This window comes from Cryptomeria japonica, chromosome 1 (genome assembly GCF_030272615.1).
Source record: "Cryptomeria japonica chromosome 1, Sugi_1.0, whole genome shotgun sequence".
Taxonomy (NCBI): domain Eukaryota; kingdom Viridiplantae; phylum Streptophyta; class Pinopsida; order Cupressales; family Cupressaceae; genus Cryptomeria; species Cryptomeria japonica.
This window is the reverse complement of record NC_081405.1, coordinates 545155875-545300053: the sequence shown is the minus strand read 5'-3', so window position 1 is coordinate 545300053 and position 144179 is coordinate 545155875. Positions and strand designations below refer to the sequence as shown.

The 144179-nt window shown below is 34.9% G+C and overlaps 1 protein-coding gene across 1 annotated transcript; it reads left to right on the top strand.

The window, feature by feature from the left end:
* Positions 1 to 32090: 32090 nt before the first annotated feature.
* Positions 32091 to 89999, top strand: LOC131044882 (protein DETOXIFICATION 27). The gene is made up of 8 exons (XM_057978353.2): positions 32091 to 32536; positions 86549 to 87090; positions 87225 to 87311; positions 88741 to 88797; positions 88877 to 89115; positions 89439 to 89557; positions 89650 to 89736; positions 89879 to 89999. Exons 1-8 carry the CDS (start codon positions 32276 to 32278, stop codon positions 89948 to 89950), a joined length of 1464 nt encoding a protein of 487 aa, XP_057834336.2. The 5' UTR covers positions 32091 to 32275; the 3' UTR covers positions 89951 to 89999.
* The last annotated feature ends 54180 nt before the right edge of the window (positions 90000 to 144179 follow it).

The window sequence follows — 144179 nt, the reverse complement described above, 5'->3', positions numbered from 1 at the left end:
GTTTTAAGCCCCAAAATAAAATGTATCCCTAACTTGCAATGAAAATAAATTTGTATTTGTTGAGTTTTAGAGCACCAAATGAAAATTGGAATGCTAACTTGCAAGTAATGAAATTTGTTTGTAAGTTTTAGAGCACCAATCAATCAAGTGTTTTGATTTTTAAGCCAAAAAAAAAGAGTTTAAAACCTTCACATGAAGCAAACAATTAGTAAAATGCGGTCATATGGTGGGCTTCTACAAGCCTAAGAAAATTTATTTTGTCGGTTACATGGCCTTTTTTACAATGTTCTGTTACAATAGCGCTACTCTGTGTGAAAACAAAGGCGCTACTTAACACAAACGTGCTACAATATAGACAAAAGCACTAAAAGAAAAGATTTTTACAATAATACAAAAGCACTTAATACAGAAAAAAAAAAAAGCACTAGTTAAGACTCAAAAGCGCTAATATACTAGCAATAGTGCTAAATTTGAGACAATAGCGCTATTGTAAAGACAATAGCACTAAAATACCAAATTACAATAGCGCTAAAGCGTGACCTGTGTCAAGCAAAATAGTCAAAAGTTAGTTTTGAAAACAAAAAAATGTTATTGGGTGTTGGATTCACATCAGGTTCACCAAATGATGCTCTGCGAAATGGACAATTGTTAGATTAAAGCCTGTGGTGGAATAACACACAAAAACACAAGAAACTGTTAGTGTTAATCAACCAAAAACTATTCTAAGCAGGCATATCAAAAGAGACACTAAAAATATGATAAAGGATTTAAATATGGAAGTAAATACCACAAGACATCTCCAAATTCCTTTTATCATGCTCTTATCTCCTTCTCCTTTATTCCTCTCCTCTCCAAGTTCCAAATTAGTGTAACTCTCAGCAGCTTTTTGCACTATGGATGCTTATGGAGGTTCAAGATTGAAATGTTTTAACTATGTTATGCAAGTGTAAAACAAACTAATTAGACATATTATGAAATGAACTAAGATTTATTTTAGTCCAAAATGACAATATATGTGATTTTATACTAAATGCTCTCTCTAAAATTCACTATAGATTAAATGCATACAAGTTTTCAGGATTATGACTATGAATGCTAAATGCTTGAGGATTTGAAAATGAGGAATGAGAGCTCTATTTATAGTGAAAACAGGGCAATGGATAGTTGAGATTGAGTAATCTCAACAAAGGTCAGGATTGAATGGTATTAAATCCATATGAATGCTTTCAACCCAATCCTAGGATGACAAATGTCAACATGAGATAGGTTGAGAGGAGGGGGAATAAGCATTAAATGCTTGACATGCCCTGAAGGTTAACTTGGGAGTAAAGGTCAAGATTGGGTTGAGTGAATAAATTCTTTATTCAAAGAATAAAGCTTTTATCCAATGGATAAACTCTTGTACAAAGGTAAAAGGGATAACCATGGTCAAAGCAATAAATGCTTGAGGAGACACATGGGTCACATGAGGGTTGAGTTAGGGGTTAACCATAAATGGTCATGTAAGAGCCATAAATGGTTAGAAGACTTTGGAGGTTTATTTGTTGAACACACAAAGCATTTAATGCTTTTCAAAGAATTTTTAAGTCTTTGAGAAGTGACTCCAAGTTGCTTAGGAATGTGACAATAACTAGGGGATGGATTAGGTTAATTAGGAAGGGTTTAGAAGAATCTAGAAGGGGGCTTAGGAGTGCAAGTGGATTTGGTGGGTGAGAGAAAATATGATTTTATTAAAATAAAATTTATTTATTTCAACTTGTGGTTGCAACTTGCATTTGTAGGAAAATGCAAGTGGGGGGGATTTAATGATTTAAATAAATGTTTTTTTTTAAATTTATTTAAAAGAGGAAAGAGGATAGAATTTATTCAATTTAATTCATTGGGAATTTTGGTTTAATGAATTAATTAAAATAAATTGAATAATTTATTTAATTAATAGGAGAATGATTTGAAGATGAATTAATTAAATGTTAATTTAATTAACTGATGGCTAGTGGATTTTTAATCAAATAAATATAAAATATTCATTTAATTAAAATGGACAGATTTATGTGACTACACAACCTAAAACCTAGTCGTTGGATTTGGAATGCTTAATTTTCATCACTGAGCATTTACAAACATAGCAGGCAAAATAGAGTTCCTTCCTTTTCATATGCAATATTAATTATCTTGTCCGCAATGACCCTTTTTCGTTCATATCCTTGGACAGATTACGCATGCATCCAAATTACACATTAAAGAAATTCCCTCAAAATAGATAAAGAAATAAATCCAACCTCCTTGTAGCATACAAATAGGCGAAGTCGAGGTATGTGTGGCGATTTCACCTTCATGTGAAGGCACTAATCATAGACACCTAGCCGATTAGATGTTTCCAGATCATCAAAATTATTCCTACAAGCAAAAAACAAAGAAAAGTATTATGCCCCCAATCCTTGCTCTTCTTAGTCAAGATAGACTTCCTTGAGTTACTCAGAGGGAATAATAATCAAAAACCAATGTAAAAGACAACACACAAAGAAAATTTTAATCATATCTCAAACTGTTTAGTGATTGTTTTTTAGTAATCCTGTTTTGCATGTTTAGTCAGTGATAAAACTCTTTAGTAATTTAGAGGCAGGTGAGTGACTCGGATTGGATGAATTGGTAATACATACATAAAGATGACTTGGTTGATACTTCTTAAGACACGTAAATTGATCAGTTGATTACCCTAAGACTAGGATATTGGTCAGTTTCAAGCCATGAAGGTTCCAAAAGAACCAGATGTCACAAAAGTGACTAAAAGATATGTGCAAGCGAAAGCAAAGATGCAGTAAAGAGGGAATGAATAGGAAATGCCAAATTTGCATTGATAGATGGAGAACTTGAGTACAAGAGGTGCATGTTTACCAGGTTTTCACCTACTTGGAAAACATTCTCTTTTTTTTTTAGGATATTTTATGATTTTTATGATTTTTTTCAGGACATTTTAGCTGTACAATTTGGTAGAGTAGAGAATCTTAAGTAAAGAATTTTTTCAAGTGGATGGTATTGATCAATTCACGAAGTTGTTCTCCTTCCGATGTTGAGAGTTGATAAGCACCAGAGTCAAAGGCTATAGTAATGATATAGGAACCCAACCAGCTGGGTTCAAACTTCCCTTTGTTGTCTCAAAATTGTTGATTTTTAGGATTTTCTCTCATTACAAGGTCACCAACCTAAAATTCTCTTTGTCTAACTTTCTTGTTATATCCTCTAGATATTCTCTTTTGGTAGGCTCTTAGATGATCAAATGTCACTTGTCGACGTTCATCTAGCAACTCGAGTTCTTGCAATCTAGATATTCTATAGTCTTCATCAGTAACAAGACCTTGTAAAGAAACTCTCAAAGACGATATTTCCACCTCAATAGGAAAGAATTCTTCGGACCCATACACCAAACAAAAAGGTGTAGCCCCAGTAGGTGTTTTGACAATTGTTCTATAAGCCCATAGTGCAGGATTGAGCTGCAGAAGACAATCCTTTCTAGATTTGTTTATTGTTCTATGTAAGATAGTGAGAATATTTTTGTTAGATGCTTCAGCTTGTCCATTACCTTGAGGGTAGTATATGGATGACCAGTGCTATTTTATTTTGAATTTTTCATAAATCTCATTTAGATCTTTGTTTTTGAACTGCCCTCCATTGTTAGTCACAATTGAAGAAGGTATCCCATATCGACAGATGATATAGTTAAGGATGAACAAAGATACTTGTTTACCAGTTGCTTTGATTAGCGGAACCACTTCTACCCACTTAGTGAAGTAATTAGTGGTAGTTATGATAAACTTGTGTATGATGCAAGATAGATTTGACCAATGAGATCAAACACCCATTGCTGAAACAACCAATGCGTGATGAAGGATATTAGATCCCTTGCTGGAGCATGTACGAGATTTTCATGTGGTTGACACTTCTCAGAAGTTTTAGCAAATTTTATAGCATCTTTTTCCATATCTGGCCAGTAGTAGCTAGCCCTTAGCAGTTTTTGAGCTAAAGTTAGACCGTTTGAATGAGACCCACAAATACCTTCATGTACTTCAGATAATGCATGTTGAGACTCTTCAATTTCTAGATACCTAAGAAAAGTACAATCCAAACCTCACCTATACAAATCATTAGCGATGATGACATACCGTGAAGCATTTTGAATAAGGTTTCTTTTCTCATTACTGGGTAAGATTGTCAGGAATAATTTGGTCATGCAAGTAAGAGTAAATATGGGTGTAGCCGGATGAGTCATGTCCAATAATAGAGCAAACCATCTGTCACTCAAGGGAATCATAAGCAGGATAATGCAACTCTTCCACTAGGAATTCATAGCAGAATTCAAATTCTTGTAGTTGTGGTATAGATGTCAAGGTAGCCATAGCATATGTTGCTCTGTTTGATGATCTAGGAATCTACTGAAATGATACAAAGGTAAAGTATTTCTTGAGGTCATCAACCATTCTTTTATAAGGCATCAGTTTCTCATCCCGAGTCTGATATATATGATTGATTTGATTGAAAATCAGCTGAGAGTCTCCATATATGTGTAACTCAACAACCTTCCATTCAATAGCTAGCTTGATCCCATTTACCAAAGCTTCATATTCTGCAATATTGTTCATGAAAGGAAAGAGAAACTTGTAAGCTTTTGGGATTGAATATCTTTGAGGAGTGATAAAAAGTATTCCAACACCAGAACCATGTTGAGTGAAAGACACATCATAGAACATTTTCCAGGATCGCTGAGTAAGGTGCATGATGGATTCATCTGGAAATTCTATGTGCAAAGGTTGATTGTCTTCGCGCGGAGCATCAACAAGTTGATCTGCAATAACCTGTCCTTTGATGGTTTTGCATTCTATGTATTCAATATCAAATTTTGTAAGAATCATGACCCATTTAGCCAATTTCCCTGTAAGTGTTGTTTTGTTGAGAAGATACTTGAGCGGATCAATCTTAGCCACGAGCTTGATAGAATGTGCTAGCATGTAGTGTCTTAATTTCTGTGATGCAAATACTAATGCCAAACAAGCTTTTTCTATGATGGTATAGTTCATCTCACGGGACACTAAGTTACTGCTGATATAGTATATAGCTCTTTCCTTGTTATTCTCATCTTGTTGTGTCGGAAGTACCCCCAGTGATGTATCAGTAGTTGATATGTAGATAATCAATGGTTTTCCTTGAATTGGTGGCATTAGTATAGGTGGATTAAAAAGATATTCCTTGATTTTATTTAGATGATGTTCACAATCTTTATCCCAGTTGTATGTAACTCTTTCGCAATGCATTTGTGAATGGTTGAACCTTATCTGCTAGCTGAGAAATACAATGTCTTATTGATTGGAGCCGCCTTGTAAACTTCTCATTTGACTGACATTCTTTGGAGGTGGCATTTCCATGATAGCCTTGACTTTTTCTAGATCCACTTCAATTCCTTTTGTTGAAACAATATATCGTGGGAGTTTACCAGATGTGACCCCAAATGCACATTTCTTGCGATTCAATCCGAGTTTGAATTTTTCCATTCTGTCTAATATTGGACCTAGTTCTGATAGATGTGTTGTTATTTTCATAGATTTTACTAGAGCATCATCAACATAGTCTTCCATATTTTTGTGCATCATGTCATGGAAAATTGTTGTTGCAGCCCTTTGATAAGTAGTGACTGCATTCTTTAAACCGAAGGGCATTACATTCTAGCAGAAGGTTCCCCATGCGTAGGTGAATGTTACTTTCTCTTGATCCTTAGGTGCAATTTTGATCTGATTGTATCCAGAAAAATAATCCATCAAAGATTACATTTTATAGCCAACAGTCATATCCACAATCATGTCTATATTGGGTAGTGGAAAGTCATCCTTTGGACAAGCTTTGTTTAAATCTCTAAAATTTATGCAAACACGTATTGATTTCTCATGTTTGAAAATATGTATAGTATTAGATATCCATTCGGCATAATCAATGGCTCTGATGAATCAAACTTTTTGTAGTTTTTCTAGCTCAGCCTTAACAAGTAATGCAACATGAGGATGCATTTTTTTAAGTTTTTGTTTAACAGGTTTAACTCTGGTAGTGATAGAGAGATGATGCGTTATTACATCAGGATCCAAACCCGATATATACACATATGTCCATGCAAAGTTGATCTTCTTTTCTATGAAGAAATCTATATATTCTTTTAGTTCTTCCACTGATAAGGATTGAGATACATGTATTGTGTGTTGAGCTACTTTTGTTCCAATGTTTACTGGCTGTGTAGGTTCAATTAGCACTGATGATCTCTCTTGAAAGTGGCTAGGCAAAATGTCAAGTATCTCACCTTTAGGCACCTCAGAGAGGTTTTCACCGTTAGGTACATCCTTTATTTTTACTATTTTTTATTCTGATACTGCCACTATATGGTTTTCGCCATCAGAACTCTTATTTTTATTTTTTTGAGTTTTGCGACTAAGATACTTGACATTTGTTGATGTCATGTTCTCACTTTGTTCACTGGTAGAAGAGTCCATTGGTTTAACTGCATTAAGATAGCAAGCTAATGTATAGTCATTGGCAAAGGTAGGTATCTTCAAAGGTTGATCTTGAAGAGTACAATCAATTAGCTCAGAATGTACTAGTGATAAAGAGTTAACAGGTTCAAGGGAGTTCACGGTATTGTCATCACAACCTCAGACCGACAAGTTGAGTTCTAGAAGACTACCTTGTGTAAGTGTCTCGAGACCAGGAGGATTTACAACACTATTATCAAAGTGCACGTTAATATTTAGGGGACCTAACCCAACAGACCTACCACTAGCACCGTCCTCTATTCAGATTGGACTACATATCGTGGTGTGATAGTAACAGGGTCAACAAACAAAATCTCGACATTCATGAAAGAGTAGTCATAGTTTGATGTCGAATAGATATTGTCATAAATAGAGCTTATGTCAGAGTGATCAGAGTCATAAGATGAAGTTTCTAACTCTTCTTAAAGTGATTTAGTGAAAGTGTGTATAGTATCGATATCTACATCTTTGATGCTGCAATTTCTTTCGTGATTTGGTTCAATGATCACTTGTATTTGACATACCTATTGACATAACCTTCATGACTCTGTTAGTCTTTGTCGTCTTTTCCATTCAGCTTCCTTTGGACTAATGACTGATCCTGCTTCTATAGCCTCCAATTCTTCATTTGTAGTGCCATACCTGATTTGCCTTATCTCATTAGAGGGAGATATGGTAGGTGAAGAATTTTTTTGTGCTCTTTCTTCTTTCAGCAGTTGTTCATAATTTTCTTGTCTTTTTATCCTGATTTCCTCTATTTCTTTTTGTAGCTTCAAGCATATTATCTCTTGTGCTTCATTTATGATATCAATAGTTTCTTTAGTAGATGCATTTGATAGAGGTTCTGGACCCCATTCATACTCATTCGAGTTAGTTTTTGGGTCATCTACTTGCATTCTCCTTGTGTATGTGACCAGAATATTGAGTGGTGCAAACAATTCTTGAATTCTTTCTACTTCTCTCTCATATCTTCTGGGACTTCTACTCCTTGTAGTGTGACTATTGATACAATTGGCACTTGATTACCAACTGTTTCTTCTCTCTTGATTTCCAATTCTTCTTGTTGTTTTTCATACTCTTCTTGAGTTTGTTGAGTGTTTACTTCATGTGATGTTGAAGGTAGCATCTTTTTCCTCCACTTAGACTAATGATGAGAAGTAGGTTTCTGATTTGACGACCCCTCTAAATGGTATCCAAGTCCAGCTTTATCATTTGCAGACTTATTTTGTAACTGAATAGGTTCAACAAAACCTTCTTGACACTTGCCTAAAGGACTGGTACTTGAATATCCCATGTGTTGAATCATTTTATATCCTAGACCATATTGTTTAGGGGAAATATCACAGTGTTGTGATTCTTTGTTTTCACTATCTTCTTTGAAAAGCCATTTAAGAACATCCTCTTCTATTTCATGTGCAAGAGAAGTTGAGGACTGTACAAAAATACCATCATAAATGACATTTGGAGTTGAAGTTTGTGGCTTCATAGCCTTTGATGGTTTTCCAAACTGTCTTGGCAATGGAGGGAGAGACATTAGCAAAAGCACGAGTTCTATTTTATATCCATCAATGCCAGTACCTATGATTTTCAATTTCTTTTCTAAGTCTTTCATCAAAGTTTTTGAACTTTCATCTGTAGATGCTTGTCTGTTATGAGGAACAAAAGTATCAGTACACTGCTTCAATGTATTATAGGTATAGCTTGTATCAACAAGAATGTTGACTTCAACTCTGTTATAAGTAAATTTCAAGCATTGATGATATGTAGATAGTACAACAATTTTGCCAACATCGATGAGGACTTGAATCTCGTGTTTGAGTTTCATACAATTTTTTGTTGTATGACCCTTGTTCCGATGCTATTCACAAAATTTGTTTTCTCTCCACCATTTGGGTTTAATTTCTGGATCATATGTCTTAGAGTTATTAGGCAATGCGATCATATCATTCGCCAATAGAGTCTTAAGGGATGATTCATATGATTCTTCCAAAGGAGTGAAATCACGTTTCAGCTTTGGAAGCCAAGGCTTCTCTTTAAACCACTCTTTTGGTTTCTTCGGGGGGTTTTGAGCTGCAGTTTCAACTACTTTGAGGGCTTGTGTGTCACTAGCTAGATTAAATATTGTGGGTTTTGGTTTAACATTGTCTACCACTCCATTATTAACAACACTTTTTTGTTATATTTTTCGTATTTCTAGTATTTGTTCTTTTCTTTCGAACCTGAGCTTTGTTGTGTTTCTTTCCAAAGTGACATGTCTCCTTTCTTTATAAGCACATCTTCCATTCTGAGAGCACTATCTACCATTTTATTGAGAGAAGGGTATAATTGCATTTGTATGTTGTATTTCAATCCAGGGATTAGGTTATTGACAAAAATGCCCATATTCTCAAAATCTGGAATAGGTCGTGAATATCTAGAGAACATCTTTCTCCAACATTGAAGAAAAGTGAGAAAAGGTTCTCCTGTGTTTTGTTTGGTATTGCAAAGCTCAATCATAGTGAGTGGATAGAAAATGTTATAGGAGTATTGTTGGAGAAACAATTCGATTAATTCCTCAAAAGTTTTAATTCCTATAGGTAGGCTTGAAAACCATTCCATAGCTTGTCCTCCTAAACTCCTGGGGAAAATGTGCATGCGATATGTTTGTTCATGCATGAAATCCATACATAAAGCACAAAATTCTCTGACATGGTCTTGAGGATCTGGATTTTTGTCATATTTGTCAAACTTAGGAATCTCTACTCTTGAAGGAAATGGAGGCATCTAAAGGATTTTGTGAAATGGGAACAGATAGATCGTGTCTAAGGAATATTGTTTTGATGATTTATCCTTGTTTTTCATTTATGTGATTTCAGTCTGTAATGCTTGTAATTGTTTGTTTACCTATGCTAAGGGTGTCTCTTCCTCTTTAGTCATAAGGGTTTCAACGTTATAATCAGTAGGAAGTTTAGCGCCTTGTTTTGCTAATTCTAAAAAATAGTCTTCTTTTCTCTAGCCATGATAATTTTCATCATTTTTTGGAAATCTTTATCCTTTTGACAGCTATTTATGATAGCTTATGTAGGTTCTGAGGCTTCAGATTTGCTAGATGAGGAATCACTGTCATTAGCATGGATATTGAGATTGTCATAAGTATCGTGTTTAGCAGCTTGTCTTTCTTGTCTTTCTCCAAACATGATGGGAAATAAGGGTTGATCAAAAACTGGTATACATGATGATGAAGGTTTATTAGTGACAGGGTCCTCTATGAAAAATGGATTATTCTGATATGAAAAGGATGGTCATTTACCTTTGTCATCTTTCTTATGAGAACTTCTGGTTTGAATAGGCATTTATGACTGATGTGACCTAGAGCTAGATGTGATGTAGAAGTCAAGATCAAATTGAAACTAGTTGTTCATTTGACATAGTGATTGAGAAAAGTGACTAAGAATCTGTCTAATTTTAGGAATGATCTATCTTGTATAAGACATAATCTAAGTAACTTAGTTTGATTTAGCTTGATAGGTAGTTGATTGAACTAGCTAAAAGATGATTGACAAAATCATACAGCGCAATGATAGGGGTACTATCGAAATTGTTTATGCTTAGAATTATGATGAAGAAATTTATGTTCGTTTTAGACTGATTGGGCGAGTAGAAAGCTTCTAAAAAAGTGTGCGGACATACAAGTTTCTGAAAAAGTGTGTAGGCAGACAAGTTTTTGGACTGACAAAATCAGGAATTCGTACACAGAGTTTTCAGACCCAGACGATAATTTAGCAGATCCCAGACGACATAGACAGTTTTTCGTATGAGTTGCTCCCTAAATTTATATGATAGTTTAATGACCTCCACATGAAAATATATTGAGGATGATAGTTATTCGTACGACAGTATGATAATGTCTAGACGACAATTCTGCAAACTCGTACGATAGTTTAATAAGATCCAAATGACAAACTAATAGAACCAATGAAGACTCGTGCAACAATTTTGAGAGGACCAGACGATAATTTAGCAAACTCGTACGACAGAGGACTGGACAAAGATGAGATTCTAACAGAAAGAGTTTTGATGACTGACAAAGACCAGTTTTTAGACACGGACGTAGTTTTGATCATTGATTTTTTTATATTGTTGATTTGTTTTCTCCAGTTTCAGTATTTCAGTTTCAGTTTCAGGGATGAAAACATAGTAAACACACAAGATGTATAATGACTTTCAAGCACAACACGTTAACCCTACATAAGTTGGCTTAGAGAGGAAAACATTTGCTTGTAGACTTAGGTACACACCCAACAGCTAATCAGAATACGATCGCTGAGTCTCACGCAATGGATTATCAACATCGTATTAGCCGACTCCAAATGCTAATGGGGGCACGATATGGCAAGTGTCTTGGGAGAGTTACTATCTCTCTTGCACAAAGATTATCCCCCTTTCGGAGGTGAATCGGGTAGCCTTTATCTTATAGTTCTTAGTCAGGAATTTCGCTCCAAATTACCCCTTGAAGTCACGCAAGCATGATTGAGGCCTATAGCCCGACAAAGTACCAAAACAAGTTGTAGCCACATAAATGTGATTGAGACTGCGAGACCCTACAAAATGTTTGATATGGGAAATCTCAAAGAGAAAACTCAGATAATCCCATCCTCTGAGACTTTAATCACCAAAGACCTATTTATTATAGTGAGTTAAAATGCTCAGGTCCAGCTGTACTCACTTGGGTCATTTGTCACAGGATGATTACTTTTTCCCACTGTGGCAGGCCACTAAAAGATACACAAATCTCAAATTTAGAAAAAAGCCTCAAAGGTCTAGATTTCTGATTGTTTGTGCAGACAAGAGCATACTCTCCTACCTCTTAGATTTTTCTAAAAAACATAAAAGATAGATTTTGTTCATTAACCAGATAGCAATTTAAGTGCCTAAAAATGAATTTAAAGAATACACTATGTTTGGTCGATTCTTTTTAGGCAACTTGCAAAACCAATGCATAAGTAGTCATTTTTCTTTTGATTCTTTGATAGGCGTAATTTTTATTTGACAAGTGTTCTGCAAAAAAACTAGTTAGGTTGTGAAAATCTTAGGCAGACATAACACAAACCAGGGTTAGTGTTAACGTCAGTAAAATCCAAATTTAATTCATGAAAAACCCTAAAAGTGTACTATTTTTGAAACAAGAAAACATAAATTCGTACAACAATAAATACCTTCCCGAACGAGTATTCCCACAGACCTAGATGACAGAACACAAAATCAAATATCCAGAGAAGAAACTTGTACGAGTATTCGCACTGAATCAGACGATACAAAACAAAAATCGACAGAACTCGTACGATGAAGGATAAATACTTGTACGACCTTTCACAAAGGATGCACGGACGAGACCTAGAAAATAAAAAAAATGATTTTGAGGCCGAAGGATTAAATTTTGAGCCCTGCGGTGGATGCCAAAAATGTGTGTGAAAAGTGAAATAAGTATCTACAAGTTGTAAGACACAACACTTCAATTAAGTCATTGCGTACATGGTTAGACAGATATAATCATGAATATAAAAACTATAATAAATTGACCTATTGCCTTCTAAAAGATGCAAGTATAGACTTTCTCTCAGATTTATCTAAGCAATACCAGTGACTAGACTACACCAAGATGAAAGATTTAATCCATATGAGCACAAAAATAAGCTAGATGGATGAATATTATACTAGATGGATGCAAGATTAAGCTAGATGGATGCAAGATTAAGATAAATGAATGAATATTAAGCTAAATAAATTCAGGCAATAATAATTAAATTAAATATGCAAAGAGCTAAACTAAGATGCAATAATATCAAAGCACAATATTTTCAATGACTCCAGAGAAAAAACTGCATAATAACAATAAATCTCCAAGGTGTTTTGAATGAGAGACGAAAGCTAAATTTATAGAGACTCAAAAGAGAGACCAACGGTTAAGATTGATTAGCAATGAGCGGTTGAGATTCCTCAAGAAAAAACACAATTTAGGATAATTGAAATAATTGAGAGATCAGATTAAGTTAACCTTGAGATAAACTCCAATTATAGCTTGATTTGAAATGCATTTAGATTATAAGTTCGAGTTTGCATTGGAGATAAAATTTAGTTGATTCCATCCACTTGAAATAAAAATAGGCGTTTCCATGCATTTTTCTTTAATTTGCTCAAGATTTTTATTTAGAAAAAGTCTTTTCAATGCAACTGAACTTCTTTTCTCAAAAGCTTTGAGTTTTAATTTAGAAAATGAATAATTCAATTTAATTGCTTTTCTGATTTCAAGTTATCTCAATTTAGAAAAAGAAATATCTTAAGTTTGATTTCTTCTCTCAATTTAATTCTTTTATTTTTAATTTAACTCTTTTTTTTGCAGATTAATTCCTCTTTTTGTGATTAAACTCTTTTTGTAAATTAATTCCTTTTTTATGATTATTAAACGACAAATTTATTAATTAATTAAATATGCTAGGATATTTAATTAAATAAATAGGATAATTGATCAGAATGATTTACTTGGAATGATTTAATTAATTAAATAAATATTTAATTAATATTGAGTGATTAACTTGCCATGTAGCATCAATGATTGATGAATTAATTAATTAGGTGCTCAAGGTTGATTTAATTGCCTTTGGTTAGGACCTTGGCGATGTTGTTGAGATTAGGGGCCCATGGTTTAGGTGACCATTTTTAGGGTATTATAGGTTGCAATGAAATGGTCCCATGAAAGTTGGACATTTGATAAGGGTAATGTTGTCTCCTAGAAGTTTGAGATCTTGTTTCAACCATTGTACTATATGCCATTTTTTTCGATTTTTGAAGTTTATGGATAAAATGCAATGCAACGAAGGGATCGAAATGCAACCCCTTTTTTTTTTTTTGACAAATTGGATTAAGAAAAGACAAGATGAAACCCTAAAGAATGACAATGCAACCTATGGACTTGGACTAGGTAACACCTTAATTTTGAAGATAATGCAAAATGGAGATAATGATTTGACCCTATACTTTATCAGGACGAAGACTATGCAATGACTAAAACTAGGATTATGACGATTGTGCAAGGACTTATGCAAAGAATATAACGACTATGCAAGGACTTATGCAAGGATTATGACAACTATACAAGGACTATATGCAAAGATTATGATGATTGTATGAGGATTATATGCAAAGATTATTATGACTATGCAAGGACTTATGTGAGGATTATGATGACTATGCAAAGATTAGGACGACTATGCAAGGAGTTATGTGAATATTATGATGGATATGTAAGGACTATACATAAAGATTACGAGGACGCTAATAGGATACAAATGAAGACTTTATAAGGACTATGTAAGATGAAGACTATGCAAGGACTTGTGTAAAGATTACGATGACGTATGTGGGAATCTATGAGGACGCAGATGAAGACTATGCAAGGACTTATGCAAAGTAAAGATGTAAATGAGGACTATAATGAGCATGATAATGAGGACTATGCAAGGACTTATGCAAAGTAAGGACATACGTGGGGACTATAATGAGGACGATAATGAGGATTATGCAAGGACTTATAGAAAGTAAGTATGTAAATGGGGACTATAATGAGGACTATGCAAGGACTTATGCAAAGTAAGGATGTAAATGGGGACTATAATGAGGACTATGCAAGGACTTATGCATAGTATTGATGTAGATGGGGACAATAATGAGGAGTATGCAAGGACTTATGCAAAGCCTAAAGACGTAAATGAGGACTATGCAAAGGCTGCCTATGGTCACAAGTATGTAAAATTTTTGAGTTTATAGGACCATCTGATGTTTCAAGGTAAACTTTTTTTTCCAGTAATTCTGTTTGTAGGAAAAGTTTGTTGTTTTCCAGATCTGAAAACAGTTGTTTGAAGACAAGTATAGCTGACTGAACTGTATTCTGACAAACTATGAGAATTCAAAGATATGCAAGGTAGGGCTTGAAATAGCCAAAATACTAACTCAATCATGGTTTGGAACAACAATACATATAAAAGTACATAAGACAATCTTAGGCTGGAAAGTGGACACCATTTAATGAGGCCCCCACAATAAAATACCAAAATAAGATGAACAGATAGAAAGTCTGGCAGCACTGGCTCCCCTCCACGACACACACTTCTCGGGCATGCCAGTCTCTCTTACCCTGAAGATCTGAAGATTTTATCACCGAGGGATTTATGTTTCATAATGCAAGGTACATGAGGGGTATCTATGGGGTACGATCCGTACTCCTAGAATCAATGAATGAAGGATTTGGGCTACTAAGTTGGTTTTTATTGTAAATTTCGAGGGGTCTCAATCCAACGACGGATTCTCAGAGAAAGTCAAACTTTAGTTGAACTTATCGGTGCAAGGAAGGTCCCCACATACGTCGACTTCACTCAACACTCTAGCCGCCTGACCAGTATATTCATATAGCAACTCGAAAAACCCACTCGAGAGTATGGTGGGAGAGATGATATCCCTAACACATCCCAATTCGAAGTACCTCTTTGGGGTGATGAAATCCCCAGTCAAAGATACCCCTCACTACTAAAATAAAAAATTGGGTGTTGTTATCACCTTCTCCCTTTCTCCCAAGACCCTGAAGGAAAGTGGAAAGGTATTTGATGCAATAGTAGGTCCACCCCAAACACGATAAAAAGTTCTTTCCCTTTAAAAAAATGAAGTGTGAGTTATTCTATTGAAAATCCCAATTCACATTCTTTTTCAAACCCAAACTTAGGTGTGAGATACGCATGTGCATGTCAATTTTAGAACACCAAACTAAAGTGTGAAAGCATGCATGTCAATTTTAACCTGGTTTATGTTAAGCCCAAAACTGAAATGTGATAACATGCATGTCCATTTTAACTAGGTTTATTTTAAGCTCCATTTTGAAGTGTGAAAGCATGTATGTCCATTTTAACCAGATTTATTTTAAGCACCAAATTGAAATGTGAAAGTATGCATGTCCATGGTTTCTAAAAATATTTAGTAATGATCCGGCCTTCTCTGTGATTTCGCCACAAGCTGCAAATAGAGAATTAGTAACCCAAGAAAACACACAAAAAATAGAAAACCAAACTCCCTATTAAACAAATGCGTCATTATACCTGTGAGAATGTGTGATCCAGTGTAGGTGATTGCGTGATGATAGTAAGGTGATTGTGTAATTTTGACAGAGATAATGCATGAAACTGACAGAGCGAATGCGTAAAAATGATAGGGAAAATGAATGACAGATAAATAGACAATTAATGAACCCTATCAAAAGCATAAACTTTGCCAGAAATCTGCAAAACTAAAAACTATGAATGCGTAATGATATGTGGATGAATGCGTAAAGATGTGTAAGTGAATGCATAATGATGTCTAGGTGAATGCGTAATGATGTGTGGGTGAATGCATAACACTTAGCACGATTACGTAACAGATAATGAAAAATCCACAAAAACTCAAAGTCAAACCATAAACTAAAAACTATGAATGCATATTGGTGTCTCCACGAATGCATAAATTTGTCTATGCGATTGCGTGATTCTGTATGCGTGATGTTGAGATCTGCCTTTGAAATCCATACAAAACTTGCAAGAAATCTAAAAATCCATACGATCTGCAAAAATCACACATAAAACACAAAGGGTTCATTACCTGTTGCTTCACGTCGGGTTCACCAAAATGTCGTATGTAAAATTCATCATTAAATTCAATTAGAAATAAAGGGAAATCACGAATCCCTATCTAATCAAATAATTCTAAAACAAACTCAATGAAATGATGCAAACAAGCAATAGGAATGTAAAATAAATCAATTAATTCTCCTTATTCCATAACTACATGTAGCTTCCATTGTTCTTCTCTTCTTTGTGGTATGATGGCTCTCAGATATCGTGCTGGCAACCTGCAATTGACAAAAAGATTCGAAGTTCGTGGTTTTTGAAAATGGAGATTGAATGCTCAATTTATAGATTATTGGGTGAAAATTGAATGAGAGGTGGAACAGGTTGCATTGTAAGATGATGGAGTTGTATGTGGAGGGAGCTGTGCTCGAGCTAGGGTTATCGAAGCCCTAGCTCATGAGTGGCGTCTACATGCTGGTACGATGGTAGGAGGGAGGTGCTTGCGAGTGGTGTTGCGGGAGGGGTTGGTTACGGGGTTGCGGGTGGTGAAGGAGGTGTGGTGGCTGCGGGTGGTGGGTGGTGTTGCGGGAGGTAGGGGCTTGGGGTTCCTACGGATTCACAGTCTACTTGCGGGGAAGGGCGGTGGGGTTTCAATCTGCCCTGTGGTGGAGCTTGGAAGGGGAGGTGTGTATTTTCTTGTTGGGGGGTGTGGAATCCTTGCTCATTTCCTTTGGGGGTGTGGGCTTTTTGCATGGTACTATGTCTAGTACTGGTGGAGAGGCCTCGAAGGCGTCTCTTGGTATGGATTTCTAGGTTGCGGTGGGTTTGAAATCTCCATCCCAAAATGTCAAGACCTTTCATAATAACCTTTTTGCCTCAGCTTTGGGGGCTGGTAGTGCTGGTGGCTCTCAGATCTCGAAGATTAATGGCTGCTGGAGAGATGCAGTGAGAGACCAAGGTTGATTATTCCTCCGGAGATGATAGTGGAAGATGTTGAATACTTTTCAAAACACTCATTATACTGCAAGTTTTTGGGGATGAGGGTTTCTCTGTAGGTTTTGGAGAATTGCGCTCAGAAGACTTGGGCACTAGAAGGGGAAATGGAGATTATGTTGCTGGCAAGCAACTACTTCATGGTTACTTTCAACTGCATGGAGGATCGTAATAAGGTTTTTGAAGGAGGGTCGTATTTTTACAACCAAGTGGGGTTGTTCATCAAACCTTGGCATGTGGGGTCTAACCCTTCGGAGGAACTCCCAAATAGGGTTCCAGTGTGGGTTCGTTTACCGTGTTTTCTGGTGGAATGTTGGGAGGATGTGCTATAGATGCTCATTTCAGTGCTTGGGAGGCCAGTTGGAGCCTCAATGCAAACCTTGGGGAGGAAGGTAATGACTTTCGCCCATATTTGTGTTGAAATTGATCTTAGCAAGCCCTTGCCAGATGCTATAGATATGTGTGTGGGTTCGTATTCTTGGGTTCAGCAGCTGGATTATGAGACTTTACCATTTCAGTGTCGTCTGTGTCATGAGTATGGTCATTTGTAGTGCAAGTGTCCTAGATATAAACCGGTGGTGCGCCAACCTCAACAACTGATCTGTAACATAGATGGGGTTGACAAAGGAAAAGCTGCCATGACTATGGAAGTTGTGGGTGCTGACGGTTTTGTCCCAGTTAAGACAAAGAACAAGAATCGGGGACAAAAGAGGCCCCTACAGGAGAGACAAGAGGAGGACACCTTTAACAGATTTGAAGCTTTGGACAACCTTACCCAACAGAAGGTGAACCCAAGGATAATTCCTTTGGATCAGGGTGCGTCAGGGTTGGTCAATGATAGTGTGAATTGGGACTCTACCTAGGCTTTGCAAATTGTTGGGAGTCAGCAAATGGAGATGGATCTGCCAGTAGTGGCTTAGTTGGGGCTCATTTCTAGTGTTATAGTAGAGTTGGCTGGGGGGGTGGTTCTCATGCAGCTAAAAAATTCGAATCTGTCAGGGCTGAAAGTAACAAGATCGCCTTACACTTGGGTCTTGATCAGAAGGACATTAGAGAAAGGATCAACGAAGAAGATTTCAAAGGCTGGCAGAAAGAAGGATTTGGATAAGATCAAATTGATGGGGGAAAATTTGGTTGAGTCAGGGTCAGTAAAGACTCTAGATTCTCATTTTTTCAATCCCCCGAAATGATTGTGCTATCATGAAATGTGAGGGGCTTGAACAGTGGCCCTAGACAAAAAGTTGTTCGGGAGTTGATTAGGAGTCATTCTCCTGATATCCTTTTCTTGCAGGAGACAAAAATTTATGTGGAAAGTATGATGGATTTGGTGCCAAAGCTATGGGGGAGAAGTCAGTGTCAGTGTATTGGGGCAGTTGGCTCCTCGGGAGGGGTGGCCTGTCTTTGGAACCCTTTAAGGATTCACCCTGTCTGGTGGGCTGCCTCTAGATCTTCATTATCTGGGGTTGTCTCTAGTCTTGAGACTGGGGAATATATCTTGATTACTAACATCTATGCCCCCACTGATCTTTAGGGTAAGCAGAACTTATGGTCTCATATTTCTTGTATGCGAAGGTTGGTCCCTTTTCATCCTTGGATTACAACAGGCGATTTCAATGCCATCCTTGAGTTGAGTGAGAAGAAGGGGGTTGTTATGCGATTGGAACTATCTTCTCTCCCTTTTCAGGATAGTATATCATCATTGCATCTTGTTGACATTAAGCTTGGTAATGGTTTGTTCACTTGGAACAATAGGAGGGTGGGGGAGTATTGGATTGCGGAGAGGCTGGATCGATTTCTAGTTTCTAGTTTTTGGGTTGGTGGGGGGTGGTCCACATGTTCTGAGATTCTTGACTAGAGAGGGTCAGACCACTGGCCCATCAAGTTAGTTTCTTCTTCAGCTCGGGTCGCTCGTTCTCCTTCATTCGAATTCCAACTTATGTGGCTTCGGGATCCTGCTTTGTAGACTCATGTTGCAGAGTGGTGGAGGAAAGGGAGGCCAATCTTTGGCACTACTATGTACACTTTTTCCAAGTAGCTGCAATTTGTTAAGTTTCAGCTTAAGCAGTGAAACCGTTAGGGTTTCGGGAATATTTTTCATGCTAAGAAAGTTGCTCTAATAGTGTTGAATGGCATCACCAATGAAATCAGAGAGCATGGTTTGTCTGAAGCCTTGCTTAGGGAGGAAGCCAGGGCTGTCAAGGCTTTACAGGAATGGGAGCTTAGGGAAGAAATATACTGGAAACAGAGAGCTCGTATTGATTGGCTTCAGGCAGGGGATAAGAAAACTGCTTTCTTCTTCAACTCAATGAATGAAATAAGACATGGAAATTCCATTCCTGTTCTAGTCAATAATAGAGGTGTGCACTTGTTATCCTTGCAGGAGATCTCTAGGGAGTCTTTACAGTATTTCTGATCCCTCTTCAGTGAGGATTCTTAGGGGGAATCGGCGGAGGAGAATCAAGTTCTCTCTTGCATTCCTTCTCTAGTTACTAGGGAGATGAATGAGCAGCTTATAGGTCCTATTTTGCTGAAAGAACTCGAGAGGATTGTTTTTCACATGAGGAAGGGAAAAGCTCCTCGAACGGATGGGTTCTTGGTTGAATTCTTTCAATATTTCCGGGATATTATCAAGCTGGACTTATTGGAAGTAGTCCAAGAGTCCCAGAGGAATAAGCAGATGCTTCAAGCTTTTAATGTGACTTTCATTGCTCTAATCCCGAAGTGTGATGGGGCTGACCGCTTAGGTCAGTTCCGCCCTATCTCTCTCTGCAATGTGATTTATAAGATCATCTCTAAGCTGATAGCGGATAGGTTGAAGAAGTGTCTAGGAGATGTTATCTCTGAGGAGCAGAGCGGGTTTGTGGAAGGGTGCCAAATCTTGGATGGTGTAGTCATTGCTATGGAGACCATTCATTCTATGGCAACCTCCAAGGAAAAATCTATGTTTATTAAGCTGGATATGGCTAAGGTTCATGATAGAGTTCGTTGATCCTTCTTCCAGAAGATCCTCAGGGCTTTTGGCTTTGTTGATGATTGGATCCAATGGGTTATGAGTTGTGTTACGTCTACCTTGTTCTTTGTGCTAATCAATGGAGATCATATTGAGTTGTTTGGTGCCTCTAGGGGTCTTCGCCAGGGGGATCCCCTTTCCCCTTACTTATTCATTCTTCTGGTTGAGGGTCTGGGGAGGTTGATTAAGCATAATGTGGGTCTGGGTATTATTCAGGGTTGGAGTCGGGGTAATGACTTGTAGCCACAGTCTCATTTGCAGTTTGTTGATGACACGACCTTGATGGGACTTGCTCGGATAAGAGAAGCCACTAATCTGCGTAAAGTTTTGGATGTTTATCTTGCGGCCTCGGGTCACTTGATCAATAAGGATAAATCTTCTATCCTCTTCTTCAACACCCCTGGAACTATTCAAAGGAGGATTGCTCTTATCTTGAGATTCCAAGTTGGCTCTCTACCCTCGACTTATTTGGGTATTGCTATTTCTCCTGGTAACCCTTCTAAGGATTCATGGCAGGGTATCTTGGATAAATTTCGCAGGAAGGTTGAATACTGGACACACAGATGGTTATCCTTTGTTGGGAGGGTTCAGCTGATCCAGTTGGTGGTTTAAGCTCTTCCGATTTATCGATGTATGCTACAAGTGGCTCCTAAGTGGTTCTTGAAGGGATTGGACTCTCTAGCAAGGCAATTCTTATGGGTAGGCAATCTATCCTCATCCAAATGGAGTCTTGTCAATTGGGACTTGGTGTGTAGCCCCAAGCAGTCGGGTGGGCTTGGTTTAAGGCAGTCTATTTTATTTGGGGAGGCTTTGACGGCTAAATTGTATTGGAGATGGTGTGTTGAGAAGGATCGAGGCTGGGATAGGATTTTGACCTACAAATATATGCAGAGGATCCTGATGGAGGAAATTCCAAGATACCCACTTGAGGGAAAAGGCTCAACGATTTGGTATACTCTCAAAAAGGGGGCTTCTCTTATTAAGGAAAGACTCTTTTGGATATGTAGGAGGGGGGAAGAGGTCCTTTTTTGGAACGACTCTTGGGATGGATACCCCCCATCCTTGATCAGCTTCCTACCCTTGGGAATGTTTGCCAGAGGTTTTTGGAGGCGGGGTGGTCAAGGGTGAGTTACTTCAAGGCTATTTACAGGTGTGGGCGGCTAGAGTTGGAGCGGTGGAAGGCTCCTAATGAGTGGCTAGTTGTTGGGATGGATGGAGAGTGTGCTGAGTAGCATGACATTCTGGTGAGTAGACATTGTAGTTCCCTCAAGGGTAGGGATGAACTTGCTTGGTTTCTGAATCCTAAGGGCGTCTTTACTGTGGCTAGTGGATACTAGGAACTGTTGAACCGAAGACTAGAGGGAAGAGAGGTGCACTAATGGAAACATGTGTGGAATAATTTTTCTTGGCCGAAGTGTAACTGCTTCGCTTGGACTTTGGCTTTGAATAGATGCCTAACTTGGGACAATATTCACAAGCGAGGATTCTTGGGGTCTTCCATTTGTGCTTTGTGTGGTAATGGGGAGCAAGATTCCTCACATCTATTCTTTAGATGCCACTTCTTGTTGCTTATTTGACATTACTGGTGGGGAGTGTGGAAGCATCCTTGTGTTCACGCGGATTCTCTGGTGGAGTTTTGGAGCAGTTTGGGAAGACCTCCTATCTTGTCCTCCTTTCTCCAAACTATCTAGTATATTGGGCCCATTTTAATACTGTGGCAGATCTGGCTTGAGAGGAACAAGAGGATCTTTCATGAGGTCAGACTGTTAATTCAGCAAGTGTGGAATAGAATCATTGTTATGATTCAGGAGAGGGTGGAAGCTAAATATCAGGTGAATTTTCCTCTGGATAGAGATGAGGCAGATATTGTGAGTAGGTTGGGTTTGCAGGAGTTGTCTCCCGCCTCAGCTTGTGTCAAAAGAGGTAGACGTGCTAAGAAGAAGGCTCAAAGGGTGGGAAGGTGGAGGCCCCCTCAAGATGAGTTTATCAAGATTAACACTGATGGCTCCTCTAGGGGTAACCCAGGCCCTACTGAGGTTGGTGGTGTTGGTAGGAATCACATCGGGGAGGTGGTTTTCTTCTTTTCAGTGCATAAAGGGCGGTAGTCTAATAATTTTATGGAGGGACTTGGAATTCTCTATGCCTTGGGGCGTGCTTGGGAGTTGGGATGAAGGAAGGTTATCTGCGAATCAGATTCATAAATTATTGTTAGCTTGTTGACAGAGCAGAAGGTGAGTGGGATTTATTGGCAGCTGGCAGGGATTGTTCATCAGATTCTTCAAATTAGTTCTTTGATGGAGCAAGTGTCTTTCATCCACATTCCTCATGAATGGAATAGAGCAACTGATTGTTTGGCTAAGTGGGCCTCGAAACATGGTAGTGATTGGAAAGTTGAAGGTTGGGAGCTTATCTCCTTGGACTATTGTCAGGATTTGCAGAAGATTTTTGCTGAGGATATGGATAGTCATGAAGCTAGTTGATCTATCGTTGGGTTTGTGGTTCATTTCTGGGGCCTTGGGTCTTTGGTTCTCTTTGTAATTTTTATGTCTGATTTTCAATAAAGTTTTTACTCCTTTATTAAAAAAAAATGAGAGGTGGAACAAATTGATCAAGAGGTGGAACTCAAGTGAGCTCACATGTTGATTGGTAGTTGAACTGTTGATTTGAAGGTGGAACTCAATAGATTGAATAGATTAATGACTTAACTGATTGAGAAAAAAGTTGACTAAAAGATGAAAAAGGGTGATTGGAGGATAATTGATTGATGACAAAGAAAACTTTATTTAAAAAAAAAGATAACTAGAATATAGAAAAATAATGATTGGAGAAAATTAAAAAAATGATGCAATTAATCAATTCAAATAGATGGAATAGTTAACCGATTGAAATCTTTTTGAAAAAAAACAAAGTGGAAGATATAAATAAGAACCGAAAAGATAATGATTTAATTAATTAATTGAATTAATTAATTTAACATGTGCTTGCATTTTGACTTTGATTTTCAATTTAATCTTTGCATGAGATTTAATTCAAATATTGAATTTATTTTAAATTCAGTTTGATATTTGAATATATTTAGAACTTGACTTTGATTTTCAATTTGATTTTTGAAATCATGCACATGTATTTGAAATTAGAAGAATTAGAAGAATTAAAATTTGAATGAAATTAGAAGAATTAATGAAATTAAAAGAAATAATTAGTTAATTAAATAATTTAAAGAAACTATTTAATTATTTATAAATTTAATTTTATTAAATAATAAAAATTATTTAAATTAAAGGATTAAAATCACAATTAATTAAATAATAAATATTTAATTAATACTTAGAAAAAGGTTAAATGACTAATTAAATAGAGATAGAAATTAAAAATGAATTGGTTTAAATAATAAAGATTATTTAAATTAAAACATTAATAATTATAATTAATTAAATAATAAATATTTAATTAACATTAGAAAATGGTTTAAATGATTAAATGAAGATAGAATTGAAATAGAATAATTAATAAGATGACGAGGAAATATGAATTTAGAATAATAAGATTAATTAAGTTAATTAAAGAATTAAAGAATTATTTAACTAATTAGAGAAATCAATGATATTAGTACATGATCAATGAGACATTTTTAGGTGTCTATAGGGATATTTTTGAATCAGGTTTTCTTGAGCCAACAAAATATCAGTGAGTTCCTTCTCTTTCCTCCTACCATCCTTGACAAACTTATTTCCAATAATTTGGTATAGTACTTTCCAACTATTGACATTTTTTATTCCATTTATTGATAGCAGATGGGGTGTGACAATCCCACTTATTGATCTCTCTGATCATAAACATCACATCTTTGATATCCCGATTCAAAAGAAATTTGGTTTTAAGCATGAAGTTAATTGCTTTCATACATTAGGGGATTGAGGCCCGAAGGCTAACAGTGATATGGGCAAGAATTGGGTGGTAGTCCGATAATGTATAGGGGAGCACCTTAATTGAGGATCCTTTAGTGTCCTGAATGAATGAGCAAGAGCTTTTGTGTGCGTAGAATCAATCCAACCTAGAGTATATCCTTTTCCTACCTTGTTGGGAATTACACCAAGTATACCATATGACATTGTGCTTTTTTTTAAGCCTAATAGGGGGTCAAAGAGCTGCAACTTAGCCTTTGTCCTCTCCCCAAAAAAATAATTCCTAACTTTTTCAATCTATATTGAGTCCTCTGACTTTATCTTCAGGATTCTCAATCATATTAAAAACACCACCTATGATCCAAGGGATATCTGGAATATTAGTCAACCACTTCCATAACTCGATCCTACCTCTGTGACCATTAGGAGCATATAGAGAAAAAAACACTAACTGTTATGTTCTCAATTCTTAGGGTGATCCAAGCAACTCGATTACACAGAGAGGAGCCGCTATCAACAATCTTAGATGCCCACTTTCTATCAACAAGGACAATTGCACCTCCTCTTCCCTTGTCATGGTTGATAGAGAACTGGAGGGCATCCTTCCAGATGAAGTTGAGATTAACTTCAAGCATAAATTTGGAGGCCTTCACTTCTTGTAACAGAAGAATGTCAATATTCCTATGCAGATTGAGGAATCTTATAACAATATGCTTTCTATCAGGGGGTTCTAATCCCCTAATATTTCAAGAGATGAGCTTCAAATCCATAGATCAAATTAATTGGGGGTTTTTGTAGTAGCATTGAAGTCGTCGAAGCACTTAGGGAAATCCTTTTTAGTGTCCTTCTTCTTGGGGAGGGGAGAAATTTTCCCTTTGGGTCTTCCCCTCTTTCTTTTAACTTTGGTAAAGATTCCATTCCCATCCAAGGTAGATTCCATTCCATTAACAAGATTATCCCCCTTGATGATATAATCACTGAATAAGGATTCATCATTCATATTAGATTCTTCAAACAAAGGGTTGGATGGAGGGAGATCATATGGGAAAATGTATTGGCTTCCAGGGGATCAATAGGCCCTGAGTTGCTAATAATGGGGGAGGCTCTAATAACCTCAATACTAGAAACATCAAGTTCACAGATAATAGGGTGGGCATCAAGCACCATAGCCTCACTATCCTTGGGGTCGTTGAGGGTGACCTCCTAACTGATTCCATAAGGGGATAACTGTAAAGAGAAACTAGAGTTAATAAGCTTCCCCAATTAGCTTGGAGGAAGAATTGTCAATTCTATTAAGGATCTCGACAGATTCTACCCTTTTATCAGAGTCATCCGAGAAATCATCCTCAACCATCCTATTGATAGGGAGACATTTTTCTCAATAATTTGCATAAAAGATTTAACCATAGAATTCTTCTTGTTGGGGACAATGGACAGAGTTGAATTAATCATATTTAAGTCAACATTATGATCAAAGGAGTCATGATTGATCCTCATTCTCGGGCACTGAGAATTTCTCAATTTTTCTATGGCAAGTTGTTACACATTTTTCTTCTTACTCTTTTGATTCTTTTGGAGAAGAGAAGAATCCATATGATTGTCCTTATCCTCCCTAATCTGGGAGAGTGACACAGATATAGTTGAGTGTGGAGGAGGGTCCACATTGAAATCTCCAAATTTGGTAGATGCCTCAAATATTGGAGGATTATCTGACGGTTTTTTAATAGCCTCTGTAATCGCATCTTTCAAAGCATTAAGTTTGGAAACGAGGAGTTATTAATCTTCGTGTTGTTGGATATACCATGGGAGATATCCAATGGAATATTGCCAGAAGGGCTGGAAGTTTGCTTCCGTTTAGCAAGGATAAGGCAATTTCTCTAGATGTGCCCTTCATGCCTACATAAGAAACATGTGTTAATTCCACCTGAAGCTTCAATCATACAGAGAACAAGAACATTGTCTAGATTAATTTCAACAAAATTAGGGAGCTCCTTACCAGGGTTGAGCGAGATAAGAACCCTAGCATCAAGATGGGGAACCAAGGAATGGGTGTTGTCCACTCTCAAGACATGACCGACAAAAGTAAGCATTTGCAAAATAAACCTCCAAAGAAGGGGTGGAAGGTTTTTGAGAACTATCCATCTAGGGAATGCCAAGGCAAGGACCTCATCACAAACACCATTGGGAGACCATCTCAGGGCTCTAAATGTGCATTTGCTGATAGACAAAAATTATTTATCCACAACCACTAACTGTAATTTTGCATCATTGAAAAAATAAGAAATAATCATTTTTGAATCATTTGACAAAACGAAAAAATGCAAACCTAGTTTCTTAATCCAAATATTTTTAAGCCATTCATCCGTATAATTACGAGCCAGATTAGTAGAAACATATGTGGCTGTTAAAAAAATTGCTACATCTTTAAGCCTATATCTCTCACTGTTAATTGCTTTGCACATATCAGAATCAGGAGAGAGGAAGAGAGTATTCAAAACAGGGCCAAAGCGCTTACCATTTCCTCCCTCGACTCCGTCATTACTTGATGAAGAATTCGAAACCTTAACCTCAAAGGAAGACAACTCAGCGATTGAAAATGCCAAAGAATCGGTAAGGGCTTCCTTAAAAGATTTAGGTTTCTCCACAATGACAGCGGGAGAAACCTCCATCGAATCGTTCGACTTTAGTGTTCCAGCGTTCGGAATGTCGTCCGTAATAACACATGCAAAAAAAATAACGAGGCAGCAAGAACAAAAAGCAAGGGAAATATTTATGCAGATTACTCCAAAGCAACCACATAAAGCTTACTTGTGTGGAGGATGTCGTACGCGCTCCTCCACGGACCGAGAGCCACGACCCCTGGACACGGGGTTGAAACCCTAGATACACCTAAAGTTGCAGAGCGATTTTCTTTGTTTTCATCATCCTTAAATTTATTTTTTTTACTATTTTATATACATATAAAATAGTAAAATATAATTATTAATACCATTTTATTGAAATGAGAGTTATTAATATTACATAAATATAATTAACTTGCCACTTGTTAACTCTATATTTTTATAAAGATTAATAAATCTACATATAATATATTTCAAGTAAATAACATTTTCCTAAACTAGGTATGAATAAAAGTTGTAAAAATAAAGACATGGATAGATTTTTTGAGATATAATGGCATGTCGCTTTATTTAATGAATTGCTTTTGGCTTTGTGTGATGAAAGAACATTCCCTTTTTGCACAATGGAAGAAGCATTATTCTACTTAATACATGATAAAATACACAAGGGGGTCATTGAGTGTCAAATGCATGATGTGAATATTATATGCAAATTGCACTGTTGTGAATGCAAAAAAGTAAAGATTTTTTTTGACACAAAACCACGATAATGTGAATTGTTGACCTTGGATGTTAGCCAATGTGTTTCATATAAGAAATGCCTTTGACATAATTAATAAAAACAAAAAATATAAATAAAGGTTTTCATCCCAATCATTTAACTATGTGAATATTTTATTACTTTGCCATTTGATAATTAAATTTATACCTCTTTTGATGTCATTTAACAATTTTTTAAAATATTTTATGATTTAACTGTAAATATTCTAGAAATTAATTTTCTATCCATAAACTCAAAAGATGAGATTTTATATCCACACACTTTTAAAAATATGTATAATATTATTTTTCTATAAACGGTAATGTAGACACTTAGCCATTAGAAAATATACTAAACTTGAATTATGCAGGCCATGAATGAATATCACACACCTACACCAAAACTTTAAACAATTCCTAAACTGCTCTTTAGATCTCCTTTCAACAATGAATTTTCCTGAAACAAATTGATTTTATATCCATAAACTCAAAATATGAGATTTACATCCACACTTTTAAAAATATGTATAATATTATTTTTCTATAAATGGTATTGTAGACACTTAGCCATAAGACAATATACTAAACTTGAACTATGTAGGCCATGAATGAATAGCACACACCTACACCAAAACTTTACAAGATTGCAAAACTACTCTTTAGATTTGTCTTTTAACAATGAATTTTGATCAGTAGATTTGTTGTGTTGTCCAACTTTGATTCCTGAAACACATTGATTTTATATCCATAAACTCAATAGATGAGATTTATATCCACACACTTTTTAAAATATGTAGAATATTATTTTTCTATAAATGGTAATGTAGACACTTACCCATAAGAGAATATACTAAACTTGAACTAGGTAGGCCATGAATGAATAACACACACCTACACCAAAACTTTACAGGATTGCAAAACTACTTTGCAGATTTGCCTTTCAACAATGAATTTTGATAAGTAGATTTGTTGTTTTGTCCAACTTTGATTCCATAAACAAATTGATTTTATATCCATAAACTCAAAAGATGAGATTTATATCCACACACTTTTTAAAATATGAATAATTTATTATTTTTCTATAAATGGTAATGTAGACACTTACCCATAAGAAAATATACTAAACTTGAACTATGTAGGTCATGAATGAATAGCACACACCCACACCAAAACTTTATAGGATTCCTAAACTACTCTTTAGATCTGCCTTTCAACAATGAATTTTGATCAGTAGATTTGCTGTTTTGTCCAACTTTGATTCCATAAACAAACTGATTTTATATCTATAAACTCAAAAGATGAGATTTATATCCACACACTTTTTATAATATGTATAATATTATTTTTTGATATAAATGGTAATGTAGACACTTACCCATAAGAAAATATACTAAACTTGAGCTATGAAGGTCATGAATGAATAGCACACACCTACACCAAAACTTTAGATGATTTCTAAACTACTTTTTTAGATCTGCCTTTCAATGCAAAATATGAGATTTATATCTACACACTTTTTAAAATATGTATAATATTATTTTTCTATAAATGGTAATGTAGACACTTACCCATAAGAAAATATACTAAACTTGAACTATGTAGGTCATGAATGAATAGTATACACCTACACCAAAATTTTAGAGGATTTCTAAACTACTTTTTAGATTTTCCTTTCAATGCAAAAGATGAGATTTATATCCACACACTTTTTATAATATGTATATTATTGTTTTTTTAATATAAATGGTAATGTAGACACTTACCCATAAGAAAATATACTAAACTTGAACTATGTAGGTCATGAATGAATAGTACACACCTACACCAAAACTTTAGAGGATTTCTAAACTACTTTTTAGATCTGCCTTTCAACACAAAAGATGAGATTTATATCCACACACTTTTTAAAATATGAATAATATTATTTTTCTATAAATGGTAATGTAGACACTTACCCATAAGAAAATATACTAAACTTGAACTATGTAGGTCATGAATGAATAGCACACACCCACACCAAAACTTTATAGGATTCCTAAACTACTCTTTAGATCTGCCTTTCAACAATGAATTTTGATCAGTAGATTTGCTATTTTGTCCAACTTTGATTCCATAAACAAATTGATTTTATATTTATAAACTCAAAAGATGAGATTTATATCCACACACTTTTTATAATATGTATAATATTGTTTTTTTATATAAATGGTAATGTCGACACTTACCCATAAGAAAATATACTAAACTTGAACTATGTAGGTCATGAATGAATAGTACACACCTACACCAAAACTTTAGATGATTTCTAAACTACTTTTTAGATCTGCCTTTCAACGCAAAAGATGAGATTTATATCCACACATTTTTTATAATATGTATAATATTGTTTTTTTATATAAATGGTAATGTAGACACTTACTCATAAGAAAATATACTAAACTTGAACTATGTAGGTCATGAATGAATAGTACACACCTACACCAAAACTTTAGAAGATTTCTAAACTACTTTTTAGATCTGCCTTTCAACGCAAAAGATGAGATTTATATCCACACACTTTTAAAAATATGTATAATATCATTTTTCTATAATGATAATGTAGACACTTACCCATAAGAAAATATACTAAACTTGAACTATGTAGGTCATGAATGAATAGTATACACCTACACCAAAACTTTAGAGGATTTCTAAACTACTTTTTAGATCTGCCGTTCAATGCAAAAGATGAGATTAATATCCACACACTTTTTATAATATGTATAATATTGTTTTTTTAATATAAATGGTAAAGTAGACACTTACCCATAAGAAAATATACTAAACTTGAACTATGTAGGTCATGAATGAATAGTACACACCTACACCAAAACTTTAGAGGATTTCTAAACTACTTTTTAGATTTGCCTTTCAACACAAAAGATGAGATTTATATCCACACACTTTTTAAAATATGAATAATATTATTTTTCTATAAATGGTAATGTAGACACTTACCCATAAGAAAATATACTAAACTTGAACTATGTAGGTCATGAATGAATAGCACACACCCACACCAAAACTTTATAGGATTCCTAAACTACTCTTTAGATCTGCCTTTCAACAATGAATTTTGATCAGTAGATTTGCTATTTTGTCCAACTTTGATTCCATAAACAAATTGATTTTATATTTATAAACTCAAAAGATGAGATTTATATCCACACATTTTTTATAATATGTATAATATTGTTTTTTTATATAAATGGTAATGTCGACACTTACCCATAAGAAAATATACTAAACTTGAACTATGTAGGTCATGAATGAATAGTACACACCTACACCAAAACTTTAGATGATTTCTAAACTACTTTTTAGATCTGCCTTTCAACGCAAAAGATGAGATTTATATCCACACATTTTTTATAATATGTATAATATTGTTTTTTTATATAAATGGTAATGTAGACACTTACTCATAAGAAAATATACTAAACTTGAACTATGTAGGTCATGAATGAATAGTACACACCTACACCAAAACTTTAGAAGATTTCTAAACTACTTTTTAGATCTGCCTTTCAACGCAAAAGATGAGATTTATATCCACACACTTTTAAAAATATGTATAATATCATTTTTCTATAATGATAATGTAGACACTTACCCATAAGAAAATATACTAAACTTGAACTATGTAGGTCATGAATGAATAGTATACACCTACACCAAAACTTTAGAGGATTTCTAAACTACTTTTTAGATCTGCCGTTCAACGCAAAAGATGAGATTAATATCCACACACTTTTTATAATATGTATAATATTGTTTTTTTAATATAAATGGTAAAGTAGACACTTACCCATAAGAAAATATACTAAACTTGAACTATGTAGGTCATGAATGAATAGTACACACCTACACCAAAACTTTAGAGGATTTCTAAACTACTTTTTAGATCTGCCTTTCAACACAAAAGATGAGATTTATATCCACACACTTTTTAAAATATTTATAATATTGTTTTTTTTTATATAAATGGTAATGTAGACACTTATCCATAAGAAAATATACTAAACATGAACTATGTAGGCCATGAATGAATAGTACACACTTATACCAAAATTTTACAGAATTTCTAAACTACTTTTTAGATTTGCCTTTCAACAATGAATTTTGTTCAATAGATTTGTTTTCTCCAAATTTGATTCCTCAAATAAATTGTTCAAATTATCTTTTTTTTTTTATATTCACTATCGTGGAATCTGGAGGTGTCCTTGCCGAAGCAAGACTAATCCCCTAGTGTGTACAACCCACTCACAAGGTAGCAACACACACAGAGTTAACACAGCCGGGGACTCGAACTCAAGACCATGGGGAGCATACCCACGCCTTAAGTTGCGATCCACGACCGGGTGAGCTAGGGCCGAAGCCCTAAATTATGTTTTTAAAAATGTTTTCATATTAATTACCGATGTTTTTAAAATGTTTCCATATTAATTACGGATGTCACTGATTACTTCATAGAAACAACATACAGATCATTATGCTGTTCAATTCTAGACTACCTGATCTAATAAACATCATTAAAAAATTTCATTCATTGATTACATCAAGGACACTTAACTTTCAAAGAGACAGAAACAGCACTGATATTTATTACCTCTATACTCAGCTTCCCGTCAACTCTCTCTAGAGTACACAGGCGATCTAATTTGCACCACAAAAATGCATAGAATAGGAGATACGAAGAAAACCATAATATTAAATGCTCTGCTAGCTTCCACTTGAACCCACGAAAAACAATATGGAAGAAGAAGGGTCGATTAGCAGAGCTCTCATGGATGGAGAGGAAACAGAGCAAATTGCAAGCTCGGATTTTTTCACAAGATTTTGTATTGAATCAAAGTCTCTATGGAAAATTGCAGGCGCTGGAATCTGCAGTCGGCTCGCAACGTTGGGTTTCCCTGTGATTACACAAGCATTTGTAGGACATATTGGCGATTTTGAGTTGGCTGCCTTTTCCATTGTCATCACCGTCGTTGTGGGTTTCACTTCAGGCCTTCTGGTAAGTCGTTATATCTCACCCATCTGGATTTTCTTCAGTTTTGAAAGTGTTTTATGGAGTGTGATCGAAATGATGTTGAAAAATGCTACACAATCGAATAACTTTATTGATTTGTTCACTTATAATCGGTTATTTATTAGTTATTAGAAGATTCAATGTTTATCTAGATACAGTTAAAAAGAGGTTCAAAAATCATGTGGCAGAAATTTAAAAGTTCAGAAGATTAATTTTTAGTAAAATACCTTATGTGGAGTCGTATAGAAATAGTTGGAAGATTTTGATTATTAAATTAAGAGTGAGTTAAAGGCATGCTGATTTTATTTTGGTATTGAACAATGATATACAATGCATAAATGCAATCCACAAGAGGGACTACATGAGTAATATTTCTATAGCAGAACAATAAACAACAGAAACCAGCCTCGAGGTGGCATAAAATCAAACAAGTAACGGAAAGCCACAAGATATATTTATTAATTAATATGATGGAACGAATGTCTTATGAACTCAGAAATGAATGCAGAAATTTCAGCGGATCAATATTATCATGCTGCTAAGTAGCTATGTCTTTTATCGACAAATTTTTTTTATCATGCTGTTAAGTGGTTTGGTAAATCAGATGGCGTTCCGCCAGCCTTAGAATTGAAATTTTAACCCATCAGAATGATAAGACGCAAGAGTGCCAAACAATTATCAGATAGTTTTAACATATTTTAGAGAACCCAGTTTGTAGTTACAATCTAAATGGCTTAAAACATCTACTCCGTTAGCAATGGGTGATCTGTAGAGATATCAGGTGATGTGCTCATCATCAAGCCATTTATGCCAACAGAATGATAAGAGACAAGAGGGCCAATCAGATAGTTTTACTTTTAACATATTTTAGAGAACCCAGTTCATAGTTACAATAGAAATGGCTGAAAACATCTACCCTGTTAGGAATGGGTGATCTGTAGAGAGGTCAGGTGATGTACTCATAATCAAGCCATTTATGTCAGCACCCTCTGTGAAAAATATGCCTACAGCTATTCAACTGACGAATCTCCTCATCTTTGTTGAGTTCATGCAAACAAATGGAACAGATGGTGCATGTAGTGCCTTCTCTGTCAAAGCATTCAACATTTGAACTTAAACAGTACACACTAAGCTTTGACTTGTTCAAATGATTTATTGAAATTACACCAACGTCTCAGAAGGCATGGTCATACTTTCAGAGCAGTTCACCACTGCCATGATATTTGTTCCACTCATTTGAGTTTATAATTGAATCAAGCAGGCCCATTGCATCTTCCTCTTACCCATATGATTGGATTTATAGATTACCTTCTGGAGTAATCTTCATCTTCTTCTGGAGTAAAATTCCCTCTCTTGAGATCTGAGTGCAAATAATTAATCTACCTCAGCCTACAGCTCTTCCTACTTCCCCTCAGCACTGTTCAGTTATATTAACTAATCAAACTGTAGCAGCACTCAGCTTCCAATGGATCGCTTGAGTACTGTCAGCTACATCTAGAGGCCCCGGCTAAATTGTTGTTTAAGAGAATGCACGAGACATCATCTACTAAAGAGATAGAAATACTTCATCATGCAGCTTGTTAGAACGGTAATCTTAAGATATTCCTTCAAATCTCAAATACCCATTACCCATTAATATTTTTTTTTGGATCTACAGTTTTGTTCGCATCCTCCTAGACATTTATGTAGTTTAATTTTAAGATAACCTTAGAATTAAAGACATAGTTTCCAATCTATTGTATATATATAAAGAGTTTTGGGAAAAAAATGTGTGAGCTTTTTTAAAGATATTTTATGATTTAATCAAAGATAATTCCCTTTTCTGATTATGAATCAGAAAATGTGATCTGAAACAACATTGACATTTAAGAAAACTCACACAGTTTTGTAAAATTTCTTTATGTACAACCTTAAGAAACTAATTTAGTGTTGTTTGAAACAACGATTTAGGTGAATCTCAGCTCTAAGGTCGAGCTTTATTAGATCATTATATTAAAACTAACATTCTACCTATATGGATACAAGGCTTTGCCTTCAATCCAGTTTATGAATGCTAGAACTGTACTTTTTCAAAGAATTGGGTATTACCTGTAGCTTTGGCAAGGAAATTCCAATGGCCTTCGCCATGTAGGGTTATGTAGCTAACGAGCTGGATATCTACATCTATCATCCATGTACATTTTCTTATCTCCTCTTCCTGTTCATACACAGCAGATCCCTTCTAAATTTCTGACAGATTATGGACAGGGCCCTTCTAGATTTCTGAAATCTTGGGAGATAGCACCTTCAAGCTAAAAACCTTGACCGGTGAGGATGTTCCCTTGCCCATCAAAGTCCTGTTCTTAAGCATTATTTTCAAGCCTAGAGGTCTAGGTGGATTTCCTTGTAAATAGTTGTCTTGCCTTGTAAATATATTGTGTACATTTCCTTGCATTGTTTGCTTCAATTTTCTTTCTATGTGTATTGGAGATCTTCATTTTCCTAAAAGTTTGAATATGGCAAATTACAACTCTCTGAAAGCAATAAGATTTCAGAAAATTCTGAAAACAAGAAGTAATTTCTGTATAGGCTTGTTTTTCTTTCTGAGTATGGTATGTTTATTATGCCCCATGAAAGTATATCTAAAAAGGAATGTCATGAAATATTTCAAATAACCATGCATATTAGCACATCTTAAAATGTTTTCTTAATTTGATGGGAATAGAAGATGTTTGTATTAAGTGAAAAATATGAAGGTGTGTTCTTGCTACCACTATAATTCCCAACTTAATATGTGGGATTAATTGCTTACATGTTGAAATAATAAAGCATCGAAAAGAATATCAAGCAGAAAAGAAAAAATATTAAAAATTAAAAGAAAATCAAGTCATTAGGCCATTCAAATTTCTATATCAGAACTATAAATGCTTGGTTGATAGTGGAACTATGTATGAAGGAATTATAGAGATAACCTTGTTAGAGTTATGGACGTTTGACTGACAATGAAGCAATATCGTTAAATATTTCAAGGAACCATACACATTGGCACATCTTAAAAGGTTTTTTGAATTTGTATGAAATTGTGTACGTTGACAAAAAAACTTTGATTGGAGTCTATGGTTTAATATTCTGTTATATGTAGTAAACTTTGGTGTGATGCAATAAAAAGAAAGAACTTATATATGCAATAAGTATAAACCAATTTACAATAAATTACATTCATACATATATATACATCCATAACATCATATATTAATACACTTTGATGTCTTCAATATTTCTTATAATTTATTCATCATATTTCATCTATATACACATATATCACATATTTATTTCACACTTCATTATTCTCACATATATTTAATTCATATTATTTCATATATGTTTCCACTCTATACCACACACTTATCTCCCACTTTTCCCTCTTTATATAGCCTCTTTATGCCTTTTCATAATGCCTTTCCATCACATCTTTTCATAATAAATCTTAATTATCTTATTCCACGAATTTTCTTTTTATTCTATAGTATTTTATACCTTTATAGACTATTTAAGCATATTAGATGTGTTTTAAGGCAATTTAAGTGGCATGTAATGGATAAATGGATCTAAAAATGACCCAAATGACAAATGTGGTGTCTCACAACCCTATATCTTGCCAACATTTTTCTGGGGCCTAATTATCTTATCCTCAAAACGGCTTAGTAAAGTCACTTGTATCCTTTATGATTACCTTTCTTTCTATGGTTGTTCCTCAATATCAACCCTCTTTGTTTTTTGTGATACATTTCCCTTGTAGTCTTTGCCCTTATTCTTTACTTCTTTTTAGCAGCACCCCCTTTAGCGCACTTAGCAGCAGCACCCACCTTGGTGTGTTCTATATCTACTAAAATAAGTTGACATTTTTTAATCTGAAAGTAAGATTTTTTTTTTGATCAGTAAAGGCAGGGCCAAATTTATATTAATTATGCAAAAATACAGTGCTGACATGGCTAATAGATAATTAACAAAATTCTTGCTGAAAGCATTTGTATGCCTTCTGAGAAATCAAGAAGGAGAGCAACCAGACAAGCAGACTGTAATGCCCCGCCAGGAAACCCCGAAGGGATTAAGCTATAACTCAAGAATAGAGTGCAATAATTTTTTTTTTTTTAAAATTGATTACTGTGTAAAACACAGTCTAAAAAAAAACCAGTCTCCCAGAGACTCAAAGAATTATTTTTTTAAAACCAAAACCCCATTTGTTTTTTTTGTTTTTTTTTTAAAACACACAGCTTCATATAAACTTAAAATGAGAATTTTCCTAGCAAGAATAAAGTTTCAAATCCCCAAACAATTTGAAGAATATCAAACCATAAATAATTTCTTCAACAAAAACCCATACTTGGGCAAAATGGGGCATTTAAACTCAATAACTCAAGGCATTTAAACTCAATAACTCAACCATTCTTTCCAACAACATCTAATTTCTAAAATAGAATTTGAATTTGAGAACACCCAATGGAGATTTAAACAAGAGTTCCTCATGAACAACCATTTCCAATTGATATCCAATATTTGGTTTTGAAAAAGCAAGAACAATACAACCAAAAATCAAAGAGATGGATCTGAATCCTACCTTATCTCGCATTCCTGGCAAGATCTGCTGAAGAGCCCCAATCTGCAGCTCAAGGAATCCTTCCCCATCCAAAACCCCCAAATTACATCCAAAAATATTTTTCCAACAAACATTTTTTTTCAAAAGAAATTCCATCCTCCATATTTTCCAAAAGTCTAGGTTATATGGGAGAGGTTGACCAAAAAATTTAATTTAAAATAATTCCTCAAAAATCATTATTTTCCAACTATATAGATAAATTAAATTGCTTTTCAATTTAAAATTGATTTTTTTCAAATAACTGAATTTGAACCTTTCTATTACCAAAATGCCAAGAAGATAAAATTAATTCTATTTCAATTAAATTTAAATCTTTCTTTTCATAGGCATAAACATAATACATTTAATATTAAAATTAACCATCTAATTGAACTTGCTCCCAATTTAAAATCGAGCAATTCAAATTAACGACAATCGCATAAAGAAACCATGTTTAATCTAGTCCATTAATCTTAATGCACAAACACATATTTAATCAAATTAAATACTAGGGACTAAATTACTCAATTTAACTATACACACCAAGCACGCAAACCAAGAAGGTCAACCAAACAGACGACTCGCAAACCCAAACAAAAAGAGAATACCGACGATGACTGGCAATGCTTACTTGAGCACGACTATGGTCAACTAGAGTCTTACGACCACCTAATCTAGCTCTAAGGATTAAAGAGGTACACTCAAACCTGCAAATCTAGGTGAAGACGAACCTCGCACTCATGCGACGTTGTACTTGAAATCTCCTACAACCAAGAGTCATACATGCATACATATATAAACTTAACGAAAGCGTTAGCTCGGTATTAATACCATGAAATAGGAACACTAAGCAACTTGCATACAACTAGTGTGAAAGCCACATTAACAGATATGCACTAAATCAACACATCTGACTATAATCATTATATTATGATAAACTAACCAAGATTAAACCGAGATTAGAAATTGATTAGGGCAGGGGTACTACATAGACCATACTAAACATATAGTGTCCTTCCGAACCTAACATATAAAGTCTTAAGATTTTTAAAAAACTATAGAGTCTGAGTGGCAGATTCTTTACTGCCAAATTAACAGAAATTATACTTGTTAAAGCCAAAATTGCTCGTTCGAGAATCTAAAACAGATAAAAAACTTTATACAAAACTCAATAAGGAACCTAGCTCGTAGTTTCATTGGTGGCTTTAGATTGAGGAGTCACATTCCTCGCTCTCCCACGGCCTCTGCTCGGAGGGCGGCCCTTGCCACGGCCACGTCTAAATTTGCAACGAACCTTGCTAGCTTCGCCCTTGCATGCCTGCTCTGCCTGAGGATTCTCGTCTTCTGCTTTCATAGGCAGAATGCCATTGAGTCTAGCAAAATGAATTAGGTCATCCTCTCTGCCCTGGTCTTCTGAATTTTTCCCCAAAAACCACCATTTAAGATAACCAAGGCCTACTCCGGCAAACACCCTGTGTCTATCCAGATCCTTTCCTTTCAAATCCAGCAAAAATGAATAGTAGTTGATTAGCTCACCATGAGCATTAAATAAGATTTTGTCGCCTGGCCGAGGAGCCTCAGAATCATGGATAGCCTTGTTTAGGATTTCTTGAAGCTCTTGGGTAACCTCTTCTGGGAATAGCTTCTTCGTGAGGCTCCAAATTGCTTGCTTTGCAAGTTTTAAATCCAGCAATGAAGCGACAAACTTGGAGGAAATGCTAGTGTTGTCCTGTGGATACTTGTCTCTGTTTAGATGCCCACTACCCAAAATCATCTTGACTGCCAATATAACAGGGAATTCCGAGTAGAGGAGGAGGTGCTTTAGTCTCAGGTCCGTTATCTTTCTGAAGGAGACTTGGCGCGTTGAGGCCGAGAGGGAGATTAGAGTATCTGCACCAAAACAAGAGGTGGGCCTAGGATAGACGCTCATTATGAACCCAAAAGGAGGCTCTGTCGACATGATTGGAAAATGCAGGCTAACAAACAAGAAAGGAAATGAAACAGAGCTCTGAGATTAACTGGCAAGAGATTGATAACGACTTGCAGAAGGCAATACAGAGAAATAGACAGGCACACTCTTTTACGCCAAATAATGAGGGGCAAAATTGCATTTAATTCGCCAGCTAAGGTGGCAAAGGATGTTAGTCCTCGACATGCCAAATCTGTCGTTCGGGCCATGCGAACCTTAATTGGATTTGACAACTTGCCAGCTAGGTCTCGTAAAGTGGTTTAGGGAAGGCTTAGCTCAAATCTGCGATTTGGATGATGTCACTAAATCTAGGCCCACTCTTCCCAAAATAGTTAAGTTTGAATTCAAAATTGGAGGTAGTCGTTTCACTTGACCGCCGAAGATAAAATTTAATGTTTGCCCTGCTAATGAAAGCATTTTAACTAGCTTTCGCGGTTCCTTGAGAATGTCTCTTGCGTTTGAACTTGGTATCCGTTAGGGCCTTTACCTATCAAGTGATATGATTTGCTGGGCCAATAGGCAGATTTCCCTGATCCCACCTGTAGATGTAGGTTCCTTGGGTAGCAATTTTCGAAAGGGCATCTGCCTCTGAGTTTGCTTCTCTATAGATGTGCTTTGCTTCATAGTGTTCAATTCTAGCCAGGCTTGCTCTTACATTGTCTAAGATTCCCTACAATCTCCAATTTGGAGTTTTTTCATCTTGATTGCATTTATTGCTATCTCTGAATCGCCCTCCACTAAAATGGTTTTTAAACCATGCTTTATGCAATCTATCAATCCAAATTGCAATTCTTTGAATTCTGCTATATTATTTGTGTCCGGAGGAATCGTCTTTGCCATTTTCCCTAGAATTGATCCTGTGTGATCTCTGGTTGCTAGCATTCTGGCCCATGTGATGTTGGGATTCTTTATGAACTTCCATACTAGTTTGGCCCCTAAAGCTTTGTTTTGCAGTTTAAGATCCTTAATGCCTAAACCCCCTAGGATCTTAGGCTTGATTATTTTTTCCTATGCAATTAGGGCAATTTTATGTTTTTCCTCAGTATTTTGCCAAAAAAAATTTCTCATGTTCTTAATTAAAAAGGCATTGGCACTTGTTGAGAGGGATAGGATGGATAATAGATAAATGGGTAGATTCAAGACCACTGCTTGAATCATCACAAGTCTACCCGCCCAAGACAACCATTTTCCTTTCCAAGAATTTGAGCTCTGTTCCACTTTTAGCTTAAGAGGATCCCAAGATTTAGTATTCCTCACGCCTTGATCAATTGGGATGCCCAAATGGATACAAGGGAGAGAGCCTTCATTGCAATCCAGAATTCTAAGTATTTTAGACTGCAAGAGTTTAGAGGTAAAGAAGAAATAGACCTTCAACTTATCCTTGTTTCTTATTTGGCCTGAAGCTCTCCCGAGGTTTCTAATATCTATTTTAGGTGGGTTGCTTCTTTGATTTTGCTGCCCCCAAAAGGATATTATCATTTGCAAACTGCTGGTGTGTGACTGCAAAGTTTCTAGTTACTTTGATTCCCTCTAAAAAATTGTTCAGATGGCTTCTTTTAATTGTCCTTCCCAATACCTCCCCCATTATTATATAGAGAAAAGGAGAGATAGGATCTCCTTGTCTGATTCCCCTTGAAGAGGAGAAAAAACCTTCTGGTTTCCCATTTACCAGGATTGAAAATTTCGGAGTGAAAATGCATTCAAATACCCAGTCAATCCAATGTTTTGCGAAGCCAAAAGCTTGCATAACCTTGCAAAGGAAGCGCCAATCTACACTATCATAAGCTTTTGATATATCTACTTTAATAATCATACCTGGTCTTTTTGTGCTTTGAAGAGTGTGGATTGCTTCTTGCGCTATTATTGCCCCATCAAGAATTGAGTAGCCTGATACAAACCCTGTTTGTTCTTCTGATATAATAGATTCCATGAGGGGCTTCATTCTATTCATCATGACTTTTGAAAGGATTTTGTAAACTGTATTGCATAGAGAAATGGGTCTGAAATCTCCCAGATTTAATGCATTCTCCTTCTTTGGGATGAGGGCAATAAATGTGTTGTTTACTTCCTTTAGAATTCTTCCTGATCTTCTTGAGCATTCCAGAGCTTCCGCAAGATCCTGACCTAAGATATGCCAACACTTCTTAAAGAAATCTGTAGGAAAACCATCCGGGCTAGGAGCTTTACCCGAGGGAAGTTGATTAAGGGCTTGAAATACTTCGTCCAGCTTTATTCTCTCATTAAGATTTTGATTCTGCTCATCTGTGATAATCTTGGGGATCACTTCCAACATCTTTTTTTGCTCCGACAATTGGGATCCATCTAGGTTATTTAAAAGATTAAAGAAGAAGGTGGTAATTTCCTTCTTAATCTCATCAGGGTCCTCTGTGATTTGGTTATCCTTAGACTCCAGTTTTGATATCCAATTCTTACCCCTTCTAATCTTTGTTACATTGTGAAAAAACTTGGTATTTTTGTCTCCCATTCTAAGCCAATTCTCTCTAGATTTTTGTTTCCAGAAGATTTCTTCTTTAGATAAAATATCCTCATATTCCAAGAGAAGCATCTTTTCTTGATGGAAGGAATCCTGGTCCATTCCCTCCAGGATGATCTTATCATTTAGTGTTGCCATTCTTTCTTCTATCAATCTTTTTGTTGAGAAGATATTTTTAAAGTGCTGCGAGTTCCATCGAAGCAGTTTCTGCTTTACAATTTTCAGCTTAGCAGTAAAGCAAAAGAGTTTTGAGCCTTCAAACGATGCTTCCTTCCACCAGTTTTCTATCAAAGTGAGAAAGTTTGGATCCTTCATCCACATGTTCTCAAACCTGAATGGGGCTTTGTAGCTTTCCTTATTGCCAAGCAAAGAAAGCAAAATGGGATAATGATCTGATCCTGGGCAAGGGATAACAGAATAGGAGGGAGAGAATGGAAAGAGCCTCAGATCTCCTTGCCAAAAGCATCTATCTATTTTTTCCGCCATGTTGTTAAATCCTTTCCTTCTATTTGTCCAAGTGAACAAATCACCTGAGTCTATTTCCAATAGACCATTCCTATCAATACAGTCATTGAAGTCCTGCTGAGATCCACCTAAGCAGATTAATCCTCCCCTTTTGTCAGAAGCTCTTCTAATAGCATTGAAGTCTCCTCCTATAAAAAGTTGTTCCTTAGTTAATGAAGACAAGACTTCATCTAAGGAAGACCATAAGAGTCATTTTTTGAGAGGAGAAACTGGACCATAAGTGTTTATAACAAAGAAGGTTGTATTAGACTGAAGATGGGAAACTTTAGCCAGGATCCAATTTCTATTTGAAGCAATACCATCAACTTTAACTTGGGAAGGCTTCCAAATTATCATTAAGCCTCCTGAAGCCCCTTTTGAATCCATTGTCACTTGTGAAGATGTATGGAATAGGGAGCTAATTCCACTTCCAAATCTGAAAGTAAGATTAGAAATTGCAATATTGCAATTTTCGACACTAATATATTTCAGTTGTATCAGAGCCACGTTCTTGCCAACCTATGGTTTGGTGATGTGAATCCATAAATATAAGAAGATATGGATCTGATGACATTATTTATGCTATTCCAAGCCAAATTGCTAGAAAGACGGACTCAAAATCCCTAAGGGAAGAATGTCGATCAGAAAAACTTGCTAAAGAAGTGGCTATATGTCATGCCAAATATATGAACTTTAGACCAGCCATACGTCAAGATCTATTCTTTGCTGACTATTTTGAGGTTAAAATGTATGAACCAAGGAGAAGAAGATTCGGAAAAAAACCATGAAAGGAAAGTTTCAAATTGGAACGATGGGATCAGAAATGGTATACATTTGAAGCCGTCAAAAACTTTGAAGAGTATTTAGGTCTGTCTAATCAAATTAGGTCCGTATTTCTGATTATTTGAGATATTTGGATTGGATAAATCCAAGGGGAAGAGAAATTTACGGTAGCATATGACGATTAAGAAAAGAAGAGGAATATTCAACAACAACGAGGGTGGAACCTTAGCTGTTGAGGAGTATAGAGGATCATGAAGAGGCCAGGAAAGAAGTGGTGAAAGTAGAATAGAAAGAAAGATCAGAGTTTGAATATGACAAGCCAGAGGATTCCTCAATGACAAAGGATAATAATGTCCATGAAACATCAGCCCAAATTCCAGGTATGGATAGAGTTGCATCATGATTGGTCTATTCTATACAATGAAAAATATTAGTTGTGATGTTGTGATGATTGCTTTATTTGAGATTGAGGGCCATATAGAAGAGCTACAGGTTTATCTATAAAGTCCCATGATTATGCACTACATGGAGGTGGTCCACAAAACATTTACATTCCCTTGTTCTAGGGTTGATAAGTACTGTGATGGAGTGTGGAAGAGAGATGTTTATCTCAAATTAGTGCAATTGAATGGTGGAGCAGTTGCTCTAAAGTTATTATTGGACCCTGAGATTCAATTTGGGTATGCAAGTATGGATTGCTTGAGGACAAGCAATCTTGGGACAAGAGGATTGTGATGTCCCCATTTTCTGGTTGGGTTGGCCAGCCCCCAAAATCAAATAATTAATATATAAAATTTTAATAAATGAAATTATTAAATATTTTAAAATAAAGTTCTAGGCTGACTTTTCCAGCTTGTGGCGGTTATCATTTTATAAACATTATTAATATTTTTTTATCTTGGAGCCTGATTTGTTGGTGATTTGTTTAGGTCATATTTTTAATCTTGGCCGACTAAAAGAGAAATCTATATATATTCAGGTGGCGGATGTGAAGAGATCACCAAAGTCTTATTTTGTTAAAGGCATTAAAGGAATGTTGCTATTGTTGGGGCAGAAATCTTAGTAACTGGTATTGGAGGGACGAAAACCCCTACCTATTCGCTTTCCCAGTTTGTTTGCTTTGAGCGTTGCATCTTTAATCGCATCCACTAGTCTGAGCAAGTCCATAAGGATCACATTCTCACTCAAATATATGTGCGATTCCTAACAAAGTGATCTGGACTCCAAGTCTAAACAAGAAGGCAATCATTGCTAGAGAGGAACATCAAAGGGAAGTAACAATATAAAGATTGAAGGGCAAAGATAACTAGTGCAACTCTTGCCAGGGCGAGTATCATAGCGCATCAAGATCTCAAACATGTAATGCTTGCTCCTTGTAATGCAAGCCTGTAATCAACAATTTGTCCAATATCTATCTAGGGTACTGTTGTGACCATTTCGCACATCGCCCCATTAAAATGGGGACCCCCTCTTTTCGCTTCGTTTTTGGCTTTCTCTCTGCTTGTTCTTCTCTTTGTTTTTAGGGTTTTGAGTAATTGAGTTGTCTGCCTGGGCTAGGGCTAAACCTTAGGGGTTCTTTTGGATGTCATTCAGGCTGAGTCCAGTCAAATTTTGGAGAATTGTTAAGTGTCCTCCCGAAGAATTGAGATGATTGAAATAAGGTAAGTCTTTCAGGAGAGCCAAATAGGTCTCAGGTTAGGTCTAATAAGGGTTTTTAGGGTAAAATCCAATTTTGACTAAGTGTTAGCATTTTGAAAGAGAAATTGTGTGTTCTTGCCTGGGTAGGTTTTGATCACTTTTTTGAAGTAAGATGATGCCTGAAACAGAGAAATCGCTCCTGACCCTCAGAGAGGGCCCAGGGCGAATTTTATCCTGAGTGCAATTTCTTGTTTTTGATGGACTTGCTAACTGGTTCCCGACCTTGAAAATGACCTGGCTTTGCCTTGTGAAGCAGTTTGAGACTTAAATTTGAAGCAGTTTGGCCAAAAAGGGTAAAATTGCTCCTGACCCTTGTTGAGGGTCCAGGGCGAAAATATTGTTTAAGTCATATTTGTCACTGACTTTTCTAATTTGTTTTGTGCAGGGTCTCCCAGAAGGATGATTGAACATCACTAAAGGCGATTGAAGTTTCGAAGACAGGAAAAGTGATGATTTTTGGCCTAAGAAGGAAAAATCGCTCTTGACCCTTGCTGAGGGTCCAGGGCGAGATTTTGATTTCCTTCATTTTGAAATGGAAAGAGACCAAGTTTTGATCATGAATGGAAAATAAATGCCTTTCTCCATCCGCCTGAAGAAGTTTTGACTTGAAATGATGAAGGACCTTGTTGAAAACAGGAAAACCGCTCCTGACCCTTAGAGAGGGCCCAGAGCGAAAAATCTTATAAAGGTCATTTTTAGCCTTATTTGATCGATTTGAGATGTCAAAGGCATGGGGGTGGATGAAGTGAGCATGATAAAGTGTCCCGACTTGATTGAATATGATGAATTGAAGGAGTTTTGCCCAGGAAAGGTAAAATCGCTCCTCACCCTCACAGAGGGTCCAGAGCGATTTTCTTTTTGTGCACATTTTTTGACCTTTCTTGGACATAAATTTATATTCATAGCGTGAAGCAAGATGAAATCTTCTTTAGCAAAGAAATTTCGAGATGAAAAGTGAAGCATTTTGGTCCAGGTAGCAAAAATCGCTCCTGACCCTCAGAGAGGGTCCAGAGCGAGATTTTCAAAAGTGCACTATTCTTGCAAGATCAAGGTGATTTTTTGATTGGAAGGGATGAAGGAAAACATGTTCTACCCATTGAATATAATTTGGATGATCAAAAAAAGAGGAAATCAACCCAAAATCAAAAATCGCTCTTGACCCTCAGAGAGGGCCCACAACAATTTTTCAGGATTCTCTCTTTTGTTTGAGGAATTGAGACAAAATTTTGTGTGGATGGGAAGAAAATGTAATGTCTTGTGCCTTAGAGGCAATTTGGAATCCAAAAGATGAAGGAATATGCCTAGAATGAAAAAGTCACTCCTGACCCTTGCTGAGGGCCCAGGGCGAAAAACACAAAAAATGCATATTTTCTTCAAAATGGTGCTAAGGCAAGGTTAGGATAAGGCGAAGAGACCTCCAAAAGCATGATGAATAATGTTTTGCCTTTGAAACTTGATGATTTTAGTCACAAAATAAAAAATCGCTCTTGACCCTTGCTGAGGGTCCAGGGCAAAAAACCTCAAAATCCCACCTTTTCTCCAAAATTTGATAAAGCTAAGTTTGCAAGTCAGTGAGAAGGCCTAGTTGAAATGTCTTGAAGAGGTTTTTAACGTTGAAAAATGCTAATTTTAAGCAAAAATGGAAAAATTGCTCCTGACCCTTGCTGAGGGTCTAGGGCGAGATTGCCTTTAAGGACATTTTTTCCTCCAAAATTGTTGATGAATTAACTCTACAGAGCAAGGAAATGGATTTTGGGAGTGACATTGAAGGGTCAACAATCAAGTTGAGGTGGTTTTTAGCTAGAAAATGAAAAATCGCTTCTGACCCTTATTGAGGGTCTAGAGTGAAATTTACACTTCCACCTATTTTTCCTCACGTAAGATGTCAAATTTGGAGTGCAATACATTAACTAGATATCAATTTACCCTCCAGGAGATTTTCAAGTCAAGATGCGAAGTATTCAAGGCTAAAATTAAAAAATCGCTCCTGACCCTCAGAGAGGGTCCAGGGCGAAATCATCATGGAGTTTAATCAAGCCTTGTTTTAAAAATTAATATTCCCCAAATTGCACTTGATTGCCAACATTGCTAATTTTGAGGCATTTGGAAAATTAAAGTTAAATTAGCATTAAATTAAAGGCATTTTGGCATTTAATAAATTGATTTTAAGCCTTAGAAAATCGAACTTCTATTTTGGAGGCATTTAAAATTAATTTTTATTAAATTAAAATTAAAAATAAAGCGCTCAAGGCACTATTTTGCGTTCATTTTGCCAAGTCGGCCCCCTTTTTGGAATTTTATTTATCTTTTACCTCCTTTTATTAGCCAAGTCGGCCTTGGAGAGAAGAGGGTGAGCGCCCTATATAATAGAAGGGCATTGTTTCAAGTTCAAATCATTCAATCATTTCCTTAAGTGCGAAATTGGAGAGCTGCGAAATCTGGTTTGCTTGGAGCGAATATCTTTCAAGTGTTGAAGACAAGAAGGAGGTGAAGTTTTATCTTTTCAAAAGATAGAAGAGGCGCAATTCATTCAAGAGAGGGCTTTGATCTACACTTTGCCTAGCGAAATTCATCTATTTTTACATCATTTCTTGGAGTTTAATACTCAAGAGGAGGTATGGAAAAATCACCTTAACACCCTTGTTGAAGATTTGATTTTTGAACATTTGTTTTGGAAAAACCTAAATATTGCATGGTTAATTAGGAAATGATAACTCAAGACTTATCATGAAGTTTCCTAATTAGAAAATCTTAAGTCTAGATTTCTACACTTCAAGATATATTACTAATTGTGAAATGTTGTGTAGGTGTCAAGATGGTGACTCCAAAGGCAGGAGCATCCACTAGTCATCTGACTCTCATCAAGGAAGATCAGAAGAATGACGAATTGAAGACCAGGATTGTGTCCAAATGGAGCAATATTAGAGATACCAACTTGGGAAACTTCAGTGTGAAGAAGTTTCGAGAGGTCCCCTACATTGGCAAGCCATCACCTGTTGCGAAGAGGATAATTGAAAGTGGCATCATCAAGGCGGCAGGTTTCCCTCCAGCAGTCCAGTGTCATGAACTAATGATCGAGTGTGCCCGCCATTATGACTCACAATCAAGATCGGTCATATCCAAGGAGGGGAACACCTTAGCTTATCTTTCAGAGGAGGCTATAAGTGAGGCTCTCCATCTTCCAGAGCATAAAGATATGATTTACAAAAGTTTGGAGGGAGCCAAGTCGATGTATGAAGATGATCCTGACACCTGTTTGAACCTCATCAACAAGAATTGGTTGCTCAAAAGTCGTCCTCGCTTGAACAAGATTCCCAACGCACCACATAGGATCGACTTCCAGGAGGAGTACAGAGATTTGATAACATTGCTCAACTGAGTTATAGGGGCTCCTCAGGCCTTCTACTTCGAAAAGTGGATGTTCTTCTTCATTCAAGTGATAGTCCAAGGAAAAGGAACGCTTCATTGGGCTAGAATTATTAGCAATAGCCTGGACATGCAGTTGAGAAGACTAAGGCCTACCAAATCATTCCATATGGGCTCATATGTCATATATGCCTTGATCAGGAGTTTCGAGTATGCAGGGCTACCTCACAAAGGAGTGATTGGAAGAGGACCTAGAGAAGTGAGAGTTTGTGACTCTTATGTTCATCTGCATCATCCGTCTAGAAGTGACTACAAGTTAGTCAATGATACTTTCACGATGAACATCACTAGGATTTTGCAAGGCAGGATTCACAATCGACTATCTCAAGATGCACAAGAGCTTGTAAAGAGCTATGGTGCATGGTTCATCCAGTTTCAAAAGTTTACATACATCAGAGTTCATGGGTGTCCTTCACCTCTCTACATGTTGCCGAGATATCCGACAGACAGAATAGTGTTACTTGAGGTAACCAGACAGTTGGCAGCTTGTGCAAAAGTATCTAGACACAAGCATGGAAATGGAGTTCCCATACCTATCATATTGGGGAATTTAGTTGAGGTATGTCCTAATACTCAAGCTTCGGAGGATGCAGAGAAGGAATTAGCCTTGTATTCATTTACCTTCTTTGCCCTGCGGGAGAATTTTGATCCTTATGGTTATATGGAGGAGACAGTTGCTAGGAAGTACGAACATGAGTTTCAGGTGGAAGACTTTTGGATGAATCTCTCAAGTGATTTAGAAGTTAAAAGGAAGATGCATTCCAGATTGCCTTTAGATTTCATCAGAAAATGCAAGGTTTACAGAGTAGTTGATCAGGGCCAGGACAATGGCAGATACCTCCAGTCATCCTATGACAAAGAAGATAAGAGAGTGAAGATAGATTGGAACGAGCTTGAGATTTTGGACTTGAGAGCTTTGATGGCTCCAGTTTTATCATGTACTCGCAGATGGGTGGACATACAACATCAGAAGTTGAGAGAGCAGAACATACCAATGACTTTTACTTTGTAGGAAAGACCAGAGGAAGGAGGAGCAAGCGTAAGTGAGGACACTTCTCATCCTAGAGGTGCAAAGAGGAAAGAAAGACCTGAGAAAAGAGAATCTTCCAAGAAGAAGCAGGAGGCCAATCGAGATCGCCCATCAGGCACATCTTCTCGACATGGAAAGAAGGCAAGTCAAGCTGAAGGTCAAGAGAAGATGGTACCTGAAGTTGATGAATCTGTGGAATCCATGGTGCAAAATGATAGGTCAGACAATGGATAGACACTTCAGCATTCATCAAGTCAATCTCCCCGAACTAATGAACTACAGGAAGATCAGGGAAATGATGATGAAGTGACATCTCCTCTCCGAGAAGATGAACCACTGCCCCAGGAAATACAAGTTAGAGAAACAAGATCTGCCATCCCGGATTGGTTGAAAGAGAGACTGACAAGGGTGATTGTGATTGAAGAAGAGGAGAATGTAATTGATTTAGAGAGCCTTATAGGAAATTCTCAAGAGGTGACAGAAAAGAAGAAGGCCACCAAGATGTCCAAGGTGATAAGAGATGAAGCAGGATCAAGGAAATTGCAAATAGCTACACCAGTAGTGGACAAGTATGAAGGTGAAATTCTTGTAGATGAGTATGACATAGAAACATTTGAGCTTGGTACACTCACTACTGAACAGGCAATGGATGAGGCAACCGATTCATTTGAGGCACTTAAGGACAAACTTAAGGAAGAAGTGGAAAAGAATAAGAAGCTTGAGAGAGAGGTTGGTGCTTGGAGAGGCTACTTTAGTCATCTCAATCAGCCCTTGAAACGTCAGGATCCAACAGTATCTCCTGTGCAAGCACTTCCTCTTGAATCAGTTGGCAAAGCAGAAAGGGTCAAAAGCTTGGTTCAGCTTATGAGTTCTTGGATTGATAAATCCCACACGGTAGCCGTTGAATTTGCAACAAGGATGATGAAGACAATTCATCGAGCTATCCAGGTCCTTGAGATTATCCATAATCTATTGATAACTGTAGCCGCTTTTGCTCATACTAGAGATGTTATTATTCCTGTCCTGCAAGTAATAAGGCAAACACCAAGACGGATCCTGGCACAAGAAAAGATAATGGATGGAGGAACTCATAACCTACTATAGTGGTCAGATCTGCTCCAAATGAAAGAGGTCCTTTTTGAAGACATCAGCACCAAATGCAGTCAAGTTGAAAGTGTCATCCATCCAATTCAGGATAAAGTGTTTGAAGTGTTGTGTACCATCCTTCATCGACGAACCGAGATTGAGACAGATGTGGACATCCAAGAGTTGGAGGATAGAATCAAAGTCATCTTTTGCAAAGAGGAAAATGTCATCACAGATGAGCAGCGAGACCTGATGTTCACTACCATGCTCCTGATTGAGAAGATCAAAGAACTCAAACCTGGATGGGAAACAGCTCTTCTCACTACTTTCGATTAGGTCATTCACTTGGAGGAACGAATGAAGAATCTTCTCGAGATTCCTATTGCTGAGATCGAAGGAATTGTGTCCAGATTCGTTGGATATGCTAAGAAAGAGCATAGGAAAGGGAACAAGGTTCTAGAAGAAAGGTTGTTATAGGATGATGTGGCATCTTAATTATCATTGGTCTATGTTTCCTCGACTTTTGTGCCAATTAAATATTTGGCTATGCATTTAATAATGTTTATCTAAAAGGGGAACTTTTTGTAATAAACCCTAATTAGGGTTTAGGTGTCGAAATCTTAGCCATTGATCTTCTTTCGATCTGGGCCGTTCATTGTAATTGAGGATGCTATATATACCCTCACTCATTTTCATTTTGGTATTAGATGAGATCAAATTAGAAATTAGAGATTAGAAGAGCTTAGAGAGAAAGTTATTGTGTAGCAAGATTGAGTAGTGAAGAAAGAATTTTGAACAATTGTTGTCTATTTGGCTTTGAGATCAATAAAATATTGAAGTTATGGTGTTTTATTGCAATAATTGTGGCTATCTTCATGGTTGTTTATCTTCTTGAATCATTCTCAGTCGAAGTAGTATTTAAGTTTGAAGGACTAAGTGTTGTGCTTGATTTTTGGTGAGATTCATATCCATACCACTAGCTTCTTACTGATTGTAAGAACGCCTTGTGTGGTCAACTGGAGAATTTGAGATTGCTTGAACATTCAATCATTATTGAAATATTGATATGTATCTTCATGATAGTATCCATAATCCTTGATGATTTGAAAACCACTAATCACCTTAGAAGATCGCATCAATTCCAGTAGAGTTGTAATTCATTGGCAATACTGAAATTGGTAGAATCTTACCAAGTCTAGCCTACATTGAGTCATTCTTAGGATTAGATTAGAATTCATCTCTTGAAAACCCTATCTTTTGATTTTTTGAGAATTTGTTAGTATTAGGAAAAATCCTGTTCTTGCAGTCGAGTGAGAGCAACACGGACCAGCTTTCAAAGTGCGTAAGACCCCTTGAAGAAACAACATTCACAACGACCACTGGTGCTTATCCACACGTAGAGATCCTACAGCGAAGAACCTTGAAGTCACCTTGATTGATCCTTTTCGCGATATCTTCAGCATTCAGAGGCTTTACTCAAGAGAGGATAAGGTACCCTTGGGTATTTTATTATGTGTTTGATAGTGTACTAAATACACGTCAACAGGTACATAACAATATAAATCTATATTATTCCTCTCATATCTACATTGTCTAAGTTTCTAATGTCCCTGATTTGGTTGCATTGGCCAGCCCTAATTTCATATATAAATAATAACTAAATATTATTTTATTAATTATATAATAATCTAATTATGAATAAATAAAAATATTAAATAAATCTACTTTTTGTTGGGGCCGACCTCTCAACTAAAAAATAAATAAAATTTATTTTTATTTTGGGCCGACCTACTCTAAACTGTCCTAGGTCGGTTTATGTTTCGAAAGGTATAAATAAAGGTTTTCTTGTAGTAGAACATCATTAACGAATTTCACACCAAATACATCAAACGAATATCTAGGTCCTCTCAGACACAAACTTGAGAAGACATTGTCTTGGGTAGGACGACATCATCCTATGCCCGAGTTTTACCAAATTGCCATTGCCTAGGCCAAATTGTTTATGCAGGAGCAACAAAGACCACTCAGTGCAGAGCAAGGTAGACTGAAGACAAGGGTCCTTTGCTGTTCTCTATTGACACAACAAAGCAAAGGTGTATTAGCGAAAAGAAGTCATTCCTGGCTTAGTTGTATACATCAGTATCAACACATCGGAGGATGTAAGTAGGGTCAGACATATTACAAGCAGTTTGTGTTCAATCAGTTTGTATGCAATCACTTTATATTCACTTGGAAAGTGCTACAACAGGTTCTTCTTAGATTTATATGCTTCCATCTGCAATGCTTATTACATTTTGTGATTAGCTTAATTACTACTACCTTAAATATTTTATTCATAATCTGAAGTCAAGATTTTGGAACAGAATATGATCATATTTAACATATGAAGAGATAATCATCTGAGTTTCTGTTGTTACTTGGATGACTGCATAAATTTCAAAAGTTCTCTGAGGTGTATGTTTCAATCATGTTTTAAGTTGCAAGTTGAGTTGGTCTCTTTCAACTTTACTTCTTTTAGCAGCACCCACTTTGGCACACTTAGCAACACCCACCTTGGTGTGCTCTATATCTACTCAAATATTTAACATTTTCTTGATTGCTTTCATTTCTTACATATGAATATTTATGCTTGTAAAACTTCTTAAACATATATGTTACCTTTTTCCACTTAGGTCCATCAATCCATCCACAATTTGCTTGTATATAATTTTTAATATATTCTTTCTTTATCTCTCTAATCCAACACATTTTATTAGAATTATTCTTCAATCCACACAAGCTGCAAGGATGAAGATCCCAACATCTCTCTTTAATATATCCTTTCCTATGACAATGAGAACATTGCATATCTTGAATAGATTTGTTAGAACTAGTTATACTTGTAATGTTATCTGCTTTTCCATTTCTAGGTATTTCTTTATTTGTCCGCACTCTTGGTTTAGTAGGATCTTTATAAACTGTTCTTATATTACCAAGTTACCGATTCTTCACTAAAACCCCTGGATCCTGATTCTGATTCTGCCCAGGTCGTGGTCCGAGTCTGATTCCCCTTGGATTCCTTTAGGGTCCTTCCCAGGTGGCTGGGTCAACAGTAATTATTCATCATCTGCTGTGCCTAATTTTGGGGCAAATTAATAAATTAGTGCTGGGTGCAAACTGTACTATTTAAATTGCAATCTCATATACGCTGCAACCTTTTATAAGGGGTGTGATCTGACCCAAACTACCATTCAAATTGCAATTGTCATAAATACACAACCTGTCATTATTGGTGCAATCTGATATTTATTTCTATTTTTGTTGATTTCTTTGTACTGTCACAAGGATGTGAAACTGCTATTAGTGATTTCTTATTGGTTAGCTGGTTATCATATTGATTAGTAATCAGGTCTGAGATCTCCCAATAGTTATAGTGGCATTATTTATCATTACATTTTACTGTCCTACTAACTTGATGACTGGATCTGGTATTGTCCATATTTTCTGAGGGTTTCAAGACCTAATTGAGCATCATTAATTAAATCAGTTGCTGCATCTATGCAATTCACTATATGAGAGTTTATTTTGATTTAATTTCAGTCTGGCATAAACTAAATAAATTCAAGATTACATTTGCTCTCAGCTGCTTTTATATCATTGGAGTTGATTTTATGTCATATGTGTGTGTGTGTGTGTGCACGTACGGACGTACCCGTACCCATATCTGTACCCAAGTTTGTTTTTTTGTCAATTCTGCAAATCCGTACCTGATTTTGTATCCGTATTTGTACCTGAATCGGTAACTTAGCTTATATATCCTATTTATTCCTTTCTCTTAAAGCCAAAAGTCTTTGGAGAACATTCTTTATCATTATTATCCCAATTATCAAGACTTGTAGATTCTAAATTATCATTATCTCCAACCTTACCATTTTTTCAAAAGAAGCTTTATTAATGTCACATTTATCAAATGATTCATTGAATGAATAACACACATCGTTTGTGTCGTGTAGGCTTTAACCTTAAGCACCAATTTTTGTTTTGATTTGTTTTTTATTAAGGATCAAATAGGTTTTGAGGAGACCCGAAACCACTTACAATAGGTTTTGAAGGGACCTAAAACCCTTGGATTTTACACGGATTTGGAACCCAAATAAAGACAACTGCACTAGGATACAATCATCAACAAACAACAGCCCAACCATAGCCTAATATCAAATACTAAACATTGAAGAACTAGCTATAAGAAAGGAAGGCCGAAGGCACCATAAAAGACAACCCACATAGGGATTTACTAGACTCCCTCAACCATTACAATGGGTTTTGGCAAGGCTCCTTTAACCTTAACCTTGAGAAGGTCCAACACAGAGCTTTCCTTCCCCAACAAACTCTCCACCTCAATAAGAGATAAAGGGAAGGGGTAAAATAAAAAGATAGCAACAACTCCTTCACAGCCAATAGACAAGGCACCGACAACCCCCAAGTAGCTGTTGGAATCATTTGCCATTGCGCCAAAAACTTGAATTATTAATGTTTGATACAAATGCCAAATTTAATCCGAACCATAGGAGGCGGTTAAGCCACGTCACGACTCCCCAAGGAGGTGCTGACCATGAAGTCAACAATCTCCCCCTCAGCACCGATTGATCCTTCAACACTCACTAAAGGGAGACAAGAACCTGTGACCCAAGGCTTTGATACCAATTGTTGGAATTGTTTGTTGTTGCGCCAAAAGATCGAACTATCAACGACCAACACAAACGCCGGATTTAACCCAACCCATGAGAGCAGTTGGCCACAGAGTCAACAACAACACCTCCCATCTTCTCCAGCATTAATCATTTCCACCTCAATAAAAGATAGCTCCACCTCAATAGGAAGATCCGAAGAAGACCAAAGATGCTGAAACTGAAACACAATCCAGCTATTCAAGTCAATTGTAGGCACCATGAAGTCGAAGCAAGCATCATCAGGATGAAGTGCATCGCAAGATTAACCTTCCCAAGTCAGAGGATTGAAATGAAAATGTGATCAAGTTAGATACTTTCAAAAGATTTAAGCAAAGTTAGAAAGTTAACTTGATTAGGATGATGCAATTTGGGAATATGATCATCATCACATTAGTCAAGCAATTGGAAATGTTGATTATCACTTGAGATATTGACTAAGACACAAACACTTCATTGCTATGTTCCATGGAGTTTCGGGGACAACAGGGGATGCCGAGATGTGTTTCCAGTATTTTTGGGTCATTTTCGGGGGGAAAAGACAAGGGACAACTATTAAAAAAATAGGGGGGTTTTTACAAATATAGAGAAATTTCAAATATGCATATCATAACTTTGATTTCAACTTGCTGACCATTTGCTCCCAAGATTTGATCTTCTCTTTGCTTCTTCTTTGTCTATCTACCTGCAAATGTTCCCACCAAAGAGATGCGTGACCTTTCAACTTAGTGCAAGCATATCTCACCTTCCTATCTTCCGCGGTGCCTTCAAAATCAAAATAGTTTTCCATCTCCGTGATCCAATCCAACAATTCATCTGAATCCAACTTGCCATCATAATTCGGTCTAGTATTCTCTCTTGACAGGGCTCTTATAAACCTTTCCTCATCTGGGTCATTCGCTAGTGGATTTGCTCCTTGTTCTTCAACTACTTCATTTATCGTCACTCACATCTTTGACATGTTGACCTCTTCTCTAGGCCTTTTCTATAGCTTCCAATCGGGCTGCAATTCCTCTCAACATTTCCATCACAATAGGGTTTGCATTTCCATGCGCTCCAACACCTCTAGCATTTTCTCTTCGCGCCATCTCCACGCCAATCCTCTGCAGTCGCATGCTGAATCCACAATCTGCCACCCTACAACAAATTCTTATAGGACACGCAATCTCCGAAACAAAATCTTGCTCTGATACCACTTGGTGAAGTCACGGTGGGAGGGTCCTCAACGAGAACAATCTGGACCGTGCAACAAGAGTGAACACAACGGAAACAAGACAATGTGATGGAGGCAATGCAAAAAAGACTTAATTATATCATGAAAATCAATTACAAAATCTGCCGGCAACATGCAGGCTTATAGAATTCGGCTCACCAGCTTGACTACATACATGCCCAAATACAATATTGGCCACTCCGGACCTCTTAACCTCCAAATTTATCTTCTATGCTTTGATTGCTTAATCCTAATGCTCATTTACATTGATTTTTATAATCAAGAATGATTTGCATCGGCCCAAGATGAAACAACAGCCGATGAACAAGATGAAACGTGTAAAACCACCAGGTCGGCCTCTGCCAAAGAGATCCCTCCGAAAAATCCCAAGGATGAAGTGCGGACCTAAGGGAAGGTTGGCCACACGCCAAGGAACATTGGAAACAATGAATTGAAGATCCACAAGCTATGGGAATGATCCACAAGATTTGCCAATAGCAAACAGGTCCAAGCTGTTTTGATGTTCCAAGCTAGAAAATTGTCTCAAATTCCGGAAGTGATAACTTGCCGGATAAGAATCCAAATGTCCTGTGGACTTAGGATAAGGTAGATGAACCTGTCCACAAACAAAATCCAGCTCTGCAGGATCTGGTGAGCAAATGCAAAGAAACGCAAAGAAAAATCCTAAAGTTGCAAAAAAACAGGAAACAAACTGAAAAGAAATGTTTTTTTTGGTTGATGCAAGATTGCCAAGAACCAAGGATGCTCCTGCATCAAGAGCGTAGGAAAAAGGGGTAGAGTGATAGGATAAATAGCCACAACACTTCAAATCATATGAGCAAGGAGGAAGGAGCAAGGACAACTAATAATGTTGTGGACACCACTTTAACAGCGTTGTACAGGGTTAAATTACACATGTGATTGAAGATGATTTCATTATTAAGGACGAAATATGTAGAATTCATGATTGCAATGTGTGAAGTCGGAGCTCAAAGATATCTATATTAAATAGATATTTAAATCTCAAAATGAGCTCTTAAATCATTTGATGATCAAACCAAATTAAAACTAAGTTTAGAAAAAAACCCGAATTTATTGATGAAGAGGTATCTTTTGCCACAACATCCCCAATGCATCCCCAATGCCAAGAAGGTAACAGAGAATTGGACTTGTCAGCATTGTGAAAGATTGCTCTTAATCACAAGCTAAATTATCCAAAAAAATCAGCTTCCGTATTACCTCTTCTATAACAATGTCGGATCTCAAAGAAGTCAAGTTTTTCCAACATCTCCCAAGCCTCCTGAAGAATATATTTTATTCTCCAGTTTATGAAAGATTTATTTTTGAAACAATTTATTATATTAAGGGAATCTCTCTCTATAGTGATTTTCTTGATATTTTCTTTCAAATCCAAATGTAAACCTGTCAGAAGAGCTTGCACCCTTGCTTCATTGTTAGAACCACTTGGAAGTTTATTGATTAGAGCTGATAGAACAACTCCCTTTTGAATATGAATTATACATCCAACACATGATATACCATTGGAGAAATAGGGGGAATCCAAACCACTTTGTTTTTATCCATTGATTTTTGAGGTTTAAAACAACCATGAGGTAATTTTAAAAGCTTCCATAAGATAGAATAATGGAATCCCAACAAGAAAAAGATAAACTTCCAAATCTCCTTTAAAAATGTGAACCATTACTAATTCAACAGTTGAGGTTTCTAGCTTACAAATGACGATTCCCACCGAAGTTATGTAAGAACCCACCCTAGGTGGACTCTTGCGAATACAAATTTTCTGCCTTGTTTAATTACTTTAGATTTACCAAATCCTTGCTTGTTTGATTTGATTTGTTGAGATGCCAGGCAATATTTATAATTGCAAATAACATTTACCAATTATAAAATATAATAATGCATCAATAATGAAATAACAGTCTCAAATCTGATTACAATTTCCTCAAATACAATAAAGACTCAAATCAGATTAATATTCTTTTGCAAAACAATACAAATGTACCCGAAAATCGATGTCTATCATTGCAGGTCTGAAACTGTATCACGGCAAATTCTGGAAATGTAACCAACAATCTGGAAAATGTTTCTTAGCAAACTTCGTATCAGCATACTGCCAAATTTTGAGAATGTTCATAGCAATAGAAACCCTCTAGTAATATCGATGAAACAACACCAACCAAGCACATCACTGTAGCGAATCACTGTAACGTTTTACTGTAGTGAGGGTACTGTTCACGTGTCACTGTAGCAGCCAACACAAAGCTTGAAATCTGATCGCTAATGGCTGCCAATGATGAATCTTCAGGTCTGCACTTGATAGTCCTTTAATAATCTTCAAACCCTAGGTAAAAATTCTTCACCTTTAAGCCCAAATAGAAGTTTTGGATGAAGCTCTCCTGAATGCCAAATTCAATGGATATTTCACCACCTCAAATGGCTGCAACATTGAAGAATGTATCGTTCTCCAATGGCTCGAAGAATGAAACCCTTGGCTTCCTCCTCTCATACAATTTCATCAAAACAAATGCTCAATAGAATGAAATCGATTTTGGCTTGAAGACTTATATACTCCTCATAAGTTCGATTTTCAAGGAAAAGCATTTAAATAACATTTAAAATGTTATTTTCATTTCATACTTAGGAAATCTTTTAACATTTAATTAATATTGGACCCCCGTACTTAATTGATAAATGCCCCCCTTTTAATGATGAACCCGACCCTTTCTTTATGAAATAATAATAACTTATAATATAACATTAACTGGCCTCATAATAAAATTTATTAATAAAGTTATCACTTTATTAATAATCAAATAAGCATAACTCCATGATTAATCAATATTTCTTCATTTTGTCTGCACCGGGGAGTTGACCATTTTATCCTCTGTCCAATCCACTGACTTACTAAAAATAGAAAGGGTCCCTCTCGATCGTCTCTTGACTTACTATAAATAGTAAGTATATGGAATTGAGCCCAAACGAAGTCCAATCTGAGCCAAACGAAGTCCAATCTGAGCCAAACGAAGACCAAACTGGAACATACTAAATTTTGGAGAAGACAAGAACCTCCATTAACCAAGCCTCTACCTCAAAAGACCCTCTATCCACAATTATTAGCCTACGAGGATTAGAATGATAGGCTAATCATCCAAAATCCATGTCTGCTAAAAAGAGGACATTACAAGTTATTTCCTTTCTGAAAATCCTTTTGTTTCTCTCAAGCCAAAATTTCCAAATTTATAGAGAAAGAAAGACAAAGTGAGGAGAGAAAACCGTTGAGATCTTCAAAACAAGAAACTAGCTACAAAACTACTCCAATCAAGAATTTGGTAAAGGTGCAGACAAGTTTAATTTAGAATTTAACCATTTCTAGCAAGAATAAGAAAGTGGGCATGAAAGAAGAAGGTGATTTGTATCCATTTCAGCATTCCCACACATAATGCAACTGAAGGCTCCAAAATACGTAGTTTAACCAATCTTGAACTTGTGAGGATTTTGTTATTCAAAGCTAGCCAAGTGAAAGCTCCTGCCCTTGGAAGACAAGCATCATTCTGGCAAAATTTGTATGGCCAAAACATTTGAGAATTTAAGGAAACCATAGATTTATACCCTTGTTGTACATCATACTGACTTGATTTAGAAGAGGATCATATTAATTTATCTGACTAAGGAATAAATTATGTTTCTTCTGGCTAATATGGACCGAAGTAAGATCTTTTGCTCTTGGGGAATAGGACAATCTTAAAGATCCTTCCACTCAATTTTTTGAAGAAAATGATCAAGAACAATTATAGAATCTTGAACTTGGCTTCCCATAATTGAGATAAATTTGTTTAGCCTTTGAAAGAGATTCCATTTTTCCACTTGGAGGATGGTCATTCCATGAATCATCCCAAGAAGACACATTTTCTCCATCATGAACCACTCAAGATAAGTGAGGAAGAATTACATCTCTTCTTTTCAAACTGAAATTCCACATTTTAGAACCATTTTAAAGATTATCTACTATAAAAATCCTCCCTGGAACATTAGAATCAAGATATTATGGATCATAGTTACAAGGCTCGGTGAGTCCCGAGGCGGCTCGCCTCTGTCAAGGCCAGGCGACCTTGGACTCGGACTTAGCCGAGTTTGGACGGGTCTTGGTAGACTCGCCAAGTCCTGAGCCCTGGACTCTACCACCTAGCAAGTAAAAAAAAGGCAAAAAAAAAAATTTTAAAATCAGTGTAGTCTCCAGTAGAGACAAATTTCAAGGATGTGAGGAGTGATAAAGCCAACGCAAACCTTGCATTTTGATGGATATTCTAAAAATATTATTTTCTGAGCATTAGATATCAACCAATAGAAAAAATAACTCACGCTACCCCTAGACCCCGCAAGGGGCGCTGCCCCTTGACCCCGTCTTGGGGGTGCTGCCCCCAAACCCCTGTTGAATAATTTGGGGGAAAACTATGCTGATAAAAGTGGGGAAAATTTAACCTTCAAGTCTGATTAGGCTCCATATAACAACATTGGTCAATATTTATATCAAACTCAAATTTATGAAATTCTCTATTAAAGTTATTTCTACAAATCTGTCTAGTAATAGAAGTTCATTTATTATGATTTAGTTGCTATTCACTGTGCAGATATCTTTGTTTAGTTCAATAAGATTGAATGCAAATATGTTGGAATACAACTGATAAGGTGCACCATGTTGTAATACTGTCAAGCTGGTTACAAATCAAGTTTACTCTGCAAATATTATTTTCTGAGCATTAGACATTTTGCAAATGTTTGGAATATATTACAAGGACTTGGGGTGAAATCAGTAAGGGTATCTCACAATGGTATCAAAGAGTTGCAGTTGTCAAACAAAGATGAAGTCTAATAAAAATCACATTGAGGAATTCAATATAGAGTTTATAAAGTGTTTGCAGATGTTCCACAGATATCGGGAGTTTATAAAGTGTTTGCAGATGTTTCCACAGTCCATGTTGTTGATTTGCATTTATAGTTATGTGATCAATGTAAATTTGTGTATGTGTTTCTGTTTGATGAGATTATTTGTGTCTTTAATTTTTATTTATTAAAGGATGCATGAAACAGGTTTTAAATCCTCAAAAAAAATTGAATTTCTTGGGTTTTTCAATTCGTTGTCTTGGCCGAGTCTGGACACCGAGTCCGAGTCCAATTAAAAAATCAGCTTGCCGAGTCCGAGTCTTGTAACTATGTTATGGATGTTAAGTCAGCATTTTTGAATGGTGAATTAAAAGAAGTTATCTTGTTCAACTTGAAGGCTTTGTAAAAAAGGGAAAAGAACATTTGGTATACTAGTTAAAGAAAGCATTGCATGGTATCAAACAGACACCAAGGTCATGGTATGAGAAAAATGATATATTAGTTTTTCAACAGGGGTTTATCAAGAGTATAATTGATCCAAATTTGTACATAAAGCTAGATGAACATGGCAATGTTGTTTTGATTTTATTGTATTTGGATGACTTAATCATAATAGGAAGTACTATAGAGTTGATTAATAAAATAAAAAAAGACTTATCATAGACATTTGAAATGAAAAATTGTGACAAACTGTGTTATTCGTTTAGGAATTGAAGTATGGAGACAAGATGGTAAGACTTTGATTACCCAAAGTAAATGTGCAAAGAAATTGATCCAAAGTTTTAATATACAAAGTTGTAAAGCAATATGTACTCCATCAGAACAAAATGTTATTTTTTCTAGTGATAATGGTTTGTCTAGATAGATGATGTGAAGTTTGAACTATTTGACCACTACAAGGCTTAATATTGCATCTTCAGTCAGCATACTTAACCTTTTCATGGCTAAACCATTTGAGCCACATTGGAAAGCAACAAAGAGAGTCATTCAATACGTACAAGGTACCATAAATTTTGTTTTGGGATTGAATATACAGATTATCTAGATTCTGATTGGGAAGGTGATCTAATTGATCAAAAATCCACAAGTGGCTATTTATTCAGCATAGGTTCAGACATCCAACTCCAAATATAGGATCACCAGGTTGACTTAGCTTTTCTCTCTGCAGCTTCTACCTCAAAGTTGGCATCCAACTTCCCTTCCTCTATTGCTGTTTCATATAATGTTCCAAGCACAAGTAGAAATCATTATTTTAGACCAGATAGGTTTGAGAATGCCACTATGGGAATGGAATCATATACCCTGACATTTCCACACAATGAGCCCTACTCACATTCTCCCGTGGGGGCAATAGAGTGAATGTTTTGTATATACATAAGACCATTTTCTATTGTCACAGAACAAATAGAGCTAGGAAAAAAATAAAGGAGATCTAAGCATAATCAATATTTAATACAAGCAGCAAAACAGGTTATGGCTCAGAACAGAAATAGAAAAACATGAAAAGCATATAATGGGTATCAGTTCGCTTTAACTAAAAACTAAAAGTAATTGTACTTATTTGGGTTATATACTTATTCTACGAGAAGCTTCACAAAACTAAGCTCGTATTGGTATTGGTCCTGTTTTTTAAAATTAGTAATCTGAGATGAATGGAAAATAAACAAAGATACAAACTTGACAATCTAAATCTGAGATGAACGGAAAATAAATAAAGATGCATAATTTGTAAATCGTTATTAAAGTTTACACAGTCATAAGAAGCTTGACTCTGTCTAAATCAAAAAATAGTTTAGACTAGCATACAAAACAAATGTTGTTAGTTATGAACATGGTAATCTGCATCTGGGTACTGTCCTCTGTATCAATTTCTTGTCTGTTTATTTACACTTATCAAAGAATAATAATAATTTTTTAGGTAAAATGTGGAATATAAACTTAAACAGCTGCATGAGAACATGGGTTAGCCGCTGCCTATTGATACAACATTGATTACAACATAAGGCCACTAACTTCCAAGAGATGGCAACTGTTAGGCGAGGATTTCCAATAGAATGGATATAGCAAAGAAAAACTGAATGTTATATATATATTTTTTTGATTGGTAATGGGCCGAAGCCGATAAGGTGTACATACCCCCTTGTGGGATTTGAACTTGTGACCTCTCTTTCAAGAGCACAAGTTCTCCACCACTAGGCCAACTCAGGCTGTACGGATGTTATATATTCAATGCAAAGACGAATACATTAATATTAAGGCAGCAATGGAACAGTTAAACTGTCTTACAAAAACTGCCAAAACTGAAAGATAGAAGCTAACACTAACAAACCCCCAATGACTAATACATTAGCATCCCTCTGCCCGTCCTTAATCTGAAGGGGTTAAACCAAGCATTCCTTGGAACTTCTCAAACATTTCACTGCCAAGTGCTTTGGTAAGAATATTTGTAGGCTGATCTACAATGGGACAATATTTCGATTGTACACTACCATATTTCACATGGTTATGAATCAAATGGAACTTAGTGTTGATGTGTTTTGTTCGATTGTGAAAGATTAAATTTTTGGCCATTTTGATTCCACATCGTTTGCCAACAAAGAGTCGTGCGTATGAAACTCGTTGTTCCTGTAAATCTTCAAGAATTCTTCGAAGCTATTAGATTTCCCGAGTTGCCTCAGAGGCTGCCATATATTCGGCTTCTGCAAAGGATAGGGTTGGGACTGATTGCTTTTTAGATTTCCAAGAAATGACTGCAGACCCAAGATGCATTAAGAAACCAGATGTAGATTTTTCATCTTCCAAATCACCTGCATATTATGAATCTCAGTATACAAGCAAAGACAGGTGTGTTGTCTTGGAGTATTTGAGCCCATAGTTTTGAGTGCCTTTTAGATATCAAATAACTCATTTGGCTGCTAACCAATGAGTTTCTCAAGGTTGTTGTATGAATCTAGAGAGAGCCCCAACAACAAAAGAAATATCTAGGTAGAGTAGGTGTTGCATAAATGAAACAGCCAACAAGTTGCCTATATGTAGTTGCATCAACCAGTGCAGTAGAGTCATTTGATGTGAATTTCAAATTTTGCTCCTTAGGAGTACTAAGTGATTTTCAATCAGCCATGCCAAACTTATTGAGGAGATCACAAATATATTTTTGTTGGGTGGTGAATATATACTTGGGTTTTTGAATCACTTCAATACCCAAATAGAAATGAAGATGGTCCAAATCGGTCATTTCAAACCCTTGCTTTAATTTGTCTTTCATGTTTTAAATATAATTCTCATTAATACTAGTGATAAATAAATCATCCACATAAAAAAAAAGATAGACAACAATGCCATCAACCTTTTTAACAAAAAGAGTTGCTATCATCAAATTCAAAATGCTTGAAATTCAACTTCAAGAGATGTTTCATAGGTTTTTCTTACCAAGATTGGGGGGCTTGTTTTAAACCATAGAATGAATTTTAAGTTTGCATAGGTGGTGTGCTTTACCATTGATTGCATAGCCTTTGGGTTGAGTCATATAGATTGTTTCTTGGAGATCACCATTCAAGAATGCAGTTTTGACATCCATTTGATGAACTTCCACCCATTTTGTGTGGCAAGGACCAACAAAGCACAAATGAAAGTCCATTTTGTTGTAAGTGCAAAAGTTTCATCATAGTCTATGCCCTCTTTTTGAGCATAACCTTTTGCAACAAAGCAGGATTTATGTTTTTCAAATGAACCATCTACTTTATATTTGTTTCTAAAGATCCACTTGCAACGAATAGGTTTACAACCAAGTGGAGGATCAACCAACTCCCATGTACCATTGTTCAAAAGAGCATCATACTCATTTTGAATAGCTTGCCTCCACACTGCAATATCCTTAGCTTCTTTATAGGAAGTTGGTTGCGAGTCCATTACAATAATGAGTTCATCAATAGATTCCAACTTACCTTCTATATTGATTGAGCTTGATGTCATGCTTTGTAAGAAGTTCTTGTGCCTGTTTTACCTATTTCATCAGGTCTTAAATCTTTCAAAGATTGCTAGACTTGTTTGGCCCACTAATGGGAAGATTGTGGTTGGACCAAAGGTGATTCCATTTCTTGACTAGAAGCTTCACTAGTGGCTAATTGTTCTGAAATTTCAGGCTCATATGAAGAGAGAAGATCACTATGAGAGGGGGTTTCTTCTTGCAAATCTAGAGATGGAGCATCTTGAGTTGGGAGATCTTGGGATATAGATTCTAAATGAGTTGGCTCCCCCTAAGTGAAAAATCTCACAAGGATTTTCTATTTAAGGAGAAAAATTGGCAAATTTATGAAATTGTTTTGATTGGCAATCAACATTTGCATTATTTTTCGAAGATTCATATATCACGTGTGATAAAGAATTTCCTGTTAACTTTATATAGGCTTTTGAAGATTCAGAATAGCTAAGAAAAATGCACTTATAATTTTGATGATGCAACTTGCTTCTTTTTTCCATGGGAATCAAAGAACAGCAAGGGATCTGAAGATGCCAAACACATGGAGGATAACCAAACCAAACTTCATATTGGTTTTGCCTTAATCCAAAACCAAACCAAACTTCATATGGAGTTGCTTGGTGAAGAGTAGATGAAGGGGGTCTATTTCAAAGATAAATTGTTGTCCTTGCTGCTTCTGCCCAAAAATGTAACTTGATGCCTTTGAAATATAACATTGCTTGAACCATATTCCCATTTTGACGAAGATAATTCTCAAAAACTAGAGAAATAAATTCTCCACCATTGTCTGTTTGAAGACTGCCAATTTGAATTTGTGCTTGATTTTCAATCATAATGCGGAACTTTTCAAAAGCTTCAAAAGATTCTATTTTTTGTTGCAAGAAATAAATCCATGCGGCTATAATCATCAATGAACAACATAAAATATTTACATCCTCCAGTAGAAGTCACTGGTAAAGGTCCACATAAATCAGAACGAATGAGTTGCAATGTTTTGTGTGCTCACCAAGTGGAGCGAGGGAAAGAGTATCTATGTTGTTTTGCAAGAATACAAGCTTCACATTTTTCAATTGTCTTATGCAAAGTGGGCAAACCTGCTACACCATTCTTTTGCATGATATGGATGCTATCATAATTAATATGCCCAAATCTTGCATACCATAAAAGACTAGGGGATAAAATTACCCCGTCAGTAAGATTTGCAAAACTCCTAGAAAGGGCTGAAGTGCCATGAAGTTTTAATAATTTTCCATCTTCACAACCAGTAAGTGCAACTTGATTATTAGATTTTTTTTTTCTAGCAACAACTTGTCCATCTTCCAACAAAATGTAGTTGCCTTGTCAAATCAATACTAGTGCCAACAAATTACGTTGCAATGAGGAAGATACAATACATCATGAAGGACAAAATCTGGAGGACTAGACAATTTTAGTCGAATGGTTCCTTTTCCAATAGGCTTGAGGCTTGAGTTATTTGCCAAATCGATTGTACCACAAACGCCTTCATGAAATTCTTCAGAATAATCATGCTGAAATGTCATATGTTGTGTGGATCTAGTATCTAAGACCCAAGCATCATACCATGAGGAATTAAATGTATTATAATAGGAAAAATCTAAAACGGAAAGCACATATTGATAATTATTACTTGAACAAGCAAATTCGGTTGCTTTTGAAGTTTGTGTTTGTCTAAAAGAATTTTCAATTTTATCCCGTGAGAGTTTGCACTCATGTGCTTCATGACTACCTTTTCAACCACATCTTTTACAATAAAAATGTTGCCTATCATTTTGATTGTCATATTGGGAATGGCTTTTGCCATGTGCACCTCCTCTTCCTCTATGTTTCCATTGACCTCTACCTTTTCCTCTATCACTACGACCACCTTTAGAAGAGCTCTTATTAGGAGGCTTGTCTTTTTCTTGAGAAAATTAGAAAGACAAACATTTTCACCAATGTTATCAATTTTTCTTCCAATAGTTTTTCCCAAGAAAATTTACAGCCTTCCATGTGTCTAAACACATCTCCATTGACAAAATCTCTTATCAAAGCAAAAGCTTTTGAACTTTTATATTACCTTATTTCTCTCTCTTTAACAGCAATTGGAGCTGTTGGTTGGACTTCTCGATCACAAATATTACACAATAGATCATTGAAAATGAATGTATTTTCTATTTTTCTATACCATTCTACCCAAGTATCTTCTCCAGTTAAAGTTTTCCCAATTATTGAGACAACAGACTGCATTGTGAATGGAAAAAAAATGTACACAATTTGCAGATTCAAAATTATTACTTAAAATAATAAAAAAGAAAGATAAAGAATCTCTGTGACTAGAACAAGAGATAACTAACAGAAATAAATTAATTTCACCTGATTCAATTTTTGCTTAGTCTTTCTAAAAAATTATATCTTACTACGTCTGTGGAGGGCTCCAACATCTTCAGAAGCTTCAAAGAAATATCCATGTGGTCTGATACACTGTCAAGCCAGGATTTCCAATAGAATGGAAATAGCAAAGAAAAATTGTATGTTATATATTCAATGCAAAGAAGAATACATAAATATAAGAAGGAAGCGATGGAATAGTTAAACTGTCTTACAAAAACTGTCAAAACTGAAAGATAGAAACTAACACTAATAAATCCCAATGATTAATACATTAAGAAACAACAGCGTTGATTTTTATTACCTATGCACTCAGGTACCCAACAACTCCCTCTACATGGGGTTTAATTTACACCACAACAACGCATAGAGGTACCAAGAAAACCATTATATTAAATGCTCTGCAAGCTTGCCATTGAAACAGACGAGAAAAAATACTATGGACTTGAAGAGTCGCTTAACAGAGCTCTCATAGATGGAGAGGAAAAGGAGCTTATAACAAGCCCATTTTTTTCCACAAGATTTTGGATTGAGTCAAAAGCTGTATGGAAATTACAGGCGCTACAATCCGCAGTTGGCTTGCAACGTTTAGTCTCAATGTAATTACACAAGCATTTGTAGGACATAGTGTTGATTGGCAGTTGGCTGCCTTTTCTATATTCATTACTGTTGATATGGGTTTCATTTCAGGCTTCCTGGTAAGTAGCTGTAACTCACTTCGATTTTCTTTGAGTTTGATAGTGTTTAATGAAATTAGATCCAAAATTTTGATGTCGAAAATATTACTCAGTGAAATGTATACTTTTTAGTAGATTTATCCACTTACAATCAATCAATTATGTAATTAGTACATTAGCTATTAAAAGATTAAATGTTTGTCCAGGAGGACTCGACAGGAGTAAAAATATTATCCACTTACAATCAATCATGTAATTAGTACATTAGCTATTAAAAGATTAAATGTTTGTCCAGGAGGACTCGACAGGAGTAAAAATACCATAATAGAATACTACTAGTAAATAACAGAAACCAACCCCAGGGGTGACAAAAAAGCAAACAACAAATAAATAGAAAGCCACGAGAAACATGTAATTAATTAATATTAATGGAAAGAATGTCTAATGAACTCAGAAGTTAATGCACAAATTTCAGCAAACCAATATTTTCACATTGCTAAGGGGTTTGGTAAAACCTTCGCCCAAATGGCGTTCTACCAGCCTTGAAATTCAACTTTTGACCCATCAGAATGATACGGCTCTAGAGTGCCAATCAGATACTTTCAACATACTTTAGGGAATCCTATTTGGGGTTACAATAGAAATGGCAGAAAACATTACTCTGTTAGCAATGGACGATTTCTAGAGAGTTTCAGGTGATGTGCTCATTTACGATTGAAATGGCCGAAAATATAACTCTCTTAGCAATGGATGATTTGTAGAGAGTTTCAGGTGATGTGCTCATAATCAAGTCATTTATGTCAACATCCTCTATGGAAAATATGATCAGTTATTCAACCGACAATCTTTTCATTTCTGTTAAGCTCATTTTGATGTACACAATGTCTTCCCTGTTAAAGTACTCAACGATTAAACTTAAACAATACATTTTAAGATTTGACTTGATTATTAACTCATCATCGATCAAACTTAAACAATACATTTTAAAATTTGACTTGATTAAGTAACTCATTGAAATTACTCTAACGATAAACACTCTAATACTTGCAGCCATCATTATGTCGACAGAGCTTGCAAGGCCGCATGCAATGCTTCTCATAAAGCCCAACAGGTAAACTACAAGGAGAATCACCCTTTAATAAAAAAAACTCTGAAGAGCCTTCAAGAAATCCCATAGCTCAGAAATAGGAATTCACAGAGCCCTTGTGACCATTTCTTGTTTGCAGAGATCAAGCATAGGCAACCAGCTGCACTCAAATAGAGAAAAGCAAGCCATGGAGAAATGAAATCCACTCAAAATATTGAAGGAACTTGGTAGAGTAGGCCCAGTCCTGCGCACACAGTAAATTAACAAAGAAATCAAATGATAAAACTAGCCAATGAAATTAACAGTGCACAATTTTTTTAAGGTTTATTAATAATTTGAAGTATTATATATACCGTTTTAGAAAAAAGATAGTATGTCAATGCATACCATCTAAAAGTGAAAAAACAACAATATAGACGGCCGAATTTCAGATCTGGAGTATCCTGTGCAATGAAGTGCATAATGAAAAGAATTTTAATTTCACGTTTGAATTAATTTGTTAATTATTAGTTTCCTTATGGTTAAAATAGATTTTACTATTTGAATAACATATGTCAAACATTTTTGGGGGATATATATCAATAGAAATTGTTGCCTTAAATAATAGAAATTGTAATTAAATTAATATTAAAAGATTGATTTTGAAGATTTGAAGAAAAAATAATGAGATTGGTTAGATATTTCTTTCAATTATGTGTTTGCATCAATGTTGTGATAGGGATTAACAATGAATAGAAAGTGAAATGTAACTTCACCAAATAAAATGGATTGAATATGTAATTTTTTGTCATGGGATTGTTTCTTATTCAATCATAAAGAAGAATGATGGAAATGAAAGAAACAATTCTCCAAAGATAAAATATTGTAGACACAATGATCTATAACAAAATGTTAAAAAAAGATAAAACATCTATAAAAAAATGAGTCAGTAGTATTCATGATTTGAATCTTATTTTGAGGACACCGATAGTCTCTTTTTACAAGCTTGTGTTCATGATGCCTTGGAACAAGGGTACACCTAAATATTTGTTGAGGAGAGAGCCAATGACGAAACCAACAGTGGTTGCAATTCTTCTCTTGAATATTTCTTAGTGAAAGAAGCACACATTGGATTTTTCTCTATTTTTTTAATACTAAAGATAGAGAGTAAACATACATAAACTTCCATATGTAATAGAGTGAAGACAACTTTAAGTTGTCACCAAAAAGAAAAGCAAAATAACTAGGTCACCGTGGCCACATAGGGCATTATCATTGTTGATTGCTGCCAACTATATAAGTATAAGGTTTCTAGAAATACAAAAGATATACACCAGTATATAGTACACTCTAAATTGTTTTTTTGTTCCTATGCAGATTTCACTATATATGCCAAAAATGTTGTTCCATCTTTTCCAACATTAGTATTTTTTGTTGTTGCTATACTAGTCTAGGTCGCTCCATCCAATGGGAGGGTCAATGGCTGGAATTTATCCATTGGAGTTAACCACCTCCATAGCCGAGCATTCCCCTTGGTTAATGTAAATACCCGGTTCCCTTCTTGGTCATAGTTTCAGCTTTTTAGGGCTTCTTTCCTCTGATTTCTTCATGATATTGTTTCCCTTCATTATACTCCTTCACAAGCTTCTATAATCCCCTCACAATCCTCTCTCCATGTGTGACCATATGATACCTCATAAGAGTTTACTCTAACTGTATTGTCCTCTAGTAGCCTCTCAATTTTGAACCTTGAAATGTTCAAGGTGATAGAAACTTGTATGGAAACATTGAAAACAATGAGTCTCTTATAAGACTCAGTAAGTGCCCTTTTGACCTCTTGAAAATTGTCCTCATTCCTCAATTTCTAGATTTGCCACAAAATTTCATTAGATAATATAAGCCAAAACAGGTTATATTCCTTATTCATATAAGAAAAAAAAGCCAAATACAATCTCAGAGTAAACAATGTTATCTTTCCATCCTCTAAAATGAGAACAAAAATGATCCCAAATCTCTTTAGCAATAAAACATCCATGAAAAATATGCTTGATACTTTCAAGATTCCTACAAACACTGCAAAGATCATTATCACTACTATAGTCTTTATAGGGCAGCCTTTGTAATAGTAGAAGCTGTTAGTTAAGATGAGAGAGGAGGGGGGGGGGGGGGGGGGGAGGGGGCGGAGGGGGTGAATTATAAAAACTCACAATACAATATATTCACCAGATTCAACCTCGGTAGCCTTTACTGATATGCAACTATGACTTTAAATCATTCAATACTCATAAATAGATACACTTAAAACATCATAACACATTTAACACCAGATTTAATGTGGAAACCCAAATAGGGAAAAACCATTGTGGGATTTCGGACCCACTAAGAAATATACCTTTCTAGAGTATGCTCGGTTAAAAGTTAATCTGGTTATAGATTACAAAGACACATTGCTAGATGTGACCCGGTTAAGGGATTTCCCTCAGACTTGTTAGAGTCTTGCACTTTGTTAGAAGTGACCTTGTCAAAGGATTTCAAACACTCATTTAGAATGTTACCTTGCTAGAGGGTTTACAAATAAGATTGTTAAGTCCACTCGGTTAAGAGATTTCCTGTCACTTACAAAATAAATAACAGTAATGAAATATAACTGCAACTTCACATTTGAAATGCTAAAGAAAATTCTATATGCTCAAAACAATCTTGTCATAAGACTTATCTTGCTTCTTGCTGGGCTTCTCAATCTGTTCTTCAATCAAATCTTCAATCTTCTGTGCTCAGTGATCACTACTGTCATGTCACTATTCTTCTATTTTGCCTGCATGCATTGTTCATCAACAGTTTCTTATTTATGAACAATACCTAACCGCTTAATCTCCTTGATCACATTTCCCATGATCAATCTTAGCCATCAGATCTTAAAACATGACTAGGTTCATTGTATCCTTCGATTTGAAAACGTTTTACCTTGCCTTGGAACTTGTGCTAGGTTATGACCGTTCAATCTATGTTGTAGATCTTTTCTCTTGTATTTTCGATGTCGTAGATCCTCAACAAACTTCTTGCACAACATACCAGTCATCTGATCAACTCCAGCTCATTGGTATTCTACATTTAATAATGTATTTATCCATCCAATGCATTCAGTTATTACTCGGTAAATACTGAACTTTACTCGGTTGATATTCTGCCTTCTTTAACCGATAGTGATAACCTTAGGGTTTATCGACTAGCATCTTGCTCAGTAACATAGAACAGTATCAAGCCTTAACTAATTCTATAGCTTGAAATCTTTTCTCCTTGTTCAGTCTTTGAATACTCATATATAGGATATCAAAACAATCAAAACAACATAATCTCATCACTGTCTAACTCGGTAATAATTGACCATTGAATAACTTATTATTCCCCTTTTTATTTTCACATTCATTCTGTGTCTCTTACCGACATCTTTATACTTATCAAAACATACTCATTAAGATATGGCAACATCATATTGAATCAAAAAATCAATTGCTTGACATCAATGACAAAATAATATTATTAAGATAGTAATCATCCTTTCTCAATTATATCAACAATCTCCAACAACCTTCTCAATATCCTCATACCAACAAACTTACTGAGAAGCTAACAATCTCCTTTTGTGAAAATGCTAACAGAAGCCATTAGAAACAACCTTTCATAGGCTCTATGCTATTATTTGAAAGCTTGGAGAAAATATCACACCAGTTTTTACTATTTAGATTCACCTCCCAAATATGGTTAAGATGATCAATTAAGTCCACATTGTTGCAAAGAGAGTTATTAGTTTACCATTGATTTTCATTAAAGTAGTGTCATCAAACTACTTATAACACATAAATCTCTCATCATCCCTAGAGAAAACCCTATTAAGGCAAAGATGAGTACAAGGATCCCTTAGGACAATGTAAGTTCTCTAGTTAGAAACATGGAGATGAAGCTCATGACTCATAGAGTTCGAGGACTTTAACTTTCCATCTTGGAAGATGTCATTGAAACACTTAATGCCCTTAAGGTACCATTTCCTAACAGAGCCCTTGAAGGAGGGCAAGGGGTTTGTCCTTATCAGTAAGGTTCCACCGTATGGACCTCTTTCCATAAATACTACTGTTATAAGCAATGATCTCACTATGGGTGATAAGATCCCTAACATTCTCCCATGCTTTCTAGATTGTCTTGAAAATAATGGAGCCTACTAGGGCTACAAGAAAACTACCAGCCAGTAAATCATTAAGAGGAAGAAGTTTTCAAGTCTTGGCATGCTTGAGCATCGAGAGTCTGATGTTATTCCTAACAGGCACTTTCTAGGGTTCATTCCCTTCAAAAGCTTTAATTATCCATTTTGTTGCAAGAGCAATCCCTTGTACCTTAAGGTCTTTTAAACCTAATTCCCCCCACCTCTTATTTAAACAACATCATTGCCATTTAATAGAGTGGGCCTTCTTTTTACCTTTGCCATCTGACCACAAGAATTTCTTTACCTGCTTATGAATATCATTTACCTGGTAATTGCTAAACAATCAAATTGAGTAGTATAAATTGTATGAGGAAAGGATCTTCTAACAGACCTGCATTCTGCCCACAAGAGAGAGGAACTGTTTGTTCCATTTGCTCAGCTTACTGTTAATTTTTCCTTTTATCCAAAGCCACATGTCTTTAAGACATGGATTGATAGCGAATGGGATATTGAGGTACCTTACCTGTTTAGTAGATCCACCCACCGAAAAACGGTATATTATAAACCATGAAGGTGGTTCCTCCACCCAACCTACGTAATAGACTTAGCATTGGATTGCATCACAAAATAAATTAAGCTTCATGATGAGTGAGTCCATGTTATTGTCTTTGAGTTCAATGAACAAGATAGTATCATCTGTAAATTGGATGTTTATAAGATCATCTCTGTTGGGGAGGTTAATGCCCTTGATCCTAGGTGAAATGGATGACTCTTTGAGCAGGTAGTATATAACATCCAATGTTATGACAAAAAAGATTGGGGCAAGGCTTAGCCTTGCTTGATTGACCTTTCAAAAGGAAACTTCTTAGTTGAGGAACCGTTAATATTAATTTGAGCAAATGCATCTCATAAGTGTTTGTACCAAATGACATAAACTAACCGAGAAACCAAAAGCTTCCAACATCATGATCAAAAAATAGCATTCCACCCTGTCATATGCTTTCTCAAAGTCCAACAAATACATAGCTACATTTTGATTGGACAACTTGGCCTAGTTCATTGCGTCTTAACTCGTCAATAGGTTTTACAAGTTGCATCTTCCTTTTTATAAAACTAGTTTGTGTGTTGCTTACAAACTTGGGAAGTATATCCACTAACCTTAGCACAATGACCTTGGTTAGTATTTTGTATGAAACATTCAACAGGGTGATAGGTATCTAGTTTCTTATGAGGGTTTTGTCCCCATCCTTAGGTAACAATTTGATAACCCCCTTATTGATGTATGCCCCAAGAGAACCTTTATTTATGGCTTCTTTGTACACCTCCAACAGATCTTCACTAATCAACTTAATGTTTTTCTCGTAGAATTCAATAGGTAGCCCATCAGGTCTTTGTGATTTGTCATTGCTTAGGGAATTGATAGCTTTTTTCACTTCCTCCAAGGTGATGTTCTTATCAAGTCTAAGTATGACCTCTTTTGAGACCTTGCATGAAATAAGTCTTTTGCATAATTCTATAGCTTCATGACATTTATTGCGACTACCTTTTGTGGTGAAGAGTTTCTTATTGTATTGGAGGAAGACCTCTTTAATTTCATCCTAATCTTGGATCCCTTTACCTTCTTTCCAAACTTTTATCTATTTTTTCTTTAATTTCTTTCTATCTCAACAACCTAAAGAAGAATTTGGTTCCTTTATCTCCATTTTGCATCCAATTCATTATGGCTATGACTCTCAATCCTTGGATCAATCAAGTCTAAATCCTCCTCAATGCATTTTTTACCATAACTAGGTTTTCATTGAGATCCATATTCTAAGGGTCTTCTTGAAGTTGTGATTTAGAGAGGAGTTCATCATTTAGCTTATCCTCAAGCCTTCTATTGGGATTTAGAGAGTTTCTCATTTAGCATATCTTCAAGCCTTGTATCGTCTTTGGCCTTCTTTTGGCCAATGGTTTAGAAAAGGGTATTGTAGCTATTGACATTGTATTCCCATTTTGCAATAGAAAAATCATTAGGCATCCCCCATTTATTAATTTCTCTAATCATATATATAGTACATTTGCAATCCTCATCACTTAGCATATTAACATTGAGCAAGAAACTACAATCCCTGTTTTGCATCATCCCCATATAATTGTTTATCACTATGTCAGCTTGGATGGGGTGATGATTTGAAAGAGTGTAGGGAGGCACTCTAATACTATTCACAAGATTATCTTTATTGAAATTGAATTGCTCCTAGTTAACATATATCCTATCAAGTCTACAATAAATCCTCTTCCTTGTTGAAAGTTACACCATGTATTGCTCAATGTTCCTTCTTGTTGCCTTCAAAGAGGTCAAATAGTTTTAATTTGGCCTTCATCCTAGACCAGTAATATTGCTCACTGCCCTTCCTTTCAAACTTGCTATCCCCAGCCTTGTCCTCTTGTTGTTCTACCATGTTGAAATCACCACCAATAATCCATGGCACATTAGCAAGAATGTATAGCTACTTCCACAGTTTAATTCTACTCCTATAATCATTTAGGGCATATATGGAGCACAACCCAATCCTTAATTCTTCTTTCTCAGTGATGACCCATGTTGCTATATTAAAAGGGGAGGATCCATATTCTATAACATAGTGGGTCCACTTATTGGATAACAATATCACATCACCTCCCTTATCTTTTTCATCTTTGGTGGTAAATTGTGTTGCCTCTTTTCAAATGCATTTCAAATTCGCATCTAGTGTGAATTGGGTGTCTTTGACTTATTGAAGAACATTGCATCCTTGTTTTTACTTAAATTGAGGAACCTTCTTACCACATATTTTCTATTTGGGGATTCTAGTCCCCTTACATTCCATGATATATAGTTTATATCCATGGTCCTAATTATTCAAAAGTATCCATTGATTTCCTAAATCCTTTAAAGCATTTAGGCAATCTTTCTTTGGTCTCCTTTCCCTTATGAATAAGAGAGGCCAATTCCTTAGTTCTGTTTTTTTCATTTATGTTTCACCATATTAAATAAGTCATAGCCTGTAGGGATCAATCTATCACTGCTACCATCTTTAGAGGTGGGGTTGGAATTAAGACTTGGTTTAATCGTCCTCTAATTGATTTCAAGGCTTGCATTTCCATTTGCCATAACAATCATATCCACACAGTGGTTCCCATTAGTGTTCAACCTTGGGGTGCTTATTTATTTATGGTAAGGGATCAAGGCTTTATTATTAGAATTATTGAGAGCCTTAACCATACTCTTAGAATCCATGTTAGGGGTTCCTTTTTCCTTGCTCAAGCTAGGTTCCTTGACAACCTCTTGCTCGAGGGCAATCTCATTATTCACTCCAAGTTTTGGGGTAGATCAAGTTGGGGTTTTCATAGGTAGAGTAATTTGAGCAACCTTAGCAGTTGGGGAGATTTTTTCTCTTCACAGTTAGCGAAAACAATAAGGGATTTATCCATGTCTTATTTGTGTTCATCAATAACATGATTAGAGAGAATATTAATGTTGTTTAATAGATTCAGTTTAGTCTCAACCAGAGTGGAGGGAGGAAGATTGCTAGGCCTCTGCAAACTTGAAGCATGTTAACTCTTACTTTCTAGTTCTTGGACGATGATCTTGACAAGAGACCTTGAGCTCGCAGACTAGGCACCCTTAGCAATATTAATCTTGTTTGAAATAGTATTGTGTTCTTCCAAATTGCTGAATTTTGAATTCTCTTTAGTGATAACTTTCTTATTACCAATATAATTCTTGATTTTATCCAAGACAATTTGTTAGGAATTTTATTTCTTGGGTTTTCTATGCTTGGCAAAGTCACTCAAGCCGTATTTATCATATTTTCCTTTTGAGGGTTCCTGGATTTGGGACAAAGATTCGGAAATAGTAGAGTTGGGCGAGGGGTCTGCATTGAACTTAGCCAACTCAAGGGAGGTCAGAGAGATCTCATTATTTTGAGCCCATTTGTAGAGCACACTTTATCCATTGAGCCCTTCATAGCCAATCAAACTGCATTTCCCAGGGAATCAAGGTTTTCAACAAGACTAACCTTAGACAAGCTAGCACCAATGTTTGAGCCAAGATTGTTAACCATTTGGGCTTTATGAGGGGTAGGGTTTTTTACTTCAATTGTGTTAATGACCCCGACCAAGGGAGGGACTTGAACTCTCTCGGGTTTGGTTTGGGTATTGTTTTTGCTAGACCATTTCATAGTGATAGGGCAATTCTTACGAATATGCCCTTCCTTACGACAAAGGTAAAAGGCATTTAAACCCATGAGAACTTCAATTACATAGGAGAATACTTTGTTCTCCATGGCAATCTTAGCATAGTTGGGTAGTTCAACCCCTGGATTAAGAGAAATCAAAACCTTGGTGTATAGGTGAGGTAGGGTGACTTCGCATCATCCTACCTCCAAATTTTGTCGGGGGATGAGAGCATTTGTGGCAAGAGAGCCCATAAAACAAGCAATGCATTTTTAACAATAATCTACCCAGGGCACGAAAGTGCCCTGACTTCATCATTAACAACATAAGGCATCCATTTGAGAGTCCTAAATCTACAATTGCCAATACTCCAGTATTGCTTGTTAGTAACATATTCTCACATTTTAATGTCTTTGGAAAAAATCAAGAACAACCCTTTTTTAATCATTTTGCAAAATGAAATTTGTATTCCCATTTTTTAAAGCCAAACATTCTTAAACCACTCATTGAGAAATTTTCTAGCTAGTACTTTAGAAATATCAACAACAACTAAAAAGTATCATTATTCTTTAACTTACTTCTTTTTAGTTCATCACTTCAAGATCTTTGGGTTAGGGGTGATAGCAAGTTTCTTAGAGTTACAGGCGGGGTGCTTACCTCTTCCTCCTTCTAGATTTCAAGTACAACAAACACTTCCCATTTTTTAAAGCCAAACGCTCTTAAGCCACTCATTGAGAAATTTTCTAGCTAGTACTTTAGAAATATCAACAACGACTAAAAAGTCAATATTCTTTAACCTATTTTTTTTCAGTTCATCACTTCAAGATCTCTAGGTTAGGGGTGATAGCAAGCTTCTTAGAGTTACAGGCGGGGTGCTTACCTCGTCCTCCTTTTGGATAGCCATTTTATTCAACAACGGGCACAATGTTAGCCACAAAACAAGGGCTATCTGAAACCACAATAGGGTTATCAATTAGGGAATCTCTAAATGATTTAACATCAGTGTTTTTAATCTTAGGGGAGAGGACCTAGTAGTTGTGCACCCTAACTTCGCACTTCTCAAAATCCTATGTGAAACTTTCAAATCACTCCCAATTTTTTATAGCAACTTACTTGGTGAGTCCCTTGCTTATAACCAAGATTTTGGGGCCACATCACTAAATATGATGTCACAACAACATGCTTTTTGTCAAGGTGTCCAAAACAACCCAAAAGGAAGGTGAGACCAATAGTCGTGCAAAAGGAGTCTCGATACTTGTGCAACTGATGTGGCATACATGCTTGGTTACTTTTTACAACTAATGGTATATTTCATTCAATTATTGGCAGTCATCATCAATGATAACTATTGGTGCAATGTTTTCAAAAAAATTGGACATTAAATCAACAAGTATGGGAATCAAATCAACAAGTATGGGTATTAAATCAACAACTTCTATCACAACAATTGGAACATGTTCAACTAGTGGGTCCTTTCCCCTAGATGCCTCCTCAACTTTGGCATATGAGTTTCCATCCATTGGATGAACGATACACTGGCAATCTAAGGATCATCAATATCTCAATACACTCCTAGCGTTACTCACTTGGTGAAGCCAAATACAAGTACAAAATAAGTTGCAAGCACTAAATGCACTTCAAAAGGAATGAGGATAACAAGGCATGTTAGGTGCTTACAATGAGGAAGGTTCAAATTTGGGTGGAGGATGGTGGCCTCCTCCACAAGCTCTATACAAAATCCTATTCGTATGCACACCTTCCTCTGCTCCCGGTTACAAATATTTTACCTCAGATAATCAAATTTTCTTTATTGATGAGTTGCCCAACCATTTTCTTCAATTTAATAATATAAAGGATGTCTTTAGTTTAAGATGCAATAATCATGTGATAAATATTTTTATAGTTTTTAAATAATAATGTTTAGATTATTTGTTGATGATTAATTAGAAAGTATGATTTTAAATGTTAATAATAATATATAATTTTTAATCAAAATTATTAAAAAATTATAATTTTTTTTCAATTTTATAATTATAAACTAGTAATTCTATAATTAAAAACATTATCATATAAGTCCAGTTCATTGATTCATGTAATATTTATTAAGAATAAAAGATATTTTTATTGTCATAAAAATGAAAACAAAAAAAAATGAATATTCCATATTTTGTTTCTTTTTCATTAAATAAAATATGATGTTCATTACAATATAAAATATTTTCTTATAATAGTTTAAAATATATTTAAAACTTGTTGGTTAAAAATTTTGTACACCTGGGAAGATGTGCAAAATTGTGGTTTCAACCACAGTGTGTGAGTATAAACTCTCTTAGTTTAAGGGAAGGATCCCTCTTTTCTACTTTTACTAACTAAACACTAATCTACTTTGGGTGGGACGATGTCCTTTTTCTCTTTCTTCAGAACAAACAATATTCTTTCTCTTATTTCAGAAAAGAAGTTACAACAACAGTAAATACATAAATGAGACTTTTTGTAGGATTTTTAGAACATAAAGGGAAGCAAAGTTTCCGTGAAAGCACAAAGACTTCCATCACTTCCTCGGGACGGGAAAAGAGAAATGAAAGCACAAAGTCTTTAACACTTCTTAAAATGATAACAGTGTGTGTGCAAAAATATTGTGTTTAATCCATTACTAAGTATATAAAAAACACACATACTCAATGAAACATTTTATTGAGGAAATCAAAAGTAATAAACAATTAAAATACTCCCAAATGTTGTCTCATCGCTCCCTAGTCTTGAGAACTTTTCCAGTTCAGTTCAATGGATGGCTCTCAGATGCATGATTTCAACAAAGTGACAACTCAAGAGATGGGAATTGATTATGCAAGATGCAAAAGATGATGCAAGATTTATGCTAATCCTATATTATTATTAAGCTATCATGAAAACCATGTAATGAAAATGAAACTATGCTATTATGCTATGATGCAACAATACTAAGCTATGATTGAGAAAATGTTGGAAATGATTACTAGAATGCTAAATTGCTAAGATTCTCAAAGGGATCCTCTCATAGCCAAAAGAGAGGGTATTTATAAGATTTCTATGACCAGAGGTGAGGTGGCAAGAATCAATGGTGCAGATTCAATCTAGAGAAACCGACAGTCAAGATCAAAGAAGTTGGAGAGAGGTTGAGGAGAGGAACACTTGTCATCCCTGAGGAGACAAGTGGCAAACAATCTCCAACCATATGCCAACAAAGGGGCAAGTGGCATGCGTATGAGAGATATGTGGCAAAAGTGTCACGTGTCTCCAAGAGAGGGTAGACACTCAAGAGATGGTTAGAATAAGAAGTTGGAGGGGATAGGATTTGTTAAACCCTTAGTTAGATTTGGTGGGTTAAGTTAGCTAGGTGGTTAGGAGTAGGAGCCATGTGTTCAAATTTGAATTTTAAATTCAAATTTAATAGAAGAGAGAATTTAAATACAGAAATTAATTAATTCGCATATTTATTTGGGAAAAATGGAAGAAGATGATTAAAGTGGGAAGAATAAGAATAAATGAATCATATAAATAAATTATTTAATTTATTTATATTGTAGAGGAATAAAGACCATATTAATTAAATATTTTCGTATTTAATTAATTCTTTCTCCAGATCGATTTTTAGTGTATACACAATGTACACCACACAACAACTCAAAGTTTGTTTATATGATGCACTTCACCTTACATGCACAAGTCTTAAAAATAAAAGCAACACAAAGTGTATAAGTTATTTCCTTACCTGAGCTTTCTACACTAGCTTCAAATGCGATAAACAACTCACAGTCTGCAAGACCAAGTCTGAAAACCAAACCTATAACTCTAAATACAATTAGTAGCTCAAAGTCTGCAAGAGTGAATTTAAATCTCTCTTGAACAATAGAACAAAAATAATATTCAACTCCAGAAAATGTCGTCACATAACAACTTGAATTGGCACAAAGTCTCAACACAACTTGCCTCTTTTATTGAAAGAAATTTTATGTACATCTAAGCTCAAAGACTTATAATGCACATACAAACGGATAGAATTTTGTTGCATTGCCAAAGGATGATAATTGCAAAGAGCATCCCCGTTTATATATAAGAGAGGGACTGAGAGAAAAATGTGGGAGAAGTATAACTAACTAAGACTTATTCAAATTACAATCTTATTGCATTTCGACTTGCAATGTGATTACGTGTAATTACAAGTTACAACTTTGCCAGTGATATGATCTTCTGCAATTACAATTTTTGACATTACATGTAATTTGTCAAAATAAAATTACAAATTCATAATTGAAACTAAGTGTCCAGAGACACGACTCTATTTACATCATCCTTAGTTTGATCTTCATGCTATTATAAGACACTCTGTAATTGAAGTACTCAGGTTTGGGAATGGCATCTTGAACAGGAACCACATCTTGCACCCTTGATAGTCTTTGTGTGCTTAGCCAACGAACTTCAACCTTATCACATGCTTGAATCACTTTGTCACTGGATGACTTCTATTTACAGATGACTTCATGAGGATTATTGACCCTTGGGCTGCCTCATGAATTAATGTTGTATCTCTTCTTCTTTTGTTCACTGATGTAGAACCCATAACACCTTATTCAAGATGAACTTATTATAAAACAATGCCCATGCCTTGATTTGTTGGTTTGATAGATCGTGTGTGCAAACAAGACTGACAAGGGAATGGATGAATTGATGCAAAAATGGATTCACAAGTGAATTTTGGGTTTTGAGAACTGCATTACATGTGTGGAAAAACAAGAGTATTGACTTCCAATTGTGGAGAACGAACATGCAACTTCATATGTATAATGGGAAAATACAAGTTTACACTTGTAATTGGATCCTAGAGACTCATTTTCAAGTGTTTTTGAGTGCATTTTGGACCAATTTCGGGTTTGTAGCAAGCACAACACATAACAACAACAAAAGAAAAAAAATCAGGTATTATGTTACACGTTGTATAAAACATACGCTTAAGACAAATCATGAAACACTTTTTAAAAATCGGGATTTGGGAGCTTGTATACAAGTGATGTTTGAAAGTTTAAAACCACTTGCAATCGGGTTTCAGAGACCCTACTGCAAGTAAAGAAAGCCATTGATAATGAACTTGTAATCACCCTCTCGAAACTCGAAATGAAACATGAGGGCATAATAAGGAGGAAGCATAACAATAGGCACTTGAAATCGAGTCTTGGAGACCCAATTGCAAGTAACCAAGATTGCAATATGGGAAGAACAAACTTGCAATATGAAAGGAAGGACTTGCAATTAAGTCTTGGAACCCCAATTGCAAGTAATGACAACTTGCAAAAAGAAAGACAAACCACCCACATACTTGCAATTTTAGACTTAAAACTCGACTTGGCATTGATAAAAATGCATGAGCAAAGAGACTTTAGTTATAGTCGGGTCTTAAAGACCTGATTTCAAGTGTCATAATACAACTTGTAATGATGCTTTAGAGATCCGACTTGACAAGTAACTTGATAATTAAAACAATGAACTAACTTGTAATCAGATCTTAGAGGCTTGATTACAAGTGCATTTACTTGTAATGTCATCTAAAAGTTCCTACTACTTGCAATGAGGTCAAAAAGTCCCTACTTGCAGTAACTTTACTTGCAATGACAGCAAAAAGTTCCTACTTACAGTGATTGACTTGAAACTGAAATTGCACAAAAAACTAGATAAATGAAGGCCAAAACTAACCAAAACTTGGGCAATAATGGCAAACACATCCCATGATGATTTGACATTAAAAATATGAGTTTTTTACCTCGTAAAACATGCCTTGGAGACAAAAACGACACATTTTGAGCATAAATTTGTAGGGGTTGTCAAATTTTTGAAAATTTAAAAATTGGGACAACAAAACTAATATCGATATATTAAATACATCTATTTGAAATAAATGTATAGATAAAATATTAAAGAAATTTCTCAATAAATATGACTATATTTTATTGTACCATGTCTAGGTGCTTGTTTAGTCCATATAGAGCTATCCTCAACTTGCATACTTTATTTTCTTGTCTTGGGACTTCATAGTTATGTTGTTGTTTGACATATACTTCTTTGAATACTCCATTCAAGAAGGAAAATCTCATGTCTATCTGGTATACCTTCTAGTTGTGTTGGGTTGCTATTGTTAAGACTATTTAGATAGTTTCCATTCTTGCAATTAGGGAACATGTTTCATCATAATCTCTTACAAGCTATTTGTTTATATGTCTTCATCACAAGGCTCACTTTAGATGTCTCAATTCATCGTTTAGCATTGCTCTTGGTCTTATAGACCCACTTCACTCTATTTACATAGTTTATCTTTAGGTAAATTATTTAGCTCTCATATGTTTTTATTTATTTTTTCTATTGCATCTATCTCCTCATCCATGGCCTTACACTATTTCTCTTTAATATTTTTTTTCAAAATATTGTGATCACTATGAGAATATAATACAAAATTCATATTTTAATTTGATTCATCACCATACCTTGTAGTTTTATAAATCTTTATCAAGATTTTAGTTTTTCTTGGAATCAGAGAGGCAAGAGTTGGGTCTAAGTTCTTATTGTTTAAGTTGTTTTACTATGAAGTATGTCTATAGAGCTAACTAGGAAACTTCATAGCTAATTTAGATAGTCTTTGGAGCTAAGTATGAAGTATGTCTCCAGAGCTAATTGGTAGAATTCATAGCTATTGAAGATAGTATTTGGAGCCAAGTGTTGGTTTTCAAATCAGTTATATAAATACCTTATTGAGTTTAATTTTGTTTTGTTTTTTCAATCATCTTTGGGTATTATTAATAGGAAACCTAAGGAGGTGTTAATTGTGTCATGCCATGAATCATTTTTAATGAACTCAACATCCTTGTTGATTGCAATCTTCTTAGTGATAAAGTTATTAAATTTATATGCCTTGGACTCTTTCATTGTAGCATATAATAATGCACTTTTGACCTTCATCATTTTTTGTCATTTTTCTTTTGGCACGAATGCACCTATGATACATCTAAAAACTCTAAGGTGCGTCGCCCTCCATTTGTATTTTATCCATGCTTCTTGTATAACATCTTTCCATGCACAACCTTTGTGTGACATCTATTTAACAAGCATACTATTGTTGCAGAATCTTGTGGCCTTCAACATGCGTCTTGCCATCTTCATAATAATTGTATTCTTTCTCTTTACTACATTTTTCTTGGAGTATAGTTGATTGCAAACTCTCTTTTAATGCGTCAATTCCTATAAATGTTTAAAAGAACCTTGATAAAGTGTCCACATTATTTCTCAACTATAGCCTTAAACTTGTTGAACTTAAGTCAAAGATTCCCAATTTATGTTTTAAGAGGCAGACCCATGTCTTCTTTTTGTAGTCACCAATGAAGGTCATAAAACATTGATTCTTGTTTGTGGTGAGAGTTGGCATGGGGCCACACAAATTTGTATCCACCAACTACAAAAGCTACATCTCTATTGCCCACTTTTTTAGAATGAAACAAAACAAAGGATAATAGACCAAAGGAGAACAAGTCTTTGAAAAATAGATAATATAATTTGTATTTATATCAAAATCTCTTTCATAAAAACTGTTTCAATCTAATTTCAAAATGTATATAAACAACTTAACCCGTTGCTATGGGTTCTCTCTCTTTTGGAGTTGCTATGCATGCTCTCTATTCTAGAGTGTTCTGAGATTGCATAAAAAGTTTCAAATTTTCACATAAGGATCTTGGCATCCAAAAATAAATGTTGTTTGATAGATGCAAGAGGAAGGAATGTTTCAAGATCCAAGAGATCTTACTTCAAGACAAAGTGCATATTAGATTTAATTCTAACTTAAGATTAATGCATTTCCAAGATCCTTGTCGTATGAGATTTAGATTTAGATTTTTTTTACTTCTATCGATGACTTCTATAAGTGAATATGGATTTACTTAAGTAATAATAATGAGACTTTTCAATAATTTATGAAATTTAAATCCCTTTGCAAGTCCATAAAGGTATGCATGTCAATAGTCAATGATGACCTAGATATATTTAACATGGCATATTAATGTAATATAATGTTCTAACATAATGGGATTGTTGAAAGGAAAAATAACACATTTGAAAGAAATGTCAAACTACATGGTTAATGACTTCACTTTAGAGATTTGAGAAAAGGCAAAAGCCATCAATTGTACTTGATGTCATCAAAACTACACCTCTCATTGACGTACAATAAAAATTTCTAAGAAATCTGACAATGGGAAGAAACCTTTGGTTCATAATCTCAAGAGCGTTTGTGTGTATTGCTTCTGTATAGGTTACTAAGGAAAATCACAAAGAAATGTTAAAGTAGAGAATTTTTTTTTTTTAATTGGCTTCTTAGAAGATTTCAAGAGGTATATTGATTGAGCTTTGCATAGGAAACTTGGATATCAATCATTTATTCAAATTCTTAATAAAATAGTAGTTTCTAACTCCTTTCTATAAGCCAACACACTTAATCCAATGCATATGTAAAATGAGATCTAAAATTTAGACACAAGCAAGCCAAAAGAGTGTTGCTAGAGATGACCATTATTTCATGGCAATAATATGTAATTTGAAAAATAGAGTGAGATACAACAATGAATGTTCTTTTTTCATAAAGAATGTTTGATGCTAATTAAGTTAGTAGATTGTGTTTATTGTAAATGGAAGCATTGGTTTTAGGTATAAAGTTTTCTCAATTAAAAAGTGTTTTTTCCAAGTCAAATAAGTTAACTATTTCTCTATACATTTGCACCTATAGACTGCATGTATTCTATTTGACTTATGTAGCCAAATGGTTAATATTTGTACAAGTATTATTTACTAAAGAGGAAATTACTTATAAATTAATGCTTAAAATCAAAGCTTTACCAAGGTGCAAGCTCCTATTATATTATGTTAGCATCTTATCTCTAATGTTATTCCACAATCTCTTTCTCAAGTTAAGTATATCCTATTGTTGGAAATATACATGCATAGGAAAATCCCATAATTATTAGGTTTAACTGACTAAATTACTTTGTGTAGATAGGAATGGGGATTGCTTTGGGAACACTATGTGGACAAGCCTATGGAGCTCATAGAGAACACATGCTAGGAATATATATGCAATGCTCTTGGATTGTGCTCATTGGTTTTGCAGTGACAATTTTACCTATCTATGTCTTTACGACACCTCTATTAAAACTACTTGGCCAACCAGATGATATTGCAGATCTATCAGCTAAAGTATCTTTGTGGTGTATTCCAATGCATTTCTCTTTTGTGTTTTATTACACTCTTAATAGGTTTTTACAATCACAATCCAAGAATTTCATAGCTGCATGGTCATCAACACTTGGGGCATTTTTTAACATCATCTTATGTTGGTTGCTCATCTCAAAATGGAGTATGGGCCTTTATGGTGCACTTATTTCCCTAAATATAGCATGGTGGACGACTATGATTATTCAATACGTGTATGTTACATGTGGATGGTGTCCAGATACATGGAAAGGATATTCAAAGGAAGCATTTGTAGATATTTGGCCCTTTCTTAAGTTGTCGACTGCATCCGGTGTTATGTTATGGTTAGATTTTAATTTTACAAAGATCTATTATTAGTTTAACATGCACAAATTAGTGCAGGAGCTGAAATCCTTTCAAATTATGGCATTACATAAAAAATAAAATTGTTTATAGTTTCTTTTCTTTTTCTCTACAGCTTGGAGATTTGGTATTATAGAGTATTGGTTCTCATGACAGGAAACCTAAAAGATGTTGAAGTTGTAGTCGATTCTCTCCCTATTTGGTAAGAAAATAACCCCTTTTTACAAATTTTATTCTCACAAACATTCATATTTATATAATCATCCAAATGAGTGAATGGATCTTCCACAAATTTATATAATTAGAATGAAATAGAATCTTCTCACGTCTTTTTCTTTCTCCACATCATCTTACTTCTATGCACCTACACAATAAATAATGATTAGAATAGAAAATTCTAAATAATTTTATGTTGAGAGCTTTTTCTAGAAGATAATAAATGAATTTTAATTTTATGGATCTATCTAATAAATGATGGTAGAAATAGAAAATCGAATGATTTTCTTGAAGACAATTTTCTGTAAGGATAACAAATGAATCTATTTTTATAATATATAGATTACTTTTCTTAGTATAGTAAAGAATGTCTGTCAATCTATCAATTTGTCTTATTCACATGCAAATGTAAAAAAAAAAACTGATTTGTTTAAAAATTATTATCAATGATCACCAAGAAAGACTATTTCTTATACTTCTCTCCTATAAAATTGAATTAGAAGCTTTTGTCTAACATTAAAAAGGTGTTAAATGCACCACACCCTCTTCTCTATCCTTATTTTGATCTCTTTATAGTCAAATAGATTTGTGGCAACTATTATTCAATACATTTAATTAAAATTAAATTATAATATTTTCATAAGTTAAATTATTATTATTTTTATTTAAATTTTAAGAATATAAAAGTTGTTTTGTAATAATAAGTGTTTTTTCATGTTTTTTATTATATTTTTAAAACTATATATACAAACTTCACTATCTTTGTTATGTTGTTCAATTGATACATCAATTATTGTGTTAAATTAGTGTGTTAAATTAATAGACATAACCTTTAACATGGAATTTTCATAATATATTTATAAATTGAAGGTGCTTATGGCATTCATATTATCTATGTTAATTAGTTTTCTTCAATTGAAATTAGATATCCAACAAGTTTTTTTTGTTATTGAATCTTCATCTTACATCATCTAATTCATGTTAATTGTTTCTAATTTAAAACTATTCTTTATTTAGGTTAATTTGTAAATTATTTATGAATGCCTATGGGCTCTAACTATGTAAGTTTCTCTTTTGCATTCATGTTTTGGATTACACTTAGTGACTTATCACTTCTTTCATCTTCATGATGGATCATCAAGTTTGATTTGAAATGTCGATGCTAAAAAATTTACACAGTTGAATATACAAACACTCATATTATCTTCATGGACTGAATTACTTATGTCTACAATTATCATTGTGTTTTATGAATGCACTTATCTTGGGATTCTTCTACTATAAATTTTAATTATAAATTTTAAGTTCCATCCAAACACAATAATACATCCCCTTGTGGGTGATTGTGTTTACAATATTATCTATGCCTTTCTATTAGATTCTGAAATTTGACTTATATTATTTTTTTGGTGTAGTTTAAACATCAAATCGTGGGAGATGGCTATACCTCTTGCTTTCCTTGCTTCAACCAGGTATACTTGCAACTTGAATCAAAAGTTTATACTACACGTATCATTCTAGTTTAATTCTAACATATAATTACAATTGTAGTGTGAGGGTTGGGAATGAGCTTGGAGCGGGGAAGCCTAAGCGAGCCAAATTTTCAGTTATTGTTTCAACCATTACCTCTGCAACTATAGGACTTGCATTGCTAACTCTAATTTTGGCCTTGCAGAGTGAACTTGCTAAGATTTTTACAGATAGTGTTGCTGTACAAAATGTTGTTTATAAGTTGGCCATACTACTAGCGTTTACAATTATGTTAAATAGCATTCAACCAGTCCTTATAGGTAATGTTTATGAAAATTTTCTTCCATCTATTTTTAATTTTAAAATAATTGAATTATATAAATATTGACATGTACTTAAGTAATAGTTTGTAACATATATAGTAATAATTCACCTATATTAGAAGTTTCCTACTCTTAAGGTATTACTAATGAACTAAGCTATTAATATAATCATTTATAACTATCTTCATGAAACAAAAAGCTATGATTTGAAATATGTCAAGTTCAAATTTCTAAATTATTACTCTATAATACTTTTAATTAAATGATTTTGAAGGTAGATTTTTGCGAAAATTTAAATTCTTCTTTTATATCTTACACAGGTGTCACCGTGGGATTAGAGCGACAAGTTATTGTAGCCTATATAAACATTGTATGTTATTACATGATTGGTGTGCCATTTGGATTTCTCCTTGGCAATGTATTTCATTTAGGAGTTAAGGTGGGTAGAAATTTTATAGTAAAATGCTTATACATATAAATTATTAAGTCTGATTATTATTATTTTAATTATGGATTTTATTTATATTATAGGGCATTTGGCTAGGGATGATATGTGGAACTGGAGTACAAACATTTGCATTAATGTTTATTGTATGGCGAACAGATTGGCATATGAAGGTTAGCCATTTTACATCAACATTTTTTTGCTATCTTATTTTGTTAATAGCTAGGTTATAATAATTTTATTGGTTTTTAAAAGTTTAAACTAAGTTATAGGAAATGTTAACCCTTTGACCTTACCTTGTTTTCTCATTTGTAGGCCAAAACAATTGCAAGTAATGTGGATAGGTGGAGCTCCACTAAAGTCTCTGAAGGAAATGAAGAACCTTGAATAGATGTTAGTTTTCCATCGAAAACTTTGTCTATTGCTAAAAGTCAAACTTTTATTTTTAGTAAACCAATAAGGTCAACATATTATTTTTATTGCTTGTTTTTTGTAGAAATAAACAATTTGGGAGATGGTTTGGAAGAGCAAAATCATTGACAAGGTGACATTATAAGACAATTAGAAGACAATTTTTATATTTTTTACAAAGGTGAATATTGTTTATTGAATTAAAGATAAATTGGAAGGGGGCTTTGCAATCAATTTAAATAATTTTGCAAGGCAATTTGTGAATGAAACAATTCAAACTTTTATTTATATATTATCATGTTTAAATTATAAGGGTATAGACTTCAAAATAATTTTGATGATCACATGTTTTAGAGAAAAATAAATATTGAAAAAGATATTGATACATTGGTCCATGCTATAGGTTTAATCATCTAGAAAAGAAATTAGAAGAATATAAATGAATTGCATTGGTTCCTACTAACATGTATGGTACAATGGCTTTTAAATGTAAAATAATTCTTGTGTAAAAATAATTATTGATGTTTAAGCCATGTAGTATGGATATACATTTAAAGAAAAAAATGAGCCTATACCAATGCACATGAGTTATAAGAAAAATTTATTTTTGATTTAACAATTACTCTAGATATAAAGTATTTTGACATTCCAAGTGGACATCAATATCATAGCTAAGGGACCAGCCTAAGGTAACTGTACTTGAAATATTGATGTTTGGAAATTTAAAAATATATGTTTGTAAATATGTGCCTAAAGCTAGGGATAATGTCTCATCAATTCTATGGAATAAAATAGTTGGAAGCATTAATAAATAACTCAACCATAAAGAATGTCCAATGTATGAAAATCATTAGGGCTAATTTGGTGTTGGAAACTTGAGTTGTGTTGTGTTGTGTTGACATTGATATCAACCTATTTTGTGTTGTCATTAATGTTACTATGTGTTGCAGATGGTCCGAAAGTGAGTGTTTTGGTATTGTTGTGTGATTTGGTGAAGATTTTGAGGTGTTTCTAAAAGATTAGTAAAGTGGAAGTTTCAATATGCAGGATATAATATTTATGGAGGAAAGACTTTTTTATATCCCTGTGGAAGAATGCTTTGCATTCCTCCGGTATACGAAGATTATGTGTTACGACTTTGAGTATAGTGTTTATGTGTCTCCTATTTTTGAAAATTAATCGTAGTATCAATCCCTGGAGTCTCCAAGCACCTCCATCTCCTAGTAACCTTGGATTTTTTTCTTACACAAAATCAGTGATTCTTGATGCATCACAATTTGTGAAGTAGATTGAAGATTTCAGAACATCTCAATGACCTTTCATTCAGGTTGTAGACACCGGAATTAGGTAAATAAGGCATAATGGTGAAATCGCCACTAACTACACAAGGCACACATATGTTCGCCACAACAAGCACAACAACTGCCACATTGAATGGCCATTTGTTGTTGTGATTGCTACTAGTGGAAGAGGTGAAAACATTGAAGTTGTACTATTGTAATATTGTACTATCAAGTTTACAGGTCCTTTATTTCTTAGATATTAGAGTTGGTTATTGTTGTTTTTGACAGTGAAGTTGTCTATCAGAACTTTTCTAAAGGATGCTTGGTGGCTTCCAAACATGTGGTATCAAATGTTCTAGTTTGGAGGACATCTTTATTTATTTTGTGCAGTGTTCCAATTTAGTTTTCTAGTGATAATTTGATTGGCATGTGAAGTTATGATATTTTGAGTTGAGTGTTGTCTACTAGTTTTGTTTCTAGTTGACTGTGATGGCGTATCCTACTTGGATCACATTCTTTTGGTTCAGGTTGCTTTGAAGAATGAGTTTGGTTAGTGGTTTGGGTCTCAACATGGCATGTGGAGATCTGTGTTGTGTAATTTGCGTTGTAGGGTATCTTTGGGTCGGCTGCTTAACCTACTATAATGCTTATCTACATGTTTCATTTCATGTTGACCTTGGAGGATGTGTTAGTGTGTATGGTTCATTGAAATCATTTGGAAAGGATGTGTTGTGATGTATTTGGGTCTTCTCTATCTCCTGGAGTGGAACAAAATGGATATTTTAGGTTTAGGTATCTGAATTTACGTAATATGTTTATTTTGGTTGTCGTCGACATAATCAAATGTTTAATGAATAATCTTGTATATAAAAGAGTGTGGATGTGTGAGTGATGATATAGGATGTGTAAATTTATGTGCAACAAATGTGAGTGATTTGCAAGTAGATTTGGGGTTGGAGATGTGTGAACGTCATTTGAAGGGTTTAAACAACAAATAACACTTATACTATGCTGGAATAAAACTCAGAAATAAAATCAAAAGTGAGATTCATCACATATAACACTAAATCAAAGAAAATATAAAGAACTCAATCTACTTGAACTATATGTACAATAAGAGAAATAATCTAATTCTGTATTTTCTTGAAAACAATTGTATAAGAAGCATACATCTATAAAATAGTTCCACCAATCAAGAAAGCTAGGAACTGCTAGTTCCAAACTTAGAGAACTATAAATTCAAAACTAAATTTATAATGCATTGAAAGCATGTACTTAACTTAGCTAAAAACTCAATTCAACCATCGATCATGCAAAACTAAAATAGACTAAAAATATAGTAATCTTTAATGGTGGCACTGTACTTGGAATCCATCGAAAGAACTTGAAGTGTCTGTGAATTCTAAAAACCAAAAACTAAGCCTAAAATAGAGACTAAGATAAACACCTAAAAATAAGATAGTGTCATTGTTAAGCCAAAGCTTTCGACAAATGCATGTCTTCAATCTCCCCCGCGACGAATAATGGAGATTAGGCCCAACTGAGTCCTTAACTGAACAAAACTGGTTGTAGGAAGGGCTTTGGTAAATATATCGGAAACTTGCTCAGATGTAGGACAAAACTATAATTCCACGTGCCCTTATTGAACTAATTCATAAATGAAGTGGTGGTAGATTTCAATATTTTTGGTGTGTGCATGAAAGACTAGTTTCTTGGTCATGACAATTGTACTATTATTATCACAAAAAAGGGTGGTCAGATAATCCTGAACCAAATGAAGATCTTCCAAGATCTTGTGAATCCAAATGGCTTGACAACTAGTTGCAGTTGTTGCAATGTATTCTTCTTTTGTGGAAGAGAGAGTCACGGTTGCATGTTTCTTACTACTCAATGAAATAGCTCCAAAACCAAGGGAGAAAACATAACTGGAGGTAGATTTTTGATCATCAACTGAATCGGCCCAAGCTAGATCTGTGTAACCAACTAGGTCAAACTTGTCATTAGGAAATGAATGAATGCCAAAATTTTGTGTTCCACTCACATACCTTAGGATCCTTTTTCCAGCTTGCTAATGAGTCTCATGAGGATCTTGTATGAACCTAGAGATAAGGCTCACAACACACATAAGATGATATCTTTAGTATGACAATGTTTTTAGATAGTGTTTAAAGTCAAATGTGTTTTCATGATATTGGTCACTTGATACAATGGTTTAATCACAATTTCATGATCAACATATCTTGTTCTTTTCAATTTAGTTATTCATTTCTTTGCTAAAAAATAATGTGTTTCTTGGCAACTTTTTGTATATTGCCTTGAGACAATGTGTCTCGATTCGACAAGTCATTTGTATCTTGCCCTATAGTTGTACACATTATTTTTGCAAGTTATCTTAGGGGCAATGTGTTCCAAAGGAAACATTGTAACAAATTATATTCATATTGTGACTGTGATTCTCACTGTGGTTTATATATATATATATTAAATATTATGAAACCACAATACAAAATGGATCACCGAGAGTTCATGGACTCATATATTTATTGTAGACACCTACCTGCCTTGAAAGAAACTACCACCTATCAGTTATCACATCCCCAAACCCATACATAATGTAAATAGACATTCTTACAGTAGAGAATTCTTACAAAAAGAGCTATTGATACTAACTAAACAGTCTAGATGATTACAAAAAACTGCCATATCCATGAACAACATATAGCTTAAATAAACTGGAAAACCCCTTCACTGGGGGCTAGTGTGCCACTTATCTCCACCCAAGTAGTCCAACATGTTGGTCCATCCATCCAGATAATCTCCTCTCCATTCTGGATATGCTCTAGGTACGAGTGTTGAAAACATTCTGCCACTAAGATGTACTCTATCTATTGCACTGCTTCTTTCTTCTTAACCTCATTCAACTTCCTCATAAAATTATGAAGGGAAATCTCAAATGTGGCTTTGTCTTCATCCTATTTGGTCCATGAAAATACATGAGAAACTTCCCATTTGAAGACTCCAATTACCCCATTAGTCATGAGGTTTTCAAATTTCTTCCTAGAAATCTTCATCACAACAGTAACCTACCAACAAACATCATGCCAAATATGTCTCCTCCGAGACTCAGTAACAAATCTTGATGGACCATTAAAAAAAAGTTGTTATTTGTAAATTTTCAAAAATGGCCCAAATAATATTAATATAAAGAACAGACTAAAAAAATTTGAAATATTTTTTAAGCTTGACAACATGTCCACATATAATATCATTAATATCAATAGTTTTCTTAATCACAAGGCCAAACATGGACCAAATCTCTCTAGCAATCAAATAATCAAAGAAAATATGGCAAGCAGATTTTGGAATTCTACAACAATTACACACGTTAATCTCCCCGTTAAGTTGTTTAATAGGGAGCCTATTCAAAATAAGTCTCCACCAAAAAAAAATCATTTTAGGTTTAATGGGAGAATGCCAGAGCTCGGTACAAGTTTTTTGCTATAAACTTGGAGGGAGGTTGGGGTTCCATGAGAAACCTAAAAATTCTAAGATCTCATTATCTACTAAAGCCGAATAGGAGTCAAGGGAATTGTGGACATTACAACACAAAAGGGGTTGGGGAAGGGAGGAGCAGGCAACATGTAGCACATAGTAGGTTCTAAACTGAGACTACAAGATGTCAAACTTCACAATGATTTCTTGTCAGGACACCACCTTCCCTTTGTCAATAATATCATCAAAAATCCTAATACCTTTCTTTGCCCATTCTTTTGCTAAGAAACCTTGAAGAAGAGACATTGGTTTGTCCTTATGAGAAATATTCCACCAAATAGACCTTTGATCCCATATTCTCTGCTCCGTGTTGACAATTCCATTTCCTGTAATAAATTGCCTGGCCCATTCCAAGGTTTTCCACAGGGCCTTAAAAATAATTGAGCCTACTAGGGATATAGGAAAATGCACAACAACTAGATCACTAAAAGGTAATTCTTTCCAAGCTGGGGCTCACTTACGAACAGATTGGGTGACATTATTTCTTACTAGGATCTTCCATGGTTCTTACCCTTACAAGGCTTTGAAAATCCATTTGGCTGGTAGGGCAATACCCTGTAGCCTCAAGTCCTTTAATCCTAATCCTCCCTTTTGTTTGCTCAAGGTACACCATTTCCACTTAATTGTTTGCCTCTTCCTCCCCCATTTCCCATCCAACTATAAAAATTCTATGACAAGCTTCTGAATAAAGGAGAACTGGTAATTGTGAAACAACCAAGCCAAAGAATAATATATATTGTAGGTGGAAAGTATTTTCTGACAAACCCGAAACCTCGTAACCATGGAGAGATAATGTCTATTCCACTTCCTAAAATTCTTATCAATCTTGAGATTAACCCATTCCCACATATCTTTCAGGTTAGGATTAACAACAAAGGGAATACCCAAGTATCTGACTTGGTATTCGGGACCGTCCCACTTGATTGGATACTTGGAGAACCATCCTAGTGGGTGTTGATCCCACACCAACATTATAGACTTAGGGAGATATATTTTTCTCCAAGAGGCTCTGCAAAAATACCAATCTTAGTCATTAAAGCCCCCATGTTATTCTCCTCCAGTTCCATAAGTATAGCAGTATCATCTACAAATTGGATGTTCAGGATTTCATCCCCATTCGGTAGATAAACCCCCTTGACTTTAGCTGAGAGAGAGTTATTTCTAAGCAAGAAGTATAATGTATCAAAAATAAGAATTAAGAGGGTCAGAGCTAGGGGACAACCTTTTTTGATGGATATGGTAAGATTAAAATACTCTCATCTACTTCCATTGACCTCCACATGAGCCCTGACATCCTTCAAGAGAGTTTTAATCATTTGACAGAAGATCTTGGGATATCCCATACTATCTAATATCATAAACACAAAATTCCATTCAATCCTATCATATGCCTTCTCAAAGTATAGTAGCATCATTGGTCCATTTTGTTAGATTCATTAGCCCAATGCATAGATTCCCAGCATGTAAGAAAAATCTCCAAAATATATCTCCCTTTGACAAAGTCAATTTGTGTACTGCTGATCACCTTGGGTAACATCTTCTCAAGCCTTTTGGAAATGATTTTAGCCAGAATTTTGTACGAAACATTCAAAAGAGTAATAGGCCTCCAATTCTTGATGAGAGATTTATCTCCATCCTTTGAGATGAGTTTAATCACGCCACAATTGATTGTGTTGCCTAGCGAGCTCTTCTCAATAGTCTCCCTGTATAACTGGAGATGATCCTCACAAATCCAATGAATATTTCTTTTGTAAAATTCGATAGGCAGCCCATCAAGACCAGGGGATTTATCATTCTTAAGAGACTATATAGCCACCTGAATCTCATCTACAATCAAGGGTTTATCAAGAGACATGGCTTCTTCCTTAGAAACTTTCTCTAGTATGATAGTGCTAATTTTGTGCCTATCAACCTCTATATTAGGGCCAAGGTCTTCTAAAGAAAACAAGTTCTAGTAGAACTGAGAAAAAGCTCTTAGAATTCCTTCATGATCTAAGATGTTAACTCCCTCGTCACAAATGCTATCAATTCTTTCCCTTGCTTCCTTACTACTAAGAATTTGAAAAAAGAACTTTGAACCCTCGTCACCATGGTATACCCAATTGATCCTAGCTCTTACTTTGGCCCCTTGAATTTTCAGGTTTTGCAATTTCCTTAATTTTCCTTTAGCTATTTGGAGATTAACAATAGCTTCATTACTATCAGGTTGCACTTGAAGTACATCTTCTGCAACAACAATAGTCTCGTGCAATTCCGTTTCTAACCTTTTGTTATCTAAAGCCTTTTTCTTTCCAACAGTCTGGAAAAAGAATTTTCCAGTTAGCTATGTTTTGATTCCATCTGTTTATGACACTAGTGAGATTAGGGTACCAGGAATTGTACTACCTAATAATATAAGATGCAAACACCACATCTTCAACTTCCAATAAACTAATGTTGAGGGAGAATGCATCCCTCATCTTTTGGGAGGGACAGGGGGAAGATTTACGGAAGAATGTGGTATAAATGGGATGGTGATTTGACAAGGTGTAGGGTATCACCTCAACACTATTCCTATTTTCATCATACAATATATTGAAAGTGTCCTTGTTAAAGTAGAATCAATCCAATCTGTACTAAATTATCTTCTTTCCTTGTTGATAGTTGCACCATGTGTACCATATATCAATATTATCTTTCTTCTTCACAGCCAAGGGATCACCCACTCTAAGATTATTGACCATTCTCATCCAAAAAAATCTTTCATTGAGTTTCCATTCAAATTTATTCCCTCCAGCCTTGTCCTGAGGATGTTCTATCATGTAGAAGTCCCCACCAAATATCCAAGGAATGTCATCTAACTGACCGATCCAATTCCATAGATCAATACGCTCCCTATGATCATTAGGAGCATGAATAGAGGCAACCCCAAAGTTTTGTTCCTTGTAATGCAAGATGATCCATACAAATATGTTACAAGGGGAACAACCCCAATCCTTCACAAATTTGGCTCATCTTTTGCTGACTAAAATTTGTAGAACCCCTTTACCTTTACAGTGATTAGTAACATAATACGAGGCATCCCTCCAAATGTATTACATATTAATATCCAAGGAGAACTGAATTGCTTTAATCTCCTGTAGCAATAAGAAATCCACATTTGTTTTCATCCTCAAAAATCTCTTGATGACATACTTCCTATCTGGGGATTCTAACCCCCTAACATTCCATGAAACACAATTCAATTCCATCAAAAGTATTAAGGTGTGGTATCCACTGGGACCCTAAATAATTTGTAGCATTTTGGCAATTGCATTTTAGGGTATGGATTGTCATGCTTCTTGTTGGTGGAACTGTTAGGCTTTCCCCTTTTCTTTTTGAATACATGGACTTGTTCAGCCCTTAGGGAGGGGGTTAGGGTATTCTTTCTAGCTTTTGATTGTTTTTTATTTTAGATGTAGCCTTTCTATATCCAATATATTTCATAGCATCATCCACCAACTCTTTAAAAGTGGGACATTTATATGGCACAATGGCCCATTTATCCCACTCCTCATAACACTCCTTCCTGACCTTTGGCCTCATTAAATCAACAACTTCTCCCATTAATTCATTATTAGTACTACCAAGGGTATGTGAACTATCTTGATTATCAAGAACTGCAACACTAATAGGTTTCAGGGGGAACCTAAAAGGGTGGGTGATAGAGGGTTCAGAAGCAATGATTACATCAATAAGTGACACCTCTGGGTTATAAGCTCTCTTAATAATAAATATCTTTTCATCAGAATTTCTTTGAGAAGGAGTAGGAATTGTGCAGGAAGCTTCTGACCCATTTCCCATAAGAGCCACCTTCTTAGGAGCCTCTTCTATATGCTTACTTGTGGAGTCCTTGATCCCCAAGGCACCACTCACATCCATGGTAGAAAAACTACTATGAGTCTCATCGCTACGCTTCTTTATATCCCTATCATCATGGACAATATTTTCAATTCTTTTCCTGGTAGCCTCAATGTTCTTGAGCTTCATCAGAGCAAGTTGTTGGGCATTGGGGGAACAAGGCACAGAGCCAACAAGAGCACGGGGACAAGTTGAATGAGGAGGAGAGTCAATATGCAAAGGGAGGGAGGAAAACTAGCAAGGGAAGTCTGGACATCACAAGGTGGGAGAGGAGAGCTAAAACAATCAATCGGTTCAGACTGCGAGGAAGAGACAGAGACAACATTGACTAGAGCAGAAGAAGAGCCCGACAAAGGCAAGGCAGAAGGGTTAGGTTTAGAAAAGGAGGGAGTTGCAGTTTTCTTTGCCAACAAGGGACAATTCTTCCTGACACGGCCTTCCATACGACACATAAAACACACATTAATACCTCCCAAATAATTCATTGAGCATGAAGAAGAGCCATCGCACATGTCCACAACAAGCTCATTAGGGAGATCTTTACCAGGGGTAATAGCAACAAGAACCCTAACATTGAGATGCAAAAGAAGAGTAGGGGAATTATCCATTCTAAGAACATCCCCCAAATTTTCCAAAGCCTTGGGTAGGAAATGCCAAAAATATGGAGAAACATTATGAACAGATGGCCATCTAGAGCAGGAGATAGCCAAAACCTCATCCTTATTAGCCTCTAGAGACCAACTCATCACTTGAAAACAACATCTCCCAATATTCCAGGATTGCTTTCTAATTACATCATCCTAATATTTAGGATTTTTGAAAAAAATAATGAACAATCCCTTCTGCACCATTCTATAGAATGAAACCAAAAACCCTAATTTCTTAACCCAGATATTTTAAATCCAATTATTAATGTAGTTCCGAGAAGGCAACAAATTTATATCAAGAGCAACAAGAAAAATAGCAGATTTCTTAAGCTTATTATTTTCGCTAACAATTGCTTGAGCCATAGGTTCGTTAGGGGAAATAGTGAGTTTAATGGGTTCAGAACCCTTACCTCCTCCATCCTCGTCACAGTTGAGCGGGTCGACAACTTGTGAAATGAAAGCGGCGCCTCCCGGTAGGACCGATTGCTCAACAAGCACTTCCTTGAATGAATTCACTTGGCGAAACGCGGGCAATAAATCTCATTGGGGAGATCTTTACCAGGGGTAATAGCAACAAGAACCCTAACATCGAGATGCAGAAGAAGAGTAGGGGAATTATTCATTCTAAGAACATCCCCCAAATTTTCCAAAGCCTTGGGTAGGAAATGCCAAAAATATGGAGGAACATTATGAACAAATAGCCATCTAGGGAAAGAGATAGCCAAAAACTCATCCTTATTAGCCTCTAGAGACCAACTCATCGCCTGAAAACAACATGTCCCAATATTCTTGAATTTCTTTCTAATTACATCATCCTGATGTTTAGGGTTTTTTAAAAAATAATGAAAAATCCCTTCTGCACCATTCTACAAAATGAAACCAAAAACCCTAATTTCTTAACCTAGACATTTTGAATCCAATTATTAATGTATTTCCAAGAAGGCAACACGTTTACATCAAGAGCAGCAAGAAAAATAGCATATTTTCTAAGCCTCTTCTTTTTGCTAACAATTGCTTGAGCCATAGGTCTGCTAGGGGAAACAATGAGTTTAATGGGTTCAGAACCCTTACCTCCTTCATCCTCATCACAGCTGACCGGTTCAACAACTTGTGAAATTAAAGCAACGCCTCTTGGTAGGATCGATTGCTCGACAAGTGCTTCCTTGAATGACTTCTCTCTCGACGTAGAATGACCTAAACTTGGCGAAACCTGGGCCATAAAGCCTTAACACCACACCGAAGCACGACAACAATAAATGTGGCAGGTACCTTGCAAACAAAAAGACCCAAAGGCTAGTTCGACGCCTGAGCTAAGCAAGCACTTGCTCGAATGAGACTAGCCTTCTACACAAACGAAGGGACAAATGATGCATACCAGCTAAAAAACCCACTGTGGTTTTTTTTCCTATTTATGGTTTTCCACATAAATATGGTGCTCATATTGTTTTTGTGGTTTGTGCTTTCATGATGTATTACTGTTGTGATTATATATTTGTGGTTTGAAGTTTAAAGATCAAAAATTAAGAATTTTTTAGGTCTACATTGATTCCCCCTCTCAGTCCTGTGGTGTGTTCAATAATTGATATCACAATGAGATACCTCTTGAGAAGCTTAATCACTTCGAAAGATCCAAAATGGTACAAGATTTTACACACAAGACTCCAAAGTTTTATGGCACAAATTATGCTTATTGGAATGAAGGATGGAATATCACCTAGAAACTATGTTAGTTGAAATATGGGAAATCATTAAGAATGACTATACTACTCCTTATAATGGTGTTAAGACTTTGAATGAAGTCAAAGCATATTAGAACAATGAAAAATCTATATTTGCAATTGTCTCTTGTTTAAATGATGCAGTGTTTAGCAAAATTACAAGGGCGAAGTCAGCTAAAGAAATCTAGGAAAAGTTGAAGAGTGTATTTTAAGGTGATAAAAAGACAAAGCAAGTTGAGATTACAAATCTAAATTACAAGTTTGAGAATGTGAGGATGTTTGGTGATGAAAAATTGAAGGCTATATTCATCGAGTGAATGAGATTGCAAATGCAGTTATAAGTATTGGTGAAATGCTAGAAGAAAGTGGAGTTGTAAGGAAGACAATGGCAACAATGCCCAAAATCTATAAACCTAAAAAGTATTCTATTAAGGGGTATGTGTAGGATCATGAGGGGCTAAAAAGTGACGATATGAAAAAAATTGTCTTCTCCACTCTTCGAAAAACTCAAAAAATCCATGTTGACCTTTTGCTTGGCTTGGATGTCAGTACATTTAGCCATGGAAAAATACAAACCGTATCAGACATCTGATTAATATAGGATATTTTATATTATTAAAAGTGAATATAATATATGAATAATATATAATATCATATATAATATTAGAATATTATAATATAATATTATATATATTATTGTGAGATTATGCTTGAAGCAACCAAGATCAAAGAGACCAATAGATAGCACAATGACAAGAGAGATAAAATATGTGACAAGAATAAATTGTATTCTCATCAAGAATCCTTACATACAATGTAGATGAGCCTGCTTATAAAGGAAAGGCTAAGAGACAAGAGAGCACACAATGATGCCATGTGGCTCAATGAGATGCAATGGCGGGTAAGGGTAGGTAGGAGAAATAGTAAAATATTCCACATGAGGTGGATCACCCACCGAAGGTGTTATCACTCCACAATAAGTGGATATGATAAACTAGTAACAAGATAACACCATTAAAGGTGGAAATTCTCCTACATACATACTCCCAATTTATGCACATCTCCCTAAGTGTCTCATATGCAAACTACAATGTTATGCATGTACCTAAGTAAACTTAAGTAAAGTATAATTATATCCAACATGAATAAATAATTACACCAACACCCCCCCTAAAGTGCAACTTAGGGGAATGCACTTAAGTCTACAATGCAACTAGGCAATGCAAGATGGGTCTCAGCTAAATGGCCTTGTTACGTAGCCATGTACAAATGCAAATGTAATCTCTCATAAAGAGGGGAAAGAGAGAAAAACCCAATGGGAAAAAAATCTCCCCCAAAAGAGAGATGAAAACTGTACAAACAACTCTCAAAGAAGTATGTGAAGGACCAAACCCAATGTGAGGAACAAGTCCCCCCCATATGAGAGAAGAAGAGAGACTAAGTAGGCCCTCCTCAATGTAGAATCTGCACCAATGGTAGAAGCTCAAAACTTAATGAAGAAACTACTCCATGAACGTCGAACAATGTTCCTCTCCTTGGGAAGACAAAACCAAAGGTGTATCTTTGAAGTCTCCCCAATCATGAAGGGAAGATGTAGGAAAAAAACTCATGATGAATGAAGTCTCTAAAAACTGCTCAAGTGTCGCTATGTCGATGCTGAAAGTTACCCCCTCCAAAGGTGGTGTACTAATCCACACTGCTGAAAAAGGCACTCCAATATCTATTGGCATTCCAATTACAATGAGAGATTGTTGGCATTTCAATAAGGATATTGAGAAGGTTGTTGATGATTATGGATATAAATGATTAAGGATGTTTACTGTCTCAATATTATTATTTTGTCATTGATATCAAGAAATTGATTTTCTGATTCAGTATGATGTTGCCATAGCTTAAGAAGTATGGTTTTGAAGAGAGTTAAGATGTCGGTAAAAGACACAGAAAGTATGTGATGAATAAGGGGAGGAATAAATTATTCAATGGGCAACTATTACCGGGTTAGACAATGATGAGATCATGATGTTTAGATTGTTTTTTGATATCCTACATATGCTATTGTTTGTAAGGTTAATACTATACTATGTTACCGAGCAAAGAACCTAGTCGGTAAACCCTAAGGTTATTGCTATCGGTTAATGAAGGCAAAATGTCTACCGAGTGAAGATTAGTATTTACCGAGTTGCAACCGAGCTGTAACAAAATGCAATAAATGATTAAAAGTGTTATTTAATGAAGGAAGCTGATGAGCTGGTTATGATTAAATGATTATTACAACGTTTATGAAGTTTGTTAAAGAATCTATGGCAAAGGAAAATCAGAAGATCTACAGCTCAGATTGAACCGCAATACCCTAGCACAAGTTCCAAGAAATGTATGCAAGTTCCAAGGCGAGGTAAAACATTTTCAGATCGAAGGATACATTGAACCTAGTCAAGTTTTAAGGTCTGATGGCTATGATTGATCATGGGAAATGTGATCAAGGAGATTCAACGGTTAGCAAATTGTTTATAAATAAGGAATTGTTGATAAACAATGTATGCGGGCAAGTGTAAGCACAGGGATGCTACATAGTGATTATCGAGCACTGAAGCTTGAAGACCTATTTTGATAACAGAGTATAGAGCCCAGCAAAAGGACAAGATAAGTCCTACGAATAGATTGTATTGAGCAAATAAGAATCTGCTTTAGCATTTTAGATGTGAAGTTGCAGATAGATTTTTATTATTGTTATTTTGTAAAGTGACAGAAAATCTCTTAACCGAGTGGACTTAACAGTCTTATTTGTAAAATCCTCTAGCAAGGTGACATTCTTATTGAGTGTTTGAAATCCTTTAACAAGGTCACTTCTAACAAGGTGAAGATCCTAACAGATCTAAAGGAAATCCCTTAACCGGGTCACATCTAGCAATGTGTTTGTAATCTTTAACAGGATTTGCTTTTAACCGAGCATACTCTAGAAGAGTATATTTCTTAGTGGGTCCGAAATCCCACAGTGGTTTTTCCCTATTTGGGTTTCCACGTTAAATCTGGTGTTATATGTTTTGTGATCTTATCTATTTATGAGTTTGCATGCTTTACAATTTTTCTGATAAGGTTACCAAGGTTGAATCTATTGATTTTATGGAAGATTAAGTTTGTATGATTCACCCCCCCGTCTCATCTTCTTAGCTTAGCATCTGTACTAAATATTTAGTATCAGAACTATCAATTGGTATCAGAGCTTTAGACTTCGGAAGAAAAGTTTAAAGGTACTTGAGGCAAATATCCAAAGATGTATAAGAGGGATGCACCGAAGCTGAACAAGTCAAGTTTCTCTACATGGCAGAAAAGGATGAAGCTGCACCTATCAGAAGTTGGAGAATATGTTGTATATTATCTGGAGAGTGATTTCATTATACCGAGCACCTATCCATTGAAAATGGAAGAGATAAAGGCAAAGCAAGAACATATCCAAGCAATGATTGAAATAACATCTGCATTGACCGACTCAGAGTTTAATGATCTAGAAGGCTGCAATGATGCAAAGGCAATGTGGGATGAGCTCATATCTGTGTATGGTGGAGATGAACATGTTCAAAGAGCAAAAGTGGATAGTCTAAGAGGACAACTTGAATCTATGAGGATGAATGAAGGTGAGAACATAACCCAGTACAGTACAAGATTAAAGGAGACTATCAATCAAATCAAAGGAGCAGGTGGAACTATTGAAGAAAAGGATATAACAAGTAAGTTGTTAAGAACCCTTCTACCAGCTTATGCAATCCGAGTCTCTGCTATCAATGAATTGAGGTCTGTACCCAATATGCTAGTTTCTTTAGATGCTACTATCGGTAAGCTACATGCATTTGAGTTAAGTAACTTTGATAACAGCGGGTCATCAGTAAATAAAGTTGAGTCTACATTTAGTTCTTTTCATATTAATGAATCTGATGATTACAATGATAGAATGAGTAAGTACACTGAAGGGGATCACAGTGGAGCAAGTGAGAGATTTCACAAGAACATGGAAAAAGTGCACAAACTGTATGAAGAAATCAAGAAGCAAGAAGAGTTTGAAGCACTATTAGCCAGAAGGTTACCAAGAGGCAAAGGTAAGCATAAAGGAAAACTACCTTTGAAATGTTTCAATTGTGATAAGATAGGACATATGGCCTCAAACTGTCCTGACAAAGAATCAAGTGAAAAGATTACTGAGATGACAGATAGAAAGATAATCATTACAGAGGACACCGAGACTTCAGAAGAAGAGAAAAAAAGACATGCCTAATAGCTGATGAGGAATCTAATGATGATAAATCAGATGAAACTGATACAGAGGAAGTTGTTTATGTGGCTATGAAAGATGGATCAGATGAAGAAAGGTATGAAGAAAAAGCTTTAATATCTCATATAAATACTAATGATTCTTGGATCATAGATAGTGGATGCTCACATCACATAACAGGTGATAAACACAAGTTTGTTATATTAGATGATTATGATGGAGGCTATGTAAGATTTGGTAATGATGCACCATGTCCAGTAAGAGGTAAAGGATCTATAACACTTCTTGACAATGCAAAATGCAATGATGTTGGGTTGAAGGTTTGAAATACAATTTGTTGAGTGTAGCACAACTAAACAACACAGGTTATCGAATAGAATTTCAGAAAGGAATTGTCAAAGTTCATGAGAAGCATGGAAAGTTAGCTGCTACCAGGACACAAACAAAAGGTAACACATTTCACCTTGACTAAACTTGGAATAAGTGTCTATATGCAAAGATGGATGATACCAGGTTATGGCATAAAAGGTTTTGTCATGTAAATTTTGATAATCTGATCAAAATAAGCAAGAAGCACCGAGTAAGAGGTCTACTGAGTCTTGAGAAACCTGAGAATGCTATGTGCCAAGGATGCCAGATGGGTAAGATGACAAGATCAATCTTTACAAGTAAGTCCTACACTTCTAAGGGAATTTTAGATCTTGTGCATACTAATCTTTGTGGTCCTATGAAAGTTCAGAGTTATTATGGTGATAAATATTTCATATTATTTGTGGATGATTATTTAAGGATGATGTCAGTAATGTTTTTAAAAGAAAAATCAGAAGCTTTTCAAATGTTTAAATGGTACAAGGCAAGAGTTGAAAATGAAATAGGAAGATAAATGAAATGTCTTAGATCAGACAGAGGAGGAGAGTTCACATCTGATGAGTTCAACTTATTCTACAATGATCATGGTATTAAAAGACAAGTCTCTGCACCAAGAACTCCACAACAAAATGGAATTGTTGAGAGAAGAAATAGATCTATTGTCGATTGTGCCACCACCCTGATGATTGAAAAGAATTTGTCACAAATATTTTGGAGAGAAGCAATAAGCGCAACAATTTACACCCTAAACCGAGTACAACTAAAGAAAGGAACTTTGAAGACACCATATGAAAATCTGGTATGACAAGAAACCTAATGTAAGTTATTTTAAAATCTTTGGAAGTAGATGCTATGTTCACAAAGATGACAGAAATGGTAAGTTTGATCAGAAAAGTGAAGAAGGAACATTTCTAGGTTATTCTTCTAGAAGCAAAGCATTTAAATGTCTGATCAAATCATCTAACAAAATATTAGAAAGTGCAAATGTGAAAATTGATGAATTTGCAAAAAGAAATGATGAAGGAAATTCCAAGGAACTAGAAGATTATGATGAATTTGTCTATGTTCAACCGACAAGTCTTACTGAGAGGATTGTTGAAGGAAATGAAGAGGATATCCAATTACCGAGTGATGAAGAAGATCATACAGAGCCTACTGAGCCTATATTAGCCAAGTATGTCAGAAGGAATCATGCATCAAGTCAAATTATAGGAGATAAGAATGATCCAGTAATGACAAGGAACAAATTGAGACAGAACACATGTCTGATATCTGAATTTGAACTGAGGATAGTGAAAGAGGCATTTAATAGTGAAGATTGGATAAATGCTATGACAAAAGAGATTGATCAAATCAAGAAGAATGACACATGGACACTGGTCCCAAGACCGAAGGACAAAAATGTAATCGGTACAAAGTGGATTTTCAGAAACAAGCTGAATGAAAAAGGTGAGGTCATTAGAAATAAAGCAAGACTAGTTTGCAAAGGTTATGCCCAAGAAGAAGGAATTGATTATGGTGAGACTTTTGCACCTGTGGCAAGACTTGAAGGAGTAAGAGCATTGTTGGCATATGCTGCTTACAAGAATTTCAAGGTATATCAAATGGATGTCAAATCTGCATTTCTGAATGGTATATTAGAAGAAGAAGTTTTTATTGAACAACCTGAAGGATTTGTTGAAGGAAAGAATAATGATCAAGTATGTAAATTGAACAAAGCATTATATGGTCTGAAACAAGCACCTAGAGCATGGTATGAGAGATTGCACTCTTATTTGATCAAGATTGGTTTTATAAGAACAAGTGAAAACAACAATATGTACATGAAGAACGATGACAATGGAATATTGATCTCAGCCATATTTGTTGATGACATTATATTTTGTGGGAATGATTCTTTATGCAAGAACTTTGGAAATGAAATGAGCAAAGAATTTGAGATGTCACTATTCGGTGAGATAAAGTATTTTATAGGTTTACAAATACTTCAAATGAAAGATGAGATTTTCATTACTCAATCCAAGTACATAAAGGAAATCTTGAAGAAATTTGGAATGGAGGATTCAAAACCAATAAGTACTCCTATGACTACCAACTGTAAATTATCAAAGAATGATGAATCTGCATCTATTGATGAGACACTTTATCGATCTATGATTGGAAAGTTGCAATATGTTGTTCACAGCAGGCCAGATATAGCACATGCAGTAGGTATAGTTGCAAGATTTTCTGCAGATCCCAAGGAAACACACATGACAACAATCAAGAGAATTTTTAGATATTGAAAGGCACTAAAGATTATGGCTTAGTATATAACAAGAGAAATGTTTTTGACTTAAAAGTTTATACTGATGCTGATTGGGCAGGCAACATTGATGACAGGAAAAGCACAAGTGGAGGAGCTTTCATTTTAGGAGAAAGACTAGTAAGTTGGCTTAGCAAGAAACAAGGATGTGTTTCATAGTCAACAACAGAAGCTGAATATGTTGCTGCAGCATTGAATTGTACCAATATAGCATGGATCAAACAACTATTGGAAGGTATAAATGAGAAAGTTACCGAGCCAGTAACTATATTCTGTGACAATACTAGTGCCATTAACATTTCAAAGAATCTTGTTATGCACTCTAAGACAAAGCACATCTCTATCAAGTATCATTATCTTAGAGAAGAAGTTCAAGAGAAGAAAGTGGTGTTGGAGTATGTTAGCACAAAGGAACAAATAGCAAATATCTTCACCAAGCCACTGCCAAGGGACACTTTTGAGTATCTCAGAAGTCAATTAGGGGTCCTACCCCTATCTTCCATTCACTGACCGAGTTTGGTGAAAGCATCAATTCGATGACTCTATAGAATATCTGTTAGGAGTTGATGTTGATTTACACACTTTAGGAGGTTTTCTAAAGGTGTGCAGGAAACAATAATAGGGAATAGGAATTGAAGACAAAATGCTCTAACCGAGACTAAGTTGAGACCGAATAGCAAAGGAAATCACTTCATACACGAAGAAATTATGTTTTAGTTTTCTTTTTGGCATTGTTGTCAAAGGGGGAGAAGACTAATGTATGGGGGAGAAGACTAATGTATGGGGGAGAGCATTTTAGCATTTTAGCAATCTAAATCCGAATCATTTAGGTCAAATCAATTGGTTTTGCCATCAATGCCAAAGGGGGAGATTGTTGGCATTCCAATTACAATGAGAGATTGTTGGCATTCCAATTACAATGAGAGATTGTTGACATTTCAATCAGGATATTGAGAAGGTTCTTGATGATTATGGATATAACTGATTAAGGATGTTTACTGTCTCAATATTATTATTTTGTCATTGATGTCAAGAAATTGATTTTCTGATTCAGTATGATGTTGCCATATCTTAAGAAGTATGATTTTGAAGAGAGTTAAGATGTCGGTAAAAGACACAAAAAGAATGTGATGAATAAGGGGAGGAATAAGTTATTCAATGGGCAACTATTACCGGGTTAGACAATGATGAGATAATGATGTTTAGATTATTTTTTGATATCCTACATATGCTATTGTTTGTAAGATTAATACTATACTATGTTACCAAGCAAAGAACCTAGTCGGTAAACCCTAAGGAACCTAGTCGGTAAACTCTAAGGTTATCGCTATCGGTTAATGAAGGCAAAATGTCTACCAAGTGAAGATTAGTATTTATCGAGTTGCAATCGAGTTGTAACAGAATACATTAAATGATTAAAAGCATTATTTAATGAAGGATGCTGATGAGCTGGTTATGATTAAACAATTATTACAATGTGTATGAAGTTTGTTAAAGAATCTATGGCAAAGGAAAATCGGCAGGAAGATCTACAACTCAGATTGAACCGCAATACCCTAGCACAAGTTCCAAGAAATGTATGCAAGTTCCAAAGTGTGGTAAAACATTTTTAGATCGAAGGATACATTGAACCTGGTCAAGTTTGAAGATTTGATGGCTATGATTGATCATGGGAAATGTGATCAAGGAGATTCAGTGGTTAGCAAATTGTTTATAAATAAGGAATTGTTGATAAACAATGTATGCGGGCAAGTGTAAGCGCAGGGATGCTACGTAGTGATTACCGAGAACTGAAGCTTGAAGACTTGTTTTGATAACAGAGTATAGAGCCCAGCAGAAGGACAAGATAAGTCCTATGAATAGATTGTATTGAGCAAATAAGAATCTGCTTTAGCATTTTAGATGTGAAGTTGTAGATAGATTTTTATTACTGTTATTTTGTAAAGTGACAAAAAATCTCTTAACCGAGTGGACTTAATAGTCTTATTTGAAAATTCCTCTAGCATGGTGACATTCTTATTGAGTGTTTGAAATCCTTTAACAAGATCACTTCTAACAAGGTGAAGATCCTAACAGATCTGAGGGAAATCCCTTAACCAGGTCACATCTAGCAATGTGTTTGTAATCTTTAACTGGATTTTCTTTTAACCGAGCATACTCTAGAAGAGTATATTTCTTAGTGGGTCCGAAATCCCATAGTGGTTTTTCCCTATTTGGGTTTCCACATTAAATCTGGTGTTATATGTTTTGTGATCTTATCTATTTATGAGTTTGCATGCTTTACAGTTTTTCTAATAAGGTTATCGAGGTTGAATCTATTGATTTTATGGAAGATTAAGTTTGTATGATTCACCCCCCCTCTCATCTTGTTAGCTTGGCATCTGTACTAAACATTTAGTATCATAACTATCAAGATCTAGTGAAGATGAATGTAGAACAATATCCAAAGATTCACATGTCTCCTCTAAGGATAAAGAGACATCCTCCAACCGTTGTACATAAGAATCCACAATAATGTCAACCTCATAAGATTGATCTAAGATTGATCATGTAGAGAATGAACAAGAGGGTTAGAGTGCTCCCTCACAATAATCGAAGAAGGATCGTCTTCATCAAAGAGAAGATGAATACCATCAATGATGTCTCCCACATATGCAATGTAGGACTACACAAACAAACCTACAATGTCTGTCAAGTAGTCATCCCAAGAAACTAAAGTTGCATCATCAAGTGCAATAGGCAGCATCACAGACTATATCGGTTATTCACTCTTTGAGTGGCCTTTTGGTTTCTCAAGTTGGGGCACTAGCTCAGTCTTTTGGTGATGTTAGCAGTGGATCGAGTGGTACTTACACATCCTCCTCAACTTCACATATTTGTGTGTTGTATACTTGTTCTATGTGCCATCAAGTATGCTTAGGTCCTATTGGACAGCTTGTTGGTCCTCCCATAGATACAATTGATTATGAGGTGCATGATATGGTCGATGCACTAGATGTGATGATAGGGACTGGAGCACACCCTGGGGAGTCCTCACATGCTGGAGATGAGGAGGTACAAGTTCATCATACACTGATGATATAGTGGTAAGACTTAACTTGTAATTTCATAGTGTATTTTATTTTAAATGAATATTTATAAGAGATAGTATTAAGTAATAATCTTTATATATATGGTCTATTTAACATTTGATGTTTGAGGAGGAGTTATCATAGGTCCATGATGAAACCCTGATAGCCATTTCGTTTGGCCTTGACAGTTATATAGTATATATTATTGCACCTATTCGTTTACATTTTTTATTGTATACATGTTTGTCATTTAAATTTTCATTAATTAAATTATATATTAACTTTCATATTTATCTTATTTTACTCTTGTAGAACACACCTAGTGTGAGTGTGGTGTCGTGCGATCCAGGCTTTGGAGTCGTAGTCAAAGACAAGGGGAAGGTAATTGAATGCAAATATGATTGAATTAATAGTTTAAATAACATATAATGATTATACATGTCTACATAGATTGATAGTTTCACATACTTGTCATCTTTATGCACAAAGAATTGTTGGCTTCACATCCTTGTTGACTGCACCCACAATACCTAAAGAAGCAGAAGAGATTCCTCAGGTACATGTATTTATTTAATTTTGTGTTCAGTAGATATAATTTGTTCCTATAATTGACAATTATATGCTAACTTGTATCAATGTTATGTTTGTGAACATAAATAGCTTATCTGCAAAAATCTTGATGACATCCTTTCTCTATCAAAGACATATTCTAGGACTCCCGACCATCTTAAGAGAAAAAGTGGAGATAAGGTAATCAAGAATTCAATTTTAGAGTTCAATTATAGTTCAATGTATATTGATTTTTATGTTAACTTTTTGAATGTAAATTATATAATATAACTAATCTCAATTGTGGTTTGATTTTTCTTGTGCAAGATCCTTCATAGCCAAGGAGTTATTTGAAGAGGATCGATTTTGAAGATCCATCAGTAGTTTAGGATGTGATAGAGACATTTTGGGATACTTACATGTCTAGTTGGCATGCATATTTTGTATATAAACATACATTTTGTTTGAGTTGGCATTTATGCCATTTTTGTATATGGACATACCCTTGTAATTATTCGACAATTTGATATATAGAAGTTGAGATTCGATATAATTTGTTCCTCATGTGCATGGCTTCATTATTTGAAACTTTAATCTTGAATGTAATAATGAACAATGGTTAAATAATGAATAATAGAATGTTATTTGTATAATCTTGAGATTTGATATAATTTGTTCCATCTAAATCCTAAGTGTTAAATTTGGTTGCCTTTGGCAACTTCACCAAATTTAATGACCATATTGGTATTGTTATCAATCATAGTTCATGGATGCTGAATCATTTTTTGCCATGGTTTAAGGAACTGATTTAATCCCAACCCATGAAAAAAAATTCCAAAGTTATTTAACCCAACAAGACATTAGATTGCATTAATTTACTGCATTGTTTTCAGACTACACTTCACACAGATGCAAATCCTCGTATGAGTATAATATTAAAAAAAATATGAGAAAAATGAAGACAACTTATTTACAATGGAGCCAAATTATCAATCTATTTGTCATGGGAGTGAACTGTCTATTCCAACACATCTAGTTAGGAATTTTTACCCTATCCATGCTCTTGTTTTGCCTCCCGATTCAGTCGAATGCTCAGGGCCATACTCTAGCAATGTCGTCCCTCGAACACCCTAAGTGTGGAAAATTATCAAACTTTGACAGACCATATCTTAGAACCTATGGCTCTTATTAATGATCCATATGAACCTATAGGGTCACGCGAGGGCTATCTGCAATAGCCTATCTAATATTTTCAAGATTCAAAGTGGTTTTCCTAGGGCAGTATTTTTCAGTTGACAAAACAAATTGTCAGATGCATTCAATGAAAAGTTGCAATGGAGAAAAATTCTCATTCTATTTGTCATGGGTGTGAATTGTCAGTTCCAATACATTTGATTATGTGATTTTATCCTAGGCATTCTCCTGTTTTGTCTCCCTACTCGGTTGAACGCTCAATATACTATAGCGGTGTCATCCCTTGAGCACCCTAAGTCCGAAAAAATTGTCAAACTTTAATAGGTCGTATCTCAAAATTTGTGGTACTTGTGAATGATCTGTTTGAACCTACAAGGTCATGTGAGGGCTATATACAATAGCCTATCTCGTATTTTGATGATTCAAAGTGGTTTTCCTAGGTCAACATTTTTTTTAGTTAATGCAAAATTGTCAAATGCATTCAGTAAAATATTGCAATGGAGCCAAATTCTCAAACTATTCATCATGGGAATGAACTGTTAGTTCCAACACATCTGGTTAGGGGTTTTTACCATAGGCATGTTCCTTTTTTATCTCCTAAGTCGGTCGAACTCTCAGGGCCATATTGTAGCAATGTCGCCCCTTGAGTGCTCTAAGTGCGAAAAAATTGTCAAACTTTCATAGCTCATATCTCATAATCTGTGGCACTTGTGAATGATCTATCTAAACCTACAAGGTCATGTGATGAACATCTACAATAGCCTATATTAGATTTTGTTGATTCAGAGTGGTTTTCCTAGGGCAATGATTTTTCAGTTGATGCAAAAATCGTCAGATGCATTTAATGAAATGTTGCAATGGAGCCAAATTCTCATTTTGTTCATCGTTGACATGAACTAACGGTTCCAAAATGTCCAGTTAGACATTTTTACCCTAGGAATCCTCTTGTTTTTCCTCCCAAGTCCGTTGAACGCTCAGGGCCATACTATAGCAGCACTATCCCTTGAGCATCCTAAGTGCAAAAAAATGTCAAACTTTGACAAGTTGTATCTCAATATTCATGGCACTTGTGAATGATCCATTTGAACCTATAAGGTCATGTGAGGGCCATCTATAATAGCTTGTCTCATATTTTGATGATTCAGAGTTGTTTTCCTAGGGCAACATTTTTTCAGCTAATGCAAAAATTGTCAAATGGCAACAGAGCTAAATTCTCATTCTGCTTATGGTGGATGTGAACCATTGGTTACAACACATCTAATTAGGAATTTTTACCCTAGGCATGATCCTATTTTTCCTCTCTACTTGATTGAACATTGAAGGCCATACCCTACTGGTGGCCTAGTGAACCCTGGACAACCTTGACTAACAGCCTATATTAAGTCGTAATGAACCTAGGAGAACCCTAATGAATTTAGGGAAGCAGTAATGACCATGATCATAACTATTTGCATATATTCTAGACACATAATTGCCATTAAACACTTACATGTGACATCCATGAGCATACATAAGTGGGTCATACACATAAGATTTTTTAGTCTATGTATCTTTTTCATCATAATCATCATGATTTACATACATTGTGACACATAATCACCATTACAACTACATGTTCTTTTGATTACCCATGTACTCATGTACAAATACATTGTATTTCATCAATACAACTACACCAATGTACTCATGTATAAATACATTGTATATCATCAATACAACTACACCAATGTACTCATGTACAAATACATTGTATATAATCAATACCATCTTAACAAAATTACATCAATGTACTCATATACAAATACAACATCCTACTCCATGTGCATCTGATATCCTCACGTCCTACTCCAAGCTTGTGTAGAGAAATGCTTACATATAAATGAAGACCAATATGAGCAACATGAACAACATAGTACTATGATAATATGATCGTTATTTGAAATCAAATAAAAGATAATAAATGAAGAGGTGGGTTACATACCATGGAGATACCTACTTATGAATTACATTGAATGTACCATCAATGTTCAAGGAAAATGGTGATGCAATAGTATTATCCATCAAAAAGACCTACATTTTAAAGAATTGTTAATCTAAACATAACAACATGAACATAAAAGTTTTATGATCATTATTTGAAATGAAATTCATGATAATAAACTATGTACAATTATATACCATGAATATACCTACTTACGAATTGCATCGAATGTACCCACAATGTTGAAGAAAAATGGTGATGCAATAGTATTATCCATCAAAAAGACCTAAATTTTTAAGAATTGTTAATGAAATGAAATTCAAGATCATAATGACCATTATTTGAAATGAAATTCATGATAGAAATTAAGAGATAATAAATACCTTCTACTCAATTTTTCTTGAAGGGTCATATATGTTCTTAAGAGTATCCAGTATTGCTTCATGATTAGCACTCCTCACTGTCCATAGTTATTTTTCCTTTGGTCTTTCTTGATGCTTCAATAGCTTGACATTTGTAGCTATAATAAGGTGCAAATACATGAGAATGATTTTGTGTCTCTCATAGTCTTCAAATGCAAGTATGCCATTCTTTCTAATCTGATATGTTCGCAACCAAGTTCCTGCAACAACAACTGAACCTGTAGGATACATGAAGCCATCATCATATATCACCAACTGTGTTAGTTTTTTTCTTTTCATGTACACACCATGCCAACCAATGGTCTGATCTCTCTTTATTCCTTTGTAGTGTAACCACTATAAAAACATGTCCCCATTGTAGAAGATCTGAAAGATGGTCATACTCAACTGAACTTCCCATGTCATCCTTTGGTATGGATATTGTTTGAGATAAAGGAGTTAGATAATGTAGAACCCATGTATCCATCCACTTACTTGAATCAAGTGTCCCTCCCTGTGACTTTGTTGAACCACACTAATCAATAATAGAAAGTGCATTAGATAATTTTGCACCTGAAATCCTCAATTTCTCCTTAACTAGAGCTCTCTTCAAACATGCACTTGCTCCATCACGCTCCCCCTTTCCATGCCCAACTTCAAAAAAGCTCCAAAATTGAGGTACACCCCTCTCTACATGCATCCTACTCAACCAATAAAACATACAAGCATTCTTGAATTGACTTGTGTAGTTATCTAACCATATGAGATGTCAATCTACTGCAATGCCTTTCTTCTGCAAGAACTCTAAAAAATTCTCGAAACAATGTTGCACATACTTGGAGGAGTGAGATCTATCATCACTCATATCAAAATAATACTCCTTAGTTATCTTCATGTCCTCTTTGATACTATAAAGGGCATATCTATATGTTATGTGAACAAAAATAGCAATGCAAATTGAATTGTAATACTAAGCCTGTACCTCATTTTGTGGTTGCAATGTATAGTTTTTTGCAAAATCAACCACTGATATAATAGTGCCAATCGTGAAAGAGTTATTACACATCCTAAACTGCTGATCCAACCACTTAGATCTAAAATAAAATGAATAACACTGACTTCTCTGAAGACTAACTCGCATCTAGAACCTTCACCTCCACCCTTCAAAGTATATTTCATTGTCTCATATCTCTTTTTCTAAACAATATTCTTTCCAAATCCGTGTTCAATTCCCTCATGAAAACACAAAAAAAACTTTGAGAAGCCACCACATTATGAGCAATTATCATTTAAACAATCATTTCTATAGAAAAAGCATTTATCATCTCTAGGACATAAAAATAGATCTAGCAAGTCTCTTGATAATCTCAAAATTTTCATTGCACCACACTCCTACAAGATATCATTAGTATGCAATGTAGAACGAATATAGCATAAAATTTCATGGTACATTGAAAACTCCACATGGTATTTGCAACAAGTATTACAAATATTAAGAGGTGCACAATAAGATGGCTTCAAAGATTCAAAGGCCCTTTATGATATTTGCAAATTTGGATGTGTTTCACAAAAAAAAATTGTACATTGTTTGGCTTGATTCCAAGAAATGTTAAAGATGCGGTGTGCGGTCTCAAATGTCAATTCCTAACTTTAAAACATCCTTTACATTGGGTGATACTCTAGAGTTAGAGTGCCAAAATTTTTGACTTTCCTCCTTCACATTTTCGATCAACTTCTTATCAACAAGTGGAAGCCTCCCATCAAAAGAACATGTATCATTTTGAAGAGGATTGTCGAGTCTTTCTCTTCTTGCAAGTGCTCTATCCAAAGTTTTAAGATTTATGTTCAAATAAACACAAGTTTGTCACATAAAGCAAGCCTTTCTCAAATGATGTCTTACTAAGGAGGTTGTAATCACTCTTCGAGTGGTTCTCTTATATTTTTCCTTGTTATTCTTTCCAATATAATTGAGAGAATTAAAAAGATTTTTGACAATAACAGAATTTTTCTCGATCTTCTTGTTCATATGAATATTCAATTTGGATAGCAAGGGTCTCATCTTTTGCATCTTTAGCAATTGAACAAAAATTTGGCATTGCTTGCTCAATATCTTATTGCTAAAATATTGGTTGAAAAGTTGTGTAGCCCACAATTGAATAGTTCGTGTTGACCTCTTGCCTTCAAGATTGTCAACAATGTTCTTATCAATTTCAAGTAACCATGTTGGGTCCTTGAAGGTCTTGAATTTGGAATTTGTCTTTCTTCCATGAGAGGGTCTTCATTTCTCATGTAATTTGGTGTTACATAATATTCACTTGGTTGAACAATTCCACCTTCAATGTCAAAATTTCCCAAATTTTCACCTCCAATGTCAATTCTCAAATTTTCACCTTCAATGTCAATTTCCAAATTTTCACCTTCAATGTCAATTCCCACATTTTAATTTCTAAATTCAATATCATGTGGAACATTTTCAATATCTATTTCAACATTGTCATTCCCAATTCGAAAACCATTTTCAACATTTCCAATATCAATATCTACATTTTCATTTTCATTTTCAATAACTTGCTCAACATTTTCAAATTCAATTTCCTCCACTTGAAGTAACATTTGCAAAGGCTTCACCAATATTTGGCATACCTTGTCTTCTCCTCCTATGACCTTCTCTATCTCTTTTTCTATATACTTCAATTTTCTCATTTGAAAGCTTTCTTTTATGTTTATGTTTTTAATGTCTGTTACTCCCCATTATACCTCCATAAAGATGCTCTAAAATGGTTGCAAATGGAAATTTTCTCTAGAAGAATCTCAAAAAAGAAGAATTTTGTCACTTTGTGTGTAAAAAACCATTTTTTTCACCTACAAAAAGAATGTAGGGATAATTGGAATGCACAAAATGGCCCAAATACTATTTTCTATGGACCACATATCAAATATCTGATACCTAAACATATATCCGATAAATGCAGAGGGATTAGATATCTGATATCCAATTTCTTCCCATATATATATATATATATATATATATATATATATATATATATATATAGAGAGAGAGAGAGAGAGAGAGAGAGAGAGAGAGAGAGGGATATAAGGAGAGAAGGGGAGAGAAAGACAATCATATGCAAGTCATAAAAAATGCTCAACTCCCTTTCATTAACACATTAATCTTGCATTTCTTTCACAATTCATAGATTAGAAAGACAATCATATGCAAATCATAAACAGTGCTCAACTCTCTTTCATGTAGCACATTCCTCCTTCATTTGTTTCATAGTTCATAAATGAGAAAGACAATCATATGCAAATCATAAACAACGCTCAGCTCTGTTTCATGTAGCACATTCCTCCTACATTTGTTTCACAGTTCATAGGTGAGAAATACAATCATATGTAAATCATAAATAGTGCTCAACTCTCTTTCATGTAGCGCATTCCTCCTACATTTGTTTCACAGTTCATAGATGAGAGACAATCATATGCAAATCATAAACAATGCTCAACTCTCTTTCATGTAGTACAATCCTCCTACATTTCTTTCACAGTTCGTAGATGAGAAAGATAATCACATGCTTTCCCATATGGTGTTGTAAAGTCCAAATGGATAGGACTATGAGTTGGAGTTAAAGAATGAAAATCATAAACTAGAATTTGGACATGGTTGGAAAGAATTTTCCAATTATCATAGTTTGAAAATGGGAGATTTTGTTGTATTCAAATACATAGTGAAGTCGTAAATGGAGGTTGATATGTTTGGAATATCTGAGTGTGTGAAAAACATCAATTCTTGTCATTTTGAGGATACAAATATTGTTTCAAGTAAGAGGTGCTCTTATAAAAAAATGTGCACTTTAGATCAATTTTTTTACTTGTCATTTGTCATCACTAAGCATCCATGTTATGATTACTAAGCATCCCTTGCCAACCCTCTCTATCTCTATAATCTCACTATCCTTAAGCCTCTCTCTCTACCTCTCCCTTTGCCCTTCTCTTTCTCTATAATCCCACTCTCCCCAAGTATTTCTCTCTCTCTCTCCCCCCTAATTACTCTCTCTCCCTCTCCCTTTACCCTTCTCTCTTTGTATAATCTCGCTCTCCCCATCTCTCTCTCTCTCTCTCTCTCTCTCTCTCTCTCTCTCTCTCTCTCTCTCCCCTTCTCTCCCTATCTAGATATAAGGTATTAAATCTCTCTCTCTCTCTCTCTCTCTCTCTCTCTCTCTCTCTCTCTCTCTCTCTCTCTCTCTCTCTCTCCTCCCTATCCTAAACAAGGTACTATATATTTCTCTCCCTCTCTCTCTAGATCCCTTTACCCTTCTCTCCCTATCTCTCCCTCTATCTTTACCCTTCTCTCTGTATCTAGATCAATTTCCCCTTATCCCTTTCCAACCATCTCTCTCTCTCTCTCTCTCTCTCTCTCTCTCTCTCTCTCTCTCTCTCTCTCTCTCTCTCAAAGTTTCAAATATTATGTGATATTTGATACCTTTTATTATTAATATATTTATATATTATAATATGAATATATAATATATATTATATATTAATATATTATATATATTATATATTAATATATTAATACTATACAATATATAATAATATACTATATATAATTAATTATATTTATAATAAAAAATTATAAAAATTATAAATCTGATTTGTATTGGATATCCAATTTCTTTGACAAAAATTTGAAACCTTAGTATTAAGCTCATGATTACATTGAAATTTGGCTAGGAAATGCCAAACCTAGAAAGTCAATAGAAAAACCATGTTTTTGAGTGTTCCTTGCTTTTCTAGACTTCGATCTGGTGGCTAATGACTTCTTCTTTAGCCGAAATTGATGAAACAAAAAGGGATTTTTAAGGACATTCTTATCTTTCCAACAATATGAGGTTTGCCTTATTTTGACTTTCATAAATAATTATTATTCATTTTCTAATTGAATTCTGACTAAAGTCCTTATTGATGGGTTGATTGATAAACATCCATAACTTTCAAATGGTATCACATTTTTTGACTTCAAAACATGTGTCGCATTCTACGCTTCGCCTACTATAAGATTAAAAAAAAATTGAATTTCATAAATTTTTGACCAAGTTAAGGTGGCCATACATATGAGTTTTTATATTTCTGAAAAGTTGTAGTAAAATTTTTATAATTAATTATTCACTTCAAAAAATTTACAAAAAAATATGTCACATCTGGACATGATTCTACTACTTATCTTTAAAATATTATGATTTGATTGTGGTTAGGATGGTCTTGATTGTGGTTAGGGTGGCCAGACATACACCTACTTATCTTTTTCTTGAAATTTTAGTACTACAACATTGAAATTTCAAATTTTCGTCAAGTACATTGTTTTTTCAAAAAACAACTAGTAGCTTAAAAAATATATTCAATTAGCTACAGATTATGTTCTTACATATTTTTTGAATAATGCTCATAATTTATTCAAATTTTTACATCAACTTGCCTAACTCTGTTTATTGGAAATTTCATTGTCACTTAAGGGCTTGTTTTGCCCCACCATGATCCTCCACATACCCTAAGGAAAGTCATGACATGAATAAGTACATTGTGGATCAGCTCATTATTTCACTCTCTACCTTTGAGATTACCAAATTAAATGCCATCAAAAAGGAAAGGAAAGAATCAACATTCAAAGTTACACAGAAGCCCAAAGAAAAACTAGAAGAAAATGATGGCATGGATGAGATTGAAGAAAACTTTGTACACAGGGGGTTTTACTGGCTAAGCAATATTATATCACGTGCATTCATATTGGGGGGTTTAATATCCCAAAAATGAGGGTACAATATATTGCCTATTGGTGAAAATGGGGGGCTTTTTAATTTAGACTATAAAAAATGCAATATTTGGCAAAAATAAGGGGATTTTAATTCAGCCTATGTATTGGGAGGGGGTGGCAAAAAAAGAGTTTAGGGCAATATTTTTTGAAAATATGGGGATTCTTTAGTATGCCATGAACACACATGCTATAACCCAGGTTCACTAAGTGAAGCCCCTATGACTTTGTAAGAATATTGAAGAGAGGAATTGGAAAGTACAAATCTAAGTTACCCTTAAAAAAATTTAATTTTGGAAGAATTGGTCATTATGCTTCTAGATTTACATATAAAGAGGATTATGGTAAAGACGTCATGATGATAGAAAAGGAAGACCTACTCATCTAAACAAATAAGAAATATGAGATTTTTTGTTCAACGAAGACCTACTCATCTAAACAAGAAGATGGTGATGATTCAAATGAAGAATCTTTGGTTCTGTCTATAGAAGAAAAGAATAATGAATGGTCCAAAAATTTGGAAGATGTGACGAACAGTGAAAAACCAATTAGTGTGAAGATTGCACTACATGCAAAAGTGGAACCAAAAGCATGGATCATTGACTTTGGATGCTCAAATCATATGACCAATGATAGAGGTAAGTTTATTGACCAAGTGAGAAGAATGATGGTGGACTAGTTAAGTTTACAGGAGAGGAAGTTGTACCTATTTGTAGAACAAGAAATATCTCTATTAATGGTAAGAGTAAAATTGATGATGTTTATTATGTTAAAGTTCTAAGACATAACCTGTTAAGTGTGAGTCAAATGTCTGGTAAAGGTTGTAAGATCATATTTCATGGGACTGGATGTGAAATTAGGAAAGGAGAGTCCAAAAGACTAGTTGCAGAAGGTATTAGGACTAATAGAAATTTCTATTATGTGATGCTAACAGTGAAAGCAACTGTTTGTTAGCACAGAGTAGTGAATGTTGATTGTGGCACAAAAGAATGGGACATATCAACTTTGATAACATGGTGAAGATTAGTTATAATCATGTTGTGAGAAATTTACCAAGAATTATCAAACCTGTTGATATTGTTTGCAGGCAATGTTAGTTGGGAAAGAAAACAAAGAGGAGATTCAGAAACAAGGAGTATGATACTTCACAGTCTTTGGAGTTGGTTCATATAGATCTATGTGGACCTACAAGTACAATAGGACTAAAAGGAGAAAGGTATTTTATGTTACTTATTGATGATTACTCTAGATTGACATGGGTTACTTTCTTAAGAGAATAGTCTAAAGCATTAGATAGATTTAAATTATTCAAGTCAATGGTTGAGAATCAAATAGATGATAGAATTAAATGTCCAAGGTATGATAGAGGAGAGTTTACATCAAATGAATTTGATAATTTTTGTGAATAACATGGTATTAGGAGACATTTTTCCTCTCTAAAGACTCCTTAGCAAAATGGTGTAGTTGAAAGGAAAAAAAAGGACCGTTGTTGAGATGGCTAGAACTATGTTGAAAGTTGTTAACCTACCTAATGTGCATTGGAAAGAAGTTGTGCATGTTGTTATTTAAATCTTCTTAATAGGGTACATATTAGAGTGAATCACACAAAGACACCTTATGAACTTTGGAATGGAAGGCCTCCTACAGGTAAGTACTTCAAAGTATTTGGAAGAAAGTGCTACAAAAAAAGAAAAAGAATATCTAGGCAAGTCTGATGCACAGGGACTTCACTAGCTAGGCAATATTATATCACGTGCATTCATATTGGGGGGTTTAATATCTCCAAAATGATGGTAAAATATATTTCCTATCAATGAAAATAGGGGGGTTTTAATTCAAGCTATAAAAAAAACAATATTTGGTGAAAATAGGGGGGCTTTTAATTCAGCCTATGTATTGTGAAGGGGTGACAAAAAAGGAATTCCAGGCAATATTTTTGGAAATAGGGGGACTCTTTAGTATGCCATGAACACATGTGCTATAACCCAGGGTCACTAAGTGAAGCCTCCATGGTCTAATGCAAGAGAAAATGAAGGAATATTTTTGGGATATTCTACAAATAGCAAGGCTTACTGGTGTTACAATAAGAGGCTACAAAAGATTATGGAAAGTACAAATGTGAATGTTTCTAAATAATGGAATTAGACTAAGGTTCCATCTGAAAATGATACTGAGATAGAAATTATATCAATTGTTGTAGAAGGGAAAATTGATTCGAAAAAGAGGGAAAATTGATTCGAAAAAGGAGGAGACTAATACAAAAGAACCTAAACTAGCTCCTAAAACACCAGCAAAGTATGTATGAAAAAATTCGCTCAGAAGATTAGATTATTGGAGACAAAAACAAAGGTGTTTAAATAATCTAAGAAGACTTGCAAAATCCAGTGAACAAGAAAATTACTATTTCCTATCTCAAATTGAGCCAAAGACCTATGTGGAAGCTAGTAAAGATGAGAGTTGGATAAAGGTAATGAAAGAAGAGATGAATCAAATAGAAAAGAACCAGGCATGGGAACTAGTACCTAGACTAGTGGACAAGAATGTGATAGGAACTAGTGGATGTTTCAGATTAAGTTGAATGAGTATGGAAAAGTCACTAGAACAAGGCAAGATTTGTTTGCAAAGGTTATTCACAAGTTGAAGGCATAGATTTTGAGGAGACATTTACTCCAGTAGCAAGGATGTAAGCTATAAGGATGTTTTTTAAATTTGTAACTCATAATAACTTTAAGGTGGATCAGATGGATGTCACATCAACATTCTTGAATGAAGAACTTGAGGAAGAAGTATACATTGAACAACTAGATGGATTCAATCTATCAAAAGATCCAAATATGGTTTGTAGATTGAATAAAGCATTGTATGGACTCAAGAAAACTCCTAGATCTTGGTATGCAAGGTTGGATAGGTATTTGTTGCAACAAAATTTCAAAAAAGGTACCATAGATAGCAATATTTATTTGAAAAATTGAAGGTGATAAATTGTTGATTGTTGTTGTGTATGTTGATGATTCCATATTTGAAGGAGATAATAGTGTATGTAGGAAGTTTGCAGAAGAAATACAAAAGGATTTTGAGATGTCTATGATAGGTGAGTTGCCATTTTTTCTTGGCCTACAAGTTAATCAATCTGAAAAAAAATCATTTATATTTCTCAAACCAAGTATATCAAAGATATGTTGAAGAAGTTTGAGATAGATAATTCTAAACTAGTTGCCAAACCTATGGCTACTGGTTGCAAGTTAAGAAAGGATGATGGATCTCCAGATGTTGATAGAAAAGGTATAGATCTATGATTGGAGGATTATTGTATTTAAATGCTTCAAGATTGGATATTATACAAGTTGCTTGTTTGGTGGCTAGATATTAGGCTAGTCCTAAGCAATCACATGATTAGGAAGTGAAGAGGATATTTAAATATTTGAAAGGGACTCTTAATTATGGGTTATGGTATAGAAACAATGGGGATTTCACATTGAAAACATATAGGGATGTTGATTGGGTCAGATGTGCTATTGAAAAAAGAAGTATAAGTGGTGGTGCATTTTTCTTGGGAGACAGATAGGTCTCTTAGTTGGGTAAGAAATAAGATTTGGTATCATTATCTACTACAAAGGCAGAATGCATTGTAGTAGCACCTTGTTACACTTGGGTCATGTGGATGAAACAAACTTTAAAAGACATCAAGGTAGTGTATGATGAATCAATTCCTATTTTGTGTGATAATACAATCGCATTTTAAATAATTTGGTAATGCATTCAAGGACTAAACATATTACACTTCGATATCATTTCTTAAGAGAGAAGGTTGCAGAGAAGGAAATTAGACTGGAGTAAGTACCTACTGAAGAATAGATTGTAGATATCTTTACTAAAGCATTGGCGAAGGATACCTTTGAGTATTCCTAGAAGAAGTTGGGGGTCATTGCTCCTTTTTTAAACAAGATTCATTTAGGTGGTGCATCTGTTCAGGGGGAGTTCTAAAGTTCATATTTTTATCCTATGTTGATGCAATAGCTTCTCTGAGGGGGAACAATGAGTATTGTAGTTATTAGAGCTGATCAATAAGGGAGAGAGAAAGTTCAATAGAGGGCCCTTTGTATCTCATACCAAAGGGCGAGAGATACAGTTTGGGAGAAAGATCAATTGCATGTGCTCTTTGCTGCTGGTGGAGTTGCCATCATGAACAAAGCCGGAGCTTGATTTATTGTGTTGTGTTATCATTGATGTCAATTGTAGACACCTAAAAATGCCTCATTAATCACATACTAATTATTCGTCCTATTAATTAAATAATTCTTTAATTATTTGAATAAGCTAATTAATTTTTCTTACTAATTCAAATCAATACCTTCAACATTTCTAGTTATTGAATTTCTATTCTTTAATTAATCATTTAACCCTCTTCTAAACATTAATTAAATATTAATTATTTAATTAATTATAATTTTTTTCTTAATTAAATAATATTTATTATTTAATTAACCTCATTTATAATGTTTAAATAATTTCATCTAAATTATTTAAATTAATTCATTCATTCACATTTTCCCCAAATTTGAATTTCATCACATTTCATCTAATTTCATTTTCACCAAATACACATTTCACCAAATCTGAATTTCAATGAATTTTAGTGAATCTCATGTGCATTTCATCATTCGAAAATATAAATTCAAATCCAAATCAAAATAAAATTGACTTTCAGTGTAATCTCCTACAACACATGTTGAAAATCAGAGTTGATTAATCAAATCAGTTAACTCTCCAATCTCCCCTCTTCACTCTCAATCAACTTTTCTGACTAATAAGTCATCTCTCAATCAACTCAGTCAACTAGCTAATCTATTCAGTCCACTATCCAATCTATTTAGTTGACTTCTCAATCAATCTAGTTAACAGATCAATCTATTGAGCTCACTGATCAATCAAATTTAGTTGTCTATCAATCAACACTTGAGTTCAAATTCTCACCCCATTTGTCTTGAAAATTTATAAAAGAAAAACCTTTTCATCAAATCAATCTAGAATCATAGTCTTCAGAACAATTGTCTACTTTATGCAAGAATCCCAGTACAACACCTAAGATCCACCTTCATACATAATTCGGAGAAGAACAATGGAAGCCATGATGCAGATTAGGGAGTTTTATATAATTTATTCATTCGACTATTGCATCTAATTTCTACTGGTTTATGTTTGAGTTTGTTTAATTAGTTAAGGATTTGGTAATTCATTCTTATTTCCTAATTATCTCATATGACTTTTAAGAATGAAACAAATGGTGAACCCAACATGAACCTAACTTTCTGATGTTGTTTTCTCATAATTTTCAGGTCCTGTACAGAACAGAAAAATCTGATGCGCAATTGTGCTGACAAAAAATTGCACTTGTTCTAATTAATGCACAATTGTCCATAAGAGAGTTGACAATTGTCATGATAGTAATTCACAATTGTATTAACTGATGCACATTTGTAGGGATAGGTCAAATTTTTAATTTTCTTTGTCATTTCTATTTTCATGCATATGCGCTACTAACCTAGAAAAATCTTTCAATTCTGGAAATTTATTTTTTATGCATGAGATGTCTCTAACCCCATGGTAAGAAGAGTGACCTTCAAAATCTTAGGTTCCATAAGGAGAAAGGAACACATAAGACAACAAAAATCCTACCAACACATAAAAAAGGCAGAAGAGAAACTCTAAATTTTGGAAGAAGAAGAAGCTATAAATCAATACTACCGAACCATACACAAAATCTTGAAGAAGTTTAACATTTATGATGACATTGAGGTCCTAGGCCACCTTGTGTTGGATCATTTCCTCCAAATATGACTTCTATCTCCTTTATTTTCATTATATGATTAACTAGTTCATACTTGTTCAGACTTATGTTCGTACTTGGGCTGACAAAAATTCACAATTGTTCACAGATTAGTTCGTAATTGTGTTGAAGATAATTCACAATTTTTCAATGGTTGATTCACAATTGTCAGGCATCCATAGAACATTAATGTTCCAGATTTCCTTAACTGCCTATCATTAAAGTGTTCTATATTTAAAGACAGAGAAGTCAAAACTGTAACAAAAAGCAGAATTAGGCTAGAGAGCCCACAATATGCTAACATTTAGCATGGTTTCTTGCAGGGATAGTTGGACTTAGTTTAGCTAATATTTCTTTTGGTTCTCTTAAAAATAACAACACAATTTTCATCATTGCTATATAAGTTAAAATAAACACCATGTCTTTTGGAGCAACATCTCCAATAGTTTAGACAATATTGCGATGGAGGTTTAAAAATAACTCTTGTTCTTTATGTATTCAAGTTGATTGGTATATTCTCTCTCCTTTAATGGGTGATCAAAATGATAGACCCACCTTTTCATGCTTTATGTCAATTTAGCAATACGATAAAACCTTTAGCAGGCCTTCCCTCCTAAGAAGTCCATAAGGTCGGTGAGAGGGGAATGACCTAAGTGGCAACGACTAATGCCAAGTAATCCAAGCCACTCTAAATAAATGCATTTGTGATGAAAATCATAAGTGACGAGTGTTACATGTTGTCACAATGGTGTCACACCTCCCTCAGTGTCTTATGACACATAAAAATTTGTAGAGCGTAACCTCTGCAAACTGGGAGACCTCCTTTAATGGAGTGGAAAATGTTGTTGATTGTGACCACTCAAACAAAACCCTCTTTAAAAACTTTAGGAATTAGTAGCCAAGATGAGTCAATATGTAGACACTTGTAATAACACAATGCAATGGTGGGGAAGAATCTGCCCCTAAGACACTCACCATATATCTCCCAGTAAAACGAACCGATCGAGGAGCAATTCTCTTTAGTTCAATTTCTAGCGAAAGGGAAAAAAATGAGTGTGACTGGGCTATTTGAGATGATGGAGTATCAATATGTGGGCTATGGTATTATTTGTGACCTTTTGACCTTAGGAGAGTCTCATTGATGTGTTATTGTTTGGCCCAAATTTATCGAAAATATTGGGATTTGAAAAGATCCTATCAAACATGCTTTCTTTTGTTTAGTTTAATGAGTGTTTTCTTACTTGCTGATGTGTTGTAATCATTTTTTAGAAAGTCATACCTCAAACATACAAAACACAATTAGAGAAATTGATCAAACTCAACCTCAACTCAAACAAGTTTTTCAAGACCAACAAATCAAACAAAATTGCCACTTTCAGAGAAATGGAGAAAACATCTTACATGTTGTGATCTTAGGTACAAACCAATCAAGCAAACATCATGGACTGATGTTATGCATTTCGTAGGGAAGGTGAAGAATTCATCCCTTCTATTCCTATTCCATTGTCATCCATAGAAATTTTAGGTCAACAAATTAAGACTTTGCAACAACAAACGAGAGACATGACTAGTCCTAACAACCATAGGGATTGGTTAGAAAAAAATGATGAGGGAAGTGATAACCATGAGGGAATCATTATCAGACCAGCCTTATTTTTCTTGTGAGACCATTCAAACATGCCAACCTTCATTCTCCAACAAAATCATTCCTACTTCAGTTCAACCAACATTAGAGTTGGGTCAACCTTCTTTTTCCTTCAACCCAATATATCAATCATATCAATCACATCAACCCAACATTCAAACCCCTTTCAACCAAAATCAAATCCCTTTCAACCAAAGTCCAAATTAACCATATCTATCCACCATTTCATCATCCCTTGAAGTCACACTAGATTAGTCCACACCATCTCTATCCAATAACACAATCTCCCTAGGGCTATCCATAATACAAATCCAATCTAATCCAAGTCATGATTCTAGTCCTTTCCATGCTTCAAAAATTAAAGATCCAATGCCATCATATATTCTATTTCCAATAAAACCCACTTCAAAGAGTCTCATTCAAAATCCTTTCTCATCAGGCCAAAGTGTTGAAACCTTCCAAGAATCTCCCATGCATATTCAAACTCCTTCCCCGTGTCAAGAGGATAATCCAAAATAAAAAGAAATCAGTCATGAAACAAATCAAGATCAAGAACAAACCCTTTCATCTTACCCAATTTTTTATCAAGAATCCTATTATGATCCCCTAATTCTTTTATATTCCATTCATAATGATACCCCTTTATCTCAAGAACAAAGTGTTCTTTCAAGTCCCATCCAACATCCACCTCCTAAGCAAGATCAGGAAATCCCTTCCATCCTTCCTAATAATCCGTTTCCAAGTCAAGATCAAGGTATTCCTTCACCTTCGCCCTAAATAAGATCCTATTATTTCTCCACATCCTTATCAAGATCCCTCCATCCCTTCATCTCCATGTCACAATCCTCCATGTTCCTCACAATATTCCCTCTCAAATGAACTTACCATTTCTCCTAGTCTCCCTCATGATCCCAATCCCTCTACACTAGTTGTTCATGAACCCCTTATCAATGATTTTATGTGCACCATTTTCACATGCCAATGTGGTGATAGAAGCAAGCATGGCTCCAACTAATGAAATCAACACCCAAATTGTTCCATCATCTTCTTCAAGCACAAGCATAACACCAGCTAATGAAATCAACACTTGGTTGGCTTCATCATCCTCTTCAAGTACATCAATAGAAATAGGAATAGCACTCACTCATGTCACAACTTCAGAACCAGAATCTATTTGCCTCATACACCCACACTTGATAGACTGGGGGCAAGAAGATATACCATAGCTGGATTGGTTTGAAAATAATGAGGCTATAGTAGGAACTGTACATGAAATTCACTCAGGTGAATATCCTATTGAAAAATAATGGTTTATCCAGCTATTCAAACATAGACCAATGAACTACCTACACAAGACTCCCCTACCCTATGAACAACATGCACCTAAAAAAAAATTGCATCTAAGGGATGGGTTCATATAAATCTTCAGTACTGCATTTGCATATTTCTTTACTGCATTGCATTGCATATCTCCATTTCAAAGTGCATCATAGTTTCTTGCATATCACCTTTGCATAAAATATATTTTCATATCATTATTTCTTTCTCATATGGTTGCATCAATAAAAACAAGGCAATTGTTTAAGTCATTCACCTGTCTGCATTGAAAGGAAAGAAGGTTGTCTCATTTCCTAGATTGAATTTTTAGGAGGTCTTAAATCATTCATCTTCAACGTAACCTTGTGATTGAGCTTTATCCATGGTTGTGTAGAGGTTTCACTATTGAGCCTTGTTACCCAAATCTATCAATTGTTCTATCTCACACAGTAATCAATAGCTCTAAGTCATTACAGATACCTAGTTGGTCATGTGGCTAGTGAAAAATCCAATATTCTGCTTCAGTGCCACTGTAATCGTCATACCCAGGTAGGTTTCATTACTTACAATTCAAGGCAAGAAAATAAAAAGGAAAAAGTGATATGCCAATATCCATCTCAAGGAAAAAGAGAAATGATATATAACTGAAATATCACACATACAAGTGTGACAAAAAATCTTGACTATGGGAACATGCGAATAACTCCATCAGAGCTATGAACGCTTGATGGCAATGAAGCAATATTTGAGAGATTATGGTGTATAACCTCTTCGGAGCCCTAAAAGCTTGTTAGAAATAAGGCTCTATCCAAGTTTCTTTTGAAGTCAGAATAACCCATGTAGCTAGTCACATAGGATTCCAAGGGTCTATAATAATTACAAGGGTGGGAATAAATTCAAATGCACACACATGGGAAAAAGAAGATCAAAGTTTCAACAATTGATGGAGAATTTTTATGCGTCTCCATTCATAAATCTTGGTTACATAGTGTGTTAAGTTGGATGATCTAAAGTCGTCTGAGAATGGATTGAACTCCTATCTCTGAAACATTTTGCACCTTTGATTCAATTAATGCATTTCAAAATGAAAGACGCATACAATCACCCTTGATTAAATAGGAATTGCATCTTCATCATGCATCTTGCATTAACATAATTGCATTTAAAAACTTCATTGTCTCCACCACATTCGATAGATCATCATGTTATCATAGGTCTGCATACTGGGGGCATACCTGAAGAAATCCTAAAAAATAGATTAAATGATCCTGAAAAAATTCAAAAAATCATAAAATGATCATGAAAAAACCCTAAAAATCGTAAAGCTTAAAATAAAAAAAAATAAAAAAAACTTAAAAATTCAAAAAATGATCCTGACAAAAGCCCAAAAACATCGAAAAACAAGCTAAAAATAAAAACATCAAAATCCAAAGACATTCGAAAACTCGAAAACAAACAAAAACATCGAAAAACATCCAAAAGACCAAAACATCTAAAAATTGAAAACCAATCAAAAACTTGCAATAAAATGTCTCATGAGAAACAAATACCTTGGCAAATATCCAACAAACACTTCACAGGAAATTCGCAAAGGATAAAACTATCTAATCAAAATCTGCAACCAAACTAATCAAGTTGTCTTATCAATTTATAACTATCCTTATTAAGTGATCATTATCTTGTCTTAAACAGAAGAGGATACACTGGAAACAAGAAAGATCAGTCTTAAACGAGGTCTAAACTTTCTGAGATCAAACATTATCAATCATCACATCAAGCAATCAAACGAAGACATAGATCAACAAGGCTACTAGATTTTTGTCCTAGTTAGTCTTTATCTTTTTATCAATTGGCGATCAATCATGTTACTATGCTACTCAAGGATGTCCATAAGTGACTAGAGGATTCGTGATGGGCATGATCTTTTTATTTGTTTGTTGTTTTTGGTGTGAACCAATGAAGTTCTAGGGCAATAGTTATAGTGGGTGTCTGTGATTGGTACATTCATTTGGCAAGTATCCTCTGCAAAAATAGTCATAAAATATCTATGTTTGTGACTACCGTACATACCTCGACCCCTGGTGCTATTCCCATAATGGAGGGTTCACTCCTTGTTTGCTACATGTTTGTTTCTGCAATGAGATATCTTTACATCTTGGTTCCTTATACCCTGATATACGCAACTTCATTGTTATATAATAAGGCTCAGTGGTGAAAATGTGTTGCACTATGAATAAAGACACGGAAGATCATTATACATCAATCATATCATTTCATTTTTCTAATCTCATTATGTTGATTGTCTCTTTAGATCATTATCTCATCAAGCATCTTTGTTTTATCAACCTTTTCAATTCTTTCCAATCATTCATTCATCTAACATGATCTCTCTCATCACTTAATTCATTCTTTTCATCTATAATTCTTTCATTTCCTCACATCAACTATTCTATCTACCAATCAATTATTCTTTACTTTCATAATATTTTCATTATTCATCCAGCTTTCATCAATCATTTATCTTATATGGGATGTGTCCTTCTTGAAACCAGACGTGATCATCTATCTTAGTCTTTTACAGGATATATCCTTCCTGAAATCAGATGTTTTGATCATCTTTGTCTTATATAGGATGTGTCCTTCTTGAAACCAAACTTGATCTTTATCCAATTAATCTTATAAATCCAGTCAATCAATCAATGAATCTTTGAATCATTCTAACCATTTCTTCTATCCAATCAAACCCATTCATGTCATAAACAAAACATTCTTCCATCTCTCATATAACATTCTTCTTCTTTCGAGAGAACATTCATGCCTTCAATACATAAACAATTTCTCGAGGGGGCATTATACCCTAAGTGTCACCGGGGCATATTGGGGTAGAGTTTTTTGTTTTCTTTGAAACAATGTCGTTCAAACATTGTATTAAAGAGGGGCAAATGTAGACACCTAAAAATGTCTCATTAATTGCATACTAATTATTTGTCCTATTAATTAAGTAATTATTTGATTAAGCTAATTAATTCTTCTTACTAATTCAAATCATCACCTTCAACATTTCTAGTTATTGAATTTCTATTCTTTAATTAATCATTTAACCCTCTTCTAAATATTAATTATTTAATTAATTATAATTTTTTCTTTAATTAAATAATATTTATTATTTAATTAGCCTCATTTCTAATGTTTAAATAATTTCATCTAAATTATTTAAATTAATTCATTCATTCACATTTTCCCCAAATTCGAATTTCATCACATTTGATCTAATTTCATTTTCACCAAATTTGAATTTCAATGAATTTCAGTGAATCTCATGTGCATTTCAACATTCAAAAATCTAAATTCAAATTCAAATGAAATAAAATTGAATTTCAATTCAATCTCCTACAACACATGTTGAAAATCAGAACTGATTGATCAAAACAGTTAACTCTCCAATCTCCCCTCTTCACTCTCAATCAACTTTTCTGACTAATCAGTTATCTCTCAATCAACTCAATCAACTGGCTAATCTATTTAGTTGAGTTCTCAATCAGTCTAGTTAACAGATCAATCTATTAAGTTAACAAATCAATTAAGATGAGTTCACTGATCAATCAAATTCAATTATCTATCAATCAACACGAGTTCAAATTCTCACCCCATCTGTCTTAAAAATCTATAAAAGCAAGACCTTTCATCAAATCAATCTAGAATCAAATTCTTCAAAACAATTGTCTACTTTATGCAGGAATCCCAGTGCAACACCTGAGAGCCACCTTCATACAAAATTCAGAGAAAAACAATGGAAGCTATGATGTAGATTAGGGAGTTTTATATAGTTTATTCATTCAATTCTTGCATCTAATTTATATTGGTTTATGTTTGAGTTTGTTTAATTAGTTAAGAATTTGGTGATTCATCCTTATTTCCTAATTAGCTCATATGACTTTTAAGCATGAAACATCTGTTGGCAACACTAAGAGGGACAACTGAGAGGGGGGGGGGGGTGAATCAGTTATCACCGGATTAGACAAATTTAACCTTTAATGCAAATCTGATTAACTGCAGCAACAACATAGATAAGGAAAATAATATCACAACACATAACACCAAATTTTGACATGGAAGACCCAGTTAAGGGAAAAAACACAGTGGGACCCTACCCACAATGAAATGATACTCTGCAGTAGTATGTGAAATAATTACAATGGGGAATGCACATGCATTCAGGCACACTGCCTAGAGCTCAATGCTCAAGATACAATTACTTGGAAGGATACAACCTTCAAGGAAGGTTCACTACCTTACAAAGAGGTCTCACTGACTTACAAATAAATTTGGACAATAATCTAGAATAGAGTGAACTCAAAGAATGACATAGGCCAATGTCTGATACTAGTTCCGGTTAAGCTCAACAATCTGCTCTACAACACAGACCTCTGCTCAAACATAATATCGAAGGATGTAATCGTTGTTCGCACATATAAAACTCTCTTATAATGAAAAAACTTCACCGATACATGAATTACATGAATAATGCATCTATATATACTAATCATCAACCTTAACAATAAGGTCGGCTCAACCCAAAAAAACCTAATTACAAAAATCTCATCACATGATTCAAATATAAACCATCAGACCAATATTATGACATAAATGACATAACATGGACCCAAATAGATTATCCAATCATGCAACACCACCAGAAACATCTCCAAGATCAACCGCAACACGCTAAACCACCAAATAGGTCACACTTAATGAAGAACACCACCTGATCAACAAGATCATCAACATAACACACAAAGATCAATGTAGATCATTAAATCAAATACAACATAACTAAGAAACACAAAAAAGAAAGTTAGAGTCATTAGCAACGACTGCACCAACACCACTTATCAATTCTTCATCAATCAACATTTGAAACTCAAGAATACTCAAATAGAAACAACTGTCACGAGGAAATATAACTTGTGGAGAACTAAATCATGAACCATCTGACATGAAGATACATATGATCATCATAATTTTTTTTACAAAAACTCAACTCAGAATCTGATCAGACCAGAATATACTGGAGGCAATACTAAACTCTGCAAAACTGAACACTGAGATACCAAACCATAAACCGGATCACATAGTATAATCAATAAAGTTACTGGATCATTAAAACCAATAAAAAATGATACAATACTCTATTACAGCATCAACAAACCAATAAACCAATCTAAACAATCTCTGCAATCACCGGATCATCAAGAACACAGGAATATGTCGACATCAATGACAATAACATATCCAAGCAGCAACAATATCCAACGATCTCCGAACAACATCAATATGTCTTGTTTTGTCATTAATGTCACTATGTGTTGTAGATGGTCTAGAAGTGAGTGTTTTGGTATTATTGTGTGGTCTAGTGAAGATGTTGAGGTGTTTCTAGAAGACTCGTGTTGTAGAATTTCGAATATGTAGGAAACAATGTTTATGCAGGAAAGAGTTTTTAATGTCCTTGTGGAAGAATTTTTTTCATTCCTCCAGTATATTAAGATTATGTGTTATGACTCTAGATATAGTGTTTATGATTTATGTATGTTGTACTATCAAGTTTACAGGTCCTTTATTACTCATATGGTAGAGTTGGTAATAGTTGTTTCTGACAGTGAGGGTGTCTACCAAAATTGATCTGAAGGATGCTTGGTGGATTCCGAACATGAGGATTCAAGTGTTATGATTTGGAGGACATGTTTATTTGTTTTGTGCAGTGTTCCAGTTCAATTTTCTAGTGATGGTTTGACTGGCATGTGAAGTTATGATGTTCTGAGTTTAGTATTATCAGTTGTTCTAGTTTTTGGTTGACTGTGATGGTGTAATATCCTACTTGGATCATATTCATTTGGTCCAATTTTTTGTTGGAGAATGAGTTTGGTTAGTGTTTTATGTCTCACCATGGTGTATGGAGATCCACATTATATAATTTGCTTGTACTAAAAACTTGTTCAAATTTAACTTCTTACTTTGTCATTCACTTCATCAACTTTATGTATGAAAACACATAACTGAAACTTCTAAACCAACATACATGAACATCGAGATTTTTACATGTAAAAACCACGATGATAATCAAGCTCACAATAAATATAAAACAGATTACAAAGTTTAGGCCAAAGGTCAAGGAGCTTACTGCTTTGGAAGATGACTTGTAGGCTAAGGTGCACAACCTTAGGGAAAGATACACTAATTACTTACACACACTGAAGATCACTTCTTCAAGGCAAGATATAATTCCTATCTATAAAATAATATCAATAAGATTGAACTATAGAAAAATAATGTACCAAAATGTTGATGACAATTCACAATTTAGTATACATCTAAAACAGTCTTCATCTATGCTCTGCTATATATTTGAACCTCTGATATTTATCACAATTACTTCACACACCACATACACATCTTGCATACATCAATACAATGATTTTGTCCCTTAAATATCAACCACAACCTCAATAACATCCATTAGGTAGGCCTAATAAGATGTCAATGTGTTCAAACAAAACCATCAACCCAAAGCAATCTCAACATAAAATATAGAAGGCAAATGTAACATGTGAAGGATCACACCGTGTCAACACACCTTCTAGATACTCCCAAAAATATCTCCCCTACAACCATACACTACCGCATGGACCAAAAACCACATGAGTCGGCCCAAAAGATGAAACAATTAATATGCCAAGACAACAAGCTCAAATTTCAATCTTGACTATTATCAAAACTTCTAGATGACAAAGGAAGTAACATAATACATTAGGGAACCTTAATCAACATTCCACAACACTTCACCAACTACAAGCCAAGGAATGTAATGCATTCCTCCATACCACTATATTGTAATTGTATCAACCAGAACTCAAACATAATTATCTTCAACTATAGATCACCTATCCTTCTGAAAATTGAGATAATGATCTAATGCACATCCACAAACACTTCTCTAAAACCACAAAACTATCTGTTGTTGTATCCTTGTAAATTGTACACCCTTGATTGGGTGGTACAATTCCATGATTAGGTTAGCACCTGCCTTAGTGTGTTTGCATTTTGCATTTTAAATTCCCTTTAAGAATTTAATTAATTAATTTAATTTAATCTAAAGTCTTCTTCCCTCTCCACATCATAAAATTGGGCCCTTAATCATAAGTGTGCTCCTTTTTATTTTATTCTTCCAATTAATTATTTCATCAAAAGCCCTAATTATGTACTATTTCGACCTTCAAGGCCCGATTTTGCATATCTAGACACCTCAAATTTCTACATACTCTTGGAATTAACTTCAGAATCACAATATCTTGCTTTCTCAGAATTGGCAAAAAGTTGGTTGCACCAAGAGGCTTCCTCTTGGTCTTGACTTTTTCTACCCAAATTTAGGGAGCATATTTTGGTGGTATTTTAATGTTTGAATCTAAGAATTTAACAAAAAATATCATTTATAGGTCGGCCTATGACCCAAAACACAGTTAGGATTTCATACATATAGCCTTTTCTTTCCTCATTTGAAGGATCCATCAAGTAATTTGGAAGGAACCTCTTATGAAGTGAAAGTGTAGGTTATGTGAAGTCTTCAATTAGAAAACCAAGCATCTATCAAGTCTACATCAATCATCTTCAACATCAATTAGGAGATTTGAATACATTGAATAATAATTGGAGATCACCGACCGTTGATTGGCTTGTACCTCTCCCTTGGGGTTCGGTATGACTTCATGTTATTTTCATGTCTTTGTATGAGATACATAACATTCATTTTTAGATTTACATTCATGCTTTAGATCCATTATTGCATTTTTTATTTGAACCATTTACATTTACACTCATTTAGGATTTACTCTCCAAAGCATAGGGTAGAACTCTAGATTTACTTTCTTGTTCATTTAGGATCTTGCACACACACAATATTCTTGCACACACATTTTCACTACATTATCGGCTATTTGTGGAGGTGGAAATCATCAAAACAAGGGATTTGACTAAGGAAAAACCCTATATAGCCACCTAGACACCATTTTTCAAGGTTCGGGTATAGGAACCCAGTGCACACACAAATTTCTGGATTGATGGAACACATTGATGAAGACTCAGCCTCATAATTAGACCTCAGTTTTCTAGGACTAGGTAATGGCATCCTGGTTGTGTTTTGCGGTATTTTTTGTCAATTCAACATTTCAATGTCTTAGAACCTAGAATCCAAAAGTTCAGCTATCTTGGTGGAAATCAGGGACCAGGGCATGGCATCTTAGTCCTGCACAATCAATGTCAAATTTCAATGACAAGTGTACCTCTTATTTCCTTTTCCTTCTCTGTACTTAGTCTCTTAGTTTCAGCTATGCTAGTTTATGCATTTTCAGTTTATGCTTGCATTCTTGCTCATCTCTTAGCATAGTTGATCATTGCGTTGCATTTTTGCACATCTCCTCTTCATAGTAGCAAAGGAATAGAAGCCCTAAAGACATTCCTTGATCCTCTTTCTTTCTTACAAGAAGTAGTCAAATTGAATTATCTCTCAAGTTCCTTTGTATTCCAATGTATGGTTCAAAGTGGCATTAGGTCCTAAATCTCCCAATACCATTTTTCACCATCATAGTTGCATATCCACCACTTACTAAAATCAAACTATATGACAGACTATTCACCAAAATAGTCAGACATCACTGAAATATCATACCACCAAGAATACCAATAGAGCTCCAAAAACATTACAATACAATATGTTATTCTATTTAGAAGGGATTTAAGTGAGTTCCATATATCTACACACCTTCAACTTCAACCAACAGTCATTGATCTATATAAAAATATGCAAGTTATACACCCAAACTAGCAAGATGACATTACCAAACAACAAGACTTATCCGTCCCATAGTTTTGATACATTCACTAGACATCATACAATGTATGAAAAGTGAATAAGCACATAGTTACAATTCACCTTTCACAACCATGTAGCACTGCACTATATCAAACCATATCTAGACCATCTAGACTACATTTGGCCAACAAGTTTGACATCAATGACAACACAAACTTATATTTGCAACAATCACCCCCTTTGTCATTGATGGCAACACTTGTGCAGATACAAAATACTTATCTCTCAAAAACACTTCTCGCCCTTTGACATCAAGGACAAAGAGTAAATCTCTTCTTCTTATTATCTATACTCATCTATAAGCTTCCCCTATCAACAACGGTTCCTCAAAACTAAAATCCCAAAACAAAGAAGTCAACATGTTTAGCCAGTATATCTTCATCCTTCTGTTGTATTAATTACATCCCAAAAATTGTTACAAGTCTTAAGACTTTTTAGTGGGTTGAATGTTCTTGTATTGTCCCCTAAGATTTGCAAGGGAAGATCCCATGAACATATTGTAGAGTAGAGGATTCAACTTTGACATTCACACTAAAAAGACAACTCTACTGCAGTATCAAAGGCACCTGGATTTTTTTACATTCTACTCTACCTTTTCAACAACCTCCAAAAGCTTGATAAAAGAGGACTTTTGTAACTCAATTGCATATTTACGAGAACAAATATGTCTCTTGTATTTATCTCTCTGCTCTTAGAGTATGGATATCTTTGAATGGAGATGACATATATTGGTTGTGATAGTGTTGGGAAATAAGGTGTTGTACACCTCACATAATAATGTTATAATTGTAATATTTATATGTGATTTGTATATTATGTGATGTTGCACATGGACGTGTAACATGTAGAGATTCCTTTGAAATATTCTCGAGGCCACTTGATGAGTTGTATTGTAACATTTTAATATTATATTATATTTATTTAATATTGAGGAAATATTTTAAAAGAGAAAACTTAATACCAATATTAAATATGGGGTCAGGGGTTAGTTGTGAGTACATGGTTTTACTTTACCACTAGTTGTTTTTGTGTGAGATTTTGTCTATAAAAGAAAGCACATGTTTAGTGGTTAAGATTGGCTGGTGATTTTGGGTTGTCATTGTATTGAGTCTTTTGGAGGATTGCATTTGTGGAGCATGGCATGAGATTTGTGAATTTATGCTTGGACACATGAGAATGAATTAGAGAGCTTGACTATTCAAATGTATTCATTGTAACTCTATGTAGGTTTATGGCTGAACAATATGATGGAGTATGGATGCTTTTGGAGGTTAGATTTCTCCCTCATGAGGGTTTTCCCTGGGTATATCTTGTGTTATCTTGTGTCTTGTCTATTTGATCTTTGCATTATGATGATTTTGTAAGCTTGTATGCATTATTTTCTCTCATGGGCTATGTAGGAAATGGATTGTTTGTATGTGGGTTTAAAGCATTATTTCCTAATAGACAACACCATCACTGTCCTTGAATATATCAAATAAAATAGCTAAGTCAGTAATATGTGACTTAATTGAGTCAATTTTTTCCTTGAGTTTCTTGGTGGCATCAAGCCATCTTAAACAATAATGGTACAACCAAACAACATATGTAATGCATGTCCTATGATTCTTCAAGTAGGCTTTTAATTTGTGATATGTCTTTGCACATTTCCCAGTCATCTTAATAGATGGATTCTTCATTGTCTTATCTTTTGTAGTAAGTTCATTTTCTTCACTCTTTATTATATCTCCACATCCAATGTCTTCCAAAGCCATATTCTTAGCTATAATTTTTACCAAGACTTTCAGAAGCAAATCAACATCACTAGGAACCAATTTTTTTTAGATCTGAAAAGCAACAAACACCTATTCATTGATCACCTAATCATAGGTTGGTACCACAAGGTACAAATCACTTCTATCTTTTAGTCCATTAGGGTGCTCAATCATATTCAATATTCTATGTATCTTAAGAGGATCTCACCCAAAGTATGTAGGGAAGACATTTCTTCTTCCACAACTTCCTTTTGTTTATCATCTTTCTCTAGTTCATCTTCTTCACTTTCCACAATTATAGTTTATGTCCCGTTCTTCGTAATCGATGACACTCATTCATATTTCATCATTTTGTGAGAGGAGGCATCTACAAATCTAGCAGCTAACCTTCTACTTCTCTTGATTATTGAATTATGTCCTACAATTAATGTAAAAATTAATACTACAATTGTTGTGCAAAGAGGTTTTTTTTAATGTCCTTACATGAAAAGGCTTGTTTGAATGAATGTGTCAATAGTTCAAATTTTATTATAGATAACTACCACAAAAATAGCTTGATGAGTATAGTTGACAATCAAATTTAGGGCTATAAGTAGACAACAATGAAAACAAATGACTTCTTAGGTAGTGTCAAGTGTCAAATTTAAGCCTAATGTTGAGGAGATGACTGATTCATTATATAAATTAAATTATGTAATTAGTATACTATAATATAATTAAAATGTATATATTAAATTATAATATTAACATTAGTATGTATAATTGAATTACAATCAGTAGTTATAAATATATTTATCATATATTGTTAACATCCAATTTGAATTATATTATAGTAAGGAGCATCTATAATACTATAGTTAATTAAATTTAATCATAAATATAATATTTATTTGTTAATTTCACTTCATCATGGGGAAGATTTTGTCGCCTACCGATGTTGGGGTTTTACCGCCCACTGGTGTTTTGTCGCCTGCTGGTTCTAGTGCAGCTATGTCATTTGGGCAAAGGCGGACTGGTGATGTTGTTTTGTCATCGGCTGGTTCTGGTGCAGCCGTCTTCCATGATAGGGGTTCGATGCCATCTATTGGTTTTGGTGTGGCTATGTTTGTCAGACCGAGGAGGCCTGGTGAGGCTCTGAGGTCATGGCAAGGGAAATGGTTGTTTGGTGGTGGGTTCTTTCCTATTTCTAATGTCATTTATGTTAAACTCAAAGCAGATATGGAAAGGGAATTTATCATAATGCTTATGTTCTTTCTTTACATGGTGTGATATGTCTGTTTAAGAGGTTTTGGCCTAGCCTCCCTCAGCTGCACTCCTATATCTCTGAATAGTGGGGGCCTCTTATTACTAGTAAAGTTCATATTTTCCCCTTGGCTAAGGGGATTTTTATTGCTAAATTTGATATTGCCCTAGATAGAAACAAAATCTTATGTGATCATTTCTTTAGCTGGGAGGACAATTTTTTGTTGATGATTAAGCCTTGGCACTATGATTTCAACCCTTCTTCTTAAACATTTAATAAGATCCCCATTTGAGTTAGGCTTCCTAATCTCCCTTTTCATTTATGGATTGATTCTCTTTTAGAGGAAGTGGGTGAGGCCCTTGGAGATTTTTTGATGGTGGATGATGAGTCCTATGATATTTTTCACTCCACCTTTGCCCGAATTTTGGCTGAAATGGATGTTTCTAAAGGGCCGCCTGCTGAGATTTTTCTCAATCTTCTAAGGGCTCTTGGGTTCAATCTTTGGACTATGAAGAGATTCCCTTCCATTGTAGAAGATGTTTTAAAATAGGTCATGCAGTTGCTTAACATGGATTTGAGAAAAAGGCAATGATGGCTATATGGTGGAAAGGTGCTTCTCAACAACATTATACGGTTGAGAAGAAATCTGAGCAAAATAGGAGTTTTTCTGAGGTGGTTGTCGTGGAATCAAAAGGTCATAGGGAATCCTCTCCAGATGTCATAGATGGTGGGGATGTTGAAGCTATGCAAGAATATCATGTTGATACCTCTAAAGCGTGTGAGTGTGGGCCTCAGGCTGCAATTTCTGGTGATAGCATTCCGGTTACCAAATCTGGTGACTCTTCTAATAAGGCCATGCCTGCTTCTTCGCCTGTCGATGCTGGGGTTTTGCCACCCGCTAGTTTTAGTGCAGTTGTGTCTGTTAGGAAGAGGCAGACTGATGATGCTGGGGTTTTATCATCCACTAGTTCTAGTGTGGCTATTTTTTGTGATAGGGGTTCGATGATTTCACCGCTTGCCGATGTTGGGGTTTTGTTATCTGTTGATTCTGGTGCAGTTGAGACAGTGACTACATGCATTCATTCTCAGGATTTTGGTGCGCTAGCTTGGCATGATAAGGCAACACAAGTGGAAGAGGGAAGAATTTTTGTTAAGGGCAAGCTAAGTTCTCTAAGCCTTCTTTTGACATGACTCTTTGATCCCATAAGAGAAGCTCTAAATGTAAATCTTGATGGTTCTTGGTTGGGGACTAATTTTAGGTTGGCTATTGGTTGTTCTTTTTGTAGCTTTGTTTTAGGTTGTGAGGGTCTATTTTTAAAAACCCAAGTATTTGGTTATGGGTGTCCTTTTTTCCCCTAGCTACTTGGTGCTTTCATGTTCCTTTTGTCGGGACAACTTTCTAGTTGAGGGTTTGATGTTTTGATTCTAAACCTTTTAGAATCTTTTTTGTAAAGAGTTTCAAGGCCCTTTCAAAACCTGTTTTTGCCTTAATCCAAAATATTCATTTATTAAATTTTAATATTGTCAGTAATCTTAATATTAATATATATACCATACTTATAATTAGTAATTATAAATATATTTAATATTTATAAGTTACATAAATTAATAATATGTAATGGATAATATTTAAAGAAATTATAATTAAATATAAATTATTAAATCTTAAATGCAAATTAAATTTAAATTATATATTTACTAAATATAATTTAACCATATATATAATAATTTTTATAACATAAAATTTAATTTAATTTTAATTTTAAAATCTTTTAATCTCTCATGGTTGAATTGCAAGGTGAAAATTGCAAATGATATTTACTCAGGTTGACGTCTTACTAAATAACAATTAATCTTATTATTATTATCTGATAGGCAATATGCTATATTACATGAGGTTTCATGTCTCATGCCAGTATACATTCTTTTTTATGCCATCCATCAACTAGAATGTTTGTTTCACACCATCAAATCTTATCCTCCAAAATCAAATCATCTTTGTCAAATCTTACATTTAAATGGGTACCTACTACTTCTTTATTTATCTCATCAAAATATATTTGGTCTTTATTTATCTCATCAAAATATATTTATTTACATTTAAATAATTTTTTTGAATTAGTGCAAACGTATCAAAAAATTTGATATTCATTTCATTCACCACGTCCCTTGTCTGAAGCATGCCATTCCATTCCAAATGCATTTTTCCTTATTGGGGTGCATTGCTTGGCAGGATCTCGTATTTCTATTGTAAATACCCCCACAGTCACTACCTCCCTCCCCTATAGTGTGTGCCTTAGCTTCATCTCTGAAGTTGCCGCCATCACTTTCACATGCTCATGATTGTGAGTTGCAAGCTATGGTGTAAGGGAAACCAGTGATGTTTTGCAACTTATTAAGTAGGCTATAGAGAAACATAAATTGCCTAAGTCATTTTTCATTGATAGTCAAAATGGGGCTCACAATATCTATAC

Bases quoted from the DNA above. Each gene is read 5' to 3' on its own strand.
- LOC131044882 (XM_057978353.2), top strand. From the start codon at position 32,276: ATGGAAGAAGAAGGGTCGATTAGCAGAGCTCTCATGGATGGAGAGGAA. The intron at 32,537-86,548 runs GTAAGTCGTTAT...TACTTTGTGTAG, and splicing joins GTTTCACTTCAGGCCTTCTG to ATAGGAATGGGGATTGCTTT. The intron at 88,798-88,876 runs GTATACTTGCAA...TTACAATTGTAG, and splicing joins GCTTTCCTTGCTTCAACCAG to TGTGAGGGTTGGGAATGAGC.